The sequence below is a fragment of the Urocampus carinirostris genome, chromosome 15, assembly GCF_059441175.1.
Source record: "Urocampus carinirostris isolate Australia breed hairy pipefish chromosome 15, RoL_Ucar_1.0, whole genome shotgun sequence".
Classification (NCBI taxonomy): domain Eukaryota; kingdom Metazoa; phylum Chordata; class Actinopteri; order Syngnathiformes; family Syngnathidae; genus Urocampus; species Urocampus carinirostris.
In genome coordinates, this window is record NC_142363.1 from 32,387,554 (window position 1) to 32,531,732 (window position 144,179).

The 144,179-nt window shown below is 42.8% G+C and overlaps 4 protein-coding genes and 1 pseudogene across 4 annotated transcripts in view; 2 read left to right on the forward strand and 3 right to left on the reverse strand.

The window, feature by feature from the left end:
- Positions 1-9,560: 9,560 nt before the first annotated feature.
- On the forward strand, positions 9,561-19,199 carry cfd (complement factor D (adipsin)). Its single transcript, XM_088354586.1, has 5 exons — positions 9,561-9,710; positions 12,342-12,498; positions 16,433-16,574; positions 16,637-16,927; positions 18,901-19,199. Exons 1-5 carry the CDS (start codon positions 9,650-9,652, stop codon positions 19,060-19,062), a joined length of 813 nt encoding a protein of 270 aa, XP_088210712.1. The 5' UTR covers positions 9,561-9,649; the 3' UTR covers positions 19,063-19,199.
- LOC148352188 (U2 spliceosomal RNA) lies at positions 15,334-15,499 on the reverse strand (annotated as a pseudogene).
- A 2,393-nt stretch (positions 19,200-21,592) lies between the features above and the next one.
- On the reverse strand, positions 21,593-25,937 carry LOC148352189 (uncharacterized). Its single transcript, XM_088355110.1, has 3 exons — positions 25,849-25,937; positions 24,987-25,787; positions 21,593-22,743 (listed from the first exon to the last, which is right to left on the reverse strand). Exons 1-3 carry the CDS (start codon positions 25,856-25,858, stop codon positions 22,034-22,036), a joined length of 1,521 nt encoding a protein of 506 aa, XP_088211236.1. The 5' UTR covers positions 25,859-25,937; the 3' UTR covers positions 21,593-22,033.
- Positions 25,938-29,738: 3,801 nt separating this feature from the next.
- On the forward strand, positions 29,739-100,645 carry dnaaf9 (dynein axonemal assembly factor 9). The gene is given in 38 exon segments (XM_088354551.1): positions 29,739-29,878; positions 31,701-31,780; positions 31,860-31,985; positions 34,264-34,388; positions 34,463-34,559; positions 34,647-34,753; positions 34,815-34,892; positions 36,475-36,576; positions 37,926-37,981; positions 38,043-38,123; positions 38,125-38,167; positions 38,247-38,328; positions 42,304-42,355; positions 42,423-42,507; positions 42,567-42,643; positions 42,717-42,761; positions 44,263-44,308; positions 44,381-44,492; positions 47,246-47,316; positions 47,397-47,444; positions 49,673-49,763; positions 49,840-49,943; positions 50,006-50,149; positions 51,288-51,373; positions 52,934-53,035; positions 54,954-55,071; positions 55,149-55,237; positions 57,184-57,321; positions 57,390-57,515; positions 67,900-67,937; positions 70,831-70,966; positions 74,274-74,360; positions 78,913-79,019; positions 82,651-82,725; positions 86,007-86,176; positions 87,662-87,727; positions 92,138-92,231; positions 95,758-100,645. Coding segments are annotated over 38 exon segments (3,399 nt in total). The 5' UTR covers positions 29,739-29,822; the 3' UTR covers positions 95,817-100,645.
- A 32,056-nt stretch (positions 100,646-132,701) lies between these two features.
- The window catches only part of ky (kyphoscoliosis peptidase), a 16,854-nt gene continuing 5,376 nt past the window's right edge, over positions 132,702-144,179 (reverse strand). Inside the window, exons 3-7 of the mRNA XM_088355073.1 lie at positions 142,263-142,377; positions 142,068-142,185; positions 139,334-139,525; positions 136,851-137,041; positions 132,702-135,142 (exon numbers count right to left, since the gene is read on the reverse strand). Coding sequence (XP_088211199.1) covers positions 133,821-135,142; positions 136,851-137,041; positions 139,334-139,525; positions 142,068-142,185; positions 142,263-142,377 — 1,938 coding nt within the window. The 3' untranslated portion in view covers positions 132,702-133,820. The remainder of the gene's footprint in view (positions 135,143-136,850; positions 137,042-139,333; positions 139,526-142,067; positions 142,186-142,262; positions 142,378-144,179) is intronic.

Sequence of the window (144,179 nt, forward strand, 5' to 3'; positions counted from 1 at the left end):
ACTGCTTGCCAGCCAATCGCAGGGCACACGGAGACAGACAACTCACTCGCTCATTCACACCTAGGGACAATTTGGACCGGCCAATTCACCTAACATGCATGTTTTTGGAACGTGGGAGGAAACCGGGGTGCCCGGAGGAAACCCAGGCAAGCACAGGGAGAACATACAAACTCCGCACAGGAAGTCTGGAGCTGGATTTGAACCCACGCAGGAGGTTCCCAAGACATGAACTGTGCCGCACATGCGCTAACCACTGCGCCGCCGTTCTTTCTTTTCTTTTTTTTCAGAATTTTTCCTTCTTTTTTCTCTTCCTTTTGTTTATTTTTTCTCAGCTTTTCACTACTTTTTCATTTTGGTATTTTTTGTTCTATTTCCCCCCCTTCCTTGAAGTCAGGGGTGTCAAACTCATTTGAACTCGGGGGCCACACAGTAGAACAAACATTCTCTCGGGGGCCGGACTAGTAGATTATATGAAGGGGAGAAAGGGAGTTTGAGAGAGAGAGAGAGAGAACGAGAAAGAGAGGGAAGAGAGAGAGAGAGAGAGAGAGAGAGAGGGAAGAGCGAGAGAGAGAGAGAAAGAGAGTGAAAAACAAGAGCAAGAGAGAGAAAAAAGAGAGAGAGAGAGAAAAAAGCGAGAGCAAGAGAGAAAAGCGAGCAAGAGTGAGAGAGAAAAGCGAGCAAGAGTGAGACAGAGAAAAAAGCGAGAGCGAGAGAGAAAAACGAGCGAGAGCGAAAGCACAAAGCAAGCGAGAGAGAGAGAGAGAGAGAATGAGAGAAAAAAAAGCGAGAACGAGAGAGAAAAGCGAGAGTGAGAGAGAGAAAAACAGAAGAGAGAGAGCAAAAAGCAAGAGCAAGAGAGGAAAAAAAGCGAGAGCGAGAGAGAGAGAAAGTGAAAAGCAAGCGAGAGAGAGAAAGCGAAAGAGAGAGATAGAAAGCGAAAGAGAGAGAGAGAGAGAGAGAGAGAGAGATACAAGTACAGTGTTTGTGAGAGGCACCTTTTTTTTTTTGCAACATCAAGTGGACCTATTTCAACCTGCAGCTCATTTTTCTCTTGCGCTTTTCTGAGTGTTGTCTCGCGGGCCGGATTCAATCCCTTGGCGGGCCTGATTTGGCCCGCGGGCCGCCTCTTTGACACCCCTGCTTTAAGTCATTTTTTTGCACAATTTTACATCATATTTGGTCGTGTAGGGATTAAAGAAGCAAAAACAACCTGAAGAGCCGTTTGGGACCCGAAAGAGCCGGTTCTCTTCAGAGAGCCGAGCCGACGTTACTTTTCAACTTCGTTCGACATTGACTCGACTTCAAAATACCGCATTTGGGACACAACGTCAGGGGAACCCGTGTATTTTGACCTTCATGCACTGTAACTTTGACTTCATTCGCTTCTTTTTTAGCAATTTGGAGCCCTGATTTTTGTGAGCCGGCTCGATTTTCTTGTGTGCGGAAAAGCTCTGGGTAGTGCGCAATTGCGCACACACGCAGCTTAGAGGGAACAATGATCAGGACCCAAACGCGTGACGTTACTCACACAAGCCTTTTATTTTACGAGAAATGGGGAGTCATGCACGTTAGGCAGCGGTCTGGTGTGGAAAGACAGGAAGTCAGAGGCCGACGAGATCGATACCAATTGCCCGAGTAGATATCGAACGGATAGGGTCGATACCGGACAGGACGGGACGGACAGGATAGATAATGAATCGGGATATCGAAAATAAACAGGAGAAACTAGACGGGAACGAAAACTAGAGAAAATAATAAACAAGACAAAAATAGACGGAAACGAAACTGGAAACCGAAATTAAACAGGACAAAATAAACAGGAACAATACCGGACAGGAAATAGCAACAGGGACAGGTTGACGGACTGACAAAGCAAGAGAGAGCGCACTGAGCTTAAAAAGACGGAAAGCCAATCTGTTCATGAACAGCAGCTGGCGCCACATGAACAGGGCCAATTGGGCGCCATGGCAACCTTAACAACTACAGATATAATACCAAATACTACTAAAATAGTACTATAGTACACAAACACTACTACAGATATACAACAAAAATACTACTACAATAATAGTATAATAAACAAATACTACCACAAATATACAACAAAAATGCTACTACTACAATACTATAATACAGAAAAACTACAACAGAAATACTACTACAGATATACAACAAAAATACTACTACAATAATACTATAACACACAAATACTACTACAGATATACAACAAAAATACTATGACAATAATACCATAATACACAAATACAACAAGGAATATACAACAATACTACTACTACAGCAATAATACCATGATAAAGAAAAACTACTGCAGAAATACTACGAAAATATTACTACAGACATACTACAGAAATATGAGAAATACAAGGACATTAATACTATAATACAGAAATAGTACTACACATATACTACAAAATACTACTAAAATAGTACTATAGTACACAAATACTACTACAGACATACAACAGAAATATTTCAAAGATACTATCATACACAAATACTAGTACAAATATACAAAAAATACTACGACTACAGCAATAATACTATAATACAGAAAAACTACTGCAGAAATACTACAAAAATATTACTACAGACATACTACAGAAATATGAGAAATACAACGATATTAATACTATAATACAGAAATACTACTAAAGATATACTACAAAATACTACTAAAATAGTACTATAGTAAACAAATACTACAGACATACAACTAAAATACTACTACAATAATTCTGTAATACACAAATACTACGACAAATATACAACAAAACTACTACTACAACAATATTATAATACAGAAAAACTACTACAGAAATCCTACAAAAATATTACTACAGACATACTACAGAATAATGAGAAATACAACGACATTAATACTATAATACAGAAATACTACTACAGATATACTACAAAATACTACTAAAATAGTACTATAGTACACAAATACTATAACAGATATACAACAAAAATACTACGATAATACTATAATAAACAAATACTACTACAAATGCACAACAAAAATACTACTACAAAAATACTGTCATACAGAAAAACTACTGCAGAAATACTACAGAAATATTACGACAGACATACTACAGAAATATGAGAAATACAACAACCTTAATACTATACTACAGAAATACTACTCCAAAAATGCTACAAAAAGACTTACACAAAAATACTACTACAGTAATAATATAATACAGAAATACTACTACAGAAAGACTGAAAAATACTACAAAAATACCGCAATGAACAAGGGCAGCACTTTGAGACTCTGAACGCGGAAATGGATCATCCGTGTCGGGCGATGGCGGTGTCGGGAACGGAAAACGGGTCAGGAGCGCAAAAAACGTGGTCGGGATCGGAAACAAGTCGAAAGCCAGTAGAGGAGACTAGACGTGGTTCGGATCAAAAAACGGGTCGAAGCCGGTAAACAGACTGGAGCAAAAACAGGTGGGGGTCAGGGTCGAAAAAGCTTGCCTAGAGTACACTGAGGTTCGCAGACGGACTGACAAAAGAATTACAATGTTGTGTACATTGTTTACAACGTGATTACCGTAAATTCCGGACTATAAGTTGCTACTTTTTTCCCAAACGTTCAACCCTGCGGCATATTCAGTGATGCGGCCAATTGATGTCATTTTTCTAACGAACGCCAGCGGCGCTCGAGTACAAAAGGTAAGATTTAGACGGCTGGAATATATGCGCTGAGGAAGACTGCAACTTCTTAGCTCGTGCACAAATTAAATTAGCGTGGACATATCCTCATCATGCAAATTGTAAAAAGAAAGGCACATGACGCTGCTTTCAAGCTAAAAGCAATCGAGCAATCCGATAAAGAAGGAAACAGAGCTACGTTATCTTTAGTTTGCGAGCGTGTTGCTAGCGTGTTTTGGAATAAGGGAGCGTGGGACGACGTCTATATGACAAAGTATCTTTCCCATACTGAAGGAAGACAACTTCGATGACGTCAGTTGTAAGTAGGAAGATGAGAATGGTTTACCCTGATTTTTACAAATACGGTATATTTTTTTAACAGACCCATTTACTGTTTAGCGAGCGTGTTCCTAGTAGCATTTTGCTACCCTTCACAGGCACGGTTTGGGATGAAAGTTATATTAATTATTAGTAAAGCTTTGAAAACTCTCTCGGTGTACCGTCTTTCTTTGTAAATATGTGTAACCCTGTATCATATGTATTTGCAACTGTATATTTTTGTAATGTATTTATTTTAGAGACTTATTCTGATATGTTTTCCACAGGCGAATCAAAAAGAAGGGGCGAAAACAACGGGGGCTGACGGGAAGTGGAGTAAAGGTGAGACGTGTTTTTGGACCCAGCGGACAATAGTGGATATATATTTTTCCCACCCTTACCTTTGGAAATATAGACTTTTTTTCCTTGGATCCCTTTCAACGGGACCCGGACTCTGCAGGTCTGCATCAAACCTTAAGCACCGGTATCATTTTCCGTTCATTTTGCCGGCTGTGATTCATGGACTGTGGACTTTAATGAAGGACATTTAGTTTCAATTGTGGGACTTGAAGTCGGGTTTGGGTTACTTTCGTGATTGTGTTACATGTTTTAATGTGGGCGCATGCGGCTTATATACAGGTGCGGCTTGTGTAAGTACAAAAGCGGTTATCCTCTTAAAATATGGTGGGTGCGGCTTATAATCAGGTGCGCTCTATAGTCCGGAATTTACGGTAGATTAAATAAAATTAAAACATAATACAAGCATAGACAGGCAATGTGTTTATCGTATTAATGAAAATTGCTTAAAACTGATGTCTTACTCGGGTCACACATCTTATTTCCTCATTTATTCGCAGTTTTTTTTCCTTTTTACGGTAATGCAACTTCCAGACAGAGCCGATCATAGACAGTGTCTGACATATGTCGACGGGAAAGAGGAGAAAAAAACACGTCGTTTTTCTGTCGACGCTTACGTACTGAAAAGAAAAAAACGTTAGTCGGTACGGAATGTTTTTCCACGTGTTTTTGTTTTCGAGAAATTGTTAGGTTTGTTTCGATTTTGTCCTCAGTTTGTTCTTTGTTTTTCATTGAAATTCAAGGGGGTGAGGAAGGGGTTCCGGGTGGATAGCGATTGACAGGGATTTATTAGCGGGTTAACAGGGAGTTAGCAGTGTTAGTTCTTCAAACAAATTCGTAAAACTACAAACCCAAAAAAATATGAAATATTTATTATATTTACCGTATTTTCCGCACTATAGGGCGCAAGTAAAAAACACGATAAAGAACACGGAGGTTGTAATCCACTGTCGCCGTCTCCTCTCCCCTTTGCATCCACCCGTTACTCCATTTGACCACTTCAAGTCACATCACAAGGGTAAATACAATTTCATTTTTTCGTTACATGTATAATTATCTATTTAATCATTTGTACATATGTTGAACGTAAGTAGTACTTCTAATTATTGTATTTGTTATGTTCATGTTTTTATCTTTTTATCTTCCTCACACAAGCCTTTTATTTTATGCGAAATGGGGAGTCATGCACGTTAGGAGGCCGGTCTGGCGTGGAAAGACAGGAAGCCAGAGCCCGACGGGATCGATACCAATTGCCCGAGCAGATATCGGACGGATGGGGTCGATACCGGACAGGACGGGACCGACAGGATTGATATCATGATGAGAAACATAACGCAATTGGGTCCTGTTTCCGTTCTGGTCCTGACACAATGGCACAAGCAGGAGAAATATAACAATATTTTTAACTTGCATGTATGAAATAATTTTGAGAGAGAGAGAGAGAGAGAGAGAGAGAGAGAGAGAGAGAAAGACCAAAAGATGGAGAAAGACAGTAAAACCAACGGAGAAAGAGAGAAAGAAAGAGAGAGAGAGAGAAAGAGAAAGTAAAGGACAAAAAGAGGGAGAAAGACCGTAAAACCAACAGAGAAAGCGAGAAAGAAAGAAAGAGAGTGAGAGAGAGAGAGAGAGAGAGAGAGAAAGACAGTAAAACCAAGAGAGAAAGAAAGAAAGAGAGAGAAAGAAAAGGACAAAAAGAGGGAGAAAGACAGTAAAACCAACAGAGAAAGAGAGAAAGAAAGAGAGAGAGAGAGAGAAAGAAAGTAAAGAAAGAGGTGAGAAAGAGAGACACCTTAAGAAAGAGAAGAGAGAAAAAAGAGAAACAAAAAGAAGAAGAAGAGAGCGAGGTGGGGAGAAAAAGAGAAGAAAGAAAAAGAGGGTAAGGAAAAAAGCAAGCGAGACAAATAGAGAGAGGGAGACGAAGGACTAAAAGAAGAAAAGAGCTAAAGAGAGAGAATGACAGTGAAACCGACAGAGAAAGAGATAAAGAAAAAGACAAAGAGAGAGAAAGAAAGTAAAGAAAGAGGTGAGAAAGAGAGACACCTTAAGGAAGTGTGAGAGAAAAAAAGAAACAGAGAGAAGAAGAACGAGAGAGCAAGAGGGGGCGGGAAAAAGAGGGAAGAAAGAAAAAGAGGGTAAGAAAAAAACTAAAGATAAAAGAGAGATAAATAGAGAGAGGGAGAGAGAGAGAGAGAGAGCGAGCAATAAAATCAAAAGCTGTTAATAGTTGCTTGATGTAAGACCACACACAGGGAACACACAACACGATTGCTTCATGTGCAGGTGACTAAGCGTGGTTGAATCCTGTTTTTCGTTTTTGGCTCTCCTTACAGCCCAATGCCGGAGTGACTCATCAGGAAGAACAGGAGATTTCCCAAGGAGGAGTTTGGGTCGGTTGGATGAGAAAAACATTTCGAACACACATTCCGCACAACAGATGAGGTGAGTTCCCCCTTCAGTCAAGATTACTGATGTGACTCACCTGTGCCTGCTCATTTGGCGCCACCCGCCGCGGGTTCTATTTATACCCACTCCTGTCTGTCCCCGTTGCTCAGTCCGTCTGCGGACCTCAGTTAACACTGGACAAGCCTTTTTCGACCCTGACTCCCACCTGTTTTTTGCTCCCGTATGTCCCCCTGCTCACATCTGCTCTCCCGTCCCGGCTTTCGACCTCTTTTTGTCCCCGACCACGTCTACTCTCCTTTCCTGGCTTACGACTTGCTTACGACCCTGACCATGTTTTTGCTCTCCTGTCCCGGCTACAGACCCGTTTTTCCGTTCCCGACATTGCCATCGCTCGCCACGGAAAATCCACTTCCGCTTTCAGAGCAACCTGCTTTCCGCATCCAGCAACCCTTTCCCTTTTTTCCAATAAAACCTGTGAGAAACGCAACAGAAGTGGGTCCTGTCTCCGTTCTGGTTCTGACATACAATGTCATTGTCCTGGCATTTTAGTTCCTGTCGGGCCTTTCCTGTACTCAGGTTGCATGTAAGCTGAGCTTCTCTGCTTTAAAATGTGTAAAAACTGGGCTAAGGAGATGTCACAGGAACTTTTGCTTTTAATGTAGACTGAAAGGGAAATTTTTTATGTCTCTAGACAATGACATGTCATCAACAAAGTTGCAGAGACCAGTGCTCTGCTTAGGAGGATTTTGATGTTTATGTCACGGTTGCCATGGCGCCCAATTGGCCTTGCCCGTGTGGCGCCAGCTGCAGCTTGTTGTCCTGTCAGTCCCCTTTTGTCAGTCTGTCTTCGAGTCTCTGTTTTTACTCGGCAAGCCCTTTTTCACCTGACCTGTGTTTTTGCTCCTGTTTTTCGCCCGTTACGATCTGTTTTGATCTCGACCACGTCTGCTCTCCCGTCCCGAAGTATGACCTGTTTTGATCTCGACCACGTCTGCTCTCCCGTCCCGAAGTATGACCTGTTTTGATCTCAACCACGTCGGTTCTCCCGTCCCGAATAACGATCCGTTTTTGTTCTCGACCACATCTCCTCTCCTCTCCTGGCTTTCGACTTGTTTCCGATCCCGATGACGTTTTTGCTCTCCTGTCCCGGCTACTGACCCGTTTTCTCCGTTCCCGACACCGCCATCGCTCGCCACGGAAGTCCCGCTTCCGCGTCTGAGCAACCTACTCCCCGCGACCAACGATCTCCGGGCCAGACTAGAAGACTAAAGAGAAAGAAAAAGAGAGATAAAGAAATAAGAGAAAGAGGGAGGGAAAAGGAGAGAGGGCGGGACAAAGAAAGAAAAAGAGAGAGAGGGAGAGAGCGTGAAAAACAAAAGAGATAAAAATAGATAAAAAGAGAAGTCATAAGAGAGAGGAGGAAAGAAGGGGAGAGGAAGAAAGAAATCCAAAGAGAAATAGAAAGACAGAAGGACAGAAAAGAGAAAAGAAAGCGCAAAGGGTAGGAAGAAAAAAAGAGAAAAGGAAAAATAAACTTAGAGCAAAAGAAGTTAAAAAGACATAGAGAGAGAAAGAGACAAAGAGCAACAAAGGAAGAGAAAAAGAGAGACACAGAGAGTGAAAGAGACAGAGACAGAGTGGGAGAAAAGGGGTGGAAAAGAAAGAAAGAAAGAGAGAGAGAGAGAGAGAGAGAGAGAGAGAGAGAGAGAGAGAGAGAGAGAGAGAGAGAGAGAGAGAGAGAAATAGAAGTACAGTGTCTTTGTTGGAGGCACCTGGCTTTGGCAACATCAAGTTGACATATTTCAACCTGCAGCTCATTTTTCTCTTGCGCTTCTCTGAGTGTTGTCTCACGGGCCGGATTCAATCCCTTAGCGGGCCTGTTCTGGCCCGCGGGCCTCCTGTTTGACATCAGTGCTTCAAACATGTAGTGTAAATCAATTGGATAATGGTGTGAAGCTGCCATCTTTTGGAGAAAAGAGGGACTTCAAGAGCTTGGAACAATGGTCATTAGGTCTTCCGTAGCAGTAAGACGGTGGCCAAAACATGACGGTTTCTTCAAAGGGTGTCTCAATTTGTGTAACCTGATTACAAATCGGCAGCACGGCGGGGCAGTGGTTAGCCCGTGTGCGGCACAGTTCTGAGGTCATGAGATTGAACCTCCTGTGTGGAGTTTGCATGTTCTCCCCATGCTTGCGTGGGTTTCCTCCGGGCGCTTTGTTTTCCTCCCACATTCCAAAAACATGCATCTCAGGTTATTTGGCAGGTCCAAATTGTCCTTAGGTATGAATGAGCGAGCGAATGGGATGGGCTCCATCACCCCCGGGACCCTATTGAGGATAAGCTGTGCAGATAATGGATGGATGATTGCAAATCTACCAGTATTAAAAGTCACATTTATGAGTTAATGCATGTTTTTTTGCCTTTTATTCGATTCAGTAGTGTTTTGATATAATGAATGACATCCTTTTTCACCACTAGGGGTCGCTATATATAAAAGAAAACCTAGAACTGCCAACAAAAAGAATGAAGCTCTCTCTGAAACTGCATAAATCAGGCCTATAATGTCTCTGATGTGTGTGTCCCCTAGTATTTTTCCACCATTCCATTTGAAGACTATCCCAAATGCTCAATAGGGTTTGGGTTTGGGGACATGATTTGAGGGTTTTTGCCTTTTAGCAATCATCCTAGTCAGATATTGCGGGAAATTTGCTTTGGTTGCTGCCTGTGATGTTTTCTTTTGTTTTTGTGTTCCTTGCCATGAATTATGCCTGCCGCCTTCCTGTTTTTATTCCCGAAAGGAAGAAGAGGAGGAGGATGAACTCCCACTTCCTCTCTGCAAGGCTTGAAAACATCCCAGCAGCGAGGACACGGGAGTTCATTTTCCGCCATGCCGTCCGAGAAGACAAGCGTGGCTGTGGCCATCGTTTTGGCGGGGTTCTTCTCGTTGGGTGAGTTTGCCAAAACGCCGGGCAGGGTTGGGTAGGGTTACTTTAACTGGATTACTTTCAATGACTTTTGGATGACTCCAATTCCAAATATGCTAATAAAAGACAAAAGAAGCTAAATATGAATCAAATGATGACTCACAACACGTGGTAAGCTTTCTCTCCTGGCTTTGATCTCTTTGATCTCCGGCAAAACGAACATCGAATGCGACCAGGGTTGGGTAGGGTTACTTTAACTGGATTACTTTCAATTACTTTTGGATGACTCCAATACCAAATATGCTCATAAAAGAGAAAAAAAACTAAATATGAATCAAATGATGACTCACAACACGTGGTAAGCTTTCTCTCCTGGCTTTGATCTCCTAGATCTCTGGCAAAACGAACATCAAATGCGACCAGGGTTGGGTAGGGTTACTTTAACTGGATTACTTTCAATGACTTTTGGATGACTCCAATACCAAATATGCAAATAAATGACAAAAGAAACTAAATATGAATAAAATGATGACTCACAACACGTGGTAAGCTTTCTCTCCTGGCTTTGATCTCTTTGATCTCCGGCAAAACGAACATCAAATGCGACCAGGGTCGGGTAGGGTTACTTTAACTGGATTACTTTCAATGACTTTTGGATGACTCCAATACTAAATATGCTAATAAAAGACAAAAGAAACTAAATATGAATAAGATGATGACTCACAACACGTGGTAAGCTTTCTCTCCTGGCTTTGATCTCTTTGATCTCCGGCAAAACTAACATCAAATGCGACAGAAACAAAATGAAAATCAATCCAAACAGCCCTGCTGACAGGCAACTCTCCCTACCTGGCCCGCTGCTGCATCTTGCCTAGCAGGCAGAAGAGAAGACCGAATCGATCCATCAGCAGTGTTGGGGATAACCCTGTTATTTTTTCAGTAACGGGGTAATCTAGCTCATTACTTTTTCCTGCCGTTACAACGCTGTTGCATTACTGAAGGTCAAAAGCGGTTCGTTACTTTGAATGAAGAGTTTTTTCGCTCTTTTTGGGATCAGGTAACCATTCGAAATAGCGAAAATTTCTAAATATTTCAGTTTTTGTTTTCTGCGTTTTTCATAGTTAACGTTTAAGCGGGGTTGGGTAGGGTTACTTTGACTTGATTACTTTCAATTACTTTTGGATGACTCCAATACTGCTATCCACTGCTGATGGATCGATTTGGCCTTCTCTTCTGCCTGCCAGGCAAGATGCAGCAGCGGGCCAGGTAGGGAGAGTTGCCTGTCAGCAGGGTTGGGTAGGGTTACTTTAAGTTGATTACTTTCAATGACTTTTGGATTACTCCAATAGCAAATATGCTAATAAAATACAAAAGAAACTAGATATGAATAAAATTACTCCATTTTGTGCAGGCTCGGTGAGTAACGGAATACATGGAACGGCAAAATTGATGTTGACAAGCTGTTTGGATTTATTTTCATTTTGTTTCTGTCGTATTTTATGTTAGTTTTGCCAGAGATCAAAGAGAACAAAGCCAGGAGAGAAAGCTTACCACGTGTTGTGAGTCATCATTTGATTCAAATTGAGTTTCTTTTGTCTTTTATAAGCATATTTGGTATTGGAGTCATCCGAAAGTAATTGAAAGTAATCCAGTTAAAGTAACACTACCCAACCCTGGTCGCATTTTATGTTAGTTTTGCCAGAGATCTAGGAGATCAAAGCCAGGAGAGAAAGCTTACCACGTGTTGTGAGTCATCATTTGATTCATATTTAGTTTTTTTTCTCTTTTATGAGCATATTTGGTATTGGAGTCATCCAAAAGTAATTGAAAGTAATCCAGTTAAAGTAACCCTACCCAACCCTGGTCGCATTTTATGTTAGTATTGCCGGAGAGCAAAGAGATCAAAGCCAGGAGAGAAAGCTTACCACGTGTTGTGAGTCATCATTTTATTCCTATTTCGTTTCTTTTGTCTTTTATTAGCATATTTGGTATTGGAGTAATCCAAAAGTCATTGAAAGTAATCAAGTTAAAGTAACCCTACCCAACCCTGGTCGCATTTTATCTTAGTTTTGCCGGAGATCAAAGAGATCAAAGCCAGGAGAGAAAGCTTACCACGTGTTGTGAGTCATCATTTGATTCCTATTTAGTTTATTTTGTCTTTTATCAGCATATTTGGTATTGGAGTAATCCAAAAGTAATTGAAAGTAATCCAGTTAAAGTAACACTACCCAACCCTGGTCGCATTTTATGTTAGTTTTGCCAGAGATCTAGGAGATCAAAGCCAGGAGAGAAAGCTTACCACGTGTTGTGAGTCATCATTTGATTCATATTTAGTTTTTTTTCTCTTTTATGAGCATATTTGGTATTGGAGTCATCCAAAAGTAATTGAAAGTAATCAAGTTAAAGTAACCCTACCCAACCCTGGTCGCATTTTATGTTAGTATTGCCGGAGATCAAAGAGATCAAAGCCAGGAGAGAAAGCTTACCACGTGTTGTGAGTCATCATTTTATTCCTATTGAGTTTCTTTTGTCTTTTATTAGCATATTTGGTATTGGAGTAATCCAAAAGTCATTGAAAGTAATCAAGTTAAAGTAACCCTACCCAACCCTGACGCCGGGACGTAGTCAGAGATATAACGGGTTCGCCGTTTTCAGGAACGGCCATCGTCGGGGGCAGGGAGGCCGTGGCTCATTCCAGGCCTTACATGGCGTCCATCCAGGTCCCGGAGGGAGACGGGATGAAGCACGAGTGCGGGGGCTTCCTGGTCGCCGACCAATGGGTGATGACGGCTGTGCACTGTCTACCGACGGGGTAAAATCTCCCTCTTTGAATGAAAGTGTTCTTGATAGTTTCCCAGTGATATCAACATTATCATGATACAGACACAGAGAACTATCGAAATCTAAACTTCCAAATCAAACTCATACCAGAGCCAGAGGCCGGCGAGATCGATACCAGATACACGGGCAGATACCGGACAGACTGGGTCGATACCGGACAGGACAGGACAGACAGGATCGAAACCAGATACACGAGCAGATACCAAACAGACGGGATCGATACCAAACAGGTCGGGACAGACAGGATCGATACCAGATACTGAAGATTGGAGTGAGATATCAGACAGGACGAGACAGACGCAATCGATACCGGATACTGGAGACTGGAGTCGGATAAACAGGACGAGATAGAGGTGATCGATACCGGATACTGGAGACTGGAGTCGGATAAACAGGACGAGATAGAGGTGATCGATACCCGATACTGGAGTGAGATATCAAACAGGGTGAGATAGACGGGATCGATACCAGACACTGAAGACTGGAGTCAGATATCAGACAGGACGAGACAGACGCAATCGATACCGGGTACTGGAGACTGGAGTCGGATAAACAGGACGAGATAGAGGGGATCGATACCCGATACTGGAGACTGGAGTCAAATATCAGACAGGATGAGACAGACTGGATCAATACCAGACACTGGGGACTGGAGTGAGATATCAAACAGGACAAGATAGACGGGATCGATACCAGACACTGGGGACTGGAGTGAGATATCAAACTGGACGAGATAGATGGGATCGATACCAGACACTGGAGACTAGAGTCAGGTAAACAGGACGAGACAGACGGGATCGATACCAGACACTGGAGTCTGGAGTCAGATAAACAGGACGAGATAGAGGGGATCGATACCCGATACTGGAGACAGGAGTCAGATATCAGACAGGCCGAGACAGACAAGATCGATACCAGACACTGGGGACTGGAGTCAGATATCGGACAGGATGAGACTGGCGGAATCGATACCGGATACTGTTGCAAGATATTGGACGGGACGAGACAGATGGAATCGATACCAGACACTGGATACTGGAGTCAGATATACAGGACGAGATAGACGGGATCGATACCCGATACTGGAGACTGGAGTGAGATATCAAGCAGGACGAGATAGACGGGATTGATTCCGGAGACTGGAGTCAGATAAACAGGACGAGATAGAGGGGATCGATACCGAATACTGGAGACTGGAGTCAGATGAACAGGACGAGTTAGACAGGATCGATACCTGATACTGGGGACTGGAGTCAGATACCAAACAGGACGAAATAGAGAGGATCGATACCAGACAGGATACACACCAGGATACCGGACAGAGTCAAAACACACATCTTGCGGGTGCAGAGGTTCGTTGGCGGACTGACGAAGGCTGAGTGAGAGCACTGAGCTTAAATAGGAAGGAAGCCAATCAGGCAATGAGCCGCAGCTGGCGCCAAATGGGCGGGGCCAATTGGGGGGCAATGGGCAACCGTGACAATAAGAGTAATGATATCGCTTAAGTGGTTCGTGAGGATTCTAGATAAGATACCACACATGACTTCCCTCAAATCTAAATTCTAGTTCTTGTATCATGATAATGTTAATGTCATTAAAAAAGGTCGTATTAAAGGGACAGTGTGTAATATGTAGTGCCCGCTAGTGGTACAAAAAAGCTTTCATCCAATAAAAAAACGGTTTTGAATCCAGGCAAAAATACATGAACTATCATACCAACGTTATTTTTTTTCTTTTGGATTAAAATAGTAGGTCGAGAAATTTGCATTCCTTTTATTTAGTGGAATCCCTGCCTGGAGGTCGTGGCAGCCATGTTTGTTTGGCAACTTGCTGCTACGCTGTTCTCTGCAGCAATGGTTATTGTCCGTCTCCAATCTTTTTCAAGCTGTTACTATTTAGCGCAATGGGCACCCAGTTTGATGCATTTCTATACAGTAACAATTGATCATGTTATTACTATGTTGTTACTATGTTATTACCAGGTTAATTGTTGGAATACAGGTAAAATAGTCAACCATTGACCATAAAATTACTATGAGCCAGATCTGGTAAGCTATTTTCAGAAAAGATAAACAGGGATCTATGTTGTCCTAAGTTGGAGACCCCTGCACTAGACAATACAGTGCCATCTGAAGCATGTGAACGCCTGCATGGACCAGCTGGCAGAGATGGGAAGCTGCGTCGTGGCCGTCATAGACTTTCTGGACTAGTTTACAGGCTGCTGTCATGCACTTTCCGGACAATTTTTCAACATGTTACCTAGTGTTTACTATGTGAGGTCCCTTCTCAAGGTTTCTCTTTTTCCTCACGCTGAGATTTTGAGTTGTTCCTTGCCCGCATGTTGGTTTAAGATCAGGTCATTGTGTCATTGTAATCCTGTGCGGTCCTTTGAGACATTTTTGTGATTAAGGGCGTCATAAATACATTTGACTTGACTTGACTTGCCATCGAGTTATCAAATATTACCCACTGGGCCTTTAAAATAATTGAATTACCGTAAATTCCGGACTATAGAGCGCACCTGATTATAAGCCGCACCCACCACACTTCGGGAGGAAAACCGATTTTGTACGTACACAAGCCGCACCTGTATATTAGCCGCGTGCTCCCACATTGAAAAAATGCAACACAAACACAAAATTGGGGTTTGGGGTTTTTAAGGGTTATTGATCTATCTTCGTTATTCATTATCCATTATCCGTTATCGGTCAGTTCATAATACGCTACAAAGCCTAGGAGCCGGGACACTTACTCTCAGCCAAAAGGCCAAGCTAAGGTCCTAGCCCTAAAGCCTTGCTGCGATCATTGCGAATGCACCGTTCCCGGAGGTACTGCAATACCGGGCCGATGCGTGGAGTGGACAGAGCTAGCTCATATTCCATCTCCGAAATGCAAAAATCAAAGATAGTGACTTCATAGAAAGTACACAAAAGGCCAAGCTAAGGACTTAGCATCAAGGCCAAGCTAAGGACCTAGCATCAAGGCCAAGGTTAACCCATACCAGACACAGTCCAAAAATCACAGCCGGCAAAATGAACGGAAAATGATACCGGTAATTAAGGTTTGATGCAGACCTGCAGAGTCCGGGTGCCCGTTGAAAGTAATCCAAGGGAAAAAAGTCTATATTTCCAAAGGTAAGGGTGGGAAAAATATATATCCACTATTGTCGGCCGCGTCCGCAAACACGTCTCACCTTTACTCCACTTCCCGTCAGCCCGCGTTTGCCCCGCCCCTTCTTTCTCATTTGCTCGTGCAAAACATATCAGAATAAGTTTCTAAAATAAATACATTACAAAAATATACAGTTGCAAATACATTTTATACATGGTTACACATATTTACAAAGAAAGACGGTACACCGAGAGAGTTTTCAAAGCTTTAATAATAATAATATAACTTTCATCCCAAACCGTGACTGTGACAGGTAGCAACACGCTACTAGCAACACGCTTGCAAAACAGTAAACAAGTCTGTAAAAAAATATACCGTTCTAAGAAAAATCACGGTGAACCGTCCTCATCTTCCTCCTTTTAACTGACGCCATCAAAGTCGTCTTACTCAGAATCGGAAAGAAACTTTGTTATATAGACGTCGTCCCATGCTCGCTTATTCCAAAACACGCTAGCAACACGCTAGCAAAGTAAAGTTTACGTGCAATAGCTCTGTTTCATTCTTTATCAGACTGTTGATTGCTATTAGCTTGAAAGCTGCGTCATGTGCCTTTCTTATTGCAATTCGCATGATGAGGATATGTCTACGATAATTTAAATTGTGCACAAGCTAAGAAGTTGCAGTCTTCCTCTGCGCATATATTCCAGCCGTCTAAATCTTACCTTTTGTACTCGAGCACCGCTGGCGGAATTTACAGTACTGGGTCCATTTCTCCTTCTGGTCCCACTTAACAGGCCCAACAGCAGAAAGGTGGTCCTGGGAGTTCATTCTCTGAGTCAAGCTGAGGACACCAAGCAGACCTTTGACATCCAGGAGCTCCACAATCACCCCGAGTTCAACCATAACAACTACGACAACGACATCGCTCTCATCAAAGTACGCCATCTTCTTGAAATGATTTTTTCAGGAGATTTCAAGGATTTTTTTGTCTACCGTAGCTGGACCGCCCGTTCAATGCTTCCGAGGCGGTCAAGAAGATGGGGTTCTTGAGGGCCGGCGGCCTCAATCCAGACACGGACGCGGAGGTGGAGACGGCCGGCTGGGGTTCCTTGGACAACCTGGGCAACAGACCGGACAAGCTGAACGAGGCCTTCATCCGGGTGGTACACCCTGCCCTCTGCGCCCGTAGCGATTACTTCGGCAGAAGGTTCACCGCCAACATGATCTGCGCCCATAAGTTGTGCCCGGATCCTTGCGATCTGCCGCAGAGGGTGGAGGATTCCTGTGATGTGAGTGGAAAAACTGGAACGATGGCATCAGGACCACTAGATAGTCATTCTTGGCATTCTTGATCTTCTCATTTTCATAGTTTGAACTGTGTTTCTCAATTATTTTCTGTCACGCCCCCCCTCAGAAGAAGAAATCCTCTCAGGCCCCCCAAGATTGGTCTCTTTTCTTGAAGACCAATCTCTCAGAACTAATAACTGACAAAGATCTTTGGAGCTAACTCGTATAATTATATGAAAAAGTTAAAGCTCTTAAGTCCATCCATCCATTATCTGCACCGCTTATCCTCAGTAGGGTCGCGGGGGTGCTGGAGCCCATCCCATTCATCTTCGGGCAGCGGGCAGGGGACACCCTGGACTGGTTGCCACAGAGACAGACAACTCACTCCCTCTTTAAGACCTAGGGACAATTTGGACCTGACAATTAACCTGACATGCATGTTTTTGGAATGTGGGAGGAAACCGGAGTGTCTGAAGGAAACACACGCAGGCACGGGGAGAACATGCAAACTCCACACAGGGAGGCCGCAGTAGCTGGAATTGAACCCAGAACCTCCGCGCTGTGGGGGCTTTAAAGTAAAGCTTTAAACTTGCTTAAACTTGCGTTCTCAACTCAAGTCAGGGCAATACTTTAAAGCAGCCTCCCCGAGTTAAAGCTTTAACTCGAGTCAAAACTTAAAAGCTGATTTAACTCTAGGGATTAAACTTTTACGGGGTTTTTTAAACTCCAAAGTGATTTAACTTGAGTCAAAGTTGTAAAGCGGCTTCAACGGACCCAATAGCGTTCGTTTTACTCAGTTTTTATTAAGAAAGAGAACAGTGCAGTTCAGTCGGTGAGCAACGCTTGAAACAACAGTGAGCAACGGCAATCCCAAGTGTGGCAACTAAGTCATTATCAAACCTTGCGCAATAGAAATGCAGACCATTTACCATTTAGCATCTTGATTATCCTCAAAAGGTTTGGAGGCCGACTCCCTATTGGTGTGTGAGTGTGTGTGTGAATGGGTAAGTGTGAAGCACATTGTAAAGCGCTTTGGGATGTCTTCATTGACTTGAAAAGCGCTATAGAAATGCAGACCATTTACCATTTAGCATCTTGATTATCCTCAAAACGTTTGGAGGCCGAGTCCCTATTGGTGTGTGAGTGTGTGTGTGTGTGTGTGTGAATGGGTAAATGTGGAGCACATTGTAAAGCGCTTTGGGAGGTCTTCATTGACTTGAAAATCTAGACGGAAAAAGTCGAGTATAGCAGAGTTTCAGGACCAGAACGGAGAAAGGACCCGTTTCTCACAAGTTTTATTGGAAGAAAGAGAGAGGGTTGCGCCCACGATCTGGTGATCGCTGGACGCAGGAAGCAGGTCGCTCTGAACGCGGAAGTGGGATTTCCGTGGCGAGCGATGGCGGTGTCGGGGACGGAACAACGGGACAGGAGAGCAGAAACGTGGTCGGGGTCAGAAGTGAGTTGTAAGCCAGATAGGAGAGAAGACGTGGTCGGGGACTAAAAGAGGTCGAAAAGCCGGGACGGGAGAATAGACGTGGTCAGGATCAAAAACAGTTCGAAGCCGGGAACAGACGGGAGCAAAAAAACAGGACAAGTGGGAGCCAGGCTCGAAAAAGGCTTGTCTAGTGTTCACTGAGGTTCGCAGACGGACTGACAACAGGGGATAGACAGGACTGGGTTTAAGTAGAGGTCGAAAAGCCGGGACGGGAGAACAGACGTGGTCAGGATCAAAAACAGGTCGAAGCCAGGAACAGACGGGACCAAAAAAACAGGACAAGTGGGAGCCAGGCTCGAAAAAGGCTTGCCTAGTGTTCACTGAGGTTCGCAGACGGACTGACAACATGGGATAGACAGGACTGGGTTTAAGTAGGGACAGGGAGACAATCATGACAACGGTAATCATGACACAAAGCTGCACTCACGAAAACAAAAACAACATTCTTTGACAATCATCTTTGAACTTTCTGTTTTTCAGGGCGATTCAGGTGGTCCTCTACTCTACAACGGGGTCGCAGTAGGCATCACGTCCAACGGCGGGAAAAAGTGCGGCCAGGTCCGGAAACCGGGAATCTACACCATCATCTCGCACTATACCGAGTGGATCGATGGCATCATGGGTCTTCAACCCGACGCCTGAGGGTGACGAGGCCACCCGGAACGTGACCGATACTTTTAAAGGGTCACTTATTTAGCTTCGCTTCGTTTTGTATGTTGGGTCGTCGCTGCACAGAAACAGAACTGAGAGCACGGTTAATAAAGCACAGATAATAGAGAGTCACGCAGTTTGCTTATTGAAGGATTTGGGTGGCACAAACTGAAGGTGATTGGTTGTATGGATATCACAAGAAATGTAGTCAAGACAGGTCATTTTTAGATATAGATGTCTAGATAGATAGATAGATGTCTAGATAGATGTCTAGATAGATGTCTAGATAGATAGATAGATAGATAGATAGATAGATAGATAGACATGATTAGATAGATAGATAGATGGATAGACATGATTAAATAGATAGATATGATTAGATAGATGGATAGATAGATAGATAGATAGATAGATAGATATACATGATTAGATAGATGGATAGACATGATTAGATAGATAGATAGATAGATATACATGATTAGATAGATGGATAGACATGATTAGATAGATAGATAGATAGATAGATAGATAGATAGATATACATGATTAAATAGATGGATAGACATGATTAGATAGATGGATAGACATGATTAGATAGATAGATAGATAGATAGATAGATAGATAGATAGATAGATAGATATACATGATTAGATAGATGGATAGACATGATTAGATAGATGGATAGACATGATTAGATAGATAGATATGATTAGATAGATAGATAGATAGATAGATAGATAGATAGATAGATAGATAGATAGATAGATAGATAGATAGATATACATGATTAGATAGATGGATAGACATGATTAGATAGATGGATAGATATGATTAGAAAGATTGATAGACATGATTAGATAGATAGATATGATTAGTTAGATAGATAGATAGATAGATAGATATACATGATTAGATAGATGGATAGACATGATTAAATAGATGGATAGACATGATTAAATAGATACATATGATTAGATAGATAGATAGATAGATAGATATACATGATTAAATAGATGGATAGACATGATTAGATAGATGGATAGACATGATTAGATAGATAGATAGATAGATAGATAGATAGATAGATAGATAGATATACATGATTAGATAGATGGATAGACATGATTAGATAGATGGATAGACATGATTAGATAGATAGATATGATTAGATAAATAGATAGATAGATAGATAGATAGATAGATAGATAGATAGATAGATATACATGATTAGATAGATGGATAGACATGATTAGATAGATGGATAGATATGATTAGATAGATGGATAGACATGATTAGATAGATAGATATGATTAGATAGATAGATAGATAGATAGATAGATAGATAGATATACATGATTAGATAGATGGATAGACATGATTAAATAGATGGATAGACATGATTAAATAGATGGATAGACATGATTAAATAGATAGATATGATTAGATAGATATGATTAGATAGATAGATAGATATACATGATTAGATAGATGGATAGACATGATTAGATAGATGGATAGATATGATTAGATAGATAGATAGACATGATTAGATAGATAGATAGACATGATTAGATAGATAGATAGATAGATTAGATAGATAGATAGATAGATAGATAGATAGATAGATAGATAGATAGATAGATAGATAGATAGACATGATTAGATAGATAGACATGATTAGATAGATAGATAGATAGATAGATAGATAGATAGATAGATAGATAGATAGATAGATAGATAGATAGACAGACATGATTAGATAGATAGATAGATGCCTAGATAGATAGATGGATGTCTAGATAGATGTCTAGATAGATAGACATGATTAGATAGATAGATAGATAGATACTTGATTCATCATGTATAGCCCTTATTCACAAGGTGTCTCAAAGGGCTGCAGGATGGAAGGAAGAAAGAGAGAAAAAGGACTAAAGAGAGACAGAACTGAAGGGAGAGAGAAAAAAGACAGAATGAAAAGAAGAAAGAAAAACAGGACGAAAGGAAGAGAGAAAAAACGAAAGGACAAAGAAAAACAAACAAAGATGTATTTGCCCAGTTTATCTACTAAATAAGGGATGTCAAACTGATTTAGTTCCAGGCCACACAGTAGAAAAAAAACACTTGTTGGGGGATGAGTAGAATAAAGAAACAAAGAGAAAGGACAAGAAAAAGAAGGAAAGAGAGAGAAAAAAAGAAGAGAGAAAAAGAAAGACAGAGAAAGGAAGAAAGGGAGAGAGAGAGTAAGAAAGGCAAAGAGAGGAGAAAAAAGAAGATGAAATAAGAGAAATATGAAGAAATATAAAAATAAAAAGAGAGAAAAAAAATAAAGAGAGAAAGGAAGGGAAAAGAGAGACAAGAAAAAAAGAAAGTGACCCAGAAAGGGAGAAAGAGAGACTATTGCAAACTACAGACTATTATGACACCATCCCCTGATCTGAAACCTACATGAGGGCAAGGAAAAACTCAAAAACCTCAATTCAATCATGTTCATTTGTGATGCCAATACTTTCAAGGAGTCTCAAAGGGCTGCACAGACCACAGATTATTGCAAACTACAGACTATTATGACACCATCCCCTGATCTGAAACCTACATGAGGGCAAGGGAAAACTCAAAAACCTCAAGTCAAGTCATGTTTATTTGTGAAACCCTTAATCCCAAGGAGTCTCAAAGGGCTGCACAGACCACAGATTATTGCAAACCACAGACTATTATGACACCATCCCCTGATCTGAAACCTACATGAGGGCAAGGAAAAACCCAAAAACCTCAACATGAGGAAAATAAAGAAACCATGAGAAGGGACCGCACATGGGGTAGTAACAACAAAACAAAACCAAATTAGCTCTCAGTATCAAGAATGTTGGTGACCCATTGGAAAGTTGGAACCACACTATTGCAGATGACCTAACAGTCTTGATTCTTCATGGTCATGGTCAAAGAGTCCTCAAAAACGACCCCTAGTCCTCTATGAGAAGGAAGTTGTCCTCGCAGGGTGCGTCCTTGGTGTTCTCCAAGCCTTTCTTCCTGTCCTGTAGCTCTTTGGCTGAGAATCTCCTGACCAGGTGTCCTTGTCCCCCATGGGATGCAGCCAACTTCTCAACTCCAGCCAGGAGCTCCCTCACCTGGGGGTAACTTAGACCGTCACAGGCTGTGCCCAGGCTGAGCTCATAATACCGACTCCCGCAGCGTCGTACCAGCTCACGAAGGGCCCCGTGGGCCTCCTCCACATACTCGTGAACCCTCTGAGAACGTCGGATACCCTGGTCCATGTGGACGAAGAGCACCGTGGCATGTTCAGTCGCGTCCCTGCCGAACACCTTCTGCAGGTGGGCCGGCATTGAGCTCTCGCACTGGGTGAAGCGACCCACCTGGAGCACCAGTAAGTAGACATGAGGTCCTGGGAGAGCCAGAGCCAAGCAGTCCTTCACCATCTCGATGTTCTCCACGCCGTCCTCGTCCCACAGCTCCGGGGTGTCCACCAGGATGAGTTTCCGGCCCGCCCAGCAGGTTTCCCGACGGACGCATGCCAGGGTGGGCTGCGGGGTTTCGTGGTCCGATGGAGTGTCGGGGTATCGGTCACCGGCTCGGGCGAAGATGAGGTTAAGGGCGGACGTCTTGCCGCTGCCTGAGAGGCCGAGCAGCACCACTGACAGGGTCTTCTTTGTATCTACAGAAAAAAAACATTGAATATTACAGTAACGATTGTAGGACTGTGTGTCACAGACCAGAATGGACACAGGACTCAATAGCTTGCTTGATCCGAGGACTGACGGAAAACGGGAGCGAGCGAGGTGGGAGTGACACTTCCGTGTCGGACGAAGACAGACGGGAACAGTAAGTCGTTTGGCCGGGGATGGAGATCGGAGGCGTTGTTGAGTTCGTAATCGGGGTCGTAGGCAGGAGGCAGGCGGGTAACGAGGCAAAACGGGTCAGGTTAACAGGAGGCAGGCAGAACGGGCGTAATCAGGTCAAGAAACGGGTCAATAACGAAGATCAGGCAGGGAAAAGGTTTAGCAGAAAGAGAGTCAAACAGGAATGCTCACTGAGTGGAAAACAACAGTTCGCAACGATCTGACAATCACTAAGAGGAAGCCGGGGGTTTAAAAAGGGAGTGTCCACCAATCAGCTGTCCGGGCTGTTGGCGCCAATCAAGCTGCCGCAGGTGCTCCAAATTGGCAATCACGACACTGTGTATTATTTCCTGTGTTACTGCACCATTACTGCCACCTACAGGAGTGGGATGGAAGGTACATATTTTTTTCCTTTAATGAGAGATGTTTTAATCAGGGATCGCCGACCTATTTGAAGATAAGATCTTCTTTGTGTCACGACCAGCACAAAGGGTTGACCCAATCGCGTAACGTTTCTCACAAGTTTATTGAGAGAAAGAGGAAGGGCATGGCACGCAATCTGGTGCTCGCTGGACGCGGGAAGCAAGCCGCTCACAGAAACCGATTGTGTTCCGAATGCGGAAGTAGATCTTCCGGAGCGGGAGATGGGGGTGTCGAGGACGGAAAAAACAGGTCGATAGCCAGGACAGGAGAGCAAAAACGAGGTCGGGATCAAAAACGGGTTGTAAGCCGGGACGGGAGAGCCAATGTGGTCGGGGTCAAAAAACAGGTTGTAAGCAGGAGACAAACGGGGAAATCAGGACCGGACGGGTGGAAAAACCGGTGCAAAGAGCGGGACACACGGGAGTCAGAGTCTGTCAACAAGCTGCAGCTGACGCCACACGGGCGGGGCCAATTGGGCGCCATGGCAACCGTGACAATTTTACTAACATCAACAACACTTTGAGTTGTAAGGGCTTCCAGTAATGCTAAAGGAAGAAGCAAAAACTTGACAATCACAGAAAGGAAGCGTGTCATTATTAATAAATACGAACAAGGCACACAAATGACTACCATCATTAGGTGGCCGTAACAAATCGACGCGTGTAATGGAAGTTCAACTTTTTAAATCAGCTTCATTTTCAATCTACTGTCTCTCCCCCTGCATCCACCCGCTACTCCATTTCACCAGCTCAAGTCAACTCACAACAAATGTCAATAATAATAATAATAATAATTAATAATAATAATTTCCTTTGTATTGTCATTCTTTGTAACAATGTACACAGAACGAAATGTCGATACACCTGACCCGTTGTAGCGAGCCGATGCAGCCGCAGCCAACAGAGGGCGCCGCCATTTTACCAATGTTATAAGTCTTAGGTATGACTCGGCCGAGGCGCGAACCAGCGACCTCCCAGTCTAAAATATATTTTTATGTTTACATATATATATATTTATATCTAAAGTTATTTAATCATACACATTTATAGCTAACATAATTGGTACTTATCTTTTGTTATTTTCCTGTGGTTGTCACGGTTGCCGTGGCGCCCAATTGGCCCACGCCGTGCGGCGCCAGCTTCTGTCACTGTTGCCATGGCGCCCGATTGGCCCTGCCCATGGACGCCAACAGTAGCTTGTTGACAGATTGGCTCCCTGTCATTATTTAAACTCTGTCATGTCCGTCCCCTTTTGTCGGTCCGTCTGCGAATCTCTGTTTTTTTCACGGCAAGCCCTTTTTCGCCTGTCCTGTGTTTTGCTCTTGCTTTTCTCCCGCCACGATATGTTTGATCTCGAACACGTCTACTCTCCTCTCCTGGTTTTCGACTTTTTTCCGACACCGCTCGCCACGGAAGTCCCACTTGCGTTCCTTTCCCTTCTCCCCAATAAAACTGTGAGTAACGTTACGCGAGTGGGTCCTGTTTCCTGTTCTGGTCCTGACAGTGGTATAGAGCTCATTTCTGTCCCTCACTATATGGCAATTTGCAATTCAACCTCAGAATGGATTAATGATGTATCCTGGGATCTACTGTTGTGGAGCTTTTAAATGTGGGGTCTTTATTTTAGTGGGTCTTACTTTCATTGGGCTTGACGTGGACGTGTAACGTCGCCTGGTGGCTCATCACAGCTTCTTCCAGGCTCTCCCTTTTGGCCTCGTAGTGCCTCTTCTCCGCCATCTCCTTGTTCCTCTCTTCGGTGTGCTTGGCCCGAAGCTCCTCAGCCTCCTTGGACCTCCTCTTCTCCCTCTGTGCCACCATCTTACCAAATTCCTGCACTCTCTCCTCAGCCTGGCGCACCTTCTCCCTCAGCATCCTCGTAGCCGTGTCCTCGGTGCTCCTGCGCTTGGCCTCCTCCAGCATAGCACGACTGTAGCCGCCGGTCTCAGATGTTGCGTAGTCCACCATGTTGAGCAAAACACGGATTTTCTCCTTGGCTGTAGGCCCGGTAAGGCGACAGTAGCGTCCGTCGCAGGTGTCGATCAGTTCCAGCAAGGTGTCATCCAGCGCATCTGTCATCAAACCGTCGTCCATGGAGACCACCGCCAGGTATTTGAAGGCTTCGGCTCCTAGGTGAACCTGCAAAAGCTTCACGACATGCTTTTCCCTGGTGGTGTAATATCCACCCTGGATCAACAGCAAGAAAGCGTTTATGAGGTCTTTGCAAGACCCAAAACATCTGTTCAAGATCTGGCTGAAGATCTCTTCCGTGGTGTCTGATGGGATGTTGAGGTGATGCAGGTCGACCAAACACTTGTCGAGTACCAAATCAAGGTTCTCGGCTACTCCTGAGGACATCTCTTTGCCTGTGAGCATGCACAGCAAGGAGGTCCATTCGGCATCTATGGATAGCACCACCATAGCTTTCCTGGTGTCAACATCTGCAAGAAGAACAACTGGTAGATAAGAATTCTATTATAAGGTAAGAAAAAGAACGCTTACTGTTGGACATGATCCTTTCAGGTTCTCAGATGGAGTCTTGTCCAGAACAACTTGAGTGACTGAACTGGATCTGCCAGCTTGGTAAGGCTCCTCTCACAACGAGATTATGATATTTTTTTTCATCAAGGAAGTGCATTCCTGGAACGAGTGGAATGCATGATATAGATCTTTTGGACCTTTCTTCTACTTCTCACATGCACTAAACCACAGGTGTCAAACGGGGGGCCCGCGGGCCAGCTCAGGCCCGCTAAGGGATTGAATCCGGCCCGCGAGACAACACTCAGAGAAGCAAGAGAGAAAAACAAGCTGCAGGTTGAAATATGTCAGCTTGATGTTGCCAAAGCCAGGTGCCTCCAACAAAGACACTGTACTTGTGTTTATTTCTCTCTCTCTCTCTCCTTCTCTTTTTCACCCCTTTTCTCCCACTCTCTGTGACTCTCTTTTTTTCTTCCTTTTTTCCTTTTCTCTCTTTTCTCTTTCTCACTTTCTACCCTTCGCGCTTTCTTTTCTCTTTTCTCTCCTTCTGTCTTTCTATTTCTCTTTGGATTTCTTTCTTCCTCTCCCTTTCTTTTCCCCCTCTCTCACGACTTTTTATCTCTTTTGTTTCTCACGCTCTCTCCCTCTCTCTCTTTTTCTTTCTTTGTCCCGCCCTCTCTTTTCTATTCCCTCCCTCTTTCTCTTATTTTTTTATCTCTTTTTCTTTCTCTTTAATCTACTAGTCCGGCCCCTGACAGAATGTTTGTTCTATCGTGTGGCCCCCGAGTTCAAATGAGTTTGACACTCCTGCACTAAACTCTCACGGAATGTGGTATGGTGTCACAAGCCAGAAACGGAGACAGGACCCAATAGCGTTCGTTTTTACTCAGTTTTATTGAGAAAGAGAGCAGTGCTTGCTTCCACGATCCGATGATCGTCGGACACGGGTAGCTGATGGCAGGAACGCCGAAGTGGCACTTCCGTGTCGAGCCAGGATAGTTGTGGGCAGCGGGAAAGCTGGTCGATAGCCGGGACGGGGGAACAGGGACGGTAACGAGTCCAGAAAAAAGGTCGGCAACAGGTATCAGGCAGGAAACAGGGAAAAACGGGTCGATGGCTGTCAGGTTTTCAATGTAAATCTCTGGAAATTTCTGTCTCAAGGTAATGAGCTTGTTTTTATATTACTAAATATAAAAACAATGTTTCTCATACACACACACATATAAACGTTTCAACGACGAGTGTAATTATATCTCTTGTACGTTTATCAATCTTGTATTCTTTTATTTTGAAGTCATGTTCTTTTGTGTACTGATTTCTCTGACGCAAAATAAACCACTCCCTCTCTCTGTTTGGACTACATCCAGAACGGACGTAAGTTCTTTCCTGCCACCATCATGTAGAATTAAACTATATACATGTATTTTATCTGTGCAAATATAGCCACTAAATAGTCTTAATAATGTCGATCTCTGACATGGCCGGGACGGAAGAGCAGGTCAGAAACGGGTCCAGAAACAAGTCGTTATTCAGGTATCAGGCAGGAGAAAACAGGGCAGGAGAATGTCGGAAGGTACAGAGCTTACCTAGCTGAAAGCATAGGTTCAGAGACGGTCTGACAGCTTCCTCTTGGGAGACGGGGGTTTAAAAAGGGTCAGGGAACCAATCAGCGCTCAGGGCTGTTGGTGCCCCGAATCAGTAATCATGACATATGGTGCATGTTGTTATGTTTTGGTGAGGTGGCCCCAAACACAGAAACACACGTTTTTGACGAGAGTTTATTTGAAGGAAAAGGGAGCTAGGGTACTCTGCACATGGGAGAAGGGAGAAAACCAGTAACAACAAAAAACAGTCTAGTAAACACTCATGGCTAGCAAGTCCAGATAAGATCGGCGACAGGTATACTCAGGCGCGAGATCAGGAGCATCAAGGGCAGACAACAATCTGACAGCTTTTGCTGTCGGCACAGACCTTAAATACAGGGTTCCCGACTTAAGTCTGGTGCGGGTAATGAAGAACAAGTGTGGGGTCCTCCAGTTTGTTTGCTAGTTCGCGCTCTCTGGAGGACTGTGGCGTGCTGAGTTTCCATTATGTTACATAACTACTGAAATAACTATGGATGTTCGATACCACCCTTTTAGACAAGTACCACCTTACAATGCTATTAGTACATAAAATTCAGTTCCATTTGCAAAAATGTTTACCTTACTATTGCATTTATCTGTCGGCAATTTACAACTCTTTACAGTTCCTTGATTGTTGAGCATAAAACCACAGAAAGTGCGAGTATCAGGTACCATTTAACGTGAGTACAGATACCTCAAAAGAGACTGATATCTGTTACGGTTGCCATGGCGCCCAATTGGCCCCACCCATGTGATTCAGGAATCTTTGATTTTTTCCTTCTGTTTTCCTCTCTAGCCACTCATGTTACCTACATGGCTGGAGGATATGGCTTACCGCAAGTTACAAAGCTAAAAATGTGATTTTCGATCGGGGCGGCAGTAGCTCAGGAAGTAAAGCGCTCGTCTTGGGATCAAGGGATCCCAGTTCGAATCCCGGCTCGTCCGTGTTACATGTCGAAGTGTCCTTGGGTAAGACACTGAACCCCTAATACCCCCAATAAGCAGGTTAGCGCCTTACATGGCTGCAAGGCCGCTATTGGGAAATGTGGAGCACATTGTAAAGCGCTTTGGGAAGTCATTGACTTGAAAAGCGCTATATAAATGCAGATCATTTCATTTCATTTTATGTTTTTAAACATGTATTGGAAGCTATACCTTAATATGTATTTCTTGATATTTTATGTATTTTAAGAGTGTATTAAATACACGTTTTTGTCGCGGTTGCCATGGCGCCCAATTGGCCCCGCCCGTGTGGCACCAGCTGCGGCTCGTTGACAGATTGGCTTCCCTTCTATTGAAGCCCAGTGCTCTCACTCTCCCTTTGTCAGTCCGTCAACGAACCTCTGCCCTGCAAGACGTGGGTTTTGACTCGGGTTTCCTGTTGGTGTTTTCCTGTCCGGTATTGTTCCCTTCTACTTTGTCCTGTTTAATATCGATATCCAGTTTTGATATCAATCCTGTCCGTCCCGTCTTGTCCGGTATCGACCCCAGATGTCCGATTTCTGCTCGTACAATTGGTATCGATCTCGTCAGCCTCTGGCTTCCTGTCATTCCACGCCAGACTGCTGCCTTACGTAATCAAATCACCGGCGTTTGGGTTAACGAGCATGACTGCCCCATTTCCCGTAAAATAAAAGCTTGTGTGAGAAACGTCACGCATTTGGGTTCTCCTCCTGCTCCGGTTCTTGACATATATCGGCACTGATTTCTGGAATTTGGACTAGCCCATTCCAAGAACAAAGTCAGTGGCATAAGCAAATGAGTCAAATCACTGACATAAATTATGAAATTCTATCTTCTATCAAATCTTCTGGATCCAAATAATTACCCTGGCAAAAAGCAAAGGAGAATAATTATTGTAGTCATAACGGGACACCTTTCAAAATATGTGGTGATTGAACAAGTTTTTGCATTGTTAAAAGCTTTTAAACGTATTTTTCTTACTTTTTAATGGGAAAAAGGAGCAAAATAAATAAATTTGGGGGAAAAAAATATTTTAATTGCACAGAGATTGCACCATCTTCGTGACGCCGTCACAACAAACCAAATCGGACCAAACCATAGCGTTGAATCGCGGAGGGAGAATTTCCCATCTAAATAGAATTTTTAACAAATACACTCGGTCTTGTAAATTTAATAGAGTAGGAAAGATACAAAAATGTTTTACATTATCAACAATATTAACGACTATTTAAAAATATTCTCGCGAATGACCTAAATACACACACACACACCCTTATCACTGTCAAATGGTTCACTCCGTTGCTACGTTAATGTGGACATTCTCCAGGGTGATGGAGAAAAATGCAGCTAGCATTCCTGTTTTAACGATATAAAAACGTCTCTTTTCGATACAGCGACGTTTTTAAAGTCATGGCCGGAATAAAACGAGCTCCCGGCAAATATCCAGGAGTCAACCAGGCCGTCAGGTAGCGTGAAATTCCGATGCAGATAACGCAGATGCCGTTGCTACCTGTCAATCATGCTAACGGTCGCTAGCATGACACAATTTGCGTTGGTTTTAATGACGTCATGGGATTAATATTAAATTAAAAATATTTTGTAGTTCACACAGACGTGGAAGTAGAGTAAACAAATATTTTTCCAGCTTTTTATTAAACACCTAACTGTCCTATAAATTATTTTCATTTAATTTTATTATTTTTGGGCCAAAACGGTGCATTTTCGTAATCAAAACACAATTTTTGTGCTAAAATATGTTTTAAAAATTTTAACGTGATTTGGGGTTTTGTGGAAATGTGTAAGTATTTGAACACCTGACAAAATAATTGTTAATAATTGGTACAGTAGCCTTTGTTTGCTATTACAGAGGTCAAACGTTCCCTGTAGTTTTTCACCCGGGGGTATTTTGGCCCACTCCTCCACACAATTCTTCTCTAGATCTGTCAGGTTTCTAGGCTGTTGCTGAGAAACACGGAGTTTGAGCTCCCTGCAAAGATTTTTGATTGGGTTAAGATCTGGAGACTGCCTGGGCCATGCTAGATCCTTGATATGCTTCTTACGGAGCTACTCCTTGGTTTTCCTGGCTTTGTGCTTTGGGTCGTTGTCATGTTTGAAGACCCAGCCATGACCCATCTTCAATTCTCTGACTGGGGAATCTTGTTCCCCAAAATCTCACAATACACGACCCCAGTCATCCTCTCTTTAATGCAGTGCACTCGTCCTATTCCATGTGCAGAAAAACAACCCCAAAGCATGATGCTACCACCCCCATGATTCACAGTAGGGATGGTGTTCTTCGGATTGTACTCTTCATTCTTCTTCTTCCAAACACGCTTAGTGGAATTATGACCAAAAAGTTCTATTTTGGTCTCATCTGACCACAAAGTTTTCTGCCATGACTCCTCTGTATCATGGTCATTTGCAAACTTAAGACGGGTTTGACATCTGCTTGTTTAAGCAGGGGAACCTTTTGTGTCATGCATGATTTCAAACCATGACCTCTTTGAGTATTACCTACAGTAACCTTGGAAACTGTGGTCCCAGCTCTTTTCAGGTCATTGACCAACTCCTGACGTGTAGTTCCAGGCTGATTCCTCAACTGTCTTAGAATCATTGAAACCTTGCCAGGTTATATCTTGCATTGGGCTCCACTCTGATTGAGATTGACCGTCATGTTTAGATTTTTCCATATTCCAATAATCGCTCCAACAGTGGAGCTTTTTTCACCAAGCTGCTTGGCAATTGCGCCGTAGCCCTTTTCCAGCCTTGTGGAGTTGTACAATTTTGTCTCTGGTGTCTTTGGACAGCTCTTTGGTCTTTGCCTTGTTACACATTAAGGTCTTACTGATTGTATGGGGTGGACAAGTGTCTTTATCCAGCTAAGGTCCTCAAACAGGTACATCTGATTCAGGATGATACATGGAGTCAGGTGGACTTCTAATCAGGCGGACAGAATTCTAGATGATACACAGGTGTTGAAATACATATTTGCAGCTTTATCACACGAATAAATTGTTAAAAAATGATGCATTGGGATTTCTGGATTTTTCTTTTTAGTTTATCTCTCTCACAGTGGACATGCACCTACGGTGATAATTTTAGACTCCTCCATGAATTCTAAATGGGAGAAATAGCAAATTAGCAGGGTGTTCAAATACTTCTTTTCTTTACTGTACATTATTGCACACCGTTTTTACTTCCTTAGGAAATGTTTCTAAACCTTGACAAGCAGTATATAATATATATTTTTAATCATCTCCTCATACTACTGTACTTCTTTTCATTCAGTTGCTGCCGTCTGCGCCAGGTTCAGTCTCTACTCCGTGGCAATAATACGTCGAATTCTGATGGAATCCTGTGCACACTTGGTAGGATAAAGTCAAATCATTATCCTTTATGAAAATAGAAATAATTCCATATTTATGGTTTATGAATATTTGTCATCAGGAATTGACAGCAGATATAACGAAGGCTGCACAGAGTTGGCTAAACACCTCTTCTATGGACTTTATGGAAGAAGTCCTTTTAATGTGGAACCTTCTCCTGTGGGATGTTCAGAGGAGATGTTGGATGGTGAGCTTGTCAAGTCAAGTCATGTTTATTTGTGATGCCCTTAATCACAAAGAGTCTCAAAGGGCTTCACAGTTTAAAGACTATTGCAAACTGCAGACTATTATGACACCATCCCCTCATCTAAAACCTACATGAGGGCAAATAATACTCATATTATCAACATAAAATATAGGTTATTCATATGCTATAGAAGAGAAGTGTGTTTTAAGCTTAGATTTAAATATTTGCACTGAGGTTGCAGATCGAATCTCAGGGGCAAGAGCATTCCACAGCACCGGGGCCCGAATGGAGAACACTCTCGAACCTGCAGATTTCTTCTTGGCTCTTGGGATCACTAGTAGACCAGCGTTTTCAGCACAAAGGCTCCGGACCGGAACATAGGGGAAAAGTAAATCTGAAAGATATAAGGTAGCAAGTCGATGCATGATCTTGTATACTACCAACAGAACTTTAAAATCACATCTTTAATCACGACTTTAAGTACAACTCTGAGTCCTGCCATGTGCAAAAGTTTGCCGACGACACTGCGATTGTGGGATGTATCAGAAATGGGGAGGAGGAGGAGTACAGGAAATTGATTCAGGACTTTGTCCGATGGAGCGATGCAAACCACCTGCACTTGAACACCACCAAGACCAGGGAGATGGTGGTGGACTTCAGGAGAACCAGAACTCACCCGGTTCCTGTAACCATCAAAGGAGAATGTGTAGAATTTGTCCAGACCTACAAATACCTGGGTGTGCAGCTGGACAACAAACTGGACTGGACTGACAACACAGAAGCTCTATGTAGGAAAGGCCGACTTTACTTCCTCAGAAGGCTGGCCTCCTTCAAAATCTGCAAAAAGGTCCTGAAAATATTCTATGAGACAGTTGTGACAAGTGCCCTCTTCTATGCGACAGCGTGTTGGGGAGGCAGCGTCAAGAAGAAGGATGCCTCTCGTCTCAATAAACTGGCGAGGAAAGCGAGCTCTGTTGTGGGCACCGAGCTGGACAGCCTGACAACAGTAGCTGAGAGACGGGGCACTGGAAAAGCTGCGGTCAATCATGGACAATTCATCGCATCCACTACACAGCATTATCTCCAGACAAAAGAGCAGCTTCAGCGACAGACTGCTGTCACAGTCTTGTACCACGGACAGACTGAAGAGATCTTTTCTTCCTCATGCCATGAGGCTCTTTAACTCTACCCGGCAGAGTAAAAGCCCACATTAAATCACACCACCTACATTGCATATTACCGAATTTTATTGCAATATGTATTCTGTGTAGCACTATTTAGATATTCTATATAACACGCTACAGTGGGGCATTTGCACGTCACACTGGGTGTTTGTATATTGTATTCTTTTTGCTTTATTATTGTATTGTTCTCAGCTCAGGGATGCTGCTGGAAATGTGAATTTCCCTTCGGGATGAATAAAGTATCTATCTATCTATCTATCTATCTTAAGCTAACAGGGAGCCGAAGCAGGTTAGCTAAAATCGGGGTCATGGAATCAAACGTTCTTGTCTTAGTTAAAAGCCTCGCTGCAGCATTTTGTACCATCTGAAGGCTCTTGGTTTTGGACTTCGGGAGACCGGAGAGTAGTGCATTACAGTCATCGAGACGGGAGGTAACAAACGCGTGAATTATAATCTCCGCATCCAACTGAGACAGCATAGGGCGAATTTTAGCAATTTTAGCAATGTTGCGAAGATGGAAAAAAAGCTGTTCCAGTAATATTCTTAACGTGTGTTTGAAAGGACAGATCGGGGTTAAATATGACACCTGAATTTCACTCTGGGTGATATTACATTTGTCAATGTTCAGAACTGTTTTTGAGAACAAGTCATGGCATTTAGATGGACCAATAACTAACATTTCGGTCTTTTCAGAGTTAAGGCGCAAGAAGTTGAGTGACATCCATTCTTTTATCTCAGTGAGACAGGCCTCCAAATTTCCACAATTTAGTGTGGCAGATTCCTCCACCGGAAGATATAGTTGAGTGTTATCTGCCTAGCAACGGAAACTGATGTACTTGCGAATAATATCACCTCATGGAAGCATGTAAATTCTGAAAAGAAGGGGACCAAGTACTGAACCCTGCGGAACACCACAGGTAACACTAAAGGGCTCAGATGTCATTTCGCCATATTTAACGCAGTGCGTCCTATCTGAGAGGTAGGATCTGAACCATAAGAGGACGGTTCCTGAGAAACCAATCCATTTTTCCAACCATTTGTCAAGTTATTCTTTTACCCAAATTATTTTTTCACACAATTTATTTTTTATCCAGATGTGATCCTTCTTATCAAGGCAGAGTGCGTTCACCTCTACTGCAACCCATTAAATTTGGGCTCCCTGCTGCCCTACGTGTCCCACTGGAGGAACCTTCACCTCTACTGCATGACTGAGGCAGAGGTTTGACCTCTGTCTTTTGAATAAACAGCGATTTAATCGATGACGGTTTTTGACTCCGTTATGGTCTCTTTCAGTATGAAGACGAAGAGTCCGCAGAGGAGTTTAAAATCTCCAGTTTTGTCAGCATGGTGCAGGACTGCCATCGAATCGGTGTGCCCAACAGCTCCCTGGGTATGGATTTGAGATAACATTTCAAATCCATCGTTATCCGCCATGATCAATAAAGCTTTTACTCCCCGTTGTCTGTTACACTTTCAGGCCATGTGCAAAAGTTTGACATTTTCATGGTGGAAAAATGGCCACTCATTCAGGCTTTTGCCCTGGAGGGCATCGGCGGAGGAGGCTTTTTCACTATGAAATACAAGGTGAGGTATTTTTTGCTCTTCTTCGCGACTTTTTTTAACGGTGATCTCTTTTTTTGATCAGTTGTCGGACATGAGTGAGCAGCTATGGCGGCTCTACAGCAGACTGGATTCTGTGTCACTGGAGCAGCTATTGGCCGAGGTGATTTTTTGAGCTTGCGCTCTTGTTTTCTCTTGCAGGGAATTTGGTTGGTCGAGAAAGGATTGCAATATAGGGGGAGTGGGAAGTAGGGAGAGTTGATTTCTTTGTTGAGCCCAAATTTGATTGCTCTACACCAGGGGTGTCAAACTCATTCTAACTCGGGCGGGCCACACAATAGATGGACTTGTATGAAGAGAGAAAGAAAAAGAGAGAGAAAGAAGTAAGAAAGAGAGAGACACAGAGAGAGAGAGAGAGACAGGAAAAAGAAAGTGAGAAAGTTAGAGAAAGAGAAAGAGAAAAATAAAGAGAGCAAGACACAGAAAGAAAAAAATAGAGAAAAAAATGAGAGTAAGAGAGAGAGAGAAGAAAAGGAGGGAAAGAGAGTGTGAGAGGGAAAGAGAAAAAAAGGAAAGCAAGAAAGAGAAAGAAAAATATCTAGAAAAATGAGAGAGAGAGAGAGAGAGAGAGAGAGAATGGGTAGAGAGAGAGAGAGAGATGAAACAAGAGAAACAAAGAGATGGAACAAGAGAAACAAAGAGATGGAACAAGAGAAACAAAGAGATGGAACAAGAGAAACAAAGAGATGAAACAAGAGAAATAGTGAGAGAGGGGAAGACAAAGAGAGGGAAAGAAAGACATCTAAAAAGAAAAAGAGGAGAGAAAAGATGAGGAGATAAAGAGAGAAAGGGAAAGAAAAAGAGAGAGAAAGAGAAAATAAAGAAAGGGAAAAAGGAGGAGAAAGCAAAACAAGGTAAAAAGATGGAGAAAGAGAAACAAAGAGAGAAAAAAATAGACACAGAAAGTGAAAGTGAAAGAGAGAGAGAGACAGAGAGTAAGAGAAAAGGGGAGGAAAATAGAGAGAGAGAGAAAGAAATACAAGTACAACGTCTTTGTTAGAGGCACCTGTCTTTGGCGACATCAAGCAGACATATTTCAACCTGCAGCTCGTTTTTCTCTTGTGCTTCTCTGAGCGTTGTCTCACGGGCTGGATTCAATCCCTTAGCGGGCATGATCCGGCCCCTGCTTTACACCAAGCATGACTAAAGTCTTCGGGCCAGTTGCAGCCTGTGAACAAATTTTTACTGGCCTCGGCTTCTGTCATAAAATTAATGTTCACCGCAGTATAAAATAAATTTGTACAAAAAAAAAATGTATGACAAGTTATGTCACTAATATACTCGTCTGCTTTTGGTCAAGCCAGATGCTAGTCTGCTATTGGCTGAGCTACCTCCCACTATGCCTTTCTTTTTCTTCATTCAGTCAAGTATCCCGAATGCTCCGTAAAGAATTTGTGAGTCGTCGATACAAATGTCATTTTTCTGTTACTGTATTTATTCACTACGGGCCCAAGACTGGCAGTGATGCTAAAGAGCAAAAAACATGATAACCATGGAACCGAAGCTTGCAGATTATCAAAAATTACGAAGAGAGTGCACTAAACCTCCACCAAGTGATGTCATATCATCGGTGTCTACTGTGTTGCCATTTAAGGTTGTGAAATGAAATGACAATTGACATGACAACCTTTTTAGATATTTCTAAAGATATTGAAAATTCACTCACATTCAATTTCCTTTTTTAGGATCTGAAAAGCTTTGAGAGGCAGTGGAGCAGTTTCTTTTCCCGTATGGAGCTAGAAAGCCACCTGTCCATCCTGGAGCTATCAGAAGCTCAAGCTGGGGAGGTACTCTGAACAGAAAATTGAATGCAATTATGAAAATAAATACCGGATTTCTTACTTGATGCCAGTGTTCCCTCTAAGCTGCTCGCGTGCGCAATTGCGCACTGCTCGCACAAGAAAATCTAGCCGACTCACAAAAATCAGGGCTCGAAATTGCTAATCAAGAAGCCAATTAAGTCAAAGTTACAGTGCATGGAGGTCAAAATACACGGGTTCCCCTGACGTTGAGTTCTAATTTCGGTCTTTTAAAGTCCATGTCGAAGTAGAACAAAGTTGAGTAAAGTCAGTAGAGTTTTTTGAGAACCGGCTTCTTCGGCTCGGCTCACTAAAAAGAACCGGCTCTTTCGGGTCCTAAACGGCTCTTCAGGTTGTTTTTGCTTCTTTCATCCCAACATGACCAATTATTATTTAAAACTATTCACAAAATGACTTAACAGAAGGGGGGAAATAGAACAAAGAAGAAAAAAAATACCAAAATGAAAAAGTAGTGCAAAGCTTGGAAAAAAAGAAACAAAAGGAAGAGAGAAAAAGAAGGAAACATTTAGAAAAAAACGAGAAAAAAAAGAAAAGAAAGGAACGTAGGAAAAAAGTAAATGTAGAACAAAAAGAAAAAAGTAACAGCTCTGAAAAAAAAAACACAATGAGATTTTTTTTAAAGCAATTTTTAAAAAAGTAGAAAAAAAAACATGGAAAAAAGAAGAAAAAGTTGCTGTGTTGCATTCAAATAAATTCCAATTGTATCAAGTGAATCTTGTTGCCAACATTGTACTTCCACTCAAAAATGTGATTAAGTACAGTTGTGTATCTTACAACCGACGAAATAAGCCCCCAAAATGTTAATATTATGCGACAAAATATATCAGGAAATAAAAAGAAATGGATATTTTGTGAAAGAATTGTAAGAACAAACGACGTTTGTAGGCCGTACAACCTACATGAGTCAATTCATTCAAAAGAGAAAAATCATTTTGCATTTCCGGTAACTCCGCAAAATGTAACCTGATGTCAAGTTTCGGACACGTTGGATAATGACTTAGTTGCCACACTTGGGATTACGGTTGCTCACTGTTGTTTCAAGCGTTGCTCACCTTTTTTGTGTGAACGCTCAGACCTCTGGAAAATTACAGGGAACATAATAATAAAAATAATAATAATTTCCTTTGTATTGTCATTCTTTGTAACAATGTACACAGAACGAAATGTCGATACACCTGACCCGTTGTAGCGAGCCGATGCAGCCGCAGCCAACAGAGGGCGCCGCCATTTTACCAATGTTATAAGTCTTAGGTATGACTCGGCCGAGGCGCGAACCAGCATTGTTTGATGCTTTCTTTTTATGTCGTCCCTTCCAGGCTTTCCGCTCCTATTTCTCCCACGGACTCATCTCAAGCAACATAACAGACAAAAGGTACATGGTGAAACGATATTCTTCCTCTGTTCGGTTCTGAAAAACCTAAATGTCCTTTTAGTAAAGATTGGCAGCCCTTTGTGTTGTTTGGAGCGCACTCGTCTGCAGAGAGCATGGACGAATACTCGTTCAACTTTCCTTCTAGTGGCCAACACGGGGCATGCAGGCTCCTCGGCAAGACACATGGTAGGAAGCAACAACTGTCCCTTAGCTTCCCCTATTGGTATTTTCAGGTACTTCAGTTGAACTCTGCCACAAAAACTAGATTTTGCAGTGTGCTGCTGCCCGAGGACACTTGGCCTGTTCTAGGACCTATTTCTTTGGAACCACGCACACGCCGTTCCTTGGTGAGACATTTGATTTGTTAAAATTTAAATTCAGATTCAGATTCAGATTCAGATCTACTTTATTGTCATTCTAGTACACGTGTATACAGAACGAAATGTCGATGCATCTGACCACTCCAGGGTGTCTATACATCTATTTCCAAGACAATTGTGAATCTGGATTTTTTTCTTTTTACAATGGGGGTCTCAAACTCAATTTACCGTATTTTCCGCACCCCCCAAAAATAGTTTTTGGTCCTATATCTTCCATAGATAAGGCGCACCGGATTATAAGGCGCTACAATGGGAACGTGGACAAAACAGTCAGATAGTTCAGTCCAACTTATTACCCCCTTAACATTCCCAAAGCTTGCAAAGAAGCAAATACGTGTCTCAGACATATACGGAAACCGTGTCTGTACGATGTCACTCAAAATATCATTCGGAAGTTTAAAGTCTTGGGATTCAAGAAATGCCGACCATTCCTTAGTTTCTATTTTCTTTTTCGCTCGCAACTTTACTGTGCATATGACAATAAACACTTGGAATTGAGTTGAATTCACTCAACTCATCACAGCAACATCAAGATCGTTCTAAAACAAGATACCGGGAAAATATAAAGCCGCATAGCTCACCTAAGTTCTCCCGTTCAATAATGATACGCAATCATGGTCTTCTTAAAACCGTGAGTGTAGTCAATCCAGGAGAGTCAAATGTTTACAAATACAGACTAATGAAACATGTTTCTTTATGGCGTAGTTTAGCAAGCTTGCGATTCAGTCATCTTTTTCGGCCAATTGCAGGGTTTGTTTTGGCCCTCTAGCCTATCCGAGGCTCCGAATAACTTCAGCCAATAGCGATCGATTTAACGGATGATTGACACATTGGTTAGCCAATGAAACGCCGGTATATAAATCCCAGCATACACCGCGGACTACTCCACGTTCGGGGGAAAATCGAGTCGGCGGCTGCTTGCTTTAGTTGCAAGACTTTGCGACTTAATATTGATCCCTATATAAGGCACACTGTATTATAAGGCGCATGGTCAGCTTTTGAAAAAAATTAAGACTTTTAGGTGCGCCTTATAGTGCAGAAAATACGGTACTCAGGGGCCACCAGGGATAGGGTCCAGGTGAAGTGGGAATTGGGTTTTCCACATGATGAAAAAAATAAACTATTCTTAAATATATTTTTCACATAAAACAAGATCTAAAGATAACGTGTATTAAGGAGAAATAGGATAATGAATAAATCAATGGTAAAGAAATGATAGAAAACATAAGAAATTCTTAAAGGGGCAGTGTGTAATATTCCCCCTAGTGGTACAAACGAAACTTTCATCCAGTTGAAAATAATGATTTGAATACCAGGCAAAAGAAATGTGTATTTCTTTTACACGGTGGAATCCCCACTTAAGTCGGCGCTATGTTTGTCTGGCATCTTGCCGCCACGCTGTGCTCTGTGGCACTTGTCCTTGTTCGTAACAGACAACCATCTAGTATGTTATGAAGTGGAACGCACTTTATTCGATATTTTGAACTTTTTAAAAAGATAAAAAACAAAAAAGTGGGTGTGCAAAATGATTCAGCCCTATTGAGTTCATACTTTGTAGCGCCACCTTTTGCTGCAATGACAGCTGAAAGTCTCTCTGTCTCTATCAATTTTGCACATGAAGAAACTGATATTTTGGCCCATTCCTCCTTGCAAAACAGCTCGAGCTCAGTGTGGTTGGATGGAAAGCGTTTGTGAACAGCAGTTTTCTGTTCTTTCCACAGATTCTCAATTGGATTGAGGTCTGGACTTTGACTAAATATACATGCAGACTCTACATCTAATATTTCTTAATAAATAGATTAGTTTCATCAAATTGGTTTGGAAACAATCACGATTAAAGCCTGTTGCGACTCAATATTAATCCGTATATGAGGCCCACTGTATTAAAAGGCGCATGGTCAGCTTTTGAAAGCAAAAGGCTTTTAGGTGCGCCTATAAAGCGGGAATACAGTAATAGTATTTCTATGTTTTTTTCTTTTCAGAATGAAATCAGAATAAAATTTTAGGTCCCTGTTATCAAGCACTAAATTTGGTATTTAGTTTTCTTGCAATTTGGTAGTATTTTTGTTGTATAAATGTGATAGTATTTTTGTTCTAAAAACGATATAACTGTAAAGTACTTCATTTGCTATTACGTTTTCATTACCGTAAATTCCGGACTATAAGCCACTACTTTTTTCCCAAACGTTCAACCCTGCGGCTTATTCAGTGATGCGGCCAATTTATGTCATTTTTCTAACGGCCGCCAGCGGCGTTCAAGTTCAAGGCACATGGTAAACGCAATCGAGCAGTCCGATAAAGAAGGAAACAGAGCTACTGCACGCACTTTACCTTGCTAGCGTGTTTTTGAATAAGGGAGCGTGAGACGACGTCTATATGACAAAGTCTCTTTTCCATACTAAAGGAGGACAATTTTGATGACGTCAGTTATAGGGAGGAAGATGAGAACGGTTTACCGTGATTTCTACATGCACGGTATGTTTTTGTTTTTTAACAGACCCGTTAACGGTATTCGAGCGTGTTGTTAGTAGCGTTTTGCTACCCTTCACAGGCACGGTTTGGGATGAAAGTTATAATATTACTATTAAAGCTTTGAAAACTCTCTCGGTGTACCGTCTTTCTTTGCAAATATGTGTAACCCATGTATGATATGTATTTGCAACTGTATATTTTTGTAATGTATTTATTTGTATTTATTTTGGACACTTATTCTGATAAGTATTGCACTGACCAATTAAAAAGAAGGGGCGTAACAGACGCGGGGATGACGGGAAGTGGGGACCGGTAGAGGTGATTGTTTGTGGACACGGCAGACAAAAGTGGATATATATTTTTCCCACCCTTACCTTTGGAAATATACACTTTTTTTCCTTGGATTACTTTTAACGGCACCTGGACTCTGCAGGTCTGCATCATATCTTAACTACCGGTATCATTTTCCGCTCATTTTGCCGGCTGTGATTGTTGAACTGAGTACTTTATGCTAGATACTTAGCTGACAGAGGAGATACCATGATCATGGCTGTGCCGCAAAAATGAAATTCATGGAATAAGAGCTTGCTCTGTCCACTCCACGCATCGGCCCGGTATTGCAGTACCTCCGGGAACGGTGCATTCGCAATGATCGCAGCAAGGCTTTAGGGCTAGGACCTTAGCTTGGCCTTTTGGCTGAGAGTAAGTGTCCCGGCTCCTAGGCTTTGTAGCGTATTATGAACTGACCGATAACGGATAATGGATAATGAATAACGAAGATAGAACAATAACCCTTAAAAAAACCCTCAATTAAAATCGCCAACTATGATTCTAGGGTTGAGTACTATCTTTGAAGATACTCCACGCATCGGCCCGGTATTGCAGTACCTCCGGGAACGGTGCATTCGCAATGATCGCAGCAATGCTTTAGGGCTAGGACCTTAGCTTAGCCTTTTAGCTGAGAGTAAGTGTCCCGGCTCCTAGGCTTTGTAGCGTATTATGAACTGACCGATAACGGATAATGAATAACGAAGATAGAACAATAACCCTTAAAAAACCCAAACCCCTCAATTAAAATCGCAGGACTCAAAGTAGGGTTTGGGTTAAGTTTGTGATTGTGTCACAAGTTTTAATGTGGGCGCACGCGGCTTATATACAGGTGCGGCTTGTGTACGTACAAAAGCGGTTAACCTCCTAAAATGTGGGGGTGCGGCTTATAATCAGGTGCGCTCTATAGTCCGGAATTTACGGTATATTGTCACCATTTACATCTGGTGGGCCGGATTAAAAAGTCTGATGGGCCGCATGTGTAGTTTGCCCAACACTGGTCTAAGTCATTGGTTTAGGGTAGAATTACATGTAACTTTAGGCAAATGAAGTCTTGTAATGTTCTTTTACTTGTGGTTTAAGTGTAATATTAGCAGGATTCAAAATTTGCGATTCCACTGACTCCGATGTCTTAAAATCCAGGGGTTTCCTCCACAAGACGCCATCATGCAAATCCACAGAAAAGAGAAATCTTGTAAGTGTTGCCACCCAAGGTTGTTTTTCTTCAAAAATAAAAGCTTGATTTTATCGTCACTTTCCAGGTTGTTATCTCGCGTGTACTCGGCGGTGGTTCAAGCTGTTCTCGCAGGGATTAAATGCTTCTCCAGTGCAATCGGTGCCAATAAGGTAAGTCTTTTCATTTCCGCCATACTTTGGAATTATAGCTTACGAAGTAATTTTTCTAGGCTAAAGATGTAGCTGAGAACACCTTCTTGACAGCGTTGGATTCTCTGGATTTAAGTGCATATCGCAGTATTCTCAGGTTGTTATACTTTTGAAGGAGTTTTCAAAAATAGAAGGTTTTGTGTTTATTTGAGTTATGTGTATTTGTTTAGGTCCAAGTGTGAATTCAACATTCAAGCAGCTGATAAACAGGGGAGGTGAGTTTCCACGAGCTATACATGATCAGGGGTCATTCATTACTTGTCACTAAAATATTAATTTATTATGTTTTTAAGTTGTTATCACTATGTAATTATAATCTAGAAGATGCTAGAGCTCTCGTTGGTGATAGGAAGGAGTGGAGAGGTGTTGTGAAAGGAGAGTGGGATGTTTGGACGCGTTCTAAGGGATGGGCAGGACACCCCTATGATGCGGCAGGGGTAAACCAGTGAAAGCTGTCGGGCCCTGCTGTTGAACAGAAGAGTGTGTTGTGTCACCCTTACCCTAGTGACATTGCCGCTATTTTCAAAACTACTCCACGGGCTACTCAGGTGTTCTTAAGGGGCTACCCGGTTAGTGACCCGTGGTTTAACTATTTACAGACGCTCCCCTACTTACGAAAAACCGTAGATACGAACATTTTTTTCGGGATGTACAGGAGAGTGCTGTAGTGCTTCTTTCCACCGCCACCGGCGTGTGGCGCTGTGATAGGTCACCCAGCATCCACCCCGAAGCTTCAGGACCAGAGCGGAGACAGGACCCACTTGCGTTTCTCACGATTTATTGGAAGAAAGAGAGAGGGTTGCGCCCACGATTTAGTGAATGCAGGTCGCTCTGAACGCGGAAGTGGATCTTCCGCGGCGAGCGATGGTGGTGACAGGAACGGAAAACGGGTCAGTAGCCGGGACAGGAGAGCAAAAACGCAGTCTGGGTCGGAAGCGAGTCGTAAGCCAGGAAAGGAGGGTAGACATGGTCGGGGACAAAAAGAGGTTGAAAGCCGGGGAACAGACGGGAGCAAAAAACAGGTGGGAGTCAGGGTCGAAAAAGGCTTGCCTAGTGTTAACTGAGGTTCGCAGACGGACTGACAACAGGGGACAGATAGGAGTGGGTTTAAATAGGGACCGGGAGCCAATCAGAGTCCGAAGCAGTTCAATCATGACACGAAGAAATCTGGCTTCTACGTCCTAGTTTGTTTGTAAACATACAACATGTACTGTATCTCTAGCGCGATGAGTACTCTGACGTTTTTATTGTTTTATATCTCGTGCCACCATTCAATATATTTGGTGTAAAGTGTAAAAAAAAGAGGCGAGCCGTTTCATTTGAAATTAAAGTAGAATAAGAAAGCTTGATACGGTTGAAAACATGGTCGGAACGCTTTTTGTTGGCCACTTTCTACCACGGAGGAGGAAGGCTAGCTCAACTCTTAAGGCCCATCTTCCAAAAGTAAGTTAAACTTAACTTTATCTTTATAGAGCATATTATTTTTTGAAATGTCTATTTTTGAGTACAAAACAATACAGGTTACTTATACAAGCCTTAAACATATTTCTATAAAACTTAAACATACAAAAAATAGCAAGCACTGAAGCAACTTACCAACACATTCAACTTACAAACAATTGTCCGGGACCTACCTTGTTTGTAAGTTGGGGCAGCGTCTGTATTGCATGCAAAACCATCTAATCTGGCTTTTTTTTATATTTTATTTTTATATAGAATCCTTCCACTGACTGATGTTGCTAGCCGCTTTGTCGTCAAAACGGTAAGTTATTTTTTCCGGTGATTCTTATGTCAAGGTATTTATTTTGTTTCCACTCCATTCAAACTTTTTAAGGCTTCGATGACAGTCCATGACGTGCCGGATCTGCAGGGCCACGGGGAAAACCTGGGCTCTGTGATCTTCTCTGAAACGTTCCTCGACTCCAGCATTCGCATTCAACACAAAGGTATATTTATTGTTCAGAGTTTTTACTTTAAGTATCCACTTTTCAGGATTTTCTGTTTCAAATATTCAGTGAACTGAGGAGAAACGTTTGTGACCTATAAGAAGTATTGCACATTTCTATCAAATATCCCCAAATCAATGAACGCTATTTATATTGTACTTTTCTCAGCGGAGTGAAAATTTTTCTATTCTCCTTGTCTCACATTCTATTTTTCGAATGTCAATCAATACTACAATATCCCATTTTTATTTTAACTCACCGAATTTACATGACAATTTAAAGCATTCATATTGTGTAGTCAAGTCATGAATAAAGTATCTATCTATCTATCTATCTATCTATCTAAACATCTATCTAGACCTCTATCTATCTATCTAGACATCTATCTAGAAATCTAGACATCTATCTATCTATCTAGACATCTATCTATCTAGACATCTAGACATCTATCTAGACATCTATCTATCTAGACATCTTCCTCCATCCCTATCCATCTATCTAGACATCTATCTTGACATCTATCTATCTAGACATCTATCTAGACATCCAGACATCTATCTTTCTAGACATCTATCTCTATCCCTATCCGTCTATCTAGACATCTATCTTGACATCTATCTATCTAGACATCTATCTAGACATCTATCTAGACATCCAGACATCTATCTTTCTAGACATCTATCTCTATCCCTATCCGTCTATCTAGACATCTATCTTGACATCTATTTATCTATCTATCTAGACATCTATCTATCTATCTAGACATCTATCTAGACATCTATCTATCTAGACATCTATCTACCTATCTAGACATCTATCTAGACATCTATCTATCTAGACATCTTCCTCCATCCCTATCCATCTATCTATACATCTATCTTGACATCTATCTAGACATCTATCTATCTAGACATCTATCTAGACATCCAGACATCTATCTTTCTAGACATCTATCTCTATCCCTATCCGTCTATCTAGACATCTATCTTGACATCTATCTATCTATCTAGACATCTATCTAGACATCTAGACATCTATCTATCTAGACATCTAGCTATCTAGACATCTATCTATCTAGCTATCTAGACATCTATCTATCTGTGACACCCTTAATCACAAGGAATCTCAAAGGGCTGCACAGACAACAGAGTATTTGATGTAAATTTCCAAGTATAAAAATGATTGTCTCCAGTTTACCTGTCTGATCTATCGTTGCGATTGTCCCCAAGTAGATCAGACCGTCTGACCAACGGTGATTAGTTCATTTTGTGAAGTGATGTTTGTTGCAGCACAACTGAAAAGAAAAAAATGAATGGAAATAGTACTAGCTAATGCCAGCTGCCGTTGATCACGAGGAAAGCCATGGCAAAGCAAAGCCACCAGAAAGCAGTGTCAACGTAATTCTTAAGCAGACTTGTGAAAAATGGCCACAATTTAAAAAGACATTTTGTATTATTTAGTGCCTCCTAGTGGTGAAAAAAAAACTATTGATTTGTACAATAAGTGAAAATGCTATCGTATAAACCTGCATTTTTTTTCACTCATTTGTTGAGGGCTTGGTGTTTAATTTATATAAAATTAGGCTCATCTAAAAGCAGCTGACAGATTGCCCCCCATCTTCCCGCTATGGGTACCCAAAAAAAACAAACACCTTGTCAAAGGCTATGCAAAAAAATGAGAAGAAAAATATTGTGATTTGGTCACGTTTGTTTCTATTCTTACTTGTGCTTTTTAGCACTTTTCGCTGTGGAGAGCCACTTTTAAATCAGTGTGCCACACGAAGATTAATGACTCGCACAACATTTTTTTCATATCCAACACAGCTGTCATTATACACCAGTCCGAATATACAACATTGATATACATTGAAGTTGTATAACTCACCAATTTATCTTCCACTATTCTTGCTTATCAACAAACTAAAAATGACTGTGAGCAACGCGTGGAAAGGCCTGTAGACATCCGTGACTTCAACTAATCTTCATCAACAATGAACTACAATCAAAATCAAGTGATATGGACAGCTTCCATACCATTCATCAATAAAATCTTATTTGAGAAACTATCAAAACTTGAAACACACACACACCTTTGATATATCCGCCATCAGTAAATGGTTTTCCGTGCCGAGCCATGCAGTGAGCAATGTGATACCCTGCTCCAGTGGCGGCGTTTGTAGCAGTGACAAATGTTTTCAAGGTCTGTGTTTGTTTGGCGTACCTGGACACAGCGCGTTTTAACGTCTCCGCCTTTCCAGACTCATCCTTGAATTCATGTTCATGTTTCGTCTCGTAATGACGCTTAACACTTGTTGACGTGCGAGGTACAACGCTCTCGAGGCATAATGCACAAACAGCACGGTCATGTTTTGCACAAAGCCTCTGTCATCTGTCCACGATGGCTGAAAAGAACGAGATTTTTCCGCTGGAGGAGCTGTTGTGATTCGTTCTTTTATCGCGCTCCGATGTTTCTGTGGACAGGTTAGAACACAGATCTTTCCTCCTCTGCGAGGCGCGGTGCAGACACGCTTACACACTAAGCAGAGGAGGAGGGACGCTACTGTAAAGCCTCTAAAAAACACAAAGCGCAACTGAAAATGTCTGAATTTCACCTAAAAATGTGCATGAAAAAAAATCATTATTTTGCCGTGCGTTTGCGTGCCACTGGTTAACCCTTCACGTGCCACTGCTGGCACTCGTGCCATAGGTTTCCGACCCCTGGTATAGATTTTTCTATTTGTTTCTCTCTTTAAGATGGTAGCATGACAACAGACAGCTGCCACACTGTATTAACAGCCTCCGTGCCTCGCTATGCCTGCTGGATGGTATGTTACCCGTTTTAAAATAATTATTATTTTTTAATAATGTACTCCCCCTGCAATTAATCTCTTTCTTTTTAATATAGATGGAATCCGATGTCAAGGAGTCACAGCAGGCTCAGGATCTCATAAAGGTAATTTCACTGTTTTCTTAAAATACATAAATTCTTCGGAAAATCTTCTAAAAATTAGCCTTTAATTTGTATATTATTTATAATCACTCAGTGCCCTTATACAAGGCAGAGCCTATTTCACTCTACTTCTAATTATTACAACCTGGTAATAACATAGTAATAACATAGTAATAACATAGTAATAACATCATTCATTTTAGGAGTTCACATCAAACTCGTAGCCCCTCGCGCTTGTTACAAAAAATTAGCTCTCACCTTTGATTGATTGACATTTTTTTTTTTTCACTGATCACCAGATACAACACTACAATAAATCAATCCACAGTTTTAATAACAATTGACAAAACAGAAATGAAAAGGGGGCTGAGAGGAAAAAGCCGGAGCTTGTCTTGGTCCCCCTTGACAAAGCTTTTCTGTCAAGAACCAGAACAGGATCAGGACCCAAACGCGTGACGTTCTCACACAAGCCCTTCATTTTACGGGAAATGGGGAGTCATGCACGTTAGGCAGCGGTCTGGCGTGGAAAGACAGGAAGCCAGAGACCGACGAGATCGATACCAATTGCCCGAGTTGATATCGGACAGATGGGGTCGATACCGGACAGGACGGGACAGACAGGATTGATAATGAATCAGGATATCAAAACCAAACACAACAGGAGAAACTAAACGGGAATGAAAACTGGAGAGAATAGTAAACAGGACAAAAATAGACGGAAACAAAACTGGAAACCGAAATTAAACAGGACAAAACAAGCAAGAACAATACTGGACAGGAAATACCAACAGGAACAGGAACGAGTCGAAACCCACGTCTTGCGGGGCAGAAGTTCGTTAACGGGTTCGTTAACGGGTTCGTTAATGGGCCAACTGGGCACCATGGCAACCGTGACATTTTCACATTAATTATATCATGTAATCTCATTTTATAACTAGGTCTTATATGTAACATGAAACACATCATCACACGAGAGTAATAATCATGAACACTTCATAAAAAAAATCATTTATCGTATATATTGTGGATTTCATTAAATGGATATCATTTATTTTATTTCCATTAACTCTTTCTTTCCTTGCCTGACCATCTCTCTCGCATTTTGGATCATGTCCAATTTGTGTCTTCCATTAGTTTCTATCAGAAAAGCAAATGTCACAAAAAAGTAAAACAACAAGAATTCAAAATAAAAAGGTTAGTGACCCCCTCCAGCTGATGATACGATTATAATCCAGGTTTACTTTAGCATTTTTTTAGCACTAAAGGTACTATATGGAATCTAAACTTTCCCACTTGGCCACCTCCTGGATTAAGTCTCAGCCTCTGTCTGTGAAGACCAGAACAGAGACAGGACCCACTTGCGTTACGTTTCTCTCCGTTTTATTAGAAGAAAGAAAAGGGTTGCACCCACGATCCAGTGATCGCTGAACGCGGGAAGCAGGTCGCTCTGAACGCGGAAGTGGGACTTCCGTGGCGAGCGATGGTGGTGTCGGGAACGGAAAAAACGGGTCAGTAGCCGGGACAGGAGAGCAAAAACGTGGTCGGGATCGGAAACAAGTCGAAAGCCAGGAGAGGAGAGTAGACGTGGTCAGGATCAAAAACGGGTCGAAGCCGGGGAACAGACGGGAGCAAAAACAGGTGGGAGTCAGGGTCGGAAAAGCTTGCCTAGAGTACACTGAGGTTCGCAGACGGACTGGCAACAGGTAACAGATAGACTTGGGTTTAAATAGTGACCGGGAGCCAATCGGAGTCTGAGGCAGTTGGCGCCAAAGGAGCTGGCACTGGTGCATCACATCGGTAATCATGACACTGTCAAGCTCCTGAAGTGGCACGTGCAAGTATGTGCATTTCTTAGACACACTTTTAAATAAACTCATCTTTTTTCACCTCTTTTAAAGTTTTGCTTGGAGTTTATACTGTACGTTAAATGGGTATTTTCTTACTTTCACCATTTTCATACTACATAACCAAAAAAAACGCGGGGATGAAGATGAATTTACTCTCTGCCCTTCTTTCCTCATCTCCCAGTTTCTGCTTCTTAATGTGTTATTAAGTACGATTAAAGCAGACAATCGTGGTGAAAAAAAACATGATAAAGGCTCTTTGAACTCAGTTGGGCATTGTTAACACATACTTAATAGAGAAAATATTCAAACTCAAACGATAAACAATGCACTCCACCTTTAAAAACTCAGTATTATTCAGTGTGTTTCAATGTACTCTATGAACAGAATGAGGAAGACTCATGTCTTGGGAGACCTCTGACCGTCGCAGACTCCGCATACATTTTATCCAACAGCCACCTTTCGATGCCCGAAGACGGTCAGTGCGGTAAATACTCGACATTTGGAAATCCCGGCCTGTTTAATATTCATTTCCTGTGCGCATGTGATGACAGGGAAGATTGCTTTCTTCTCCGGCGGGATTTTGTTTGTCCACTCTCAATACGGAAGCATCACGCTCTCCCGGGAGCACATCAGCACCGTCAGGTTCTACGATCCGGTAAGCTGCCTTACTATGTGGCTTATTTAAGAGCATTTTTGAGGTTTTTTATGCCGGAACAGGACTCGGATGGTGTTGCCTCACTCTTTGTGGACTACAGGAGCGCACTGCTCCCCCACTTACCCTTTCCCCTCCACAACACGGACCACTGTCTGGTCTTTGCTCTACTGCCCAGGTCCAAAAGCTACAAAGGCTTCTATTCCAAGGTGAGACAATTGGCATGGATTGTTCAGAGGATGGAGAGTATATGGTCTGCATTTCTATAGCGCTTTTCAAGTCAATGAAGACCTCCCAAAGCGCTTTACAATGTGCTTCACACTTACCCATTCACACACACACTCACACACCAATAGGGAGTCGGCCTACAAACGTTTTGAGGATAATCAAGATGCTAAATGGCAAATGGTCTGCATTTCTATAGCGCTTTTCAAGTCAATGAAGACCTCCCAAAGCGCTTTACAATGTGCTTCACACTTACCCATTCACACACACACTCACACACCAATAGGGAGTCGGCCTACAAACGTTTTGAGGATAATCAAGATGCTAAATGGCAAATGGTCTGCATTTCTATAGCGCTTTTCAAGTCAATGAAGACCTCCCAAAGCGCTTTACAATGTGCTTCACACTTACCCATTCACACACACACTCACACACCAATAGGGAGTCGGCCTCCAAACGTTTTGAGGATAATCAAGATGCTAAATGGTAAATGTTCTGCATTTCTATAGCGCTTTTCAAGTCAATGAAGACCTCCCAAAGCGCTTTACAATGTGCTTCACACTTACCCATTCACACACACACTCACACACCAATAGGGAGTCGGCCTACAAACGTTTTGAGGATAATCAAGATGCTAAATGGCAAATGGTCTGCATTTCTATAGCGCTTTTCAAGTCAATGAAGACCTCCCAAAGCGCTTTACAATGTGCTTCACACTTACCCATTCACACACACACTCACACACCAATAGGGAGTCGGCCTACAAACGTTTTGAGGATAATCAAGATGCTAAATGGCAAATGGTCTGCATTTCTATAGCGCTTTTCAAGTCAATGAAGACCTCCCAAAGCGCTTTACAATGTGCTTCACACTTACCCATTCACACACACACTCACACACCAATAGGGAGTCGGCCTACAAACGTTTTGAGGATAATCAAGATGCTAAATGGTAAATGTTCTGCATTTCTATAGCGCTTTTCAAGTCAATGAAGACCTCCCAAAGCGCTTTACAATGTGCTTCACACTTACCCATTCACACACACACTCACACACCAATAGGCAGTCAGCCATGCAAGGCGCCTACTTGCTTGACAATAATCGAAACATAACTCTTCTCTAGGTTCTGCCGGTGTGGCAAAGTGATGAAAATGGACTCACTCTGTTGGCGGTAGATCAAGAGAAGATGACCTGGAGTCACAGAAACATGTATGATTTTCTTTTACTTTTTTTTTTTTTTTTTTTTTAAATAATTAGTGTAATAAGCACCTGAATTTTACATCAGAGCTGATTTGCATTTCTAAAATAACAACTTATCTTGTTATTACTGTTATTTTTACGTTACAAGATTTTAATTTTTAGAAATATAGTTAAAATAGCGCGTGTGCGGCACAGTTCTGAGGTCATGAGATCGAAGCTTCCTGTGAGGAGTTTGCATGTTCTCCTTGCGCTTGCGTGGGTTTCCTCCCACATTCCAAAAACATACATGTCAGGTGAATTGGCTGGTTTCAATTGTCCCTAGGTGGGAATCCACGAATGAGTTGTCTGTCTCTGTGTGGCAACCAGTTCAGGGTGTCCCCTGCCCACTGCCCGAAGAAAGCTGGGATGGGCTCCAGCACCCCCGTGACCCTACTGAGGATAAATCAATCAACAGCTTTGATAACCATTGACAAAACAGAAATGAAAAGGGGTCTGAGGGGAAAAAGCTGAAGCTTGTCTTGGTCCTCCTTGACAAAGCTTTTCTGTCTAGAACCAGAACCGGATCAGGACCCAAACGCGTGCAGATAATGGATGGATGGATAGTTCGTAATAGTCTGCGTCAATCACAAAAACCTTTGCCATCTATAAAGGCACTTAATGATTAACATTACAGAACTTACAGGCTATTTCTTTCATAATTTTGAAATAATTTATCATGGGCAGCACGGCAGCGCAGTTTTGAGGTCATGGGTCCAAATCCAGCTACCAGCCTTCCCGTTCTGAGTTTGCATGTTCTCCCTGTGCTTGCGTGGGTTTCCTCCGGGCAACTCCGGGTTCAACATTCTAACAACACGCATGTCAGGTTAATTGGCTGGTCCAAATTGTCCCAAGGTGTAAATGAGCGAGTGAATAGTTGTCTGTCTCTGCGACTGGCTGGCAACCAGTTCAGGGTGTCCCCTGCCCACTGCCCAAAGATGGCTGGGATGGGCTCCAGCACCCCCGTGACCCTACTGAGGGTAAGCGGTGCAGATAATGGATGGATGGATAATTTATCATGTATTTACAGAAACTCATCATTTCAGTGTTTTCTCATGCTTGTTTGAGATCAAAATACCTGGAAAATCACAATGACCCATCACTGATGAGCTTTTTTCATTACCAGTCTGCAAGCTACTTGGGTGATCTTACCGCACCCTTAGTTTACATATTCAGAACATTTTTTTAGATTTGAGGGCACCTTGATGTTGAGTTTTAATACCCCAATTTTATTGCTGTGAGAGTGGTTGACTCGATGAGAACTAAATTATTTAATTTTTTTTTTACCATTTTGCAATAGTGATTTAAAATGTTATGACGGAAATAAAACCCAAAGGGAGTTATTGCTAGGTTCCTTGATCCGTTTGAAAAATAATGGTTCCTGAATGAAATATGATTTTGAGATTGATAAGATGTGTTGACATTTTACGGCCGTACCAAAAAAAAAAGGCCACTTTTATTGGGTCCTACGACAGTGGCTCAAATGAATTTTCTCCGCAGGGTTACAACTTTTGAATATGACTTTTTACTCAGGCACAGCAGGCTGCAGCAGCTGCACAACGGTCAGGAACCTCCGGTGGCCAAACGAAGAGGCACATTGACCACCTTGCTATCGCACCTCCCAGATCAAGACATGTTAGTACTCTCATAGTATTCATTATATTCATTATGCTCATTAACTATTACCGTGTTTTCCGCACTATAAGGCGCACCTAAAAGTCTTAATTTTTTTCAAAAGCTGACCATGCGCCTTATAATACAGTGCGCCTTATATATGGCTCAATATTAAATCGCAAGGTCTCGCAACTTACGCAACAGCCGCCGACTCGATTTTCCCCCGAACGTGGAGTAATCCGCGGTGTATGCTGGGATTTATATACCGGCGTTTCATTGGCTAACCAATGTGTCAATCGTCATTTGAATCGATCGCTATTGGCTAAAGTTATTCGGGGCCTCGGATTGGCTAGAGGGCCAAAACAAACCCTGTAATTGGCAGAAAAAGATGTGTCAATCATCCGTTAAATCGATCGCTATTGGCTGAAGTTATTCGGAGCCTCGGATAGGCTAGAGGGCCGAAACAAACCCTGCAATTGGCCGAACAAGATGACTGAATAGCAAGCTTGCTAAACTACGCCATAAAGAAACATGTTTCATTAGTCTGTATTTGTAAACATTTGACTCTCCTGGATTTACTTCACTCACGGTTGTAAGAAGACCATGGTTGCGTATCATTATTGAACGTGAGAACTTAGGTGAGCTATGCGGCTTTATATTTTCCCGGTATCTTGTTTTAGAACGATCTTGATGTTGCTGTGATGAGTTGAGTGAATTCAACTCAATTCCAAGTGTTTATTGTCATATGCACAGTAAAGTTGCGAGCGAAAAAGAAAATAGAAACTAAGGAATGGTTGGCATTTCTTGAATCCCAAGACTTTAACCTTCCGAATGATATTTGAAACGATGCATTTGAGTGACATCGTACGGACACCGCATCCGCACGTGTCTACGACACGTATTTGCTTCTTTGCAAGCTTTGGGAATGTTAAGGGGGTAATCAGTTGGACTGAATCATCTGACTGTTTTGTCGACGTTCCCATTGTAGCGCCTTATAATCCAGTGCGCCTTATCTATGGAAGATATAGGACCAAAAACTATTTTTTGGGGGTGCGCCCTATAGTGCGGAAAATACGGTAATTTCATATCCATATCCAATGTTTTCTTGTTTTACTGAGACAGTTTCTTCCCCACTGCCATTACTACCCTAAACAGACACCGCACAAAAAACTCTTGCAAAAACACTACCTCACACGAATGTAAAATGGTACTCATGTCTATGTTCTTGCACATGTGGACTGCACTATGTTTACTGCTCACCTTGCACAATGTTGACCTTTTTTTTTCTGCACTATGATGACTACCGGACTTACTGTGCGGAGTTTGTATGTTCTCCCCGTGCTCGCGTGGGTTTCCTCCGGGCACTCCGGTTTCCTCCCACGTTCCAAAAACATGCATTTCAGGTGAATTGGCCGGTCCAAATTGTCCCTAGGTGTGACTGAGCGAGTGAGTTGTCTGTCCCCGTGTGCCCTGCGATTGGCTGGCAACCAGTCCAGGGTGTCCCCTGCCCACTGCCCGATGATTGCTGGGATGGGCTCCAGCATCCCCGCGACCCTACTGAGGATAAGCGGTTGCAGCTGATGAGATGAGATGAGATGAGATGATGACTATGTTTGCACCAATGCATATGTTGACTATTTTTTTTGCACCAAATGCAAAATTGCACAACACCTACGATACCAACTGTATTACGATACCAACTGTATGTAACATTCTACATGCCGACATTTCCTGTGTAAATATCATGTAAATTATAACTATAGCCTTATCCTCCTTGTTTTATAACCTTATCTTCTCTGTTCCTTTATCTTCTTGGCTTTTTACCTCACTGTGAATGTGTGAAACTGGAGTGTCATGCCCAATTTCCTTGTCACAATATGTGAACCCATTTTGTAACAATGACAGTAAAGGTATATTCTATTCTATTCTATTTTGGTAGGTTCAAGCAGCATTTTTCTCTAAGTAGCATCAGCGAGGAGCCTATTCTATCTGAACACTTGGGGGCGCTGTTCCCCTCTGCAGAACTCAGGGTTGGGTCAAGCAAGCGTGAAGACAAGGTGAGCTGGACCCGTTAAAGCAGTCAGCAGTTTTGACTTTGGTTGACCTTGTGTTTTTCTGCTTTTGTGTGTGAAAGGTTGTCATCACTATCATTAGCGGGCTGCCAGGAAGCCATAAGGAGACACTCTGCAACTTCCTCGTCCGGTTGAACAAAGAGTACGGAAGGTGGGGAAAACATGTTGTCTAGAAGCCGGTGCATACATGCCAATCTTGAAAACATATTATATAAAGCAATAGATAATAATAGTCAAAGATGCTTGAATCACAGAATGATCTCATGCAGGGGTCAGTTGTGTGTGGTAAGTAGCTGTTAAGCGTTAAAAACCCCGAGGTACGTTTGCAAAATTGTAGTTTGGGCTTCTGTAGTCATCAGCGTTTCTTCAAGTTCTGTAATATTCATTTATTTGAAAAATATATCATGTTTATGGTGTAATACATGTGTTCAAATTATTAAAATAAGCAAAATTACAATAAAAACCAACAATAGCTTCTAGCGGTGAAGTGGCTAAATTCAGTGGCTAGAGAAGAAAACGGTGGAAAAAATCCAACCATGCGATAAGTGTCTGTTTTGTGCTAAATGCCTCCAGGCTACGTTCGCAAAAATGTTCTTTCAGAGTTCCTTATTCCCAACATGGCCGCCAAACATGTAAATTCCTTCAAAAAAAAATCGTGTTTATGACATAGTACTCGTGTTTTTCCCTAATATTCAAATCTCTAATGTCTTATTTCAACGGATGAAGTATTTTTACACCACCAGAGGTAGCTATACAACACACACTGGCCCATCGAAGTGTCCTTGGGCAAGACACTGAATCCCTAATGCCGCCAATAAGCAGGTAGGCTGACTCCCTATCGGTGTGTGAGTGCGTGTGTGAATGGGTAAGTGTGAAGCACATTGTAAAGCGCTTTGGGAGGTCGTCATTGACTTAAAAAGCGCTATATAAATGCAGACCATTTAGATTTTTACGCACACTCTAATCTTACACGTGAAACACAATCCGTCTCGGGAATATTAAAAAAGAGAACAAATAAAAAAGATGCTTCATCAAAACAAAATGGAAATCGAATGTGAAGGTTGGAGTTTATTCACGCACATAGACCTAGTCTCGCTTCTCAAATACAAGTCTGGAGACACGATTTTTCTTTTGTAGTGTAAATTTTAAAAAGCAGGCAATTTTTGGGGAAAGATCAGTCGGCATTTTTACGAGGAGAAAAGCGAGTCTAACGCGTGGAGGGTTAGTGTTGGCGAGTATGCAAACTGGAGCGGGTCTGGTACAGGGATTTATGTTTTTATTCTTATTTTATGGAAAGTTAATACAAGAAGATTTTAACATTTGGCAATGTCTGAAAAAAAGACAGCCAACTCAGCCATAAAGTTGCCTGCCCCCATTTTTCACAACTTGAAACAAAATAAGACGACTAATAGCAAAAAAAAAAAACCCATTGTTGCAAAGTATTAAGGATTGATAATCAGAACATATAACGGAACAAAACTTTACATTTAAGTTTATTATAAATCTACTTATAACATCCATTGCATGTATATGACATCGCTGTTTTCCATCTGCCATCAGTATGTACCTGTATTTTTTCATCTTCATTCATGCAATGTTTGCGTTGCGTCGTCTGCTACAAGCCACATGAACTCCTCTTTCCAAGATGCTTTTAATGTACGTTTACGTTTTGGAGCGTCATAAATTTTGTTCGCTTCTTTTGAATCTTTCTTCTGGGACTGAGGTTTTGGCTTGATTCCTAACCACTTAGCGATTTTTCAGGGGAGAAAAAACCTAAAAGAGGTCAGCACCGGGAATCAGACGGAAAACAGGGCAGAATAGACTCAGGAGTCAAAAAGGGCTTGCCTAGCGTGTAGCTGAGGTTCGCAGACGAACTGACAAATGTTGGCAGGAAGGCGGGTGTTTAAAAAGAGGTCAGCAGCCAATCAGCTTCCATGGCTGTTGGCGCCAAGGGAGCAGACTCAGGCGCCCCGCATCAGTAATCATGCCACCTAGTGGTTAAGGGTACCACCTAACCCACCCACCCCACTGGTGGATTTATTCTATGACTTTCAACCACTGGGCAATGGTCAATGAATATGTTTTTGTTACACTCAGGTGGTTAGTGTATCCTACCTCAATGGACCCCTGCAATGGCGACTTCTCAGCTTCCCACCTTCAGAATTTTCTGTCCGACGTCTCCTCCCGCCAAAGGAGGACTGCGGAAAAGGTGCGCGTGTTGGTGCTATCACCTGGGTAAGATACCTACTACTCACCCTTCCAGTTGTTTCACCTGAAGATATTGACATAGGTGTTGTACTCAGGTACACGGACGTTCTTGACATCGTCCAAGCCGTGCTTCAACACCCGGACCCTGTTGTCAGGGCAAATTTTACGATTGGCGCCGTCACCGCTTGCGTGGATCCCCTCGCCTCTTGCATGGAGCACAGGTGAGACTATATTAGATCGGGACAATATAACTGTGAGTACAAGTATTTTCAGGACTATAAGCAGTGTCTGAAATAACGTCTGCCCGGACGCCCTGGGCGTGCATCTTACATCGGGAGTACAACTTACAAAACGTCTCTGCCCGGGTGGCCGACAACTTTTTCAAGAAAGACAAAAAAGATTTTTCTTTTCAAATTAAAAGTTTGCTTTATTCCAATTTCGAAATCTTTGTTCAATCTGGAAATTTCTGAATTTTGGTTCGTTAGGCAATTTGCGTACTCGGCAGCCAATCAGAAGCCTGCATCGAATAACATTGTCCTTCCTGACTTCCCCGAGCCTTATAAGCAGGGTTGGGTAGGGTTACTTTAACTTGATTACTTTCAATTCCTTTTGGATTACTCCAATACCAAATATGCTAATAAAAGACAAAAGAAACTAAATATGAATCAAATGATGACTCACAACACGTGGTAAGCTTTCTCTCCTGGCTTTGATCTCTTTGATCTCCGGCAAAACGAACATCGAATGTGACAGAAACAAAATGAAAATAAATCCAAACAGCTTGCCAACATCATTTTTGCCGTTCCATGTATTCCGTTACTCCCCAAGCCTGCACAAAATGGAGTCATTTTATTCATGTTTAGTTTCTTTTGTCTTTTATTAGCATATTTGGTATTGGAGTCATCCAAAAGTAATTGAAAGTGATCAAGTTAAAGTAACCCTACCCAACCCTGCTTATAAGGACGTTCATTTGCATATCAGTTTCCAAAGTAGACGCACAGAGAACACAAAAAAATGGTTAAGTGGTTAGGAATAAAGCCAAAACCTCAGCCCCAGAAGAAATATTCAAAAGAAGCTAACAAAATTGATGACGCTACAAAACGTACATTAAAAGCATCGTGGAAAGAGGAGTTCACGTGGCTTGTAGCGTACGACTCAAAGCAAAGATTGCATGAATGAAGATGAGTCAATACAGGTACATAGTGATGGCAGATGGAAAACAGCGATGTCATATCCATGCAATGAATGTTATAATTAGATTTATAATAAACTTAATTTTAAAGTGTTATTCTTTTATATATTCTGATTATCAATCCTTAATACTTTTCAGAGTTGTCTGCCCTGGTGTCCGGTAACTTTTTCGCATGAGTTTCAGACACTGCTATAAGTCACACAATTTTTACATGGGTTAGCTGTACTTACAGTGGTATTTACATGAAAAAATATACGTATAATTTCACAGACACGCATTAGCATGTGTCATGCTATTCTGCGGTTGGAGCACAATGAAAGTTGTCACTTTGTACTCCAGGAACTAGCATTTTTTTCCCGTTGTCGAAAACCAGTGTTGTCTTTCATGCATAAAACTAGCTTGCTATTTTTTTATGGAATGTACCATTGTCTACTTCTGTGTGGAAAGCTAGCGTTGTCTTCCTCTACATCAAAAAATAGCCTTGTCTTTATTTGCACCTAAAATATTTTAATAATTTAGCTGTATCTTTAAGGTTAATCAGATCATGTATGACGCTCATAAATTACCTGTCAATTGGTTTTGTAAATACATTTGAATTTTGTTTTTAGAACATTTTGAAAAAATAAGACATAAATCTGCTCCGAAGTGGGGGACAACAAAGGGAAATTGACGTATAGCAAGGGATATAAACCTATGGTAATTACCGGTGGCTACTGAACGCCAAGTACTGCAGTTAAAAACAATAAAGTAACAAATTCGTGTGGTCATATATGTGCATATGATTCAATAACATGATTGATAATTATAAATGTAGATTGAATATCTGATTTATCTTTGATGCAAAGTGGCTTCAGCTGGTAGAGTGGTGTAGCGGGAGGATGCAGGGTAAGGGGTGGAGACGGAGTCCGCGGATTAAAAATGAAACTGCACCGTGTGCCATATTTCATATTTCATGATAATTGCAAGCTGATCCCATGGTTATTATGTTTTGCTTCTCCCTTTAGCATCACTACAAGCGATTGCTAATAATGATAGTACATAAAATACAGTATTGTATTGCCGACTCACAAAGTCTTTACGAAGTACACGATTCTGAACTGGATAAAGAGAAAGGATTGTGTAAAATAGTTCAGCCAATGGCAAATCAGCATTTTCAGGATGCTTAACACAAACTATTTAAATACCAGTATTTTATATGACTTTGACTAATGGTAAACAGGCATTGGAGAAAGGTGGTGCTGCATATTTGAGTTATATATGATATATATCAATCCATCCATTCATCCACCCATTATCTGCACCGCTTATCCTCAGTAGGCTCGCGGGGGCGCTGGAGCCCATCCCAGCTATCTCCGGGTAGTGGGTAGGGGACACCCTCAACTGGTTGCCAGCCAGTCGCAGGGCTCACAGGGACAGACAATTCGCTTTCTCATTCACACCTAGGGACAATTTGGTGAGGCCAATCAATCTGAAATGTTTTTAGAATGTGGGAGGAAACCGGAGTGCCCGGAAGAAACCCAGACAAGCACGGGGAGAACATGCAAACTCCACACAGGAGCCTCAGAACTGTGCCATACACATGCTAACCACTGCGCCGCCGTGCTGCCCTTGTTATAGGACACGTGTAATAATTTGTTTTCGATGTTCTAGAGCAGGGGCGTCAAACTCATTTTTACTCGGGGGCCACACGATAGAGCAAACATTCAGTCGGGGGCCGGACTAGTAGATTAAAGCAAAAGAAAAGGAGAGATAAGAAAATAATAGAAAGAGGGAGGGAAAGGGAGAGACGGTGGGCCAAAAAAAGAGAGAGAGCGTGAGAAACAAAAGAGATAAAAAGAGAAGTTGTGAGAGATGGGGAAGGAAATGGAGCGGAAGAAAGAAATCCAAAGAGAAAAAAGACAGAAGGAGAGAAAAGAGAAAAGAAAGCGCGAGAGTTAGGAAGAGAGAACGAGAAAAGAGAGAAAAGGAAAAAAGAAAGTTAGAGCAAAAGAAGTTAAAAAGACAGAGAGAGAGAAAGAGACAAAGAGTAACAAAGGAAGAGAAAAAGAGAGACACAGAGAGTGAAAGAGAAAGAGACAGAGTGGGAGGAAAGGGGTGGAAAAGGGAGAGAGAGAGAGGGAGAGAGAGAGAGAGAGATAAATACAAGTATAGTGTCTTTGTTCGAGGCACCTTTCTTTGGCAACATCAAGTTGACATATTTCAACCTGCAGCTTGTTTTTCTCTCGCGCTTCTCTGTGTGTTACCTCGCGGGCCGGATTCAATCCCTTTAGCGGGCCTGATCTGGCCCGCGGGCCGCCTGTTTGACACCTGTGTTCTAGAGAAAGGAAAATGCTTTGATCCTGGAGGTTCTACTGTAGTAGTACTAAGCAGCTTGTAACAGACGATTTGTAAAAAAAAAAATTAATAAATAAAATGTAGTTAACCCCCAAAAAATCAGCCATTCTCATCATCAATGAAAAAAAAGCATGATTCGATTTTAATATCCTGCGGCAACGGCAGAAGCATTTATTGAATGAGGTTCAATAAAGCAAAATGAGCTGATAAAACAGCTCACAAAACAGGATTTCCCCGCGTCTGTCCGACTGATTGACTGACGGGGACAAATGTTGGTGGCGAGTGGTCGCAGGTTTCCAGGAGGAGGTCACATGACGCTTTTATAGCTATTGAAAGTCGAGGCGGATCAGACTCATTTTAATCTCGCGCTCTTTGTGTCCCACGTATGCACTCAGCCGTTCTGCACATGGCTCGCCACTCCGGTTATTACACGGTTTTTACATAGCGCGACATCATGTACCGTATTTTTCGGACTATACGCCGCACCCACCCGGATATTTCAAGGTGCGGCTTATATGCAGACAAAATTCGAAATGGGTTAGCATGTTGGTGCAATTATTGATCAGCCAATACATTTTATCGCACAAAGGGATAAACCTACCGGATCGAATGGTAGGAGGACCGAATCTCAACAACAAACATGGATTATTCAATGAGCTTCCAGATAAAGGATTATTTTGCCATTTACATCTACAAAGGGGTCTGTTGGCGTGACACCGGTAGTTAAAATTGTGTCCTATATATAATGGACCAAACCCTTTTTATAATCAGTAATGTATCGGTTTCACATGTGGGACAATCAGGGCTGCTATCTATAAATTAAATCATTGCTCAAGTTCTGTTTTATATCCAAACAATATGATAGATAGATAGATGGATACGTTATTCATCCCCGTAGAGGAATTCACACTTCCAGCAGTATCCGTTTGTTGTTTATTAACAGATTAACAGGATGGCCCCGGGTTGCTGTGTTGTACCGTAAATTCCAGACTATAGAGCGCACCCGATTATAAGCCGCACCCACCACATTTTAAGATGAAAACCGATTTTGTACTTACACAAGCCGCACCTGTATATAAGCCGCATGCGCCCACTTTAAAACATGTAGCACAGTCATAAAATTAGCCCTTTGAGTCTCGCGATTGTAACTAAATATAAAGTACAGTCCAGAAACCACAGCCGGCAAAATGAACAGAAAATGATACCGGTACTTAACGTTTGTTGCAGACCTGCAGAGTCCGGGTACTCGTTGAAACTAATCCAAGGGAACAAAGTCTATATTTCCAAAGGTAGAGTGGGAAAAATATATATCCACTATTGTCTGCCACGACAACAGGTCTCACTTACCTCTACCCCACTTCCCGTCAGCCCGCGTTTGCTCCGCTCCTCTTTTCATCATCTCTCATTAGCCGTACCGCTTATCCTCATTAGGGTCGCGGGGGGGGGCTGGAGGCCATCCCAGCCATCTTCGGGCAGTGGGCAGGGGACACCCTGAACTAGTTGCCAGCCAATCGCAGGGCACACGGGGACAGACAACTCATTCGCTCATTCACACCTAGGGACAATCTGGACCGGCCAATTCACCTGAAATGCATGTTTTTGGAATGTGGGAGGAAACCGGAGTGCCCGGAGGAAACCCACGCAAGCACGGGGAGAACATACAAACTCCGGAGCTGGATTTGAACCCACGACAGGTTCCCATGACATGAACTGTGCCGCACAAGCGCTAACCACTGCGCCACCGTGCTGCCCCCGCTCCTCTTTTTTAATTCGCAAAACATATCAGAGTAAGTGTCTCAAATAAATACATTACAAAAATATACAGTTGCAAATACATATTATACATGGTTACACCTATTTACAAAGAAAGACGGTACACCGAGAGAGTTTTCAAAGCTTTAATTATAATATTTTAACTTTCATCCCAAACCGTGCCTGTGAAGGGTAGCAAAACGCTACTACCAACACGCTCGCAACACAGTATACGCATCTGTTAAAAAAAATATACCGCATTTGTAGAAACCACGGTAAACCGTCCTTATCTTCCTCCTTATAACTGACGTCATCAAAGTCGTCTTCCTTCAGTATGGGAAAGAGACATTTTCATATAGACGTCGTCCCACGCTCCCTTATTCAAAACACGCTAGCAACACGCTCGCAAAGTAAAGTTTACGCGCAGTAGCTCTGTCTCCTTCTTTATCGGACTGCTCGATTGCGTTTAGCTTGAAAGCTGCGTCATGTGCCTTTCTTTTTGCAATTTGCATGTTGAGGATATGTCTACGCTAATTTAATTTGTGCACAAGAAGTTGCAGTCTTCCTCGGCGCATATATTCCACCGGTCTAAATCTTGCCTTTTGTACTCGAGCGCCGCTGGCGGCCGTTAGAAAAATGACATCAATTGGCCGCATCACTGAATAAGCCGCAGGGTTGAACGTTTGGGAGAAAAGTAGCGGCTAATAGTCCGGAATTTACGGTAAATAAATAAAAAAATGACTTGCGCTTTATAATGCAATTCGCCTTATATATGGAAAAACATCACATTTTTGGGGGGTGCGCTCTACAGTGCGGAAAATATGAGGTTAGTTGTATTTTCCTGGAACTCGTGGACCAATCATGCATCTCCCACCCCTCTATTGCTCCATTCGGTGGTCATTAGACCGCCATCCTCATGGCAAAGTGGGCGCGGTCTGCTCATTTTAGGGTTGACCCCCCCTCCACATAGCCTCCCCTAATCCAGCAGAGCCACTTACGTGATCCCCCCCCTCCCCGGTCCCCCAGCGCCACACACGGATGGCAATCCTCAGCCAAGCTTATCAGTCAGTCCATGATCCATTTTTTGTGATGGATGCAGACAGTTCATTACATCAGGACAGGGAAGATAAATGCCTTTCAAATGACTGATCCGCGAGCGTGAGGGGGAGGGGGAGGGGAGGGGGGATCGCTAATGACTAGGTTACCATAAAGACTTACCCGAATCCCGACCGGCCATCCAGTTTGGCAAGAAATACCTTAGAACGCAATGTTCAGGGACGATGACGTCTCTCCGTTGGAAAAATCTTTGATTGCAAGCCAGTGAGCGCCACATGCGTCTTCTTATTAATGTCTTATTCATGATGGGCACTCGTCCATGTGCCCCGGTTTTCCAATTTACGAACACAAAAAAAATCGGAACATTGCTAGCGAGTCGATAAACTATTTTTCACAGAAGCCCAAGTCTGACATTGTGTTTTGAAGAGTTGTCTATAAGGAAGTTGGGCTTGGGAAGTTGACAACTACACTATGGATTACTTCTATCCTATGGACATGGGTTTTAACGCACAAGAAATGCGTGTATTCAAGGAATTTCAACTCCTTGCCCTGAAGAATTCTCGTGCCGGCGTGATGAAGGGGCCTATCGTGGAGGAAGAGCCGGAGCTAGCGAAGCGGCTAGCGGCGTTATAAGTCTCCGGTACCGTCCGTAATCATTGTAAATGCGAACTCACGACCAAATAAGATCATCGAGTGCTGGTGGAAAACAGCGAAGCGCACAGGGAGCGCAGTTGCTGTGTTTTGCGGAAACGTGGCTCACGTTTAGCATTCCGGACGCTAACGTGTAGCCACCCGGAGCTAAACGGAGCAATCCGGCTTCAACGCCGCTAAACAGAGACACGAAAGCCGGGGGGAATCGGAGAGGAGGCGGACTTGCTAACACGAGGTGGTGTATCCCTGGATTTTCATAAAGAAAAGTTTTCCATCTGCAGCAGGGATGTCGAACTTTTGGACTGGCGTGACGTCATCCACTCCGCTACAAGCACCCCTAGGGCATCATGTTCATCTGTTAATAAACAACGGGGTAGACTGCTGGAAGTGTGAATTTCCCTACGGGGATGAATAAAGTATCTATCTATCTATCTATCTTTTACAGGTGAACTAAGGACTTTGGGCCGTGAGATCTTTAGTAATAAGACAGCCCAGTCTGCTTAAACAGTAGTCTCTTTTAGGGTTCTCGCAGGGTCTTGGAAAACTTGAAAAAGTCTTACATTTGATAACAGTAAATCAAGGACTTGAAAAGGTCTTAAAAATTGAGTCTTAAATTTAACACTCAAATGACTTCATTAACCCTGTCTTGTCTGCGTGATAGAGCTAATAACCGTATAATAAGTACCGTATTTTCCACACTATAAGGCGCACCTAAAAGCCTTTATTTTTTTTCAAAAGCTGACCATGCGCCTTATAATACAGTGTGCCTTATATAGGGATCAATATTAAGTCACAAAGTCTTGCAACTAAAGCAAGCAGCCGCCGACTCGATTTTCCCCCGAAGGCGAAGTCGTCCGCGGTGTATGCTGGGATTTATATACCCGCGTTTCATTTCCTAACCAATGTGTCAATCATCATTTGAATCAGTCACTATTGGCTAAAGTTATTCGGAGGTAAAGGGGGCGGATCCTTTTTTTATCATTTACAGGCTCGCATAGGCTAAAGGGACGAAACAAAGCCTGCAATTGGCCGAAAAAGATGAATGTGAATCACGCGTCGGGTTGCACTACGGCATAGAGAAAACATTTTTTACTATTCTGTATTTGTAAATATTTGACTTTCCTGGATTTACTACACTCACGGTTGTAAGAAGACCATGGTTACGTATCATTATTAAACATGATGGCTGCAAGAGAACTTAGGTGAGCAATGCGGCTTTATATTTTCCCGGTATCTTGTTTTAGAACGATCTTGATGTTTCTGTGATGAGTCTATTTTTAAACTAAATTCAATTCAAAGTGTTTATTGTCATATGCACTGTAAAGAACCCCGTTTCCATGCACAATAAAATTCCTACTTTGCTGTCCACACAGTTGCCAGCAAAAAATAAAATGGAAACTAAGAAGTGTTTGTTTGGTGACATCGTACGGACACCGCATCCGCACGTGTCTACGACACGTATTTGCTTCTTTGCAAGCTTTGGGAATGTTAAGGGGGTAATCAGTTGGACTGAATCATCTGACTGTTTTGTCGACGTTCCCATTGTAGCGCCTTATAATCCGGTGCGCCTTATGTATGGAAAATATAAGACCAAAAACTATTTTTTGGGGGTGCGCCCTATAACCCGGTGCGCCTTATGGTGCGGAAAATAAGACAGCCCAGTCTGCTTAAACAGAAGTCACTTTTAGGGTTCTCGCAGGGTCTTGGAAAACTTGAAAAAGTCTTACATTTGATAACAGCAAATTAAGGCCTTGAAAAAGTCTTAAAAATTGAGTCCTAAACACTCAAATGTCTTTATTAACCGTCTTGTCTGTGTGATAGAGCTAATAACCGTATAATAAGTACACTAACAAAAGTACGGAACGTTGTGTCGTAAAATTATTTTCCATTTTACTTCGACTTGATCTGACTGATCTCTGACCAAAGCGATAGAACATTGGATTTGGCTGCTTGGAGTGGTCGGTGGTCATGAGCCAAAGTACCCAACTTGGCCCCAGATGGCGTTAGAGATCCCACATAAGCAGATGTTTATCAATTTTGTTGGTATTTTTGGGGGGTGCCTTGACACAAAATCTAGCTGAAGACACTCGCGGAGGTCTAAAGTACTACTGTGTTAGTTTTCGGGAATATCGGTTTAGCCTTTTCGGATTCTATAAGTCTCATACAAACACACATACACACACAAATCAGGATTTATATGGTAATTTAGATTTACATTAGTTTGAATTGGTTTGTGTTTGAGTTGGATTTAGGTTGGCTAGGTTTGGTTTGGTTTATGTAGTCATTGTTTTGTCTGGTTTAATTTTGTTATGGTGTTAGTTTGGTTTGAATATTTTTTTTAATTGGTATTTGCTTGCTTTGTTTTTGGTTTGGTTTATTTGGCTTTTGGTTTGCTCTGTTTTTTTTGGTGGGAATTTTGTTTGGTTTCAATGTTATTGGGTTTGACTTAGTTTGGTTTATCTGGTTATTAGTTGGTTTTATTTTTGGTTTGGTGTCAATTTGGTGTGAGTTTGATTTGGTTTGGTGAAGTTTTTTTGTTTGGTTTCCTTTGTTTTGTATGGCTTTGGTGTTATTTTTGCTACGTTTTGGTTTGGTTTATGTTGTGTTTGGTTTGCATTGTTTGATGTGCTTTGGTGTTAGTTTGGTTTGAGTTAATTTGGTTGATTGGTTTGCTTTGTTTTTGTTTGTTGTTAGTTTTTTTTTGTTTTATTTGGCTATTGGTTTGCTTTGTTTTGGTCGGAAGTTAGTTTGGTTTAATTTAATTTGCTTTGACTTAGTTTGGTTGGGTTGGTTTAGTTGTGTTTGCTTGATTTGTTATTGGTTTGAGTTTGTTTTGAGTTCATTTGGTTTATTGATTGTTTTCGGTGTGAAGTTGGTTTGGTGTCAGTTTGGTTTGGTTTGTTTGTTTTTTGTTTTTTTGGTTTACTTTTTCTTTGGTTTGGTGATAGTTTGGTTTGACTTTGGTTTAATTTGACTTTAGTTTAAATCGTGATATTATTTGCTTTGTTTTTGGATCCGTGATAGTTTGGTTTGAATTTATATTGGTTTGACTTGAGTCTAAATTTTGTTATTATTTGCTTTGTTTTTGCTTTGTGTTGGTTTTGTGTTAGTTTGGTTTGTGTTTGATTTGGAATAGTTCTGTTTCATTATGATTAATGTTGTTCCCTTCGGTCCATTTCATTCTGATTCACCTTGCTCGGTTTCCTTTAGTTATTTTCTTTTCTGTACTGTTTTAAGTTCCATTATGATTTCGGTTTGGTTCAGTTTTTTTTGTTTTTTGGCAAAAAACACAAACATACTTGATATCTTTAATTAACAATTTTACAAAAATGCACATTTTTATGTTGTTGCCGGCTATAGACTCTGATCTCTTAACTGGACTGGTCGTTGATGAGTTAACTAGACAAATTGCTAACACTGATTTAAGAGAATTTTTGAGTTTTTACATTTTTACATGTGCATGAGTTTGACTGTAGGTCAAAAAAATACTAAACTCTGAATAATCCAGCTCCGCAAGGTCAGAGTCGTACAAGTTTAATTAACATTTTTCATAACTTGCAGGCAAGTCAGTTGCATTTTTGCCTAAAAACTCCCTTTTTCTTCTTTGTCTCTTCCTCCAGGTTTGCTTTTCCCAAGCTGCTGGAACAGTGCAGCCAAGGTAAGTCTCGGTCTGCTTCCCGTCCCTGTGGTCTCCCCACAATGATGATATGTTCAGGCGCTTGCTGCCTATTCACAAACAGGCTCCTGTCTTTCAAATCGAGGCAGGCAAACAGTAGACAATTCATATGCTAATTATGAGCAATTTGCAATTTTTCATGTCAGTGAACGTTTTGAAGCTCGTCACAAAGAAGCTTGGCGGGGAAAGTGATCCGAGCTGCCTGCGCTAATTAGGCTCCTTTATAGGAATAAGTGGATTTGAAGCTTAGCTTCATATGAGGAAGAAATGGAAAAATACTGTAAAAGAATTGTGAATATATAAATATATATACAGTGACACAATCATGAAGTGGAACACACTTTATCGGATATTTTAAACTCTTTTAACAAATGAAAAACTAAAAAATGGGTGTGCAAAATGATGCGGCCCCTTTACTTTCAGTGCAGCAAACTCTTCCCAGAAGTTCAGTAAGGATCTCTGAATGATTCAATGTTGATCTAAATGACTAACGATGATAAATGGAATCCACCGGTCTGTCATCAAGTCTCTGTATCGCACTGTGATTGTCTCAAGATCCGTTTAAAGCGTAGAGAGCATCATGAAGAATGAGGAACCCACCAGGCAGGTCCGAGATACTGTTGTGGAGAAGTTTAAAGCTGGATTTGGATACAAAAATATTTCCCAAGCTTTAAACATTCCAAGGAGAACTGTGCAAGCAATAACATTGAAATGGAAGGAACATCAGACCACTGTAAATCTATCAAGATCGGGCCGTCCCTCTAAATTTTCAGCTGATACAAGGGGAAAACTGATCAGAGATGCACCCAAGAGGCCTGTGATCACTCTGGATGAACTGCAGAGGTCTACAGCTGAGGTGGGAGAATCTGTCCATAGGACAACTATCAGTCGTATACTGCACAAATCTGGCCTTTATGGAAGAGTGGCAAAAAGGAAACCAGTTCTTAAAGATATCCTTAAAAAGTGTTGTTTTAAGTATGCCACAAGCCACCTGGGAGACACACCAGACATGTGGAAGAAGGTACTCTGGTCAGATGAGAGCAAAAACGAACTTTTTGGCAACAATGCGAGACATTATGTTTGTCGTAAAAGCAGCACAGCTCATCACCCTCAACGCACCATCTCCACAGTCAAACATGGTGGTGGCTGTGTCATAGTTTGGGCCTGCTTTTCCTCAACAGAGACAGGGAAGATGGTTCAAGTTGATTGAAAGATGGATGGAGCCAAATACAGGACCATTCTGGAAGAAAACGTGATGGAGTCCGCAAAAGACCTGAGACGGGGACGGAGATTTGTCTTCCAACAAGACAATGTTCCAAAACATAAAGCAAAAACTACAATGGAATTGTTTGACAAAATACATATCAAGATGTTGGAATGGCCAAGTCAAAGTCCAGACCTCAATCCAATTGAGAAGCTGTGGAAAGAACTAAAAACTGCTGTTCACAAACGCTTTCCATCCAACCTCACTGAGCTCGAGCTGTTTTGCAAGGAGGAATGGGCAAAAATATCAGTTTCTCCATGTGCTAAACTGATAGAGACATACCCCGAGCGACTGTAGCTGTAATCCCAGCAAAAGGTGGCGCTACAAAGTATCAACTCAATTGGGCTGAATAATTTTGCATACCCACTTTTTTGTTTTTTATTTGTTAAAAAAGTTTGAAATATCCAATAAAATCTGTTCCACTTCATGATTGTGTCCTACTTATTGTTGATTATTCACAAAAAATTAATTTTGTTAGTTTCAAAAGAATACAGGTTACTTATAAAAGCCTTAAACATATTTATATAAATCTTCAACATACAAAACATACCACTTAAGCAACTTCAAAACATTCAACTTACGAACGATCGTCCGGAATCTCGTTCCTAAGTCAGGCAGCCTCTGTAATAAAAAAATCGGCCGTTGTCGCAGTTGATGGGTGCATCCAAACAAGTGTGCAACACTGTGAAAAATATGTATCATGTGTATACATAATATGACTTTTTCCAGTTGTATTTAAAAATGGGTTTGCTGCTAAAATTATTGCACTACTTCTCATTGCACGATTGTCGCGATGCAAAATCTTTCATTGCAGTGTTATTACGAAAGAAAATTGCACTTACAAATTAAGCCCATCTCAAAGCACTAGCTTGTAAATATATCTCTCAGTCTTGTTCCACCAGCAACAGAGGGCATGTTTATATTTACCTACAAAGTACAATTCAATAAAGTTAAGTCAGCACTGTTTGAAGCACACTTTGAGTATGAGAGCGCAGAATTTCTCTTAATGGAGATATTCTCCCTACTGCATAGAATTGCATGTAAGCCAAATCTACAACTATAAAAAAATACTGAAGTCAGGGTGTCATCTTATATTACTCATATTTGGTTGTGTGTCAGTAAGAGCGAATGGTATAGAGCGCTTGTCTTGGGATCAAGAGAATGCAGGTCCGATTCCCGGCTCCTCCGTGTTATATACCTAAGACTTATAACATTGGTAAAATGGCGGCGCCCTCTGTTGGCTGCGGCTGCATCTGCTCGCTACAACGGGTATCGACATTTCGTTCTGTGTACATTGTTACAAAGAATGACAATACAAAGAAATTATTATTATTATTATTATTATTATATGTCGAAGTGTCCTTGGGCAAGACACTGCTATCGGTTAGTAAGTGTGTAAAAGAGAAAAGTGTGAAGCACATTGTAAAGCACTTTGGGAGGTCTTCATTGACTTGAATAAATATAAATGCAGACCATTTACATTTATATTTTTATATCTTTATGTTTGAAGTCTGAAATGTGGCAAAAGATCACAAAGTTCAAGGGGGCCAAATAGTTTTGCAGGCCGCTGTATATTTATCAATCAGCTCGTTCGCTTGTGTTTTGATGAAGGTATCGTGAGTGCGGTGGTGTTCACCGGGGCCGCTTCGGACCAAATGCATCCACTGGTCCGGCACGTTCAGCTGGTGGTACGGGCAGCCAACCCAACCGCCGCCTTCATCTCGGCAACAAGAGGAGCCGTCACCAGGTCGGATTTTCGCAGACATTTTTTTTTTTTTTTAAAGATAAAAATTGTGATTTGTCATTTGCACCTCTGCAATGTACACTACAGTAGACCCCATGGATACAGCATTAATCCGTTCTGAGGTGGGGATCGTATTGTATAGTATTTAGATCGGACGCATGTGCAATACTGTGTTAGTGCTTATGATTTCTTCCTCATGGCATGAGGCTCTTTAACTCCACCCGGGGGAGTGAAGCCCATATTAAACCCCACCCCCACAATTGCATATTACCCGATTTTTATTACTAGCACTATTTAAATGATCTATATCAACACGTTATATTGGTTATTTTTGTTTTCTATTTATTTTATTTTATTATTATTTTATTTTTCAACACAAGGATACTGCTGGAAGTGGGAATTTCCCTACGGGGATGAATAAAGTATCTATCTATCTATCTATCCCTCTATTTCTCTATCTCTCTCTCTATCTATCTCTATCTATCTCTCTATACTGGGAGGTCGGTGGTTCGCGCCCCGGCCGAGTCATTCCTAAGACTTAAAAAGTGGTCGGCGGCGCCCTCTGTTGGCTGCGGCTGCATCGGCTCGCTACAACGGGTCAGGTGCAATCGACATTTCGTTCTGTGTACATTGTTACACAGAATGACAATACAAGGAAATTATTATTATTATTATTATTATTATTATTATTATTATTATATCTATCTCTATCTCTCTCTATCTATCTATCTATCTATCTATAAGCATCTGCTTCTGATTACCCCTTTTCGAACATTTTATGTGACATTATTTTGTTGTTGACTCATTGTTTTTGTCCTGTTTTTATTTTTATTTTCGAAATAAAAGTTTTCATTCATTCATCTCTATCTCTTTCTATCCCTCTCTATCTCTCTCTCTCTCTATCCCTCTCTGTCTCTCTCTATCTCTCTCTATCTATGATTAAATAACATTCTAAATAAATATACATGTCAAGGAGAAAGGAAATTGTACTTAGCTTTGGTGTGACGTGACATGAGCTGGTTGAATGGAGTAGCGGCGGATGCAGGGGGCCAGAGACGGCGATGGCGGACTAAACAATGAAACTGTATCAATGGGTGTTCCTTTTTCATATTTCTTGATAATTGCAAGCTTTATTCCCAAGGTTATCTTGTTTTCGCTTCTACTTATGAGTATTGTCATGCCCTTAAATGATTTCCTTGCTTTAATCTCCTCTTTATTTTTATAATAGTCCCAATCGATTTGTTACTGTCATCCAACTTACCGAGGGTAGTAATTTGTGTACCTTCTTCGTATTTCTTGATAAATCCAACCTTTGTTTCTGTGGTTATCATGGTTTTGCTTCTCCCTTTAGCATTACTGCAATCCTTGGGACACATGGCAAATTAATATAGTACACAAAATTCTGTATCGCATTACCAACATGAAAAACCTTTTAAAAGGAAACTAGAAGTGAACCCAACCGAACTGAATGACAAGCAGAAAGGAATTGTGGGAGAGACAGCAGCCAATAGCACATTGATATTTTCAGGATGCGGTGATGCAAACCATTAGCAGACGAAATGGGCATCTAACTAAGTTTATAGTTTAGTAGACGCTCAAACAAGATAGATAGATAGATAAATGGATACTTTATTCATCCCCGTAGGGAGATTCACAGTTCCAGCAGTATCCTTGTGTTGAAAAATAAAATAATAAAATAAAAGATATAGAATACAAAAATACCCCAGTATAACGTGTTGATATAGAGTATTTAAATAGTGTTACGGAAAATACACACTGTAATAAAAATAACGTAATATGCAAATGTGGGGGTGGGGTTTAATGTGGGCTTTAAAGAGCCTCATGGCATGAGGAAGAAATGGTCTGGTGAGTCTGTCCGTGGAACAAGACTGTGACAGCAGTCTGTCGCTGAAGCTGCTCTTCTGTTTGGAGATGATGCTGCGTAGTGGATGTGATGAATTGTCCACGGTTGACCGCAGCTTTTTCAGTGCCCGTCTCTCTTCTACAATTGTCAGGCTGTCCAGCTCTGTGCCCACAACAGACCCCGCTTTCCTCACCAGTTTATTAAAACGATTAGTAAGATAAGATAAGATTAGTTTAGTAGACGCTCAAAATGAGGACAGAAGACATGAATTTTCAACTTGTCATGAGAACAGGAGATGATCCAAACCTCTGAAAAGAAATTCCAACCTTTTCTAAAAGCCCTTCACCAAGCCCTTTTAGTTTAATCTCACTTTAAAGGGTGTGGATATCAAAGAACATCAATATTATTGGCCGATAGTGAAAATAATGTAAATGGTCAAACAAAAAAAATGAACAGTGGGTTATGATAGTCTAAATAAAGAGCTAGCCTCCTATTCAGTGTCCTTTGCAGGTCTACTATACCCAGTGTCCGAAATAACACAACGACTCTGCACGGATGGGCGACAACTTTTTCAAGACAGGAAAAAAAAAAATCGTTTTTTATTTATTTATTTATTTATTTATCAACATCAAACGTTTGCTTTATTCTGATTTCAAAATCTTCGTTCAGTTTGGAAATTTCGGAATTTCGGTTCGTTTGGCAATTTGCATACTCTGGAGCCGATCAGAAGCCTGCATCAAATGACTTCGTGCTTCCGGACTCTCCTGAGCGTTATAATGTTGTGCATTTGCATATCATTTTCCAAAGTAGATGCACAGAAAACACAAGTAAAATGGAGAAGTGGTTAGGAATCAAGCCAAAACCTCAGCCCTAGAATAAATATTCAAAAGAAGGTAACAAAATGTATGACGCTACAAAACGTAAACGTACATTAAAAAGCATCGTGGAAAGAGGAGTTCACGTGGCTTGTAGCTGACGACACAATGCAAACATTGCGTGAATGAAGATGAGCAAATACAGGTACATACTGATGGCAGATGGAAAACAGTGATGTCATATACATAGAATGAATGTTATGAGTCGATTTATAATAAACTTCATTTTAAAGTGTTGTTCTGTTATATATTGTGATTATCAATCCTTAATACTTTGCAACAATGGGTTTTTTGCACTTAGTCGTCTTATTGTGTTTCAAGTTGTGAAAAATGGGGCAGGCAACTTTATGGCTGGGCAGGCAACTTTTCAGAGTTGTGTCCGCTAACTTTTTGTCAAGAGTTTCAGACACTGCTATAACTGAGATTTGGAGTTTTTAATTCTATTATTTTGTGTTAATTTTACTTGAGATTTCTAAATCTAGCGTCAATCCAATTTTGACCGTGAACCAATTCCTCTTTATCGCTGGAATCCATGTCCCCTGCTTTGACTTTTATTCTCATCTCTTAACAGGAACGAAGACGTCAAACAAATCCTGTGCGAGAGAAGTTTCAACGGACCTCAGATGCTCCGAGCACGTTACGTCCTCTACCCCGGCTGGTAAAACCCTCCTTTTATGTATTACAACTATGTTCTCAATTCCCTGTTCGGCCACCTTTAAAATGTCCTCTTGTATGTCTTCCAATATGTTCTCCATTACGATCATCATTACCTCCTTTATGTTCTCCTGTAAATTCTACTTTATAGCTCCGCCTATGTCCTCTTGCATGGTGTCCTCTGCTGTCTCGCCTCTTGTTCACTTATCCGTGCCCTTTTGCAAACTCGTTTCTTTATTAATTCATCATCCCATATTTCTTAAAGCCCCATTGTTTATTATATAGCCACCCCTAGTGGTGTAAAATTCTTCAGTCATTAGAATAAGAGGTGGGCAAACTACGGCCCGAGGGCCACATACCGCCCCCCTCGGGCTTTTTCACCCAGCTTGCCAAACGAAAATGGTCAAATTATAATAGTATCCATCCATTATCTGCACCGCTTATCCTCAGTAGGGTCACGGGGGTGCTGGAGCCCATCCCAGCTGTTTCCTTCTCAAACCACTCATGTTAGCCATTTGACTACAGGATTCGGCTCACTTCTATTGTTATTGTTAGCTGTTTCGTGTAAAAAAACAAAACAAAAAGAGAGAGTTTGCTTCATCCTTTAGTGTCCTCCAGCTTTCCAAACTGCTCATGCAAGAAATGTCACTGTTGCGGTTCAGGATCTTGACACTTGACAAATTCTCTCTCGATTTTTCAATCTTTTACTGGCCTTTTCAGTTGCGTCTCCACAAATTCTGTCCGGCTCTTGCAATCTTTTACTGGCCTTTTTAGAAGCTTCTCTCTCTAGACGCTTAAATTTGCCACTCACACTGGGTCTGACCAACTCCAAGTATTTACTCTTTTCAGCCGCTTGAGGTGTATCCTGGCGCTCACTAGAATTTAATTTTGCTTAGGCAACAAAATATGGAAGTAAGCTTCCGAATTTTGCAAAGTGGTACCCTTCAGGCTTCCTTGACACTTCAGCTCCATCAGAAAGTAGGTGCCTGTTTCTAAGCCCTAAATTGCATGATATGCATTGATAGACTCAAAATGCAAGTTGCTTATTATTCAAATCAGTTTATCTTTTAAGGAATTCCTTTTTTATTTTACCGTTAGGAGGCTCTAAACCATGGGTGTCAAACAGGTGGCCCGCGGGCCGGATCGGGCCCGCTAAGGGATTGAATCCGGCCCGCGAGACGACGCTCAGAGAAGCGCAAGAGAAAAATGAGCTGCAGGTTGAAATATGTCCACTAGATGTTGCCAAAGTCCTCTCACTAACGCTGTACATGTATTTCTCTCTCTTCCTCTGTCTCTCTCTATCTCTCCCTCCCCTTCTCTCTCACTCGCTCCGTCTCTTTTCTTTTTTCGTTCCTCTGACTCTTTCTCTCTCTGTGTCTTTTTACCTTATTTTGCTGTTTCTTCCTTCTCTCTCTCTCTCTCTCTCTCTCTCTTCCCTTTCTCTCTCTTTCTCTTTCTCCTTTCTCTCTCTCTCTTGCTCTTTCCTTCCTCGCTCTCTCTCTTTCTCCTTTCTCGCTCTCTCTCTTTCTCCTTTCTCGCTCTCTCTCTTTCTCCTTTCTTGCTCTCTCTCTCTCTCGCTCTTTCTCCTTTCTCGGCCTCTCTCTCGCTCTCCCTCCCTTTTTCTCATCTCTCTCTCTGTCTCTCTTTTTCTCTTTATTTGTTCCTCTTTGTCTCTTTCTCTGTCTTTTTACCTTATTTTGCTCTCTTCCTTTTTCCTTATCTCTCTTTCTCTCCCCTCTCTCTTGCTTTCCCTTTCTCTCTTTCTCCCCATCTCTTTCTCTCTTTCTATTTATCTTTGTTTTTTTCTTTCTCTTTCTTTCCCCCTCTCTCACGATTTCTCTTTTTATGTTTTTTGTTTTTCTCTTTCAGTCTCTCTTTCTGTCTCCCTTTCTTTGTCCCACCCTCTCTCTTTTTCTCTCTCTCTCTCTCTCTCTTATTTCTTTCTCTCTAATCTACTAGTCCGGCTCCCGAGAGAATGTTTGTTCTATCGTGTGGCCCCCTGAGTTAAAATGAGTTTGACACCCCTGGTCTAAACAATACACAATTTCCCTGTTAAGGCTGCATTAAAGATCTTTTCATAAATATTTAGAAAATTCTTCCAGCATTGGTTCATAATTTTTGGGGCAAAGTGGCCTGATGAAAAACAATACAGTGGAACCTCGGTTTCTCGACCATAATCCGTTCCAGAACCCTGTTCGAAAACTGATTTGTTCGATCACTGAAATCATTTTTCCCATTAAAAATAATGTAAATCGTTTTAATCCGTTCCAACACCCTGAATGTTTACCATGAATGTTTAACATAAACATAAAGCTAACCCAGGCTAATCGTACGTTCGCGTTATCGTAATCTTCCGTACGAAAGATTACGCTAACATGAACGTGTAAAAATAAAGAAATCAGGTCGTTTACAAGTCATTTAGCACCCGGGTCTCCACAACAAGTGGTGAGCGGTTCATTGGAAAGGGGGCTCCGTTCCAACACCCTGAATGTTTAACGTAAACTTAAAGCTAACCCAGGCTAATCGTACGTTCGCGTTATCGTAATCCTATGAATAGGATTTCTTACCTTTGTGGTGGTCAGCAGAAGGCACTCGCACACCTCCTTCATAATTGGCTATTATTTCTTTCTTAAATGCAATAGTTGTACGCACTACTTTTCCTTTTTCACCTGTAGCGACTTTGCTGCTTGCACTGACTTTCTTCGGAGGCATAATAAGGGGCTAAAACACCCGTACGCCGCTCAGCATGGCACCCTAGCGTACGCACCCACGCATTACCGGCGTTCGAACTCCGATTTTTTGACCGAACAGCGAAGCCAGAATTTCTCGAAATTTTTGGTCGGACTCCGATTTGCTCGAACTGAGGGGCGTTCGAAAACCGAGGTTCCACTGTACTTGGATTTCCGTGTCACTGTAAGCAATAGTCAGACGGATGGCATGACTTTTCAAGATTTTTATTAATTCGATTGATTTTTTTGGATTATTGTTGAGGTGTTGGTAAATGAAACTGCCTATATTGTGCTCCAGTTTATCTCTATAAGCGAGTTTATTGACTCAGGAACCGGGCCAGCGAGGACATTCGAGAATGCTCAAATGCGGAGATTAACGACTAAAAAGTCCAGACTTGTGCCAGGGTATAATCTTGGGAGAAGGGATGAGGAGGAGGAGGAGGAGGCGGAGGGGGGATTCTGAGCACTGAGACACGAAGAAGGGATGGAACAGGTCCAAGCGGGAAGGCGATCCCCGTGTGTACATGGCAACTGGGCTGCGTGGCCAACAGCTTGTTACTGGGCTGCGAACGGGCAGCTGCTGATAGAACACAAGATGCCCGGCGGGCTTTACAGCAATCAACAGTCGCTATGGCCAACCACTAGTCGCAATTACTGGGAACGGAGCCGGGAACGCAAAATCGGAGTTAATTAAAGACACGTATAAAGGTGGCGATGAAACGGAACTCGGATGGCTCAGAGCTTTGAATTCATCGCACAAAAAAATCTGCTAGGTTACCGTAGCACAAAGCTTCTCAATTATTTTCTGTCACGCCCCCCCTTGGAAGAAGAAATCCTCTCCCCCCCAAGACCGATTTTGTGATCATATAATATCAGTGGGGGGAAAACAAGTATTGCCCGATATAGATGGTAACATGTCACCTCTGCCTATGCCAAATCTACACCTTACGGCACATTTTCTCGATTTATTTGGCTTCATGCTGTCTGCTGCCAATATTTTTAACATAGCAAGCATGGGAAGAGACTTTTGTTTGACCCTTTTTTTTTTTGTGGTTTTTTTCTTTTTTCCGTTGTCGGGTTTTCCCCGATTTTCAGTCATTAGATGACCAAGCCCCCCAATTCCAAACCATAATGCCAAACGCCAAGCAGGGAGGAGATGGGTACCAATGTTTTAAGTCTAACTTGGCCGAGGTAGAACACATCCCCAAAAAGATTAAAAAAAAAGAAGAATTTATTCGAACGCATCCAAGTAATGCACGCAAATCATGTGTGACTCTGCTGCCATCTCCTGGCCTTAAGTCATGATTGCAGCCTTGAGTTTTCAAATGCCGCACTCCACCGACAAATCATCTTATGTCTTATGCCAGTCAGAAGTCACATTTCCAAGAAAATCGCAATGAGCCATCACTGTTAAGTCGTTTTCAGGACCGGTCCGCAGTCTACTTAGGTATTTTTAGGAGGTTTCATGTTGCTCGTGGTTAGATAGATAGATAGATAGTATCCTTGTGTTGAAAAATAAAATAATAAAATAAAAGATAAAATATATAAAATACAAAACACCCAATATAACGTATTGATATAGAGTATTTAAATAGTGCTATGGAAAATACGCACTGTTATAAAAATAGGGTAATATGAAAATGTGGGGGTGGGGTTTAATGTGGGCTTTTACTCCCCCGGGTGGGGTTAAAGAGCCTCATGGCATGAGGAAGAAATGATCTCCTCAGTCTGTTACCACGTTTGTGACCCTTTGTTTACAAGTTAGACCGGATGCCGAATCCAAAGCATTTTGTTACACTGTCTGGATAACTATGTTATATGTTTCAGGTGCACAGGGCGCTTCGTCTCGGGTTCGAGATCCTTGGTCCTCTCCCAGCATCGCGTGGCCTTTTGCCGTCCGCTCGAGAGGCCTCTTTTTGTGGCCCACTGCAAAGGTAATCGGAAGGAAAGAAAAGTCATCACACTCTCTTTCTTTCTCTCCCACTTCTCCCCCTCTTATCTTCGTTTTAATTCCCCCTCATGCACGCGACAAAAGCTTCAGATACGAGCTGGCAGAGTACGGCGCCATTACATAATGCCGCCTTGCCCTCTAAAGTATGAGCTGGGCCACGTTGCCAAAGTGCTAATCCCTAGCCCCTTTGCGTTTCGTGTTTCGTAGGGTTTAAAAAAACGTTCATTTGAAAATACAAAAGAAATATATTACTTTATTTTTTTGGGAGTATTATTTGCAGTTTTTTTCATAGTTTGCCCGGGGATGCGACTTATACTCTGGTGCGGCTTTTATGTGAATTTATTAAAACATTATATCGTTCAGTTTTTATCTATCTATCTCTCAAGAGGGGTGACCGACAGCAAGACAAACACACATACGAAAACAAAGAAAAGAAAAGGGAAAAAGTAGCAAAAAACACAAAAAATTGACCATGGTCAACCCAAATGCCCGAACACCCAAACAAGTTAAGCACCTCGGCACTTAAATCGGTCATGTTTCGTCCCTCCGGATGAAACGGGACACAAGAAAGCGGTCACTCGGGTCAGGGTGACACAACACACTCCTGTGTTCAACAGCAGGACCCAACAGCTTTCGCTGGTTTACCCCTGCCGTATGATCCTTTTACAACACCTCTCCACTCATTCCCATTACCAACAAGAGCTCTAGCATCCTCTACATTTAGACCTCTTAGTATTCAATAAACTGAAACAAAAAAAAATAAGACAATGAAATAAAATGACATTAAAATAGAAAAATATATGTTTAAATTACATTAACAATTAAATTTAAAGACAGCAGGGCCCGACAGCTTTCACTGGTTTACCCATGCCCCATCATACAGGTGCCCTGCCCATCCCTTAGTACGTGTCCAAAAAAATCCCACCATCCTTTCACAACACCTCTCCACCCATTCCTATCACCAACAAGAGCTCTAGCTTTCACTAGATTTAGACCTCTTTCCCACAGCGCACTCATAACACCATCCATCCTCGTCAATCGCGGCTTTCCTCTTGGTCTCCTTCCATTTACTTCAGCAAAAGGTCTCGCAAACCCTAGTTGTAGGATCACTAAATGTGAGAGGATGTGGAAGTAAAGCGACTGAGTGGAGGAAAGAGGAGATCGGAAGGATGATGACTAAAAGGAAGGTTTAAATTTATATTACCGGTATATCGTTTTACACTAAACCGCGAGAGGGCGATTAAGATTTGCGTTGATAATTTCAACCTTCAAGTTGTCTGGTACCTCCTTTTTCCATTCTACCTAAAATCAATTCGCCAATGCAGCCACTATCGATTACCCCCTGTTGCCTATTGCTGGCTGGCAGAGCACATTTTTGTAAGGCTTTGTGGCTAATTTTTGCTGTGCTCTCCACAAAAAAGGAAACTGCACTCACGTGACCGTGATTCATTATCCCTGATCATATATTGCGGCGAGAAGGGACCGTCAGAGCTTATTTTTGTTAGGCTTGGTGGCTAATTTTTGCTGCGCTCTTCACAAAAGAGGAAACTGCACTCGCGTGACTGTGATTCATTATCCCTGATCATATATTGCGGCGAGAAGGGACCTTCAGAGCTTATTTTTGTCAGGCCCAGTGGCAAATTTTTGCTGTGCTGTCCACAAAAAAAGAGAACTGGACTCACCTGACTGTGATTCATGAGCCATCCATCCATCCATTATCTGCACCGCTTATCCTCAGTAGGGTCGCGGGGGTGCTGGAGCCCATCCCAGCTATCTTCGGGCAGTGGACACCATGAACTGGTTGCCGGCCAGTCGCAGGGCACACAGAGAAAGACAAGTCACTCGCTCATTCATACCTAAGGACAATTTGGACCAGCCAATTAACATGACATGCATGTTTTTGGGATGTGGGAGAACATGCAAACTCCAGACAGGAAGGTTCGATCTCATGACCTCAGAACTGTGCCGCACACACGCTAACCACTGCCTCACCGTGCTGCCCTGATTCATGATCCTTGATTGCATATGGCGGCAAGCAGGATCCGGCAGAGTGCACTTTTGTCAGGCCTGGTGATTCTTGTTGAACTGCTCTCGTTCGGCCGCGATCAATTATCCCAGATCCCATTTTGATGAAATCAGGGAGAGGCAGAAGGCACTTTTTTGCCTTAAGTGAAATGCACAGTTGTGGCTGTGATCAACTATCCTTGGTTGACTATTTCTCAGAGCATTGGCCAGCAAACCGCATGTCTGTGCAATTCTGGCTCGTCTAAAATTCATTATTGGTGAGAGCATAGGCTAAGAGAGCAAAATTTTGTCATGCGCAGGGACTTTTTTTTTCATTTTTTTTTCAGCCTAAAATGAACTACACCCATGCAGCTTATTTTTGGCCATTAGAGCACATTTCTGTCAGGCCTGGTTGCTAATTTGGCTGTGCTGTCCACAAAAAGGGAACTGCACTCACGTAACCGAGATTCATTATCCCGGATCGCATATGGTGGCGAAGACGGAACGGCAGAGCTTATTTTTTTAACTTTTGCTGGGCTGTCAACATAAAAACTGCACTCGCATTAGTGTGATTCATTATCCCCAATCGCATATTGCATCAAGCAGGGCCCTGGCGATTCATATTTTGGCATTTTTTAAGGTCACCTCCACTCGTCTGGCCACAATCTATTATCGCAGATCCCATTTTACTGCAAGAATGGCCAGTCAGACCGAGAGGCGTGTCGTTATGGCCTGCCTAAAATGAAATGGACAGTTCTGGCCATGATCCATTATCCCTGATTGACTATTGCTGAGAGCATGGGCCAGCAGACCACTTGTCTTTTCAGTTTGAGCTGCCTAAGTGTGCCATTCCGTCTAAAATGAACTATTCTGTTTTGGCTGCAATCTATTATTGGTGAGAGAGCAAAGTCTCATTTCCTCCCCCCTGTTCTTTTCACTAAAAAGGGAACAGCAATCCATTATCCTCTGTTCACCTATTGCAGAGTGCATTTTTTTTTTTTTGGGGGGGGGGGGGGTTCTGGTCCTGATAAGCCTCAATAGACGAGGGATCACAATAAGTGTAAGAACCCTATTCTGAACTTTCCGGGCCCTAAATAATGATAATTAAAATCTGTGCCAAAACGAAGATGAGATAAAGAAAGTGATCGCTTGTAAAAAGCACAAGAATTAGGGATAATGTTTTTAGGTCACAGGACTATTCAAAATCTGGGTTTTCGGTATAATCCCCCTTCGAATCACATAAACTTTGGCGAATACAGACAAGGCTAATATGACTCAAGTTCTAAGGTAAAATATATTGAAGCGCACCCAGTCCGAATATGGATGCCTTTATGTTTTAAGCGTACAATCAATATTCAATGGTAGCAGAGCAACGTAGGCTACAAAAGTGTTCTCCGAAGCAACCTTTGCTCAGGTATGTCTCCATGGTAACCAAGGCCAGATTTGAATGATGGATTTAAAGGCTGCATGAATTTGGGTGCCGGCTTGCGTCGAGTTGAGGTTTCTGAGTTGTTTTTTAGGCATGTAGTGTGATAATCACAGACATTGAAAATTCTCTTGAAATGTTATGTTTAAAATACATTTTGTGTCTTTTTTCCCCTCTTCTACAGCATTCAAGGCGTCACTAAGACCGAGCCCCTTTAAAGGAAATGTCTACAATGTGTGGGGAAAAGTCAGGTTTTCTGGTAGGATACTTTTCTTTCCCTTTACTTGCAAGTCTAGTTAAGAGTTTTTGTGTTAAGTCAAGTCATGTTTATTTGTACAGCCCTTAACCACAAAGAGTCTCAAAGGGCTGCACAGACCACAGATTATTGCAAACCACAGACTAGTATTACACCATCCCCTGATCTAAAACCGACATGAGGGCAAGGAAAAACTCAAAAACCTCAACATGAGGAAAATGAAGAAACCTTGAGAAGGGACTGCACATGTCAAGTCCAGTCATGTTTATTTGTGACGCCCTTAACCACAAAAAGTCTCAAAGGGCTGCTCAGACCACAGATTATTGCAAACCACAGGCTAGTATTACACCATCCCCTGATCTAAAACCGACATGAGGGCAAGGAAAAACTCAAAAACCTCATCATGAGGAAAATGAAGAAACCTTGAGAAGGGACTGCACATGTCAAGTCATGTTTATTTGTACAGCCTTTAACCACAAAGAGTCTCAAAGGGCTGCACAGACCACAGATGAGGTCATCCCCCTTCCAGGATGACCAGGCTGCAATGGATGTTGCAATAACAAATGATAAACAGATATTGTCTACATAAAATATAGGTTATTCATATGCTCAGGGGGAAGAGCTTTCCACAGCACCAGGGCCCAAATGGAGAATGCTCTTGAACCTGCAGATTTCTTCTTGGCTCTTGGGATCACTAGGAGACCAGGGTTTTCAGAGCAAAGGCTCCGGACCAGAACATAGGGGGAAATGAAATCTAAAAGATATGAGGGAGCAAGTCCATGCATGATTTTGTATACTACAAATAGAACCTTCAAATCACATCTCAAGCTAACAGGGAGCCAATGCAGGTTAGCTATAATCGGGGTCATGTGATCAAACTTCCTTGTCTTAGTTAAAAGCCTCGCTGCAGCATTTTGTACCAGCTGAAGGCTCATGATTCTGGACTTCGGGAGACCGGAGAGTAGGGCATTACAGTCATCGAGACGGGAGGTAACAAATGCATGAATTAGAATCCCCGCATCAGACTGGGACATCATGGGGCGAATTTCAGCAATGTTGGAAAAATGCTGTTCTAGTAATATTCTTAACGTGTGTTTGAAAGGACAGATCGGGGTTAAATATGACACCTAAATTTCACTCTGGGTGATATTACATTTGTCAATGTTCAGAGCAGTTTTTGAGAACAAGTCACAGCATTTAGATCACAGGTGTCAAACATGTGGCCCGCGGGCCGAGTCAGGCCCGCCAAAGTTTCTAATCTGGCCCGCGAGACATTGCAAGATGAAGCACAATAGAACAATGAGCTGTAGTTTTAAATATGGCCACTTGATGTCACCAAAGCCAGGTGCCACTCACTAAACAACTGGAGCGGTCTCTCTCTTTCTTCCTCTCATTTTATGTCTTTCTGGGGCTCTCTCATTTTCTCACTTTTCACTCTCTTTCCATCTCTCTCAATCTTGCTTCCACTCTTTCTTTCACTCTCTTCTTTCTTTCTCATTCTTTTTTCATTTCTTTCTTTTGCGCTGTTTTTTTCTTCACTTTCACTTTCTCTATTTTTCTCTCTCTTTCTGTCTCTTTTGTCTTTTTTCTCACTTTCTCTCTTCCACACTCTTTTTTTCTCTCTCTCTCTCTCTCAGTAACTCACACTCTCTCTTTTTCCCTGTCTCTTTCTCCTTCTCTTCTCTCATTCTTTTATTTTCTTTTTCTCTCCCTTTGTCTCGCTTTCTACCTTTTTATGTCTTTCTTTTTTCATATCCTACTTTCTCATTTTTCTCCCATTCTATATTGTGCTCTCTTTAATTCTCTCTCCCTTTCTTGCTTTTTTTTTGCTTTACTTCTCTCTTTTTTTCCTTTCTCTCTTTTTCACCCACTTTTTTTCGCTGTACTGTAATCTACTAGTCCGGCCCCCGAGAGATTTTTTTTTCTAGCATGTGGCCCCTAGCTTAAATGAGTTTGACACCCCTGATTTAGATGGACCAATAACTTACATTTCCGTCTTTCCAGAGTTAAGGCGCAAGAAGTTGAGTGACATTCATTTTTTTATCTCAGTGAGGCAGGCCTCCAAATTTCCACAGTTTAGTGTGGCAGATTCCTCCATCGGAAGATAGAGTGTTGTGATTCTTTTAAATACCGTATTTTCCGCACTATAAGGCGCACCTAAAAGCCTTTATTTTTTTCAAAAGCTGACCATGCGCCTTATATTACAGTGCGCCTTATTTATGGATCAATATTAATTCGCAAAGTCTTGCAACTAACTTGCCGCCGCGGACTAGATTTTCCCCCGAACGCCAAGTAGTCCGCGGTGTATGCTGGGATTTATTTACCGGCGTTTCATTGGCTAACCAATGTGTCAATCATCATTTGAATCGATCACTATTGGCTAAAGTTATTCGGAGGTCAAGGGGCGGATCCTTTTTATCATTTTTAGGCTGGCATTGGCTGAAGCGGCAAAACAAAGCCTGCAATTGGCCGAAAAAGATGAATGCGTATAGCACGTGGTTGACGGCATACAGAAAGCATTTTTTTTACTATTCCGTATTTGTAAATATTTCATTCTCCTGGATTTACTAAACTCACGGATATAAGAGGAACATGGCTGCACATTATTATTGAACACAACGACTTCGGTGAGCTACTTCGGCTATATATTTTCCCTGTATCTTGTTTCAGACTGAACTCGATGTTTCTGTGATAAGCGGAGCAGATAATGGATGGAATGGAGTGTCTATTTTTAAATTAAACTCAATTCCAAGTGTTTATTGTCATATGCACAGTAAAGTTGCGAGCGAAAATAGAAACTAAAGAATGGTTGGCATTTCTTGAATCCCAAGACTTTAACCTTCCGAATGATATTTGGAATGATGCATTTGAGTGACGGACACTGCTTCCGCACATGTCTGAGACACGTATTTGCTTCTTTGCAAGCTTTGGAAATGTTAAGGGGGTAATAAGTTGGACTGAACCATCTGACTGTTTTGTCCACGTTCCAATTGTAGTGCCTTATCATCCGGTGCGCCTTATGTATGTCAAATATAGGGCCAAATACTATTTTTTCGGGGTGCGCCCTATAACCCGGTGCGCCTTATAGTGCGGAAAATACGGTAATTAAAGGCTTTCCTTCTAAGTTCCTTAAGTTCCTTCACTGCTCACATGCGGCATGATATAAAATTTGCTCCAGTGCCTCATATGAGTACTTCCACTGATTTAGGGATCTTAAGCTCCGGCTTCGAGACATGAATTACGCCTTGACACCCCTGGTGTGAATTTTCCGGTATTCTTTGTAGACTCGCCCCGTGTGACAGAGGTGAGCTACAGCGCAGCGAGTGGCGACCTCCGCATGGTTCCAGAACAAAATTCCGATCTTAAAAGTGACGCTTCCTGCTTCCTGGTGTTTGATGGCGTCGGTCTGACTGGGGATGCGCTCAAGGACTGGCTGAAATTATGCACCAAGCAGGTATTTCATCATGGCAGAAGGATTTAAGATATTTGTAGTTTTAATTTGATTTGTTGGCGTTCTTCCTATTTTAATGATTACAAGCTGGCAATAACGTGATAGTAACAACATAGTAATAACATACAGACGCTCCCCTACTTACGACCATGCAAAACTGTAAATACAAAAAACAATTTCGGGATGTCGAAAAATATCGGGACATTGCTCTAAGTTAGATTCTGTACTGTGTGCACCTTTTTCCAAATACAAGACCTTACTGTGGTGCTTCTCTCCGCCGCTACCAGCGTGTGGCGCTGTCAGAGGTCACCCAGCATCCACCCGGAAGAAGAAATCCACTCCCTCTTCCTAGTTCGTGTGTAAACATTCTATGCTGTATCTCCAGCACGCTAAGAACTTTGACATTTTTATTGTTTAATATCTCGTGCATCCATTCAATATGGTTGGTGTAAAGTGTTCTTTTTAAATGAAAGTGGAATAAGAAAGCTTAATGCGGTTGAGAAAATGGTCAAAACGCTTTTTTTGGGCCACTTTCTACCACGGAGGAGGAAGTCGCGTAACTCTTGAAGCTCATCTTCCAATAGTAAGTTAAACCTCACATTTTTTTTCTTCATAGAGCATATTATTTTACGAAATGTTTATTTTTTAGTTTAAAAGAATACAGGTTACTTATACAATCCATTAACATACTTATACGAACCTTAAACATACAAAATATAGCACTGAAGCAATTTACGAACAATTTCAACTCATGAACGATCGTCCGGAACCTATCACTGTCACGGTTGCCATGGTGCCCAATTGGCCCCCGCCGTGTGGCGCCAGCTTCTGTCACGGTTGCCATGGCGCCCAATTGGCCCCGCCCGTGGGCGCCAGCTGCAGCTTGTTGACAGATTGGCTCCCTGTCAGTATTTAAACTCTTTCCTGTCCGTCCCCTTTTGTCGGTCCGTCTGCGAAGCGCCTGTTTTTTGCTCCTGTTTGTCTCCCGTTACGATCCGTTTTGATCTCGACCACGTCTGATCACCCGTCCCGGATTACGACCTGTTCTGATCTCAACCTCGTCTGTTCTCTCGCCCCGAATAAAGATTCGTTTTTTTTTATCTTGACCACGTCTTCTCTCCTCTCCTGGCTTTCGACTTTTTTCCCTTCCCGACACTACCACCGCTCGCCACGGAATATCTGAGCTACCTGCTCCCCGCGACCAGCGATCTATGGATCGTGTGTACGATCCTTTCCCTTCCCCCCAATATAACTGTGAGTAACGTTACGCGAGTGGGTCCTGTCTCCGTTCTGGTCCTGACAATCTCGTTCATAAGTCGGGCAGCGTCTGTATGTTATTTTCCAAAAGAATATCAAACTGGTAGCCTTTCGCGCTAATCAGTACCAAAAAAAAAATGGCTGTCAGCTTCAGAAAGGTTGCTGATCCCAGGATAAAAGGTTTAGTCAAAATGTGACGATTGACTTAAATCAATTGTGTTTTCTGCACAGATCCCAGCCAAGAAGACCAAAAAGACAGAGAAGACGCTTTCGCCCCAAGAGATGGAGAACATTCACGTGAGTGTTTAGCGCTATTAAGCTTCTTATCGTCGTTGCTATTTCCAAAAAATGTCATTTTATTATTTCGGATTTTCTCACCTTTTTTTTTTTTTTTACATATTAATGATTTGAAATGTAATGTCTGTTGTTTCCCCCTGGTACGGTCGGTGTAAGTCACCGGTGTCAAATTGGTGGCCCGCGGGCCAAATCAGGCCCGCTAAGGGATTGAATCCGGCCCGCGAGACAACACTCAGAGAAGCGCAAGAGAAAAACAAGCTGCAGGTTGAAATATGTCAACTTGATGTGGCCAAAGCCAGGTGCCTCTCTAAAAGACACTGTACTTGTATTTATTTCTCTATCTCTATCTCTCTCTTTCTTTTGCACCCCTTTTCTCCCACTCTGTCTCTTTCACTCTCTGTGTTTCTTTTTTTCTCTTACTTTTTTGCTCTTTGTCTCTTTCTCTGTGTCTTTTAACCTCTTTTACTCTAACTTCCTTTTTTTCCTTTTCTCTTTTTTCTTTTCTTTCTTCATACCCTTTGCGCTTTTTCTCTTTCTCTCCTTCTGTGTTTCTTTTTCTCTTTGGTTTTTTTTCTTCCTCTCCCTTTCTCTTCCCCCTCTCTCACAACTTTTTATCTTTTGTTTTTCACGCTCTCTCCCTCTCTCTCTTTTTCTTTCTTTGTCCCGCCCTCTGTCCTTTTCCCTCGCTCTTTCTCTTATTTCTTTATCTCTTTTTCTTTTTCTTTAATCTACTAGTCCGGCCCCCGACAGAATTTTTGTTCTATCGTGTGGCCCCCGAGTTAAAAGGAGTTTGACACCCCTGGTGTAAGTGAATTTCCCTAAGGAGGACCAATAAAATAATTCTATATAAATCAGTGGTCTCCAAAGTGGTCACCCCTAAGGACAGTTCAGGTGCTCATGGATCTCTTCTGAAAGCAGCACACCAGTACTGGATCATCGTGATTTTCTGAGTCTATTCAACCCTTCAATTTACTTGGTAATAACATAGTAGTAACAACCAGGGTTGGGTAGGGTTACTTAAACCTGATTACTTTCAATGACTTTTGGATGACTCCGATACCAAATATGCCAATAAAAGACAAAAGAAACTAAATATGAATAAAATGATGACTCACAACACGTGGTAAGCTTTCTCTCCTGGCTTTGATCTCCGGCAATACTAACATAAAATGCGACCAGGGTTGGGTAGGGTTACTTTAACCTGATTACTTTCAATGACTTTTGGATGACTCCAATAGCAAATATGCTATTAAAAGACAAAAGAAACTAAATATGAATAAAATGATGACTCACAACACGTGGTAAGCTTTCTCACCTGGCTTTGATCTCTTTGATCTCCGGCAAAACTAACATAAAATGCCACAGAAACAAAATGAAAAGAAATCCAAACAGCTTGCCGACATCATTTTTGCCGTTCCATGTGTTCCGTTACTCCCCGAGCCTGCACAAAATTTAGTTTCTTTTCTCTTTTATTAGCACATTTGGTATCGGAGTAATCCAAAAGTAATTGAAAGAAATCCAGTTAAAGTAACCCTACCCAACCCTGGTAACAACATAGTAATAACATCATAAGTCAAGTCATGTTTATTTGTGACGCCCATAATCACAAGGAGTCTCAAAAGGCAGACTATAACAAATAACAGACTGTTATGACACCATCCCCTGATCTAAAACCGACATGATGGCAAGGGAAAACTCAAAAACCTCAAGTCAAGTCAAATTATGTTTATTTGTTTGGCCCTTAATCCCAAGGAGTCTCAAAGGGCTGCACAGACCACAGATTATTGCAAACCACAGACTATAATGACACCATCCCCTGATCTAAAACCGACATGAGGGCAAGGAAAAACTCAAAAACCTCAACATGAGGAAAATGAAGAAACCTTCAGAAGGGACTGCACATGTCAAGTCATGTTTATTTGTACAGCCTTTAACCACAAAGAGTCTCAAAGAGCTGCACAGACCACAGATGAGGTCTCCCCCTTCCAGGACGACCATGCTCTTGAAACTGCGGATTTCTTCTTGGCTCTTGGGATCACTAGTTGTTATTTTAGAAATGCATATCAAACTGGGTGCCCTCTCATCTTGGGAAATGTCGGAGACCCATGATCTAAGTATTTCACTTGTGGAAAGAATGAAAATTGCCAAAACATCTTCCAAAAGTCATAAGTTAAATCATATTTATTTGTATAGCCCTTAATCACAAAGAGTTTACAGAGCACAACAACAAAATAATAAGTAAAAATAGAACATCAGATTTATAAGATATTTTGGTGGGAATTGTAATGTTTTAAGCAAAATATGGAAAAAGTAAATATGTAACTTGGTTTACATGGAATCTAAATGCCAAATATGATTATATCAATGATTATGATATTGAAATGTAAAGTTCATACTCAAGTGAAAAACTAAAACGGAGCTAGATAACTAGCTAAAAGAGTAAATAGCCGGACCGAAAGCTAGTGGCTAGCTAGAAAGAAGGCTAAAAAAATTTATGTTACTAGCAAAAAAGATAAAATACTAGTTCGATAGTATTGAAAAAATGTAAAAAGGCTGGTAGATTGTTTGCTAAATAGCTAAAAAAAAGTAGCCAGATAGCTAGCTAAAAAAAACCTGCACATGTTTTGCTCATTCCGCTCTAAAAAACCCATAAATAATAATTTATTTTGTTGTATTTCCTGTAAAATGAGTGCCACACGATAGAACAAACATTCTGTCGGGGGCCGGACTAGTAGATTAAAGAGAGATAAAGAAATAAGAGAAAGAGGGAGGGAAAAGGAGAGAGGGCAGGACAGAGAAAGAGAGAGAGGGAGAGAGCATGGAAAACAAAAGAGATAAAAAGAGAAGTCATGAGAGAGGGGAAAAGAAAGGGAGAGGAAGAAAGAAATCCAAAGAGAAACAAAGACAGAAGGAGAGAAAAGAGAACAGAAAGCGTGAACGGTAGGAAGAGAGAAAGAGAGAAAAGGAAATTAGAGCAAAATAGGTTAAAAAGACACAGAGAGAAAGAGACAAAGAGCAACAAAAAAGAGAAAAAGAGAGACACAGAGAGTGAAAGAGACAGAGCCAGAGAGTGGGAGTAAAGGGGTGGAAGAGAGAGAGAGAGAGGGAGAAATAAATACAAGTACAGTGTCTTTGTTCAAAGCACCTGGCTTTGGCAATATCAAGTTGACATATTTCAACCTGCAGCTTGTTTTTCTCTTGCGCTTCTCTGAGTGTTGTCTCGCGGGCCGGATTCAATCCCTTAGCGGGCCTGATCTGGCCCGCGGGCCGCCTGTTTGACACCTGTGTGGTAGTGTGATGTGGGGAATATATTATATATATACCAGAGCCATATCCCTCCTGATGGGAGGTAGCTAGAGTCAAGAACACATTGACATTTTTGACTCTTTCTGGGAGATTGATACAGGAGGGGATTCCCAGCCACCCTCACTCAACCCGACATATTGGGAGTCATAAGTTGACCAAACCCCTCAAATTCCAAACCCTAATGCCGAGCGCCAAGCAGGGAGGCAATGGGTACTGTTAGGAATGAATTATCAAAATATACCGTTTACCAAATCTGACTCCAATAACCAAACACAACCTACATTCACCCAACAATTACTGCGCGCTCGTTTCTTGACGGAAAAGATGAACAGGAAAGCCGACATTTCCACACTGGGGCAGATCTAATTTCATTAACAATTTAACTAAGTGTACTCCATCGAAAACGGCCGAATCAGTGTCGTTGGAGTCTCTGGGAAGCCCTCTTCTCAAGTCCTTTAGCTCTTTTTTCTCTTGGCCCACGTCCCCCGCAAGATGGTGTGCCGGCTCCCCCCATGGGCGTGCCAATGAAGCCCCCTGTGCTTCATCTCGGAGAAGAGCGTCGCGACGTCTGGAACAACCAAGACAACACCGAGCGTTTCTATGTCATCAGGGCCTTTCTGCGTCTGGATGTGCTGATTATCTTATCAGCCTTACGTCCCGTTCCCGCCGTTCCTGTAAACAACATTTTCTACTAGGGTGCCCTGACATCGCACCACAGCCCAGCCAGTGAATATCTAATGTAATTTGTATTCGATCGTGTAAAATCCTTTATAGTCAAATGTATAAAATCCTTCAGTACCAATGTTGTAAGTCTTGGTATGACCTGGCCAAGACTGGAACCAGCAAACTCCTACCCCCAAGGCCACCCAGCTGGTGGAATATATGGTTATATAATTCTCAATTCATGTCTTTTAAGCCCTTAAAGGAATATAGGTGTTACATTAGCATGGTACTAGTCATTGTGCCATGGTGGGAAACCCTGTTCAAAAATGTGCTTGCTAACGCTAGTCTGTCACTCGATGATTTTGATCCCTGTAGCAATATTTCTCGACAATTACCCACAATTCCGAGCGAAGTGACCTGGGTTTTGTTTCCATGCCGCAGACGAGTCGACGATTCGACCCGCTGCCGCCGGGGTTCTTCTACAACGGCAGTCAATACGTCAATGTGTTTGGAGAGAAACGAGACGATCATCCGAGTATCCTTTAAAAAAAGCCACCTGGATTAACAGTTGCATAACAGTAGACCCCCGGGGTACGGAAATTCGATTTCCTGTTGTGAGGTGAGATGATTTTGGCCCCGCATGCATATTTAGAGGTATGTCTGATATTAGTCGATGTCGTATATAATGCTGTTCTGCTATTGGTTTGCGTCACGGCAACATGAAAATATTCATAGGTTATTGGCTTAACTACCTCCCACAATGCCATTCTCTTCATTCAGTGTATTTCATACATTTAGCGATTCGGTGATACAATACTGTAGATATTGAGTTCCAATCCTTACAGTGATGCTAAAGGGAGGACCAAATATGTGATAACCATGGAAACAAAGCTTGCAATTGACATGAAATAGGAAGAAGGATGAGGGATGGGTACTTCGATGATTAGTGTATAAAATATCTGACTATTGTTATTATTATCATTATTGATATCTGACCTAGGTCGTGGGGACCTCCTGCGTGGGTTCAAATCCAGCTCCCGGCCTTACTGTGCGGAGTTTGTATGTTCTCCCCGTGCTTGCGTGGGTTTCCTCCGGGCACTCCGGTTTCCTCCCACATTCCAAAGACATGCATTTCAGGTGAATTGGCCAGTCCAAATTGTCCCTAGGTGTGACTGAGCGAGTGAGTTGTCTATCCCCGTGTGCCCTGCGATTGGCTGGCAACCAGTTCAGGGTGTCCCCTGCCCACTGCCTGATGATTGCTGGGATGGGCTCCAGCACCCCCGCGACCCTACTGAGGATAATCGGTGCAGCTGGTGAGATGAGATATCTGACCTATGTAATATGTATCCGTGAGACTTTGTTGTATTAGACACAAGAGTAGCTATCTGTAAAATGTATTAAATAGGGAAAATGAAGGGGTAGGGAAAATAAGCGTTTGCTTCTTACGACCCCTTTTCGAACATGTTATGTTCACATTATTTTAAGTCATTGGTTTTGTCCTGTTTTTATTTTGTAATGTTCGAAAGCGGATTTTTTTTAATCAATTTTCAGTTGAATCCATCTTTGCATCCACCCGCTACCTTACTTGACCACCTCAAATCGCGTCACACCAAAAGTAAATCAGATTTCATTTTTCTTTTACATGTAAATTATATTGTTACTTAATCCGAAACACATTTATCACTGAGAAGTATCGCTTACTATATATTACATTGTTATTTGAAGCTTTTTGCTTGGGGCAACAGGGATTAAGAGTGCATTAGCTACATTCTACCATAGATTTCTTTCCCCTGCTTTGCAATCCCCACTTTATAAAGGTTTCTTGTCGTATCTCGGTTACCAGCTCGCATTATTTCAGGATTTATTATTACCTGAGCCATTTTTTCACACAAATGAGTTAACATTTTGTTGTGAGATACTGAGTAGCTCGACATGAATGAGGTTTATTATAAAAAAGGTCAGAAATTAAGTAGCTTGGACGTTGAATGAATGAATGAAAACTTTATTCGAACATTAAAATAAAAAAAGAACAAAAACAATAACTCAACAACAACGGACGTTCACTGTAGAAGGAAAAAATACATGCAAATATAAATAAGTAAATTTTCTTATTCAAATTATGAATTCATTTTCTGCATGAAATTATTGTTGGTAATATACTGATTAAAGGGATAACCACAAACCTGTCTTTTTTCATTTTCTCCTTTTATACTTCCTTTTTTTCTTAACTTCTTTATACAACATAATAATTCGTAATATAATGCATCAAAGCAAGTGAGTCGTTTGAGATCCGGCTCTCTTGAATGAGTTGAGCCGAAAAAGCCGGTTCTCTAAAAAGAGACGGACTTCCTTTCACTACACAACTACCTACATGAAATTCAATGTTTTTGAAGACCATATGTATTTCAAATTGACTCAATCGACCCCGCCTGTTGTTTTCAGATCAGAATGACTTCCGGCGTTTTCATTCAGGTTCGGCTATTGCGACTCTATGATTGTATTCAAAGAAAATTCAAAACTATGTTGTAATGTAGGCCTACTGCTCTGCTTTCGCTTTGTTCACGTGTGATCGGAATGATGCATGATGGGAATTTCCCAGGCGGCATGCGCACAGTAGCATCAAACCGCTCGCTTCGTTTGCAACGAAAAAAGCGATACCCAGATAGAGGCTACCGCGGCGAACTCGTTTGACTTGATTGATTTGCCGTTTCGTGATCGTCGGTGTATACCGGATGGTACTCATTGAAAAATTTGCGTTTTTCCATACAGATTTTCTTGTATGTCATACTCGTCTTAAAATGCATAATAAATGTGCCGTAAATTCCGGACTATAGAGCGCACCTGATTATAAGCCGCACCCACCACATTTAAAGAGGATAACCGCTTTTTACATACACAAGCCGCACCTGTACATAAGCCGCATGCGCCCACATTAAAACATGTAACACAATCACAAAATTAACCCAAACCCGACATTGAGTCCCGCGATTATAACTGAATATAAAGTGCACAGTCCAAAATCCACAGCCGGCAAAGTGAACGGAAAATGACACCGGTACTTAAGGTTTGATGCAGACCTGCAGAGTCCGGGTCCCGTTGAAAATAATCCAAGGGAAAAAAATGTATATTTCCAAAGATAAGGGTGGGAAAAATATATATCCACTATTGTCCGCTGCGTCCACAAACACGTCTCACCTTTACTCCACTTCCCATCAGCCCCCGTTGTTTTCGCCCCTACTTTTTGATTCGCCGTGGAAAACATATCAAAATAAGTCTCTAGGATAAATACATTACAAAAATATACAGTTGCAAATCCATATTTTACATGGATACACATATTTACAAAGAAAGATGGTACACCGAGAGAGTTTTCAAAGCTTTAATAATAATATTATAACTTTCATCCCAAACCGTGCCTGTGAAGGGTAGCAAAACGCTACTAGCAACACGCTCGCAACGCAGTAAACGGGTCTGTTAAAAATAATATACGGTACTTGTAGAAATCACGGCAAATTGTCCTCATCTTCCTCCTTATAACTGACGTCATCAAAGTCGTCTTCCCCAATATGGGAAAGAGTCTTTGTCATATAGACGTCGTCCCACGCTCCCTTCTTCAAAAACACGCTAGCAACACACTCGCAAAGTAAAATTTAAGTAAGTTTCCTTCTTTATCGGACTGCTCGATTGCTTTTAGCTTGAAAGCTACGTCGTGTGCCTTTCTTATTGCAATTTACACGATGAGGATATGTCTACGCTGATTTAAATTGTGCACAAGCTAAGAAGTTGCAGTCTTCCTCGGCGCATATATTCCACCGGTCTAAATCTTACCTCTTGTACTCGAGCGCCGCTGGCGGCTGTTAGAAAAATGACTTAATTTGGCCGCATCACTGAATAAGCCGCAGGGTTGAACGTTTGGGGAAAAAAGTAGCGGCTTATAGTCCGGAATTTACGGTACTTTGTACGGCAAAAATGTACAGGTTGACAGGTATGTACATGGTACAGTTGTAGCACATTCTTACATAACGGTGTCTCCATTCTCCTTCACCCTGGCTTCCCCGAAGACATGTCTCAATTCGTGAAGGAGTACCTCGCCGAAGCCAACAAACAGGTCGATCCCTGAAGTCGGATCGTCATCCGGGTACACAGGAGATCATCAAAAACTGTTTTTTTTCCCCAAATCGAGGTGAGCTTCATTTCTCCCCCGGGACCCCCCCGTCTCCGTCACCCGATCCGCCCCGGCAGCTGTCCCCGCTCCCCGGATGTGAAACGCGGAGGTCACGGCAGCGGAGCGAGAGCCCCGGCACGTTATTTTCAGAATCCCGGCCGCCGGGCTAATCAAATCCGCAATTAAGAGAACCCGGCTCCCCGTGACGGCCTGACAGCTGAGGACGGTGTTACGTGTCTGCCAAAAAATCTTCCCCTCCGCATCACCGGAGCTATTTTTCTTTCCGCTAATTGTTACCGGGAAGAAAGACAAAGATAGATTTGTTTTGTTTACTTTTATTGGGGTTGGCTAGGGTGGCCGGATTTTTTTCCCCCTCGTCAAAAATAAGGCTGCATGGGATCACCCTGAAACTTTCGCCTTTATGTTCTAAAACACAGGTGTCAAAGAGGCGGCCCGCGGGCCGGATCAGGCCCTCTAAGGGATTGAATCCGGCCCGCGAGACAACACTCAGAGAAGCGCAAGAGAAAAACTAGCTGCAGGTTGAAATATGTTAACTCCATCGAAAACGGCCGAATTAGTGTCGTTGGAGTCTCTGGGAAGCCCTCTTCTCAAATCCTTTAGCTCTTTTTTTTCTTGGCCCACGTCCCCGCAAGATGGTGTGCCGGCTCCTCCCATGGGCGTGCCAATGAAGCCCCCTGGGCCCGATGTTGCCAAAGAAAGGTGCCTCCTACAAAGACACTGTACTTGTATTTCTTTCTTTCTTTCTCTCTCGCTCTCTCTCTCTCTCTCAACAGCGAGAGAAGCGCAAGAGGAAAATGAGCTGTAGTTTTAAATATTTCCACCGGATGTCACCAAAGCCAGTCAACACTTGCAAAAACAATTGTGGTAGTGTTTCTCCATTTTATTTCTTTATTTATTTCTCCCTCTTTTTCTTTCTCCTGTTCACTCCCTTTTTCTCTATTTCTCTCTCACTCTCTAACTCTTTCTTTTTCTCTGTCTTGCTCTCTTCCTATTTTATCTCCCTAATTTACTCTTTAATTCTCTTTCTTTTTATTTTTCTCTTTCTTTCTCAACCTCTTTCTTTCCCTTTTTTGACCCCTCTCTCTCTCTCTCTCTCTCTCTCCCTTCTACCCCTTTTCTCCCACTCTGTGTCTGTCTTTTTCTCTTCCTTTGTTGCTCTTTGTCTCTTTCTCTCTCTGTCTTTTAACTTCTTTTCCTCTAACTTCCTTTTTACCTTTTCTCTCTTTTCTCTTTCTCTCTTCATACCCTTCACGCTTTCTTTTATCTTTTCTCTCCTTTGTTCTTTCTATTTCTCTTTGGATTTCTTTCTTTCTCTCCCTTTCTTTTCCGCCTCTCTCGCAACTTTTTATCTTTTGTTTCTCACGCTTTTCCCCCTCTCTCTCTTTTTCTTTCTTTGTCCTGCCCTCTCTCCTCTTCCCTCCCTCTTTCACTTATTTCTTTCTCACTCTTTTTCTTTCTCTTTAATCTACTAGTCCGGCCCCCGACAGAATGTTTGTTCTATCGTGTGGCCCCCGAGTTAAAAGGAGTTTGACACCCCGGTTCTAAAATCTCTGACGTGACTTAAAGGGACAGTGTGTATTATTTGACAGCGAGATGTCGATGTGTAGTGCATGGTTGTCAAACAACACGGACGAGAGAAAAATGACTTGCAGCTTGAAATATGTCCATATTTCTCTGTCTTTTTCCTTTCTTTCTTTTTCTTCTCTCTCTTTCTCCGTCTTTCTTTTCTCATTTTCTTATTTGTAGTCTTTTTCTCTCTGTCTCCCTTTTCTCTTGTTCTCTCTCTATTTCTCGCTCTGTTTCTGTCTTTTTCTGTTTTTCTTTCTCTCTTACTCTTTCTCATTCTTTATCTGTGTCTTTTTTTGTCTCTTTCTTTGTTTCTCTTACTATTTTCTTTTTTCTCTCTGTTTCTCTCTTTCTTTCTTTGTCTTCCTTTTTTCTCTCTTCCGCTTTTTTTCTCTTGCTCTCTTTCTTTTACTCTTTTTATCTCTCTCTTTCTCTTTTTTATTTTTCTCTTTCTCCCTTTCATTCTTTCATAATATGTATTTCCTTTTCTCTTTCTCTCCATTTCTCTTTCTTTCTCAATTTATTTCTCTCTGTCTCCCCCTATGTCTGTCTCTCTTTTTGTTGTTGTCTCAGTCCGTTTGCTTCTTTCTTTCTCCATCTCTTTTTTTCATTTTTCTCTCCTCCTGCCTTTCATTCTTTCCTTCTCTCTATTTCCTTTTCTCTTTCTCTCCATTTATCTTTCTTTCTCTGTTTATTTCTCTGTCTTCCCCTATGTCTGTCTCTCTTTTTGTTGTTGTCTCAGTCCCTTTTATTCTTTCTTTTCTCTCTCTTTCTCACTTATTTTCTGCAATGTGTCCCGCGAGTTTAAACGAATTTGACACTGCTCGTGCAGTATAACTGAAAAGGGAGAGTTTTTGGGGGGTTTATCCGTAGCAGCAAGATATTATGTCTCCTCCCTCTTGGTGATATCAATGTTATGGAAAATACATACAAATTTCTCGACCTACAAGTATTTTTAAACTTCTTGTTTATACGGTGCAGCACGGCGGGGCAGTGGTTAGCACGTGTGCGGCACAGTACTGAGGTCGTGAGATCGAACCCCCTGTGCAGAGTTTGCATGTTCTCCCCGTGCTTGCCTGGGTTTCCTCCGGGCACTCCGGTTTCCTCCCACATTACAAAAACATGCATGTCATGTTAATTGACTGGTTCAAATTGTCCCTAGGTGTCTGTCCTTGTGTGCCCTGCGATTGGCTCGCAACCAGTTCAGGGTGTCCCCTGCCCACTGCCCGAAGATAGCTGGGATGGGCTCCAGCACCCCCGCGACCCTACTGAGGATAAGCGGTGCAGATAATGGATGGATGGATGGATGGGATGTTTACATGGTATTTCATGTAGTTTTGAGTGATCTTATTTTACCACTAAGAGGCGCCAAATAATATACAATGTCCCTTTATGTCACCTTTACCAAAGGTTTGGTATGAATGAAGCACTTTTAATCCGCTTGCATGTACTTTATTAGCTGACTAACAGAACTTTTACCAACATTTTTAGCAAAGACATACAAATATATGGGCAGCACGGCAGAGCAGTGGTTAGCGGCACTGTTCTGAGGTCATGGGTTCAAATCCAGCTACCAACCTTCCTGTGCGGAGTTTGCATGTTCTCCCCGTGCTTGCGCGGGTTTCCTCCGGGCACTCCGGTTTCCTCCCACATTCCAAAAACATGCATGTCATGTTAATTGACTGGTCTAAATTGTCCCTAGGTGTCTGTCCTTGTGTGCCCTGCGATTGGCTAGCAACCAGTTCAGGGTGTCCCCTGCCCACTGCCCGAAGATAGCTGGGATGGGCTCCAGCACCCCCGCGACCCTACTGAAGAAAAGCGATGCAGATAATGGATGGATGGATGGATGGGATGTTTACATGGTATTTCATGTAGTTTTGAGTGATCTTATTTTACCACTAGGAGGCGCCACATAATACACAATGTCCCTTTATGTCACCTTTACCAAAGGTTTGGTATGAATGAAGCACTTTTAATCCGCTTGCATGTACTTTATTAGCTGACTAACAACTTTTACCAACATTTTTAGCAAAGACATACAAATATATGGGCAGCACGGCAGAGCAGTGGTTAGCGGCACTGTTCTGAGGTCATGGGTTCAAATCCAGCTACCAACCTTCCTGTGCGGAGTTTGCATGTTCTTCCCGTGCTTGCCTGGGGATCCTCCGGGCACTCCGGTTTCCTCCCACATTCCAAAAACATGAATGTCAGGTTAATTGACTGGTCCAAATTGTCCCTAGGTGTCTGTCCTTGTGTGCCCTGCGATTGGCTAGCAACCAGTTCAGGGTGTCCCCTGCCCACTGCCCGAAGATAGCTGGGATGGGCTCCAGCACCCCCGCGACCCTACTGAAGAAAAGCGATGCAGATAATGGATGGATGGATGGGACGTTTATATGGTATTTCATGTAGTTTTGTCAAATCAATTTTGTTTTTTTGAGGGATCTTATTCTACCACTAGGAGGCGCCAAATAATACACAATGTCCCTTTATGTCACCTTTACTAAATATATATTGAAAGCAAGAAATAAATTCAGATTCAGAATATTTACATAATAGATTCAATCTTGATGTTGCATAAGGCTGCAGGGCTCTCGCAGATTGTTAGAAGGACACAATCTTTATTAAGATCACAAATTGAGAATGAATGTAAGGGATTACGTTTACTAATGTATTTCGATAGAATTAAAGAATTATGCGAAAATGGCCCCCAAGCTCTAGTTGGGACAACCTATGTTCAGGGAAAAGCCATATTTGTATGTATTATCTTAACATTCAGGAGTAAATAGTGCGTTACCTTGCATGACATGGCACAAAATCAGAAGCATAAAGTAAAAAATTATGTATAAAAGATACCTTGAAAGATGAATTTGATTCACGATGGAGTTCAGCAGGGAGGACAAAGCAACCTATGGCTTCATCTATCTAACAGTGCTCTATTTTTTTCTGTGATTAAGACAAAATACAGCAGGACAAAAAACAACAACAACAAAAAAAAACCTAGGAACGTCTAGGAGAGTTTTAAAGAAAAAAAAACAAAAACAGGTCGTTATGTAATAGATAATCTAATAATGGCTCGGCAGAGTGCTGGAAAGTCTTACTGTCGACATACAGTGGCGTGTTGCATTCAAGACAGCTGGGAAATCAGAAATAACCCACATTTGCTGTAACTCAAAAAAAGAAGCCATCTGATGGGCAAGTTTCCAACACTTTTTCCACATAGAATAGAATAGAATAGAATATGCCTTTATTGTCATTGTTACAACATATGGGATATGCTGCGACAACGAAATCGGACGACTCCAGTTTCACATTTACAGTGAGGATAAGGAAACAAAAGAGATAAAGGAACAAAGAACTAACTGACTTTGTTGTAAGTAGGCTTTGTTTTCCTTCGGGGGGTGGGGGGGTCAAACAGAGTTGCTGGATACAACCGGAATGTTTGTTGTTTGATCTTACATTACACATAAATTGGACGACTCCAGTTTCACATTTACAGTGAGGATAAGGAAACAAAGAGATAAAGGAACAAAGAACTAACTGACTTTGTTGTAATTTTGATTTGTTTTCCTCTGGGGGGGTGATGAGGGGGGTGAGGGTCAAACAGAGTTGCTGGATACAACCGGAATGTTTGATGTTTGATCTTACATTACACATTACACATAGTCCAGTGTTTTTCCGAATTGCTCCGTCCACAATTGAATGGATTTGGGAGTACAGTCCATAAACATGCCCGATTAAAGTCGCCGTCGAGGATAAAGCTCCGTTGGGGTGTGCAAGCTGCTGTTTATTGATAGCAGCGAGCAGGAGATTTAGCGCTATGCTAACGTTAGCATCCGGTGAAACGGTTAGCGGTGCGAAGTAAACAGCAAACACAAAGACCACAGTTAACACATGATGATGGCGGCGGCGCGCACGGACGCAGCGGCTCACAGCTCTTCAAATAATTTTCTATTTTCTTGACTTAACACTCAGATCACAGGGAGTATTTTAAACTCAAACCAATTATGAAAAGCAATTGACATCAAAGATGTGAGTTTCGGAATTAAGTGGCACACCTATCTGCCTTTTTAGAATTTAGAACGGCCCCCAAAAAAGACTTGAGAGCTGGCAAATGTGCTCTAGGTGAAGAAAATACCGCGGTACCTCGACTCGAGAGTTGGATTTGTACTCCGTGCAAGCTTGACTGCTCGCCTTGTTCGTTAAATGTCGGGGGGTTTTTTTCATCGAAAAATCCGTTCGAACCGGCTGAAACGAGACAATTTAACGCTTCGATTCACTCTTTTTACATTCGCTGCCTGTCAACTTGAACGGAAAACGGAGGTTTGACTATTTAGGTACGTCCACATGCCGGGAATAATCCGAATGGAAACTGAATATTGCCAGTATTCAGATTACGTGAAGCCATGTAACTGGAATCTAATCCAATTAAAGCTCTAGTCTGACTGCAAATTTTCAGATGGCAATGTGGTCCAGTATATGTGTAACCGCGGTGTACCTGTCCCACCAAAGATCCACATTCACGCTGGACCGGATGATGTGGTTTTTATCACAGTTGCTGCAAATGAAATGAGTCACAACACGTGATAAGCTTCTCTGCTGGCTTTGATCTCGTTGGCAGCTCGCTCTGTAGACTGCCCAAAGCATATCAAAGAGCTTTCTTTTCAATTGACATAAAATACATTTTAGAATATCACAACACATTTTACAAGATACTTTTAACAAGAGATCGTGTTTTTTTTTTAACGTTTACAATGAATTCAACATATTTTTCTTTAGTCTGAATTTTAACCAACATCATCCTTTTTATATATATATATATGAGAAAATAGAAATAATAACAATAATAATGAGTATAAAAACGGATACAATCTACCTGCAGATGAAATGAGTCACAACATTAGCTTCTCTGCTGGCTTTGATCTCTTTGATCTCGTTGGCAGCTCGCTCTGTAGACTGCCCAAAGCATATCAAAGAGCGTTCTTTTCAATTTACATAAAATACATTTTAGAATATCACAATACATTTTTACATCCATTTTACCAAGATACTTTTAACAAAAGATCGTATAGTGTTTTTTACAACGAATTCAACATATTTTTCTTTAGTCTGAATTTTAACCAACATCATCCTTTTTTATATATATGAGAAAATAGAAATAAGAACAATAATGAGTATAAAAACAGGTACAATTTACCTGCAAATGAAATGAGTCACAACACGTGATTAGCTTCTCTGCTGGCTTTGATCTCTTTGATCTCTACAAGGGGAATTAACATTTTAGCACGACAGAAACAAAACGAAAATGAATCCAAACAGCTTGACAACATCAATAACATTACTGTGCATGTTGAGAGATTTGTCAGCTGTGGTTTTAATGTTTAAAATTAACTTTTTTCGGAGCACCAAAAAATCGTGTCTTACCGTTGGCAGTTCGCTCTGTAGACTGCCAACTGCCTTCCGGTCACATGTCAAAAGCCAAAACAAACCCTACCCCATACCAGCAGGTGGCACTGTTGGGCTCATCATTGCAGGACACCAAAAACTATACACATATTTCAGCAGGAATTTCAATAAAACAAAAGTTATTATTACACCCGTTACATATATACAGTGAAGAAAATCATAAAAAGTACACCCTGCTATTTTACTATTTCTCCCATCTAGAAATCATGGAGGGGTCTGAAATTTTCATCGAAGGTACATGTCCACTGTGAGAGAGATAAACTAAAAAGAAAAATCCAGAAATCACAATGCATGATTTTTTTTAACAATGTGTAATGGAAATCATGGTCTAAATGTGCCTTTTATACTATATTCTATACTATGTACTTTTATACTCTTATCTTTATACGTTTATATTTCTAAAGTGCTCAATAATGTGTGTGGTTTTACGATTTCACTTGGTGTTCAGAGGCAAAGACCTCCAAGGTCAAAAGATGGCTTTTCCTCCCACATTCCATTCTTCTTACAAATTTTCGGTTTTGGGAGAGTTTGACTCCCACATTACAAAAGCTTGCGTTTCTTCTCACAGAGACATTGTGTTTACAAAGTTTCACTATCCTGATTGCTCAATTATTATACTCACACGCCATCTCGTGACTAACATTATACACTGCATTTAAATATGTGATTCCTGTCTAAACCAATCAGATTCATTTCCTGTGTTCATATAAACCAATCAGATGTGTAGTTTCCTTCTTTTACAATAAATGAGCCTCCTGAAAAAAGGTTAGAGTGTTCTTCCTTGAGCCGATTCTGGAAGTTTCTGACTCAGAGTGTCTTCTTTTCTTCTTTCTACTACAATCTTGAGTTTTAACCTTGACAAGAGGATACTATTTTAACTACAGTTTACAGTACGGTGTCTGCTCGGCTGTAAATCGCTTAATAATCCTTAATATAGAAGCTCATTAGACAATCTATGTCCATTGTTGAGACACTTTATGATGAAAAGCATACTAACAATTTTGAACCTTTTCAGAAGCTCTTGCAAAAGCACCTAGAGCAATTTGATTGGGTGAGCGGTAGGAATGGGCGGGGCTATACAAAGGGCAGCGCACTCCTCCTCGCCCAGCACCGTCTGCACTGAAGGTAAATACGTTGGTCTCCTTGTTTGCAGCATTTTGTGACATTTTTATAAAATTACTTTGCTCGCACCTTGTTTTTGAAACCATTGTTATGGTCTGTGAAGTAGGCTTAAACGTATTTGCTCAAAAGTGTGTATTTCTAATCAGATCTTAGGCAGAGAAATTCAACTAGCCGAACGATGAGTGTAGTCCACATATCAATTTATTTAGCCGAATCAAAGAGTTAAACAAATTGGAACTTTCGTCCTTGCCAATTACAATCGTGTGGAGAAAGACAACGACGGGGGCTCCAGGGTTGCCCACTTTTATGACACATGGCGATAAAATGTTCACGCCTCATGACCAAGCCTCTGGCTGATTGGTCCACACCGTCGCGATCCAAATCCCCTAATAGTCCTTTTGAAGCTTGGAAAAAGGGTGATAGGTCATCGCCCTACCCCCCCAGACGAGGTGATAAGTCATTGTTATCTGCACAGGCGGAAACCAAAGACACATTCCAAAGGAAAGGTGGTTTACGACACCCTTCTCTCAGAGTTTGCCCTCAAACACTGAAGTCAGATTTTTGAACAAGTATGTTTGACTTTACGTTAGATGAAACAGTGTATAAAATAGTATATCACTTCTATATCGACTATTGAACACTTGCAAAGACGCTTACTCCGATAATTACAGTATTTTTGTCATCACGGAGTCTTGGTTTCCCCGACGCCGCAGTCCAACTAGCAGGACGCACGCTTCACCGGCACGGCCGAGACGGAGATTCCGGTAAAAACAGGGGTGGGGGACTATGCGCTGCAATAATAGCCGGATCATTGACACGCACTGCTCACTCGATATAGAGTTTCTGGCAGTATCGTGTAGGGCCTACTATCTACCGAGAGAGCTAACTGTGGTCATTGTGGTTGCTGTTTACGTTCCACCGGATGCTAACGTTAGCATAGCGCTAAATCTCATGCCCGCTGCTATCAATAAACAGCAGCTTGCACACCCCGACAGAGCTTTTATCGTTGCCGGCGACTTTAATCAGGCATGCTTAAGGGCTGTACTTCCCAAATTCATTCAATACGTGGACTGAGCAACCAGGGGAAAAACAATAGACCGTGTGTACAGTAAGATCAAACATCTAGTTGGATCCAGCCATCTCTGTCTGTCCCTCTTCCCCTCTTACACCCCCCTCCGGAGGAAAACAAAGCCTGCAACAAGGACAGTACAAACATCTTCTTTGTTCCTTTATCTTCTTTGTTTTCTTTATCCTAACTGTAAAATGTGGAACTGGAGTGCCACGTCCAATCTCGTTATTTTTATTGTTAAACACTTGCAAAGAAGATTGCTTATAATGCCAGCGTTGGGTTATTTTGACCGTTTGCTCCCACTTCACCTTTGAAATCGGAATTTTCGCAGACTTCATGTATTCAGGGTTATCCGTTTGTCTTTAGGCACGTAAGCGATTCCTTTGGACTACACCTTAAATCCAATATCCGTTTCCAATGGGATTATTGCCTGGAATTACGGCATCGAATGTGTTTAAAAATCAGAAAAACAACAACCGCCGTATGAAAATTCTAAATTGTCAAGGTAGCCCTGTATACCTTAGGTTCTAGCTACTGTACATATCCAATTCCCTTCATTGAGATTGCCCGGATTATTTTTCTGGCTCGTCAGCGTCGTGCCAGGCGGCGAGGGGAAAGAAAAACAATAAAAGCGCTTTCTCCGGGTCGACAGGGCAAAAGTGATAAAAGCTATTTTCCCCCTATGTGTTTGAGTTTCCTGCTCGGATTTATATAATCCACGCAGCACCCCCCCGTCCTGGCTCTTGAGCCATCCCCTCCAGGGCTTGTGTATTTGCACCACCAATGTCTTTTCCCTCAACAAAATGCTCGGAATAGGATTTAACATAGCGACAGAGTAAACCAATAATACCTTGCACTTAGCCTCCGGTACTCTCACAGTTTATTCTTTATTTTACTCCAGGTGATTCATAGATCCGAAATTATACTTACAATAGATTTATATAATGCACGCCTAAGGACGACCCATCTTGCCATATGTAGAAATAAGTGTAGAAAGGAATACATATAAAAATCTCCAAACAGAAGAGCAGCTTCAGCGACAGACTGCTGTCACAGTCTTGTTCCACGGACAGACTGAGGAGATCATTTCTTCCTCATGCCACGAGGCTCTTTAACTCCACCCGGGGGAGTAATAGCCCACATTGAACTCCACCCCCACATTTGCATATTACCCTATTTTTATTACAGTGAGTATTTTCCGTAGCACTATTTTAATACTCTATAGCGCTCGTCTTGGGATCAAGGGATCCCAGTTCGAATCTCGGCTTGTCCGTGTTACATGTCGAAGTGTCCCTGGGTAAGACACTGAACCCCTAATACCCCAAATAAGCAGGTTAGCGTCTTACATGGCTGCAATACAAGGCCGCTATTGGGAAATGTGAAGCACACTGTAAAGCGCTTTGGGAAGTCATTGACTTGAAAAGCGCTATATAAATGCACATCATTTCATTCATTTATTTTTTATTTTTTTTCAACACAAGGATACTGCTCGAAGTGTGAATTTCCTTACGGGGATGAATACCGAATTACCGGTACCGTAAATTCCGGACTATAAAGCGCACCTGATTATAAGCCGCACCCACCACATTTTGAGAGGAAAACCGATTTTGCACATACACAAGACGTACCTGTATATAAGCCGCATGCGCCCACATTTAATAATGTAACACAAACACAAAATTAACCCAAACCCGACTTCAAGTCCCGCGATTGAAACTTAATGTCCTTCATTAGAGTCCACAGTCCATAAATCACGGAAATGAACGGAAAATGATACCGGTACTTAAGGTTTGATGCAGGCCTGCAGAGTCCGGGTCCCGTTGAAAGTAATCCAAGGAAAAAAGTGTATATTTCCAAAGCTAAGGGTGGGAAAAATATATCAGATGAACACATTTACTCACACAACTCCTTTTTCTTGAACCAACTTTTTACCCCCTCTTAATTCCTTGTCTGTCCCTCCCCTTTAGCGGTCCCCACTTAAACTCGGCACCTCGCGTTTGTTCCGCCCCTCCTTTTTAATTCACCCGTGCAAAACATATCAGAATAAGTGTCTAAAATAAATACATTACAAAAATATACAGTTGCAAATACATATTTTACATGGGTTACACATATTTACAAAGAAAGACGGTACTCCGAGATAGTTTTTAAAGCTTTAATGATAATAATATAACTTTGACAGGGCAGTTAATGGTAGAAACACTCGAGCGCCCGCTAGCGGCTGTTAGAAAAATGACATAAATTGGCCGCATCACTGAATAAGCCGCAGAAAAAAAGTAGCGGCTTATGGTCCGGAATTTACGGTATATCTATCTATCGAGACATCTATCTATCTAGACATCTATCTAGACATCCATCTAGACATCTATCCAATTATCTATCTAGACATCTATCTATCTATCTATCTAGACCTATATCTATATATCTAATACCTACAGATATATACCATATGAATAAATGAACACACAAATAAATCAGGGCAATTTATGTCGTAAATGGAATTTATTTATCATGCATACGGTCAATTATTCATTTCTATAGTTGTATTGTCAGGTATTTGTCATGTATTTTGTCGAAACAAAAGGTGGCCCAGTTTCCTGAGGATTTTAACCTATGGGTTGATTGGATCGGCTATAGCTGAACAGCTCAGACAGTATAACCCATCCTGTTTGAATAACATATCATTGTGACAAGGTACACCACAAAATACACGACAAATTAATCTATACAATACACTACAGAAACACAATGCAGTAACTAACCAATTACATGACAAATTCCAAGACAAAACACCTTGAAAAAAAAGAAATTACTGGACAAAGTGCATGACAAAATAAATGTCAAAATACATGTCAAATTACACACAAAAAAATACAGGATAAAACATACTAGAATACGGGACAAAAGACGTGAGAAAATACCCGACAAAACACACAGCGAAACAGACGACATAATAAATCAAAATACAGGACAAATTACACGACAAAATGGAGGTCAAAATTTAAAAACAAAATACACTGCAAACTATACGCCAAAATAAACTTCAAAATGCACAACAAATCAATCGACAAATTACACTACAAAAACACAACCAAGTAAACAACAAAGCACATGACAAATTCCAAGACAAAACACCCGTTAAAAAAAGGTAAATTACCGGACAAAGTACATGACAAATCACAAGACAAAATAAAAGTCAAAATACACAAAAAAAATACAGGATAAAACATCCAAAATTACGTGACAAAAAACACAACAATGCAGATGACATAATAGATGTCAAAATACACGACAAATTACACAACAAAATGGACGTCAAAATTTAACAACAAAATACACTACAAATCATGCGCCAAAAAAAGACACGACAAATTCCTAGACAAAACACCCGTAAAACAACTCGACTAATTACCGGACAAAGTACCGTACATGGCAAATTGCAAGACAAAATAAAAGTCAAAATACACAACAAAATACACGAGAAGATACACTATAAATTATACGACAAAATAAAAATAAAAATTACACAAAAAATAGACAACAAAATACATGTAAAAATACTCAACAAATAATCGACTAAATACATTAAAAAAACACAACAGGGTAAACAAAAAAACACATGAAAAATTCCAAGACAAAAAAAAACCTTAAACCCGTAAAAACAACAAAAGGACAAATTATTGGACAAAGTACATGACGAATTACAAGACAAAATAAATGTCAAAATACACGTCAAATTACACAAAATTACACAATAAAACATATAAAAAAATAAGTCACAAAATACCCGAAAAAACACAACCAAACAGACGACGTAATAGAGGAGAAAGTACACGACAAATTACACACAAAATAGACAACAAAATACATAACAAGATACACAATACAAACAAACACCTGTAAAAAAAGACAAATTAACACAGTACATGACAAATTACAAGACAAAATGAAAGTCAAAATACACGTCAAATTACACAAAAAATACACAATAAAACATAATATGTCACAAAATACCAGAAAAAACACACAACCAAACAGACATAATAGAAGACGAAATACACGACAAATTAAACACAAAACATAGATGCCAAAATCTAAGACAAACTACACAACAAAATACAGGACAAGAACCACTAAAAATTACACGACAAAATACATGACAAAAACAACCAAGTAAACAACAAAACACATGACAAATTCCAAGACAAAACACCAATAAAAAAAGACAAATTACCGAACAAATTACAAGACAAAATAAATGTCAAAATACACGTCAAATTACACAAAAAAATACACTATAAAACATAGAAAATAAGTCACAAAATACCCCAAAAACAGACAACCAAACAGACGACGTAATAGACGACAAATTACACAACAAATTACCTGCCAAAGTAAGCATAAAATTGCATGACAAAATACACAGCAAATTACACCGAAAATAAACAATAAAACGCACAAAAAATACCCGACAAAACGCACAACCAAACGACATAATAGACGACAAAATACCCGACAAACACAAAAACATAGATGTCAAAATCTAAGACAAATTCCACAACAAAATACATGACAAAATAAACAAAATACACTAAAAATTACACGACAAATTACACAAAACAAAAAAAAGGATAAATTGCATCTATGTCATCCATCTAGGTATTACATCATTTATTGAGTTCTGAGGTCGTGAGATTGAACCTTCCTGTGTGGAGTTTGCATGTTCTCCCCTTGCTTGCCTGGTTATCCTCCGGGCACTCCGGTTTCTTCCCACATTCCAAAAACATGCATGTCAGGTTAATTGGCCGGTCCGAATTGTCCCTAGGAGTGGGTTGTCTGTCTTTGTGTCCCCTGCCACTGCCCGAAGACAGCTGGGATGGGCTCCAACACCCCCGCAACCCTACTGAGGATAAGTGGTGCAGATAATGGATGGATGGGTGATTTATTGAAGTGTTCATTTCTTGATATGCCACATATTTCTAAGTATTGGCCCTTGAAACACACTTTGTCCCTCCCGTTATTTTAAGCATGTCAAACGATCCACTCTGAGATTTTCTCTTTGAGATTACGTCGGGGATTACGGCCGTGCGGGATTACGCGTTAGCGACAGCCTTTTTTATGCAAAACCGAGAGCCAAACGGGCCCCGGACGGCTAATTCCCCGCAACAGTTGCCGTCTCTCTGCCGGTGTCACTGACGTAATCCGGGACGCCTTGAAAATCGCCAAAGGCTAATTGGACTAAAGAAATCCTTGAATAGGAAAGGATTTTGCGAAAAGGAAGTGTGACGACAGAGGAATCGGAGCTGGGCTGGTTTAAAACAAAAGAAGCTCCTTTTTTTAATTGCCGATAGAGCAGGGATGTCAAACTCATTTTAACTCTGGGGCCACACGGTAGAACAGACATTCTGTGGGGGGCCGGACTAGTAGATTAAAGAGAAAGACAAAGAGAAAGAAATAAGAGAAAAAGGGAGGGAAAAGGAGAGAGGGCGGGACAAAGAAAGAAAAAGAGAGAAAGAGAGAGAGGGAGAGAGCGTGAGAAACAAAAGAGATAAAATGTCGTGAGAGAAAAGAGAAAAGAAAGCGCAAAGGGTATGAAGAGAGAAAGAGACAAAGAGCAACAAAGGAAGAGAAAAAGAGAGACACAGAGAGTGAAAGAGATAGAGTGGGAGAAAAAGGGTGGGGGAAAGAGAGAGAGAAAGAGAGAGAGAAAAAGAGAGAGAGAGAGAAATACAAGTACAGTGTCTTTGTTCGAGGCACCTTTCTTTGGCAACATCAAGTTGACCTATTTCAACCTGCTGCTTGTTTTTCTCTTGCACTTCTCTGAGTGTTGTCTCGCGGGCCGAATTCAATCCCTTAGCGGGCCTGATCTGGCCCGCAGGCCGCCTGTTTGACACCTGTGTTTTAAGAGATCCCTAGACTCACATGCCATTGCCTGTTAATGCCGAGGTCCGGTTTGTCTCTGAAGCGCGAGATGACTCACCCTTTGTCAGTCCGTCAACGAACCTCTGCACCCGCAAGACGTGGGTTTTGACTCTGTCCGGTTTCCTGCTTGTGTTTCCTGTCCGGTATCATTCCTGTCTATGTTGTCCTGTTTAGTATCGATCTCCAGTGTCTGGTAGCGTATGCGTCTGGTTTGTCCTGTTTAACTTCGAACTCCAGTGTCTGGTATCGTTTCCGTCTATCTCGTCCTGCTTGTTATCGGACTCCAGTCTCCAGTGCCTGACATCAATCCTGTCTGTCCCATCTGTCCGATATCTGCCCAGCTGTTTGACACCTGTGTTCTCGAGGCATACCGTCCTTCCAAAATGGCTACAAATTCACTCCTAAAAACCCATGAATCGTACATTAAAATATTCACGGATCTACACGATTTTCTTCAACAACAACACAAAATTCCCGATAAAGCAAAGTCATAAAAATGACATATTAATTCTTCAGTGCTAAAACTGTCAAGACCAGAACAGAGACAGGACCCACTTGCGTCAATTCTCTCAGTTTTATTGGGAAGAAGGGAAAGGATTGCACACACGATCCGGTGGTTGCTCTGAACGCGGATATTGGTACTTCCGTGGTGAGCAATGGCGGTGTCGGGTGCGGAACAAACAGGTCAGTAGCCGGGACAGGAGAGCAAAAAACATGGATGAGATCAGAAAACGGGTCAGAGCGGGACAGGAGAGCAAAAAACTTGGTCGAGATCAGAAAACGGGTCAGAGCGGGACAGGAGAGCAAAAAAAATGGATGAGATCAGAAAACGGGTCAGAGAGGGACAGGAGAGCAAAAAAAATGGTCGAGATCAGAAAACAGGTCAGAGCCGGGAAACAGACAGGAGCCAAAACAGGAGTCAGGTCAAAAAGCTTGCCTAGCGTAAACTGAGGTTCCCAGACGGACTGACAACAGGACGAGGGTTTAAATAGTGACACAGGTGCATCACATTAGTAATCATGACAATAAATGACCATTTCCATTGTATTTTATTCAATTTAGGCACGGATTCTCCGAAAACCATGCAAAAACTATCAATTAGAATAATTAAAACAAAAGCAATTGTAAGATTGCCTCATTTTTCTGCTTTTTTTTTTTTTTACATACGGTACTTTATTTTTTTTCTTCCGTATTGAACTCCATTATTACCCAACACCTACAGAGCCTTATCCGTGTGACGTATTGAAGCTGCGCGTGGATTGTTGAAGCAGCTCGACAGAATTAGTGTCAGTTTATAGAAGCCCGTTCACACAAAAAGATCATGGAGCTGTCACGATTGCCATGGTGCCCAATTGGCCCTGGCCGTGTGGTGCCAGCTGCAGCTTGTTGACAAATTGGCTCCCTGTCAGTATTTAAACTCTGTCCTGTCAATCCCCTTTTGTCGGTCAGTCTGCGAATCTCTGTTTTTATACGGCAAGCCCTTTTTTGCCTGTCCCGTTTTTTGCTCCTGTTTGCCTCCCGCTACGATCTGATTTGATCTCGACCACGTCTGTTCTCCCGTCCCGAATAAAGATCCGTTTTTGATCTCGAACACGTCTACTCTCCTCTCCTGGCTTTCAAATTGTTTCTATCTATCTATATATATCTATCTATCTAGACATCTATCTATCTATCTATCTAGACATCTATCCAATCATGTCCATCTATCTGTCTATCTATCTACCAATCATGTCCATCTATCTATCTATCTATCTATCTATCTATCTATCTATCTATCTATCTATCTATCTATCTATCTATCTCTATCTACCAATCAGACATCTATCGAGACATTTATCTAACTAGACATCTATCTCTCTATCTAGACATCTATCCAATCATGTCCATCTATCTAGACATCTAGACATCTATCTAGACATCTATCTATCTAAACATATATCTAGACATCTATCTATCTAAACATATATCTAGACATCTATCTAACTAGACATCTATCTATCTATCTAGACATCTATCCAATCATGTCCATCTATCTATCTATTTAGACATCCATCTAGACATCTATCTAGTCATCTATCTAGACATCTATCTAGACATCTATCTATCTAAACATCTATCTAGACATCTATCTAGACATCTATCTAGACATCTATCTAGACATCTATCTAATTAGACATCTATGTATCTATCTAGACATCTATCCAATCATGTCCATATATCTATTTAGACATCTATCTAGACATCTATTTAGACATCTATCTATCTATGTATCTGGACATTTATCTATCTATCTAGACATCTATCTATATCTATCCATCTATCTACTGAATCTTTCTATCTAATGGATCTATCTATCTATTGGACAAATACAGGCCTCTATTTTTTTCAAGTGGGAGAACTTGTACACTTGGTGGTTGACTAAATAATGATTCTTTATAGAAAAACGGCATTACGGTGAAGGGAATGCATGGCATCATCCTTATTGATTTTTTTCCTTAGCCAGAGGGCAAAGTAAGCTAGGTGGCACGCGAGGGGCCACGCCTGAGGGCCCCGAAGCCATCCTAAACAAAAACAACAGAGCACTAAAATCAATGCATATGTATGAGAAAAATCTGTAAAATGTTACTTTCGGGACTAAAATTGGACCAAACGGGTTTTCCACACGTCTCCACCCCCTCACTGGCTCGTCTTTTCTATCTTATAGGACAAAAAACAAAAAAATCAATTTTGAAAGCGTTCAAATGTATTTTTTCCGATCGCGTGAAATATTTGACGTACGTGACCCGTCCAGTCCGCTTTACTCATGTCCTCGTGCAACGAGAAAGAGGAAGATTTTGTTTGTTTCTCGTTCCCGTCTGAGTTGCGATGGATGTTTTATAAAAATAGAATGACGGAAAATACGTTTCTTCCCTATTTCTATCTTAAGTTGCTGAATGTTTATGTCTCGGGGCTTGTCCGATCGTATTTTTGCACGAAAAAATGACGAGAACTTAAGTTTTGTTCCTGTGACTGATGCTTTTTTTTCTGACCGTACTATAATAATTGATTTATGAACTGAATTCAACAACTACCAGAACGGTTCTGTGATATTTTTGTATACAGTTCATTCTTGATATTCAGTCCCATGGTCAGAATGAAAACGGGTCGTAGCCGGAGACAGACGGGAGCGAAAACGGGACAGGTGGGAGTCAGGGTCGAAAAAGACTTGCCTAGTATACACTGAGGTTGGCAGACGGACTGACATGTTGGTGGTCGGGGTCAGAAACGGGTCGTAAGCCGGGACAGGAGAACAGACGTGGTTGGGATCAACAAATGGGTTGTAAGTCGGGACGGGAGAGCAGACCTGGACAGAATAAAAACGAGACAGACGGGAGCAAAAACGGGACAGGTGGCAGTCAGGGTGGAAAAAGGCTTGCCTCGTAAACACTGAAGTTCGCAGAATGACTGACAAAAGGGGACAAATAAATGGGTCGTAAGTCGGGACTAGAGAGCAGACGTGGTCAGAATCAAAACAGGTCGTAGCCAGTGACAGATAGGAGCAAAAACGGGACAGGTGGGAGTCAGGGTTGAAAAAGGCTTGCCTAGTATACACTGAGGTTGGCAGACGGACTGACATGTATAATGGTATCTTTTGTGGAAACATGGGCTTATACTGTCAGAACCAGAACGAAAACAGGAGTTTTCACAAGTTTTATTAAAGGAAAGAGGAAGGGCTGCGCCCACGATCTGGCGTTCGCTAGGCGCGGGAAGCAGGTCGCTCTCGTACTCAGTTTGTGATCGAACACGGAAGTGGATCTTCCGTAGCGAGCGATGGCGGTGTCAAGGTCGGAAAAACAGGTCGATAGCCGGCACAGGAGCGATCAAAAACGTGGTCGGGGTCAGAAACGAGTCGTAAGCCAGGAAAGGAGAGCAGACGTGGTCGGGATCCAAAAATGGGTCATAAGTCGGGACGGGAGAGCAGACGTGGACAGAATCAAAACGGGACAGACGGGAGAGAAAACGGGACAGGTGGCAGTCAGGGTGGAAAAAGGCTTGCCTCGTATTGTCAGGTTCTGTATGGTTGTCATGGCACCCAGCTGGCACCGCCCCTTGACACCAGCTGACTCGCATTTTCTGATTACTTCTGTGGGTACTTAAATACACTCTTTTGAACTGCGCTTGGCCAGATTGTTGTTGAAAACTTGTTTATGCATGGTTATACTTGTTGTGCTTGTTGGACTTTGTTGCGCTTCAGTGTAACATTCTGAGAAATTCCTGCAAGTTTCTGTTTAATTCTGAAAATGCCTAGTTTGTAGTTTCGCCTGCGTTTGACCCGTTTTGTTTTTTGGTCTGGTCCGTTTGTGTTTTGGACAACTTTTCTTTCTCAATTAAAGTGTGAGGACGTCTACGCAAATGAGTTCCTACTTCCTGCTTCACGTTCCGTTTCATGACACGTATACGCTGAAGTTCGCAGACGGACTGACAAAAGGGGACAAAAAATGGGTCGTAAGTCGGGACGGGAGAGCAGACGTGGTCAGAATCAAAACGGGTCGTAGCCGGAGACAGACGGGAGCAAAAACGGGACAGGTGGGAGTCAGGGTCAAAAAAGGCTTGCCTAGTATACACTGAGGTTGGCAGACGGACTGACATGTTTGTGGTCGGGGTCAGAAACGGGTCGTAAGCCGGGACAGGAGAGCAGACGTGGTTGGGATCAACAAATGGGTTGTAAGTCGGGATGGGAGAGCAGACGTGGACAGAATCAAAACGAGACAGACGGGAGCAAAAACGGGACAGGTGGGAGTCAGGGTGGAAAAAGGCTTGCCTCGTATACACTGAAGTTCGCAGAATGACTGACAAAAGGGGACAAAAAATGGGTTGAATGTCGGGACAGGAGAGCAGACGTGGTCCGAATCAAAACGGGTCGTAGCCGGAGACAGACGGGAGCAAAAACGGGACAGGTGGGAGTCAGGGTCAAAAAAGGCTTGCCTAGTATACACTGAGGTCCGCAGATGGACTGACAAAAGGGGACAAAAAATGGGTCGTAAGTCGGGACGGGAGAGCAGACGTGGTCCGAATCAAAACGGGTCGTAGCCGGAGACAGACGGGAGCAAAAACGGGACAGGTGGGAGTCAGGGTCAAAAAAGGCTTGCCTAGTATACACTGAGGTTCGCAGATGGACTGACAAAAGGGGACAGATAGGATTCCCTCTACTATAGGGCACAATGATATATATGTAGGATGAATTAAAAATACTGTGCCCTCAGTCATGTTTCATTGACTTTATATATAAGTGAGAACAATTTCGTAAATGAATGGTTTTTCATCATTTCTCTATCCCTCATCTCATGTCACTACCAGTGATTCACATGTTTCGAAAAGATATTTTGTCCCAGTGTGAACTGTCCCCTCCGTTACTCTGATAAGAGTTCCATAGAAAACATCATTTTAGTCACACGACTGTAACAATATATTGGAAAGGAAAACTTTAATAGTAAGCACCACGCTTTAATCGACATTTTTCAATGATTTACAGATGAGGAAAAGCATGACGCGTCCACCCTGTTATGCGTATTTATAGTGGGAACCAATATTTCTTTTGTATTTTTTGATAATATGGTCAATAAACATGTACAAATATTTCAAAGTACTGTGATCTTTGTGTGGGCAGCACGGCGGTGCAGTGGTTAGCGCTTGTGCGGCACAGTTCATGTCATGGGAACCTCCTGCGTGGGTTCAAATCCAGCTCCAGACTTCCTGTGCGGAGTTTGTACTCCGGTTTCCTTCCACGTTCCAAAACCACGCATTTCAGGTGAATTGGCCGGTCCAAATTGTCCCTAGGTGTGAATGAGCGGGTGAGTTGTCTGTCCCCGTGTGTGGCCCTGCGATTGGCTGGCAACCAGTTCAGGGTGTCCCCTGCCCACTGCCCGATGATTGCTTGGATGGGCTCCAGCACCCCCGCAACCCTACTGAGGATAAGCGGTGCAGCTAATGAGATGAGATGAAAATGTTCTTATAATTTCCTTGCAGGGTCAAAATAGGGACATTACAGCACTTGGTAAGGAAGGAAGGAAGGAAAGGGGACGGAAGGAAGGACATAAGGAAGGAATGAATAGGGGAAGAAAGAAAGAAAGAAACAAGGGATGGTGGAAAATAAAGAAGGAAGGAAGGAAGGAAAGAAGGAAGGAATAGGGAAAGAAAGAAAGAAGCAAGGGATAGTGGGAAATAAAGAAGGAAGGAAGGAGGGAAGCAAGGAAGGAAAGAAAGAAGGAATAAATAGGGGAAGAAAGAAAGAAACAAGGGATAGTGGGAAATAAAGAAGGAAAGAAGGAAGGAATAGGGAAAGAAAGAAACAAGGGATGGTGGGAAATAAAGAAGAAAGGAAGGAAGAAGAAGGGAAGGGAATGAAGGAAGGAAAGGAGAAGGGAAGGGAAGAGATGGAAGGAAAGGGGAAGGGAAGGATGGAAGAAGGAAAAGGGAAGAAAGGAAGGAAAGGGGAAGGAAGGAAAAGGTAAGAAGGGAAGGAAGAAAAGGGAAGGAAAAATGAAGGAAGGAAGGAAGGAAAAGGGAAGGGAAGGAAGGATGGAGCTAAAGGGGAAGGAAAGGGGAAGGATGAAAGGAGAAGGGAAAAGGAAAGGTAGGAAAAGGCAAGGAAGGAGATAGAGACCCCTGATCTGGAGCATCAACAGCTACTGCCAAAGTGGGTGAGTTTGTCCCTTCCCGGGCCCAGTTTGTGTCGGGCGTGGCGCCACTCCAGTGCCCATCACAATATTTTTTGTTTTCGTGCCCGAGCGTGGGCCTGGGCACGCTGCCGGCCAAGCTGCACAAATGTAACTAAAAAACAAAACAAATCCCTCACCAGCATAATCTTGCTAATCACACCACAAAACATTTCCAACCAGAGATGGCGCTTCTGAAAAAGTGCCAAGAACGCGGCTTTTACGGCCCCCGTTTCCTCACGTCTTTACGAGTGAGGGGTTTCCGGATTGTTGCCGGGCAGATGGAGCTGTCCACATGGCTAACCCCTGACATCAACTTTTCCTGCCGCCCGTTTTCTCCCCCGGCGACTCAAGGCGAGGCACAGAAAACACGCGTGCGCCTCCGAAGAATTTGAATATCGACCAAGTATTTCGGAGACCCCCCCCCGGCCCCCCACTTCACCCTCCATTGTACGAGTTTATTTCCGGAGCGCCGTGACAGCTTCGTGTAAACACTCGTCACTCTCGCCCGGTTCGAGTGGATGTCAGAGTGGATGCAGGCCTCGCAGGACCATATGGAATTCCTAGCGCGTGTCCTCTAAGTAACCCTTTCCAAAGTGGGTTTTAGTGGGCTTTTTTTCCTGGCATTTTTGCAACAGGGGGTGAGTTTGTCCCTTCCCGGACCCAGATTGATAGATTTTTGCGATTGTAGGGAATCACTGACAACCAGTGTTATTACATAACAGCGTTATTTTTTTCAGCAACAGGGTTATCTAAGAAATTATTCTTTCCCTTACTGACATTGCGTTACTTTGAATAAAGTCCGCTCTCCTCTAAGGTTGTTTACGTTGCGTCTTTTCGGATCATGTCATTCAAAATAGAGACTACCATATAGTTAGAAAGCCATTACGAATGTAGTATTTAGTAAAAGCGCCGAAAGAAAAGGGGATTGGTGGATGCAGCGACAACCAACCTGTGGGAGCCGGCTACCCACCAATCGAGAGCCGGTTCCCTTTTCGCCGCTATATTTCTCTTCTGATTGGTCAAAATGTTTTTTTTTCAGGAATTTTTCTTTGAATTTGGTGAGCATAAAAAAACTTAAAAATATATAATTAATATTTTTCTTTTGGGATTTATAAATATTTCAACTTGTCAGTGTTCATGATTGAGTGTTAATTTTGCATTATTTTTACCTTTTTGAGCCATTTAATAATTATCTTAGGGTCTGGCATACCTCCCACCACCAGAGGGCCCCAACTAGTGATTTGAACTGGGTACGTCTTTTCGGATCATGTCACCATTCAAAATAGAGACTACTTTATAGTTAGAAAACGAATAAAAGCGCCGAAAGAAAAGGGGATTGGTGGATGCGGCGGCAGTTAACCTGTGGTAGCCGGCTACCCACCAATCGAGAGCCGGTTCCCTTTTCGTCGCTATATTTCTCTTCTGATTGGTCAAATTGTCCATTGTCCATTAATCGCACACTTGTGGCCTATTATCCTGAACTCTTTAAAGCACAGGTGTCTAACAGGCGGCCCGCGGGCCAGATCAGGCCCGCTAAGAGATTGAATCCGGCCCGCAAGACAACACTCAGAGAAGCACAAGAGAAAAACAAGCCGCAGGTTGAAATATGTCAACTTGATGTTGCCAAAGCCAGGTGCCTCTCACAATGACACTGTACTTGTATTTATTTCTCTCTCTCTGTCTGTCTCTCTCTCTCACTCTCTGTCTCTCTGTTTCTGTCTCTCTCTCACTCTCTCTCTCTCTCTTTCACACCTTTTCTCCCACTCTCTGTCTCTGTCTCTTTTACTCTCTTTGTTGCTCTTTGTTTCTTTCTCTCTCTGCGTCTTTTTAACTTCTTTTGCTCTAACTTCATTTTTTTCCTTTTCCCTCTTTTCTCTTTCTCTCTTCCTACCGTTTGCGCTTTCTTTTCTCTTTCCTCTCCTTCTGTCTTTCTATTTCTCTTTGGCCTTTCTTTTCCCCCTCTCTCACGACTTCTCTATTTATCTTTTTTGTTTCTCACGCTCTCTCTTCTCTCTCTTTCTTTTCCCTCCCTCTTCCTCTTATTTCTTTATTTTTCTTTATTTTTTCACTTTAATGTTTCTAGTTTAAACTTTCTCGAGTTTGTTTTTTGTTTCCAGTGAGGATCGCAAAGGGAAATTGCTGTATCGACATTAAAACACAGACGCCATCAAGTTTACTCGAATATTTATTCGAAATAATATCATTGCAGAAGAAAATGTCCATTATACAGAATGTATTCTTTTTACAAAGCATTGGATCTTGCTGCTACACAGTACCAGTTTAGCACCAGTTAAAAAAAAAACAAGTAGTAGTCCCTAAAATCTACCATAAAACCCTTTGTGATTTTCAATAATATAACAGTTAAATCTGAATTAGGCTACCTTAGAATTTATTACAAGAACCGGTCACAATCGTTTGCAGTTATTTCCACAAAGCCAACTGAAGTTTCTGTTTTTTTTTGTTCTACGTACACTTCGGGCACTCTACTTGACATGCCATAGGATTTCCAGAGGGCTTCCAAGGTCATCCGCATCTCATAGAAGCCTACAATCGATGCATTTATCCCCAAAATGTAGAAATCCTTATGTGTCAGGACCAGAACGGGAACAGAACCCACTCGCGTAACGTTTCTCACAGTTTTATTGGGAAGAAGAGAAAGGATTGAACACACGATCTGGTGATCGCAGGTCGCTCTGAACGCGGAAGTGGTATTTCCGTGGTGAGCGATGGCAGTATCGAGAGCGGGAAAAAACAGGTCAGTGGCTGGGATAGAAGAGCAAATACGTGATCGGGATCGGAAACAAGTCGAAAGCCAGGAGAGGAGAGTAGACGTGGTCGAGATCAAAAACAGATCGGGTCAGTAGCCGGGATGGAAGAGCTAAAATGTGATCGGGATTGGAAACGAGTCGAAAGCCAGGAGAGGAGAGTAGACGTGGTCGAGATCAAAAACGGATCGGGTCAGTAGCCGGGATGGAAGAGCTAAAACGTGATCGGGATCGGAAACGAGTCGAAAGCCAGGACAGGAGAGTAGACGTGGTCGAGATCAAAAACGGATCGGGTCAGTAGCCGGGATGGAAGAGCTAAAACGTGATGGGGATCGGAAACGAGTCGAAAGCCAGGAGAGGAGAGTAGACGTGGTCGAGATCAAAAACGGATCGGGTCAGTAGCCGAGATGGAAAAGTTAAAACGTGATCGGGATCGGAAGCGAGTCGAAAGCCAGGAGAGGAGAGTAGACGTGGTCGAGATCAAAAACGGATCGGGTCAGTAGCCGGGATGGAAGAGCTAAAACGTGATCGGGATCGGAAACGAGTCGAAAGTCAGGAGAGGAGAGTAGACGTGGTCGAGATCAAAAACGGATCGGGTCAGTAGCCGGGATGGAAGAGCTAAAACGTGATCGGGATCGGAAACGAGTCGAAAGCCAGGAGAGGAGAACAGACGTGGTCGAGATCAAAAACGGATCGGGTCAGTAGCCGGGATGGAAGAGCTAAAACGTGATCGGGATCGGAAACGAGTCGAAAGCCAGGAGAGGAGAGTAGACGTGGTCGAGATCAAAAACGGATCGGGTCAGTAGCCGGGATGGAAGAGCTAAAACGTGATCGGGATCGGAAACGAGTCGAAAGCCAGGAGAGGAGAGTAGACGTGGTCGAGATCAAAAACGGATCGGGTCAGTAGCCGGGCAGGAAGAGCTAAAATGTGATCGGGATTGGAAACGAGTCGAAAGCCAGGAGAGGAGAGTAGACGTGGTCGAGATCAAAAACGGATCGGGTCAGTAGCCGGGATGGAAGAGCTAAAACGTGATCGGGATCGGAAACGAGTCGAAAGCCAGGAGAGGAGAGTAGACGTGGTCGAGATCAAAAACGGATCGGGTCAGTAGCCGGGATGGAAGAGCTAAAACGTGATCGGGATCAGAAACGAGTCGAAAGCCAGGAGAGGAGAGTAGACGTGGTCGAGATCAAAAACGGATCGGGTCAGTAGCCGGGATGGAAGAGCTAAAACGTGATCGGGATCGGAAACGAGTCGAAAGCCAGGAGAGGAGAGTAGACGTGGTCGAGATCAAAAACGGATCGGGTCAGTAGCCGGGATGGAAGAGCTAAAACGTGATCGGGATCGGAAACGAGTCGAAAGCCAGGAGAGGAGAACAGACGTGGTCGAGATCAAAAACGGATCGGGTCAGTAGCCGGGATGGAAGAGCTAAAACGTGATCGGGATCGGAAACGAGTCGAAAGCCAGGAGAGGAGAGTAGACGTGGTCGAGATCAAAAACGGATCGGGTCAGTAGCCGGGATGGAAGAGCTAAAACGTGATCGGGATCGGAAACGAGTCGAAAGCCAGGAGAGGAGAGTAGACGTGGTCGAGATCAAAAACGGATCGGGTCAGTAGCCGGGATGGAAGAGCTAAAACGTGATCGGGATCGGAAACGAGTCGAAAGCCAGGAGAGGAGAACAGACGTGGTCGAGATCAAAAACGGATCGGGTCAGTAGCCGGGATGGAAGAGCTAAAACGTGATCGGGATCGGAAACGAGTCGAAAGCCAGGAGAGGAGAGTAGACGTGGTCGAGATCAAAAACGGATCGGGTCAGTAGCCGGGATGGAAGAGCTAAAACGTGATCGGGATCGGAAACGAGTCGAAAGCCAGGAGAGGAGAGTAGACGTGGTCGAGATCAAAAACGGATCGGGTCAGTAGCCGGGCAGGAAGAGCTAAAATGTGATCGGGATTGGAAACGAGTCGAAAGCCAGGAGAGGAGAGTAGACGTGGTCGAGATCAAAAACGGATCGGGTCAGTAGCCGGGATGGAAGAGCTAAAACGTGATCGGGATCGGAAACGAGTCGAAAGCCAGGAGAGGAGAGTAGACGTGGTCGAGATCAAAAACGGATCGGGTCAGTAGCCGGGATGGAAGAGCTAAAACGTGATCGGGATCAGAAACGAGTCGAAAGCCAGGAGAGGAGAGTAGACGTGGTCGAGATCAAAAACGGATCGGGTCAGTAGCCGGGATGGAAGAGCTAAAACGTGATCGGGATCGGAAACGAGTCGAAAGCCAGGAGAGGAGAGTAGACGTGGTCGAGATCAAAAACGGATCGGGTCAGTAGCCGGGATGGAAGAGCTAAAACGTGATCGGGATCGGAAACGAGTCGAAAGCCAGGAGAGTAGAACAGACGTGGTCGAGATCAAAAACGGATCGGGTCAGTAGCCGGGATGGAAGAGCTAAAACGTGATCGGGATCGGAAACGAGTCGAAAGCCAGGAGAGGAGAGTAGACGTGGTCGAGATCAAAAACGGATCGGGTCAGTAGCCGGGATGGAAGAGCTAAAACGTGATCGGGATCGGAAACGAGTCGAAAGCCAGGAGAGGAGAGTAGACGTGGTCGAGATCAAAAACGGATCGGGTCAGTAGCCGGGCAGGAAGAGCTAAAATGTGATCGGGATTGGAAACGAGTCGAAAGCCAGGAGAGGAGAGTAGACGTGGTCGAGATCAAAAACGGATCGGGTCAGTAGCCGGGATGGAAGAGCTAAAACGTGATCGGGATCGGAAACGAGTCGAAAGCCAGGAGAGGAGAGTAGACGTGGTCGAGATCAAAAACGGATCGGGTCAGTAGCCGGGATGGAAGAGCTAAAACGTGATCGGGATCGGAAACGAGTCGAAAGTCAGGAGAGGGGAGTAGACGTGGTCGAGATCAAAAACGGATCGGGTCAGTAGCCGGGATGGAAGAGCTAAAACGTGATCGGGATCGGAAACGAGTCGAAAGCCAGGAGAGGAGAACAGACGTGGTCGAGATCAAAAACGGATCGGGTCAGTAGCCGGGATGGAAGAGCTAAAACGTGATCGGGATCGGAAACGAGTCGAAAGCCAGGAGAGGAGAGTAGACGTGGTCGAGATCAAAAACGGATCGGGTCAGTAGCCGGGATGGAAGAGCTAAAACGTGATCGGGATCGGAAACGAGTCGAAAGCCAGGAGAGGAGAGTAGACGTGGTCGAGATCAAAAACGGATCGGGTCAGTAGCCGGGCAGGAAGAGCTAAAATGTGATCGGGATTGGAAACGAGTCGAAAGCCAGGAGAGGAGAGTAGACGTGGTCGAGATCAAAAACGGATCGGGTCAGTAGCCGGGATGGAAGAGCTAAAACGTGATCGGGATCGGAAACGAGTCGAAAGCCAGGAGAGGAGAGTAGACGTGGTCGAGATCAAAAACGGATCGGGTCAGTAGCCGGGATGGAAGAGCTAAAACGTGATCGGGATCAGAAACGAGTCGAAAGCCAGGAGAGGAGAGTAGACGTGGTCGAGATCAAAAACGGATCGGGTCAGTAGCCGGGATGGAAGAGCTAAAACGTGATCGGGATCGGAAACGAGTCGAAAGCCAGGAGAGGAGAGTAGACGTGGTCGAGATCAAAAACGGATCGGGTCAGTAGCCGGGATGGAAGAGCTAAAACGTGATCGGGATCGGAAACGAGTCGAAAGCCAGGAGAGTAGAACAGACGTGGTCGAGATCAAAAACGGATCGGGTCAGTAGCCGGGATGGAAGAGCTAAAACGTGATCGGGATCGGAAACGAGTCGAAAGCCAGGAGAGGAGAGTAGACGTGGTCGAGATCAAAAACGGATCGGGTCAGTAGCCGGGATGGAAGAGCTAAAACGTGATCGGGATCGGAAACGAGTCGAAAGCCAGGAGAGGAGAGTAGACGTGGTCGAGATCAAAAACGGATCGGGTCAGTAGCCGGGCAGGAAGAGCTAAAATGTGATCGGGATTGGAAACGAGTCGAAAGCCAGGAGAGGAGAGTAGACGTGGTCGAGATCAAAAACGGATCGGGTCAGTAGCCGGGATGGAAGAGCTAAAACGTGATCGGGATCGGAAACGAGTCGAAAGCCAGGAGAGGAGAGTAGACGTGGTCGAGATCAAAAACGGATCGGGTCAGTAGCCGGGATGGAAGAGCTAAAACGTGATCGGGATCGGAAACGAGTCGAAAGTCAGGAGAGGGGAGTAGACGTGGTCGAGATCAAAAACGGATCGGGTCAGTAGCCGGGATGGAAGAGCTAAAACGTGATCGGGATCGGAAACGAGTCGAAAACCAGGAAAGGAGCGTAGACGTGGTCGAGATCAAAAACGGATCGGGTCAGTAGCCGGGATGGAAGAGCTAAAACGTGATCGGGATCGGAAACGAGTCGAAAGCCAGGAGAGGAGAGTAGACGTGGTCGAGATCAAAAACGGATCGAGTCAGTAGCCGGGATGGAAGAGCTAAAACGTGATCGGGATCGGAAACGAGTCGAAAGCCTGGAGAGGAGAGTAGACGTGGTCGAGATCAACAACGGATCGGGTCAGTAGCCGGGATGGAAGAGCTAAAACGTGATCGGGATCGGAAACGAGTCGAAAGTCAGGAGAGGAGAGTAGACGTGGTCGAGATCAAAAACGGATCGGGTCAGTAGCCGGGATGGAAGAGCTAAAACGTGATCGGGATCGGAAACGAGTCGAAAGCCAGGAGAGGAGAGTAGACGTGGTCGAGATCAAAAACGGATCGGGTCAGTAGCCGGGATGGAAGAGCTAAAACGTGATCGGGATCGGAAACGAGTCGAAAGCCAGGAGAGGAGAGTAGACGTGGTCGAGATCAAAAACGGATCGGGTCAGTAGCCGGGATGGAAGAGCTAAAACGTGATCGGGATCGGAAACGAGTCGAAAGCCAGGAGAGGAGAGTAGACGTGGTCGAGATCAAAAACGGATCGAGTCAGTAGCCGGGATGGAAGAGCTAAAACGTGATCGGGATCGGAAACGAGTCGAAAGCCTGGAGAGGAGAGTAGACGTGGTCGAGATCAACAACGGATCGGGTCAGTAGCCGGGATGGAAGAGCTAAAACGTGATCGGGATCGGAAACGAGTCGAAAGTCAGGAGAGGAGAGTAGACGTGGTCGAGATCAAAAACGGATCGGGTCAGTAGCCAGGATGGAAGAGCTAAAACGTGATCGGGATCGGAAACGAGTCGAAAGTCAGGAGAGGAGAGTAGACGTGGTCGAGATCAAAAACGGATCGGGTCAGTAGCCGGGATGGAAGAGCTAAAACGTGATCGGGATCGGAAACGAGTCGAAAGTCAGGAGAGGAGAGTAGACGTGGTCGAGATCAAAAACGGATCGAGTCAGTAGCCGGGATGGAAGAGCTAAAACGTGATCGGGATCGGTAACGAGTCGAAAGCCAGGAGAGGAGAGTAGACGTGGTCGAGATCAAAAACGGATCGGGTCAGTAGCCGGGATGGAAGAGCTAAAACGTGATCGGGATCGGAAACAAGTCGAAAGTCAGGAGAGGAGAGTAGACGTGGTCGAGATCAAAAACGGATCGGGTCAGTAGCCGGGATGGAAGAGCTAAAACGTGATCGGGATCGGAAACGAGTCGAAAGCCAGGAGAGGAGAGTAGACGTGGTCGAGATCAAAAACGGATCGGGTCAGTAGCCGGGATGGAAGAGCTAAAACGTGATCGGGATCGGAAACGAGTCGAAAGCCAGGAGAGGAGAGTAGACGTGGTCGAGATCAAAAACGGATCGGGTCAGTAGCCGGGATGGAAGAGCTAAAACGTGATCGGGATCGGAAACGAGTCGAAAGCCTGGAGAGGAGAGTAGACGTGGTCGAGATCAACAACGGATCGGGTCAGTAGCCGGGATGGAAGAGCTAAAACGTGATCGGGATCGGAAACGAGTCGAAAGTCAGGAGAGGAGAGTAGACGTGGTCGAGATCAAAAACGGATCGGGTCAGTAGCCGGGATGGAAGAGCTAAAACGTGATCGGGATCGGAAACGAGTCGAAAGTCAGGAGAGGAGAGTAGACGTGGTCGAGATCAAAAACGGATCGGGTCAGTAGCCGGGATGGAAGAGCTAAAACGTGATCGGGATCGGAAACGAGTCGAAAGTCAGGAGAGGAGAGCAGACGTGGTCGAGATCAAAAACGGATCGAGTCAGTAGCCGGGATGGAAGAGCTAAAACGTGATCGGGATCGGTAACGAGTCGAAAGCCAGGAGAGGAGAGTAGACGTGGTCGAGATCAAAAACGGATCGGGTCAGTAGCCGGGATGGAAGAGCTAAAACGTGATCGGGATCGGAAACGAGTTGAAAGCCAGGAGAGGAGAGTAGACGTGGTCGAGATCAAAAACGGATCGGGTCAGTAGCCGGGATGGAAGAGCTAAAACGTGATCGGGATCGGAAACGAGTCGAAAGCCTGGAGAGGAGAGTAGACGTGGTCGAGATCAACAACGGATCGGGTCAGTAGCCGGGATGGAAGAGCTAAAACGTGATCGGGATCGGAAACGAGTCGAAAGTCAGGAGAGGAGAGTAGACGTGGTCGAGATCAAAAACGGATCGGGTCAGTAGCCGGGATGGAAGAGCTAAAACGTGATCGGGATCGGAAACGAGTCGAAAGTCAGGAGAGGAGAGTAGACGTGGTCGAGATCAAAAACGGATCGGGTCAGTAGCCGGGATGGAAGAGCTAAAACGTGATCGGGATCGGAAACGAGTCGAAAGTCAGGAGAGGAGAGTAGACGTGGTCGAGATCAAAAACGGATCGAGTCAGTAGCCGGGATGGAAGAGCTAAAACGTGATCGGGATCGGTAACGAGTCGAAAGCCAGGAGAGGAGAGTAGCCGTGGTCGAGAACAAAATCGGATTGTTAATCAGGACGGGAGAGCAGACGTGGTCGAGATCAAAACAGATTGTAACGGGAGATAAACAGGAGCAAAAAACATGGCATGCAAAAAAGGGCTTACCGTGTAAAAACAGAGATTCGCAGACGGACCGACAAAAGGGGACCGACAGGACAGAGTTTGAATACTGACAGGGAGCCAATCTGTCAACAATCTGTCAAAAAGCTGCAGCTGGCGCCCTACGGGCGGGGCCAATTGGACGCCATGGCAACTGTGACAGGAAGAGGACCTTTTGATCCAAGAGTAAGTTAAACTTGGCTTTATTTATCTCTATAGAGCATATTAATTTATAATAAGTGTATTTTTCAGCACAAAATAATACAGGTTACTTATACAATCCTTAAACATACAAAATATAGCACTGAACTTGGTTGGTTTTTGCCATTTGTTTCAACTCAACTGCCGTGCGCTTAAGTGAATCTTTCCGTCCATCATGGTTCTCATTCTACCATAGAGAAAAAAAGAGAAAAAAGAAAGTGGCATTTCCGTGGCGAGCGATGGCAGTGTCGGGAACGGAAAAAACGGGTCAGTAGCCGGGACAGGAGAGCAAGAAACGGGGTCGGGATTAGGGTCGTAGCCGGAGACACTATAGCAACCGTGACACACACGGGTGGGGACAATTGGGCGCCATCATGGTAACCATGACATCGTGTGTCTAGTCGTGTAATTCGTTGTGTTTTATTGTATCTTGTCATGTATTTTGTTTATTTTTTGTGTAATTTATTGTGTATTTTGATGTTTATTTTGGCGTATAATTTGTAGTGTATCTTGTCCTGTATTTAGTTTATTTTGTCCTGTATTTTGACATCGATTTTTTTTGTGTTTAATTTGTCCTGTATTTTCTCGTCTATTATGTCGTTTGTTTGTTTGTGTCAGGACCAGAACGGAAACAGGACCCACTCGCGTAACGTTTCTCACAGTTTTATTGAGAAGAAGGGGAAAGGATTGAACACACGATCGGGTGATCGCGGGGAGCAGGTCGCTCTGAACGCGGAAGTGGGACTTCCGTGGCGAGCGATGGTGTGTCGGGAACGGAAAAAAACGGATCAGTAGCCGGGATAGAAGAGCAAAAAACGAGGTCGGGATCGGAAACAAGTCGAAAGCCAGGAGAGGAGAGTCAACGTGGTTGAGATAAAAAACGGATCGTTATTCGGCACGGGAGAACAGACGTGGTCCAGATCAAAACGGGTCGTCATTCGGGACGGGAGAGTAGACGTGGTCGAGATCAAAACAGATCGTAGCAGTAGACAAACAGGAGCAAAAAACAGGACTGGCGAAAAAGGGCTTGCTGTGTAAAAACAGAGATTCGCAGACGGACCGACAAAAGGGGACTGACAGGACAGAGTTTAAATACCGAAAGGGAGCCAATCTGTCAACAAGCTGCAGCTGGCGCCACACAAGGGGGGCCAATTGGGCGCCATGGCAACTGTGACATAATCTGCAAAGGTGAACATTCCCCTTGAGGACAGCGCATGTACTAGTCCATTAGCACATCAGATGAACGATTCAATGGCTTTAAAAGCAGTTTATAGTCTTGAGATATCTGACTTTGATTGCAACAGTGGATATTTGCTCCACGGATTTTGGGAAGAAGTGGAATAACGGAGTAGCACCATGTACAAGCAAAGAGCATCAATGAAGTAAAAATATTGAAAAGTAAAAGCAATCAAATGTTCTTTACATTCCTAGTAGTTACACTAGTTAGTATTACATTTGCATAATACAAACCAAGCAGCCAAATCCAATCATCTATACGTCTCAAGAAGTCAGGTTCTTGTCTTAAAGAAGGAAACCCTGGAGCTTAGATTCTAATGCCAAAGGTGAGTTGTCATGGCTACTTAATCCCTTGGACGCTAGCTATATTTACATGCAGGTGATAATCCGATCAGGAACGGAACGTTGCCAGTATTCCGATAATGTGAATGCGCACGGTAATCCCATTAGACTCTTAATCCGCCTGCGAGTTTTCCATTTGCGATGGTCGGGTATTTGTTTTGGGATTACTCTTGCATGGATGGGCGTTCGAGTAATACGGATGTGTGGTTTCCCTCATCCAGAATGTTTTCATGCCCCAAAGCACTATGGGATTTGTAGTACAGAGACGAGTGAGCTATGCAAACTCTGGCTTACTCACTAGTCAAGTTATGTTTATTTGTGCCGCCCTTGATCACAAGGAGTCTCAAAGAGCTGCACAGACCACTGCAAATTACAGACTATGATGACATATCCCCTGATCTAAACCCTACATGAGGGCAAGTAAAAACTCAAAAACCTCAGGTCAAGTCATGTTTTTTGTTTGGCCCTTAACAACAAAGAGTCTCAAAGGGCTGCAAAGACCCCAGATTATAACAAACTACAGACTATTATGACACCATCCCCTGATCTAAAACCTACATGAGGGCAAGGGAAAACTCAAAAACCTCAAGTCAAGTCATGTTTATTTGTATAGCCGTTAATTACAAGGAGTCTCAAAGGGCTGCACAGACCACAAACTACAGACTATCATGACACCATCCCCTGATCTAAAACCTACATGAGGGCAAGGAAAAACTCAAAAACCTCAAGTCAAGTCATGTTTATTTGTGACCCCCTAATCACAAGGAGTCTCAAAGGGCTGCACAGACTATTGCAAACTACAGACTATTATTCCACCATCCCCTGATCTAAAACCTACATGAGGGCAAGGAAAAACTCAAAAACTTCAAGTCAAGTCAAGTTATGTTTATTTTTTACACTCTAATCACAAGGAGTCTCAACGAGCTGCAAGGACCACAGACTACTGCAAACTACAGACTATCATGACACCATCCCCTGATCTAAAACCTACATGAGGGCAAGGAAAAACTCAAAAACCTCAACATGAGGAAAATGAAGAAACCTTATCTTTTCTATATAGAGATTATTTTGCCTGCAAGTTAGTACAGGAAAATTTACATATTTATTATAATAATAAACTAATAATTAATATTTAAAAGTTAGATTTAAAATTAAGAATTAAAAAAACAAAAATCTGCAAAATTATTCGAAAACAGAACAATATCAAAAAAAATATATTTTAAGTACAATTTATCTACTCTGTTTTAATTTGACTAAAAATAAATTTAAGATATCACAAAAACTAAAAAATACCAACTAACTGAGATGAGATTTTTTTTTCTCCCAGAATTCATTAGAAAAATCAAAACAGTTAAAGGGACACTGCCTAATATTTGACCACTCGTAGTGCAACCGAAAGCGAATGCTTCGAAGCACCAGGAAGAATAAAAACTATGGGGACTCAAAGTGACTAAACTGCATCCTTTCTATTTTTTTGATCCAGCCTTTCACAAGGTTTGGTTCTCCTTGGCATACGTGTAGCAGCAAGATGGCAGACAATCATGACAGTTCCTAGGTCAGCTTCATGTTACGGTAACCAAATTTCCCGACCTATGAGTACTAAAAAAAAAGCTTCATGCATATTGGTGGATTTCTCCAGGATATTTTCTATAAGTAATACTCCCTGTCTCCCTGTCCCTATTCAAACCCACATCTATCTGTCACCTGTTGTCAGTCCGTCTGCAAACCTCAGTTTACTCTAGGCAAGCTTTTTCGACCCTGACTCACTCCTGTTTTTGCACCCGTCTGCTTCAACCTGTTTTCTGATCTCGACCACGTCTACTCTCCTCTCCTAGCTTTCGACTGGTTGCTGATCCCGATTTCCCTGTTTTTGTTCCTCTGTCCCAGCTACTGACCCGTTTTTTCCGTTCCCGACACTGCCATCGCTCGCCAGGGAAGTGGCACTTCCGCGTTCAGAGCGACTAGCGATCACCGGATCGTGGGTACGATCCTTTCCTTTCTTCCCAATAAAACTGAGAGAAACGTAACGCAAGTGGGTCCTGTCTCCGTTCTGGTCCTGACCCCATCGAATCAATCAAAACGCCGATCCCGCTATATGTCAAATTCTCAAATATCGGTGCCGATTATCGACCCCAGTCGGCCCTCACACATTTTTAGCCTACCAAATCTGGCTTTGGTTTGGACAACCTTGGTATATAACCTTTATCTTCTTTGTTTTCTTTTATCCTCACTGTTAAATGTGAACCTGGAGTGCCACGTCCAATTTCGTTGTCACAATATGTTCAACCCATTTTGTAACAATGAAAATAAAGGTATATTCTATTCTATACTATATATCGCTTTCTTTATTTAGATATGTAGGTAATGAGGAATAATCTACTGGTAGAAAGTAAAATAATTTGAAAAATGTATTGGACCTTTAATGGCAGACAGTTGTACATCCTTCTCAAATTTGGCAATCATTCCCTTCTTCGTCTCGATCGTTGTCACTGTTTTCCACTTCCCCTTATCACTAGTTTCTTGGGATTCAATAATATCATGACAAATGGGCAATAAAACACAGTAGATGACAATAAAACGAGATGTGGTCTTGCCCAACACAATTGGAACAGAACAGGATCAGGTAGAGGGCATGTTATATGTCGAAGTGTCCTTGGGCTAGACACTGAATCCCTAATGCCCCCAATAAGCAGGTCGGCGCCTTGCATGGCTGCTCGGCCGCTATTGGTGTGTGAGTGTGTGTGTGAATGATTAAGTGTGAAGCACGTTGTAAAGCGCTTTGGGAGGTCTTCATTGACTTGAAAAGCGCTATAGAAATGCAGACCATTTACCATTTAGCATCTTGATTATCCTCAAAACGTTTGGAGGCCGACTCCCTATTGGTGTGTGAGTGTGTGTGTGTGTGTGTGTGTGTGTGTGTGTGAATGGGTAAGTGTGAAGCACATTGTAAAGCGCTTTGGAGGTCTTCATTGACTTGAAAAGCGCTATAGAAATGCAGACCATTTAGCATTTTGATTATCCTCAAAACGTTTGGAGGCCGACTCCCTATTGGTGTGTGAGTGTGTGTGTGAATGGGTAAGTGTGAAGCACGTTGTAAAGCGCTTTGGGAGGTCTTCATTGACTTGAAAAGCGCTATAGAAATGCAGACCATTTACCATTTAGCATCTTGATTATCCTCAAAACGTTTGGAGGCCGACTCCCTATTGGTGTGTGAGTGTGTGTGTGTGTGTGTGTGTGTGTGTGTGTGTGTGTGAATGGGTAAGTGTGAAGCACATTGTAAAGCGCTTTGGAGGTCTTCATTGACTTGAAAAGCGCTATAGAAATGCAGACCATTTAGCATTTTGATTATCCTCAAAACGTTTGGAGGCCGACTCCCTATTGGTGTGTGAGTGTGTGTGTGAATGGGTAAGTGTGAAGCACATTGTAAAGCGCTTTGGGAGGTCTTCATTGACTTGAAAAGCACTATAGAAATGCAGACCATTTACCATTTAGCATCTTGATTATCCTCAAAATGTTTGGAGGCCGACTCCCTATCGGTGTGTGAGTGTGTGTGTGAATGGGTAAGTGTGAAGCACATTGTAAAGCGCTTTGGAGGTCTTCATTGACTTGAAAAGCGCTATAGAAATGCAGACCATTTACCATTTAGCATCTTGATTATCCTCAAAATGTTTGGAGGCCGACCCCCTATTGGTGTGTGAGTGTGTGTGTGAATGGGTAAGTGTGAAGCACATTGTAAAGCGCTTTGGGAAGTCTTCATTGATTTGAAAAGCGCTATATAAATGCAGACCATTTACCATTTAGCATCTTGATTATCCTCAAAATGTTCAGAGGCCGATCTTTCTTCCTTGCCAATAACAATCGTGTGGAGAAAGCGAGCGACGGGGGCTCCAGGGTTGCCCACTTTTGTAACACATGGTGATTAAATGTTCACGCCCCATGACCAAGCCTCTGGCTGATTGGTCCACGCTGTAGCCGATGCAGCGCCCTCCGGACAGAATGGGGCACGACACACACATTCTGACCCCCCAGGCGAGGTGATAAGTCATTGTTATCTGCACAGACTGAAACCAAAGATACATTCCAAAGCAAAGGCAGTTTACGACACCCTTCTGAAGAGTTGCACTCAAAGCTGAGGTCAAACTTATGACAAGTATTTTTAAGTATAAGTGGACTAACAGCATATAAAATAGTATACAACTTCAGTCCTAAGGCATCGTTTTATTGTGGTTTACTCCACGAATTCAGTATTCTGCTTCCAATTGGATTCTTGCCATAAAAACGTCATCACTGTCAGTTCCATTTCAGTCAACAGCATGCAGATAGCCCCCTCGTGAGCAACAAAAGCAAACCAGTTCATGGACCTTCAACTGGATCACCATGATATACCATTCCTGGGTACTCTGGTCCTCGAGTGGTGCCGCACCCCCTGCCTGACTTTTGAGGTTTCTCTGCTCCAATGCAGGTGATTCCAAGCTCCTTCCTGCTTTCTAACAGACTGATAATTAGTATAATCTGTGTTGAAGAATAGAAACCTTCACAATCATGCAGGACACGAGGCCCCCGAGGACCAGAGTGCCCAGGTCTGGTCGTATACACTGAAACACATTTACAACGGCTTCCTGATGTTGAAGGTCATCAAAATCGCCATGTCTCCGGAGTCTCCAGAATTAGCTGCCAGCTTGAGCTCCGCCAACCCTTCCCCAGTGAACACATCGCCCTCCCAGACCCGGCTTTTGTTCGACTTCAAGTCGGTCCGCCCGTGACCCACCACGCACACCCTCTGCGCCCCAGGGATCCTCACCCGGAAGCGGACCCAGGAACCGGCGTCCAGCAAGCCCACGCGGGGCTCGAAAAGCACGCAACCCTTTCTCCAGGCGGAGTAGACGCAAGGGAAAGGAAGTCCCGCTTGTTCGCAGATGTTCCTCAGCACAAAATCACACATGGGTTTGAACTCTCCACCCGGTGTGGTCCTGGCGTACAACCCCAGCCTGTAGGTCCCTGCCTCCGGCAGGGCAACACTCACCGTCACCTTGCTGTCATTGTAAGTACAGAAAAGATGTCTGGCCAGCGGGAAGACTGATGTTTTTGTCTCATCTGCCCAGTTCAGCGTGGTGTGAAGGTCCAAGTCTTGCTGGTTTTGGAAAGTAATGTTGCATTTGGCACGTGGCGTGCTCACCAGTGCCGCCGCGTGGCTGAATTTGGACAACCCTGCTTCGGAGGTGCGAGTTCCCGGCCCGCAAGCCGAGCTGATATTCGGAGGGAATAGCTCGTCTCGGGCAGCCACCTTCCCCTTGCAGTGCAGTAAGAAGTTTGCAGCGTTCTGGAACTTCACTTCTGTCTTTTCATAGTCACGTACAAAAACCGAAAGGCGGTAGAAGCCACGTGCAGGGCAGAGGACGTGGCAAGTCAAAAGCTCGGATTGAATCTGGGATACCGAGCAACGCTTTGTAATCGAAGCCTCCAGGTCTGGATGAACCAGTTCACAGAGCATCATCAGCGATCGGGACGTCCTCAACGTCAGTTTGAACCTTCCTTCTTCCACTTCTACCACCTCACTTCCCTGATTGCTACCTGCGACCCCTAGGGACACCGCCGCCGGCTGCAACCCCCACGACAGGTACGGGTTATCCGGGATCTCCTCGGTGGCTCTGGGTTCCTGGCATTCCACTGTGAAGGAGCACACCCAACTCAAGGGATTGGTGGAGCTCTCGGGCCTGGCGTACAGCCTCAGGTTGTAGATGCCGCTGGTGGGTGGTAGCAGCTGGAGGTTCATGCTGCGTTGGGAGACCGTCAAGAGGCCGAAGGAAGAGTGGCTGCTCTCCTTCTGTTCCGTCGTGCCGCAGTGGAGAAAGTCCTGGTGCGGCGTGATCTCGTAGGTAAAGGTCACAGGGCGGGAGAAGCCTAAGGATATGTTGGCCTCGCCTTCATCTGGGGATAAAAGTTGGAGAGGAGATAGGAGGTCATGTTAGATCATAGAAAGTGAGCCGTTTGAGAGCCGGCTCTCTTGAATGAGTTGAGCCGGAAAAGCCGGTTCTCTAAAAAGAGACAGACTTTCTTTCACTCCACAACTATCACGGAATGATGCATGATGGGAAATCCAACATAATAGTTCGTAATATAATGCATCAAAGCAAGTGAGCCGTTTGAGAGCCGGCTCTCTTGAATGAATTGAGCCGGAAAAGCCGGTTCTCTAAAAAGAGACGGACTTTCTTTCACTCCACAACTATCACGGAATGATGCATGATGGGAAATCCAACATAATAGTTCGTAATATAATGCATCAAAGCAAGTGAGCCGTTTGAGAGCCGGTGTTATGCCGAGAAATGCATCCCTGCCGAGAATTGCATCCCCTGTCACTTAGAGAAGCGCAAGAGACAAACAAGCTGCAGGTTGAAATATGTCAATTTGATGTTGCCAAAGCCAGGTGCCTCCAACAAAGACACTGTACTTGTATTTATTTCTCTCTCTCTCTTTCTTTCTTTTCCACCCTTTTTCTCCCACTCTCTCTCTGTCTCTTTCACTCTCTGTGTCTCTCTTTTTCTCTTCCTTTTGTTGCTCTTTGTTTACTCTCCTTCTCTTTTTCTCTTTCTCTCTATCTTTCTCTCTCTTTGTCTTTTTCTTCCTTTCTTTCTCTGTTGGTTTCACTGTCATTCTCTTGCTTTCTTTCTCTTTCTCTCTCTTTTACTCTCTTCCTCTTTTACTCCTTCTCTCTCTGTCTCTCTCTTTCTTTTCCACCCCTTTTCTGCCACTCTCTCTCTGTCTCTTTCAATCTCTGTGTCTCTTCCTTTGTTGCTCTTTGTCTCTTTCTCTCTTTTAAGAGAAGCGCAAGAGGAAAATGATCTGTAGTTTTAAATATTTCCACCGGATGTCACCAAAGCCAGTTAACACTTGCAAAAACAATTGTGGTAGTGTTTCTCCATTTTATTTCTTTATTTATTTCTCCCTCTTTTTCTTTCTCCTGTTCACTCCCTTTTTCTCTATTTCTCTCTCACTCTCTAACTCTTTTTTTTTCCTCTGTCTTGCTCTCTTCCTATTTTCTCTCCCTAATTTACTCTTTAATTCTCTTTCTTTTTATTTTTCTCTTTCTTTCTCAACCTCTTTCTTTCCCTTTTTTGACCCCTCTCTCTCTCTCTCTCTCTCTCTCTCTCTCTCTCTCTCTCTCTCTCTCTCTCTCTCTCTTTCTCTCTTCTACCCCTTTTCTCCCACTCTGTGTCTGTCTTTTTTCTCTTCCTTTGTTGCTCTTTGTCTCTTTCTCTCTCTGTCTTTTAACTTCTTTTCCTCTAACTTCCTTTTTTCCTTTTCTCTCTTTTTTTTTCTCTCATCCTACCCTTCACGCTTTCTTTTCTCTTTTCTCTCCTTCTGTCTTTCTATTTCTCTTTGGATTTCTTTCTTCCTCTCCCTTTCTTTTTCCCCTCTCTCTTTTGTTTTTCACGCTCTTTCCCCCTCTCTCTCGTTCTTTCTTTGTCCCGCCCTCTCTCCTTTTCCCTCCCTCTTTCTCTTATTTCTTTATCTCTCTTTTTCTTTCTCTTTAACCTATCAGTCCGGCCCCCGACAGAACGTTTGTTCTATGGCGTGGCCCCCCGAGTTCAAATGACTTTGACACCCCTGCCTTGAAGGATTAGTGTGTTGGACTGACCGGTCACTAGGTGGCAGTGATGAGGTTGGAGGAGCTTGAGTCCCATTGAGAAGAAGGCAGAAGTCTTGAAGACTCTCCTCTCAAACTCTTCCAGGGCGAGGGGCGATTCCAGAAGCTGCCAAGTCTCCTCGTCGGGAAAGTGCGACTCGATAAACTCTTCGGGGTCCGTCAGGAAGTAGAAGTCATCGAACCTGGAACCCAAAGACGCCGACTCGGCTGCTTACATGCGACACGCGGGCCTCATGTGGCCCGTGAGACGAAAAATGAGAGGCAGTTTGAAATATGTCCACTCTTAAAGAAACTGTACAGTAGTTCTTTCTCTATCTCTCTTTTTCTTTACCTCTCTTTTTTTGCCCTCCTTCTTCTCTCTGATACTCTCTCTCTACTCCCTCTTTTTTCTCTATCTCTTCTTGGACTCTCTTTCATTTCTCTTTCTCTATCACTCTCATCTCTTTACCTCTCTTTTTTTGCCCTTCTTCTCTCTGATACTCTCTCTCTACTCCCTCTTTTTTCTCTATCTCTTTTTTGACTCTCTTTCATTTCTCTTTCTCTATCACTCTCATCTCTTTCTCTCTCTTTTTTTGCCCTCCTTCTCTCTGATACTCTCTCTCTACTCCCTCTTTTTTCTCTATCTCTTCTTGGACTCTCTTTCATTTCTCTTTCTCTATCATTCTCTTTTTCTTTACCTCTCTTTTTTCTCCTCCTTCTTCTCTCTGATACTCTTTCTCTACTCCCTCTTTTTTCTCTATCTCTTTTTTGACTCTCTTTCATTTCTCTTTCTCTATCACTCTCATCTCTTTACCTCTCTTTTTTGCCCTCCTTCTCTCTGATACTCTCTCTCTACTCCCTCTTTTTTCTCTATCTCTTCTTGGACTCTCTTTCATTTCCCTTTCTCTATCACTCTCATCTCCTTTTCTCTCTTTTTTTGCCCTCCTTCTTCTCTCTGATACTCTCTCTCTCTACTCCCTCTTTTTTCTCTATCTCTTTTTTGACTCTCTTTCATTTCTCTTTCTCTATCACTCTCATCTCTTTCTCTCTCTTTTTTTGCCCTCCTTCTCTCTGATACTCTCTCTCTACTCCCTCTTTTTTCTCTATCTCTTCTTGGACTCTCTTTCATTTCTCTTTCTCTATCACTCTCATCTCTTTTTATCTCTTTTTTTGCCCTCCTTCTCTCTGATACTCTCTCTCTACTCCCTCTTTTTTTCTCTATCTCTTCTTTGACTCTCTTTCATTTCTCTTTCTCTATCTTTCTCTCCTCTATTTATATCTCTCATTCTGATTTTCTCTCTTTTGCCCCTTTTTGTCTCTCCGTCTTGCTGCTTCTCTCTCTACTTTTCTTTCTCTCCCTCTCTTTGTATCTTTATCTCTGCATCTCTTTCTGTCTCTCTCTCTCACACGCCCTCTCTTTCGCTCATCTTTCTCTCCTCATCTTTTTTTCTCATTCTTTTCTTAATATCTCATTCTCTCTAATCTCTCTTTCTCTGTCATTTTTTTATTTCGCTCTCTTTGTCACGCCCTTTCTCTCTTTTTTTCTGTCACTCTCTACTCTCTCTCTCTCTCTGTATCCGTCTCTTTTGTTCTCTTTCTCTCACACTCTATCTTTGTTCTTTCCGAAACTGTAATTTTTATCTTTTTCTATCTGTTTCTCTATTTCTCCCTTTCTCTTTTTGTCTCTCTCCTTGTCTCTCTTAATTTCTCTCTTTGTTGCTTTCTCCCTCTTTCTCTCTCTGTCTCTCTATTTGTGTGTTTTTTTCCTCTGTCTTACTTGTCTCTCTTTGACTTTCTCTTTTTTTCTCCCCTTTCTCTCTTTCTCTCTCTCCATCTATCTCTTCCGTTGTCTCTCTCTCTCTTTTATATTATCATCGTTCTCTTTTATCTTTCCTTCTCTTGCAATTGTTCTTTTTGTCTTTCCCCCTTCTCTCTTTGTTTCACTCTTTTATCTCTCTTGCTCCTTCCCCCTCTTTCTTTCTTTCTTTCTTTCTTTCTTTCTTTCTTTCTCCTTCATCTCTTTCTCCTTTATTATAGTAGTTTGCCATTTTCTTTTTGTCTTTCTCCCCTTCTCTCTCTGCTTCACTATTTTTACCTCTCTTGCTCTTTCCCTTTCTTTCTTTCACTCTTTCTTGTTTTACTTTTACTTTCTTTCTTTCACTATTTCTTTCTTTCTTTCTTTTTTCTTTCTTTCTTTCTTTCACCATTTTATTCGTTCACTCTTTCTTTCTCTCTTACTTTCACTCTTTCTCTTTCTTTCTTTCTTTTTCTATTTATTTCTTTCTTTCTTTTTTTCTTTACCTCCTTTCTTTCGTTCTTACTTTCTTTTGTCACTTTTCCCTCTCTTTTTCCCTTTAATATAGTAGTCTGGAGAGTTTCATTTCTCTACCACGTAGCCCCTGAGCTCAAGCAAATTTGACAACCCCGTCTCTAATATGCCTTTAAACCAAACTAGCCCAGCGGCGGTACAACTTTCAGGTTTTCCCCTCTCGGACCTTTTGACGAAGCTCTCGCGTTCCATGTCCACTCGTCCGGCTCCCCAGCAGGCGTCCATCAGGAACCACTGTCCTTCCAAGAGCACGGCGTTCCACAGGTGATCCGACTTCACGTCCTTCAGGCTCTGACCCTGCCGGTAGCCGATACCCTTGCTGTGACCCGCCACCTCTCGGCACTCCACGCCCACCAGCCTGTCCGAAACAGACAGAGCAAAAACGTCTGAGACCGAGTCTGTTCACCCGATCTCCATCTTGGAAATCGCCGGGGGTGAAGATCCAAACGCGTTTTCATTGTGAGTCTATGAAAAAGTCAGTTAAAAGCATTGCGCTTTGGAATATGACTCGCTGGTATGCCCATCCATCCATCCATCCATCCATCCATTATCTTCCGATTATCCGGGGTCGGGTCGCAGAGGCAGCAGCCTTAAAAGGGAAGCCCAGACGTCCCTATCCCCAGCCACCTCCTCCAGCTCATCCGACGGTATCCTGAGGCGTTCCCAAGCCAGCCCAGAGACATAGTCTCTCCAGCGTGTCCTGGGTCGCCCCCGGGGCCTCCTGCTGGTGGGACATGCCCAGAACACCTCCTGGGGGAGGCGTCCAGGAGGCAGGAGATGCCCGAGCCACCTCAACTGGCTCCTCTCAATGCGGAGGAGCAGTGGCTCTACACAGAGTCCCTCCCGGATTACTGAGCTTCTCACCTTGTCTCTAAGGGAGAACCCAGACACCCTTGTCTCTGGGATCGTGTTCTTTCTGTCATGACCCAAAATTCATGACCATAGGTGAGGGTAGGAACGAAGATCGACCGGTAGATCGAGAGCTTTGCCTTTCAGCTCAGCTCCCTCTTGACCACGACGGACCGGTACAGGGTCGGAATGACGGCGGACGCTGCACCGACCCGTCTGTCGATCTCCCGTTATGGATGGATGGACTCGCTGGCATGCCATCCATCTATCCATCCATCCATTCCTTCTGCTAAGACCAGACGTCCCTATCCCCAATTACCTCCTCCAGCTCATCCGACGGGATCCTGAGATGTTCCTAAGCCAGCCGAGATATATAGTCTCTCCAGCGTCTCCTGGGGCCTCCTGCCGGTGGGACATGCCCGGAACACCTCCTGAGGGAGGCGTCCAGGAGGCATCCTTATCAGATGCCTGAGCCACCTCAACTGGCTCCTCTCAATGCGGAGGAGCAGTGGCTCTACACAGGGTCCCTCCCGGATGACTGAGCTTCTCACCTTGTCTCTAAGGGAGAACCCAGACACCCTTGTCTCTGGGATCGTGTTCTTTCGGTCATAACCCAAAGTTTATGACTATAGGTGAGGGTAGGAATGTAGATCGACCGGTAGAGCTTTACCTTTCGGCTCAGCTTCCTCTTGACCACGACGGACCAGTACTGGGTCCGAATGACGGAAGACGCTGCACCGACCCGTCTGACGATCACCCGTTATAGATGGATGGATGGATGGACTCCCTGGCATGCCATCCATCCATCCATCCATTATCTTCCGCTAAGACCAGACGTCCCTATCCCCAGTTACCTCCTCCAGCTCATCCAACGGGATCCCGAGGTGTTCCCAAGCCAGCCGAGAGACATAGTCCCTCCAGCGTCTCCTGGGGCCTCCTGCCGGTGGGACATGCTCGGAACACCTCCCGAGGGAGGCGTCCAGGAGGCATCCTTATCAGATGCCCGAGCCAACTCAACTGGCTCCTCTCAATGCGAAGGAGCAGTGGCTCTACATAGAGAACCCAGACACCCTTGTCTCTGGGATCGTGTTCTTTCGGTCATGACCCAAAGTTCATGACCATATGTGAGGGTAGGAACGAAGATCGACCGGTAGATCGAGAGTTTTGCCTTTCGGCTCAGCTCCCTCTTGACCACGACGGACCAGTACAGGGTCCGAATGATGGAAGACGCTGCATCGACCTGTCTGTCGATCTCCCGTTATGGATGGATGGATGGATGGATGGACTCCCTGGCATGCCATCCATCCATCCATGGATGGACTCCCTGGCATGCCATCCATCCATCCATCCATTATCTTCCGCTAAGACCAGACGTCCCTATCCCCAGTTACCTCCTCCAGCTCATCCGACGGGATCCCGAGGTGTTACGAAGCCAGCCGAGAGACATAGTCCCTCCAGCGTCTCCTGGGGCCTCCTGCCGGTGGGACATGCTAGGGACACATCCCGAGGGAGGCGTCCAGGAGGCATCCTTATCAGATGCCTGAGCCACCTCAACTGGCTCCTCTCAATGCGGAGGAGCAGTGGCTCTACACAGGGTCCCTCCCAGATGACTGAGCTTCTCACCTTGTCTCTAAGGGAGAACCCAGACACCCTTGTCTCTGGGATCGTGTTCTTTCAGTCATAACCCAAAGTTCATGACCATAGGTGAGGGTAAAAACGTAGATCGAGAGCTTTGCCTTACGGCTCAGCTCCCTCTTCACCACGACGGACCGGTACAGAGTCCGAATGTCGGCAGAAGCTGCAACGACCCGTCTGTCGATCTCCCGTTATGGATGGATGGATGGATGGACTCGCTGGCATGCCGATTCTTCCAATTGCTACTCAGTGAGACCACATTGGATCAAGTCAACATTAAATTACAGAGTCAAGTCTTGAATAATGATGTCTCATTGACCAAGCATGAACCTCTCAGGTTATCCACCTCAATTGGGTGAATCGTTCGATCTGATGAAGTCCTAAGAACTTAGTCTATCGCTAAGAGAAATCGTCACCTGCACATTTCCATGCATAGACCCGAGTAGCCGCTACAAACTCCGCGGCCCGTCGCGATCACTTCCTCCGGCGAGCACAGCTTCTCCGATCGTCCCAGGAAGCCGCTAATATCATACTCTGTCGACAGAGACATCGGTTCTTCTGAATTTTTTAAAAAAAAGGACCGAGCGGACAGGAGTCGGACTAACACTCACCGATGTTGTAACAGAGCCAAACCCAGATGGCACGGATTTTCTCCAGTTCGTTCTTGGCAATGCTCGCGATGTTCTGGATGATTGTCGGAACGTCGTAGACACGCTTTTCTTTAAGCTGGAACGCAAACAACGAGAAAAAAATGTGAAGTATTTTTGTCAGATGAGAGAAAGAATCAAAAATTTTCAATCAAGAGGTTTCAACTGGAGGGAGTGGTGGAACTGTGTACCACTGCGTCTACCATGCCTACCATTGAGTGCTTCAACAGCATAGCCGGTCGGGTCATTGCCATTGTTACATCAGGTTTGCTTTTTTGGGGTTCTTGTTTCTAGTTTTATTGCGTAGTGCCATGTTACATACTGCTCCTTTGGAAGGTAATCATATTGGAAAAAAGTCCATGAAGTCCAGAAAAGATTGGAGTTATCTTGCGCAGCTCATCCACAAAGTAGATCGGCCAGGGATCAACACCTATTTGTGTAATTGGCTCCTTGACTTCCTCACAGGGAGACCACAGGTAGGTCAGGTCAGCAGCTCGTTCGTTCGTTGGGGTTGTCCATCGATTCGATGATGACCATCTTCTTTTATTTGTGAGTCTGCTGATGTTTGAACAGTCCGATCCTGGATTGTGGTCGGAGACTCAGGTAAAACAGGATACCTGCGCAATGACGTTTTTTAAAGTGGCGTAAGGGGTGCGCTTTCCCCAACGCCACTATCTTGATTGTAAAGAAGATGGTTCCAGTGGCAAGGGAGACCCTAGACGACCGGCATCTTTCTACAACTGCAGGCGGCTAACAAGATTCAGGTCTGTAGGAAACCGCCTCAAAGCGTGCCGCCACCAGCTTTTGGGATCACTCTTAGTCTGGACTCTACCCTTCGACCTGTTCGGCTTGGGTAACCCTACCAGGAGTACGAGACTCCCGCCGACATAGCTCTAGGGGTCATGGAGACGCGCAAAGTGCCCCACCACGATAAGGTGGTGATCCGTCGGGACACCAGGTCAGCAGCATAACCTCCAGAACCATCATAATGAATATAGGTGCGTTCCAGGGCAGTGTGCTGAGCCCCCTCTGCTTCATTCTGCTGACCCACAACTGCACGCCAACCTCCAGCTCCAACCACGGACAACACAACCTACTGGAGTGAAGTTATCAGGCTGGCTCAGTGTTGTAAAGACAACAATCTCCACCTGAATCACGATCAGACCACGGTGAATGTTGTAGACCTCAGTAAAGGCAACACCGGGCATGCCCCACTTATGATCAACAGTGCTGCAGTAGATCGGGTGATCAGTATCAAGTTCATGGGTATGCATATCAGAGAGGACCTGTCCTGGAGTTATGAGACCACATCCCTGACAAGAAAAGCCCTTTACTTTCTCCGCAAACTTAGGAGAACATGTTACATGTCATGTTCTCATTCTACAGTGGCACCATGGAAAGCATACTGACCAGCTGCACTACTGTGTGGTATGGGACCTACAGCATGCCCTGCCGACTGCACCACATCGTGAGAACAGCGGTAAAGGGTCAGTGGTGTCTCCTGGATGTCTACAACTCCCGCCTCATCCGCAAAGCTGCCATGATTACAGGTGACCTTACTCACCCGTCTCACAGCTTCTTCAACCTCCTGCCATCAGGGGAAAGACTGCAGAGTCTCTGAGACAGAACCAGCAGGCTCAAGGACAGCTTATTCCATCCGGCTTTCAGGACCCTGAGCTTTCTCATTGCCCTACCTCTCCAGTCCTTCTGCTTTACACAAAATCAATGCAGAACTCCAATATTCAGAGTCCATCTAATACTTTTCAAATTTTATTCTGAACCTTATTCATTTTTGTATGCTTCTTGTTTTTACCTAATTGTTATTTGTGTCTTTTATATTATTTATTATTAGGTAAACCGTACATTTTGATATTTAATTTC

Bases quoted from the DNA above. Each gene is read 5' to 3' on its own strand.
- LOC148352189 (XM_088355110.1), bottom strand. The intron at 22,744-24,986 runs GTAAGACCCACT...TTTTTTCTGTAG, and splicing joins CCACGTCAAGCCCAATGAAA to ATACAAAGAAGACCCTGTCA.
- cfd (XM_088354586.1), top strand. From the start codon at position 9,650: ATGCCGTCCGAGAAGACAAGCGTGGCTGTGGCCATCGTTTTGGCGGGG. The intron at 9,711-12,341 runs GTGAGTTTGCCA...CGCCGTTTTCAG, and splicing joins GGCGGGGTTCTTCTCGTTGG to GAACGGCCATCGTCGGGGGC. The intron at 16,928-18,900 runs GTGAGTGGAAAA...TCTGTTTTTCAG, and splicing joins GGGTGGAGGATTCCTGTGAT to GGCGATTCAGGTGGTCCTCT.